Source organism: Carcharhinus amblyrhynchos, unplaced genomic scaffold, assembly GCF_965287045.1.
Source record: "Carcharhinus amblyrhynchos unplaced genomic scaffold, sCarAmb.v2.hapA scaffold_43, whole genome shotgun sequence".
Classification (NCBI taxonomy): Eukaryota; Metazoa; Chordata; class Chondrichthyes; order Carcharhiniformes; family Carcharhinidae; genus Carcharhinus; species Carcharhinus amblyrhynchos.
In genome coordinates, this window is record NW_027649784.1 from 2,733,883 (window position 1) to 2,853,683 (window position 119,801).

General features: G+C 50.1%; 1 protein-coding gene across 1 annotated transcript; it reads right to left on the reverse strand.

Annotated features, from left to right (window-relative positions):
• Positions 1-23,940: 23,940 nt before the first annotated feature.
• Positions 23,941-117,040, reverse strand: LOC145337119 (RNA-binding protein FXR1-like). Its single transcript, XM_080181885.1, has 17 exons — positions 116,876-117,040; positions 74,447-74,499; positions 63,232-63,325; positions 58,838-58,909; positions 56,758-56,906; positions 54,276-54,369; positions 51,339-51,455; positions 49,517-49,687; positions 48,897-48,975; positions 45,939-46,048; positions 44,431-44,517; positions 36,958-37,138; positions 33,492-33,707; positions 30,425-30,625; positions 28,183-28,281; positions 26,572-26,681; positions 23,941-25,209 (listed from the first exon to the last, which is right to left on the reverse strand). The coding sequence occupies exons 1-17, from the start codon at positions 116,924-116,926 to the stop codon at positions 25,039-25,041; spliced, it is 2,055 nt and encodes a 684-aa protein (XP_080038011.1). The 5' UTR covers positions 116,927-117,040; the 3' UTR covers positions 23,941-25,038.
• Positions 117,041-119,801: the final 2,761 nt, after the last annotated feature.

Consider the following 119,801-nt stretch of genomic DNA (forward strand, 5'->3'; position numbering starts at 1 on the left):
ACTCCATCCGTCCACACCTCCGTCCCTCCCTCCACACTCACTCCATAAATCCACACCTCCGTCCTCCCTCCATCTACACTCACTTCGTCCGTCCCACATCTCCCTTCCTCCACCTATATTCACTCCATCCGTCCACACCTCCCTCCCTCCATAAATCCACACCTCCCTCCCTCCCTCCACCTACACTCACTCTGTCCATCCACAGCTCCCTTCTTCCCTCCCTCCCTCCATTCCATCCAATGCACACCTCCTCCGTCCTGTATCTACACTCCCTCCCTCCCTCTGTTGGTGTACCCTCTCCCTCTCCTCACACCCTGTGTACCATCACCAGTCAGTGTGATCTGGGATTATTGGCAGTGATACGGTGACACTGTCGGGGTCTCCTTCATCCCCTCAGGCCCCCCTGCCTCCCCTTCCCCATTTGGCCAAGAGGAACCTTGAGGATTGGGAAATTTGGAGAGGACATTTACAATTCTTTGTGGGGAGAAGAGGGCAGTTACTCCCTCTCTGGGAGCTTGTCTGATAGAGGACATCAGTGTCACGGTTACTCATGTCGGCACGGAGACAGAGGGTTAGAGAGACCAGCAGTGTGCCCCAGGGATCAGTGCTGGGCCCACTGTTTATTTGTCATTTATACTCACGATTTGGATGAGACTATAGGGAGCATGGTTAGTAAGTTTGCAGATGACACTAAGACTGGTGGCAGAGCGGACAGTGGTATTTCCAATAGCAGTGGATCTTGATCAACTGGACCAGTGGGCTGACGAATGGCAGATGGAGTTTAATTTAGATAAATGCAAGGTGATGCATCTTGGCAGATTGAACCAGGGCAGGACTTACTCAGTTAATGGTAGGGCATTGGGCAGAGTTACAGAACAAAGAGATCTAGGGGTACTTGTTCATAGCTCCTTGAAAGTGGAGTCACAGGTGGACAGAGTGGTGAAGAAGGCATTCGGCATGCTTGGTTTCATCGGTCAGAACATTGAGTACAGGAGTTGGGACGTCTTGTTGAAGTTGTACAAGACATTGGTAAGGCCCACACTTGGAATACTGTGTACAGTTCTGGTCAGCCTATTATAGAAAGGATATTATTAAACTAGAAAGAGTGCAGAGAAGATTTACTAGGATGCTACCGGGACTTGATGGATTGAGTTATAAGGAGAGGCTGGATAGACTGGGACTTTTTCTCTGGAGTGTAGGAGGCTGAGGGGTGATCTTATAGAGGTCTATAAAATAATGAGGGGCACAGATCAGCGAGATAGTCAATATCTTTTCCCAAAGGTAGGGGAGTCTAAAACTGGAGGGCACAGGTTTAAGGTGACAGGGGAGAGATATAGAAGTGTCCAGAGGGACAATTTTTTCACAGAGGGTGCTGAGTGTCTGGAACGAGCTGCCAGAGGTAGTAGTAGAGGCAGGTACAATTTTGTCTTTTAAAAAGCGTTCAGACAGTTACACGGGTACGATGGGTACAGAGGGATATAGGCCAAATGCGGGCAGTTGGGGCTAGCTTTGGGGAGGAAAAGGGTTGGCATGGACAGGTTGGGCCAAAGGGCCTGTTTCCCTGCTGTAAACCTCTATGACACTATCACTTACTGGTGGTGATAATCTCTCGGACTGGCCAGAACTTGGCAGCGGGTGGTACTGCAAGAGGAAGAGAGTGTGAAAGCACGTGAGCGAAACAACTCTACTCCGTTCTACAGGCGTGGAGGGTGTACTGGAAACATGGTCAGAAATCCGGACTAATACCCGGATACACCGGCTCAGACCCCAGTTCAGCAGGCTTCAGGGAATTTCAATCAAATTAGCCTCAGTAACGGACACCACGCTACGTATAACCGGGGAGGCCATATCACTAGACTATTAATCTAGACAGTCTGGGGGACCCCGGGTTCGAATCCCGCCACAGCAGACGGTGCAATCTGAATTCAGTAAAAAAAATCCGGGATTAAGAATCTACTTGTCGGAAAAACCCATCTGGTTCCCTTTAGGGAAGGAAATCTGCCGTCCTTACCCCGGTCTGGCCTACACGTGACTCCAGACACACAGCCAAATGGGGGTGACTCTCACCTGCCCCTCTGAGATGGTGGAGGGTGACACGGAGTTGAGGGAGAGTTAGGGGTGGGCAGGACCCCCAGCCTTGCTGCTGGCACCCACATCTCCCCACCACCCCACCACCAACCACCCCCCCCCACCCCCCCCCGCCAATTTAAACACATCCCCCTCTTCCCCGAGCACTGGGAGGCAGCGTGCACCTTATTGCAGCCTCACAGACAGTGGGTGGCACGCACCCCGGCGCGCCGGCAAACCACGCACAGCAAGATCCCAGCACAGCGAATGGCCAGTCGGCAGAGGACTGGTGTGGCCCCCACAGACAAAAGGACGACGAGAACGTCTCCAGCTCAAGCTCAAGCGGTGACTGGGTGGGGGGGTAGATCTTTAATGGTCGCCTGTACGGACTGAAGGAATCTCCGTTCAAATTCTCCTCGATGCCACGCTCTGCAAGGTAACTGAACACGGCGCCCAGACAACAGGCGGCGCCCCCGCGGCACCCAGACAACAGGCGGCGCCCAGACAACAGGCAGCGCCCCCGCGGCGCCCAGACAACAGGCGGCGCCCCGACAACAGGCGGCACCCCGACAACAGGCCCCCCCCCCCCGCCCCCCCCCCCCCCCCCTCCACGGCGCCCAGACAACAGGCGGCGCCCAGCCAACAGGCGGTGCCCCCGCGGCACCCAGACAACAGGCGGCACCCAGACAACAGGTGGTGCCCCCGCGGCACCCAGACAACAGGCGGCGCCCAGACAACAGGCGGTGCCCCCGCGGCACCCAGACAACAGGCGGGCCCCCCCCCCCCCCCCCGCCACCCAGACAACAGGTGGCGCCCCGACAACAGGCGGTGCCCAGACAACAGGCGGCGCTGCAGTAATTCACTTGTAAACCTTGCCTGTTATACAGTAATATTTCCCCAGCTGCTTAATAAGAATAGAACAAAGAACAGAATAGCACAGGAACAGGCCCTTCAGTCCTCCAAACCTGTGCCAATCCTGATAACCCAAACTAAAGATAAACTTTCTACCCCTTACTCTGCCTGTCCTACTCCTGTAACCTGTCCAGGTGCCTCTTAAATGTTGCTAACGTACCTGCTTCCACCACCTCCTCCGGCAGCACCTTCCAGGCACCCACAACTCTCTGCGTGAAAACCTCCCCCCTGCACAATCTCCCTTAAACTACCCCCCCCACACCCCACCCCCGACTCTCACCTTGGATCCGTGCCCTCCCTTGTAACTGACACCTTGGGAAAATCTCAAAGTTCTTAGGGAATGTCTTGGTGGAGGGAGATTGCGGAGAGGTTTTAGAGAGGGAATTCCATACCAATGGCGGGGGCGATGGAAATCGGTGGGGGGGGGGGGGGGGGGGGGGGCGGTGGGGGTGGGTGGGGAGGAATGCATCAGGAAGAGTGAGGCTGCAAAGGGTTTAGGATATCAGGTTGCTTAGTGCTGTGTGACGGGCGGGGCAGGAGGGGGGAAACAAGGTGAGCCAGTGATCATGAGGCTGAGTGTAAGCTATTGGTCAAGTCAGCAGCCCCCCCCCGCCTATCCTTCGATCCCTTTGCTCCCAACACGACATCTAACTCTGTCTCCAAACCGTGAAAGTTTCTTTTCCGGTAGTAACGGATTCCACAGGACGAGCGCTCTCTGGGTCGGAGCCAGTGGGAGAAACTCCGGGTCCAGCCAGCCAAACACTGGGAGGGAGGGAGGGAGTGGGGGTGGTCGGGAGAAGACCCTTGCAGAGGGAGTGGGACCAAGGGACCAAGACCAGGGCCAGTGGTGACCCAAGCAGCGGGCAGTTTTATTCACCTGCTTTCCGCTTGTTTGGAATGACCTGAAAAGGTATCTGCACTCCCCAACAGCCGATTGCAGCGACAAAGTGAAAGTGACAGAGCAATAATGGAAATTTAAACGCAGAAAGAACACCAACCCCCTGTCCCCCAGCTCTCAGTCCGCTTAGAGGAGGCCAGAACATATAGGGCAGGATTAGGCCGCTCGGCCCATCGAGTCTGCCCCGCCATTCAATCATGGCTGATATTTTTCCCACCCCCATTCTCCTGCCTTTTCCCTATGACCCTGATCCCCTTATTAATCAAGAACCGATCTATCCACGTCTTAAAGACACTCAATGACCCAGCCTGCTCTGTGGTAAAGAGTCCACAGACTTACAGACCACTCCCCTCCCTCCCAATGTTTGGCTGGGCTGGACCTGCGCTGGATGAGTTTCTCCCACTGGCTCCGACCCAGAGAGCGCTCGTCCTGTGGAATCTGCGACAGCCGGAAGCAATCTCTGGCTGAAGACATTCCTCCTCGTCTCTGTTTTAAAGGACCATCCCTTCACTCTGAGGCTGTGCCCTCAGATCCCAGACTCTCCAACTAATGGAAACATCCCCTCCACGTCCGCGCTATCCAGGGCCTCTCAGTATTCTGTAAGTTTCAATAAGATCCCCCCTCTCATCCTTCTAAGCTCCAATGAATACAGAGCCAGAGTCCTCAACCATTCCTCATACGACAGCTCTTCATTTCAGGGATCATTCTTGTGAACCTCCTCTGGACCCTTTCCAAGGCCAGCACATCCTTCCTTAGATACGGGACCCAAAACTGTTCACCATACTCCAAATGGGGTCTGACCAGAGCCTTCGAATACTCATCAGTATAACACGGCTATTATAGTCCAATCTTCTCCATTTGTCTTCCTAACACCCAAATCAAATTGGGTGAATACTGTGGAGACTGTCAGATCTGTGTCAAAATGCAAACAACTGACCAATCTCAACCCAACCCCAATATCAACCCAAACACCCAATCTCAACCCAAACCAGAACCCCAATCTCAACCAAACCAGAACCCCAACATCAACTCAAACCCCAATCTCAACCCAAACCAGAACCCCAACATCAACTCAAACCCCAATCTCAACCCAAACCAGAACCCCAATATCAACTCAAACCCCAATCTCAACCCAAACCAGAACCCCAACATCAACTCAAACCCCAATCTCAACCCAAACCAGAACCCCAACATCAACTCAAACCCCAATCTCAACCCAAACCAGAACCCCAATATCAACTCAAACCCCAATCTCAACCCAAACCAGAACCCAACATCAACTCAAACCCCAATCTCAACCCAAACCAGAACCCCAATCTCAACCCAAACCAGAACCCCAACATCAACTCAAACCCCAATCTCAACCCAAACCAGAACCCCAATATCAACTCAAACCAGAACCCCAACATCAACTCAAACCCCAATCTCAACCCACAACCAGAACCCCAACATCAACTCAAACCCCAACCTCAACCCAAACCAGAACCCCAACATCAACTCAAACCCCAATCTCAACCCAAACCCCAATATCAACTCAAACCAGAACCCCAACATCAACTCAAACCCCAATCTCAACCAAACCAGAACCCCAACATCAACTCAAACCCCAATCTCAACCCAAACCCCAATATCAACTCAAACCCCAATCTCAAACCAAACCAGAACCCCAACATCAACTCAAACCCCAATCTCAACCCAAACCCAATATCAACTCAAAACCCCAACCTCAACCCAAACCAGAACTCCAACATCAACTCAAACCCCAATCTCAACCCAAACCAGAACCCCAACATCAACTCAAACCAGAACCCCAATATCAACTCAAACCCCAATCTCAACCCAAACCCCAATATCAACTCAAACCCCAATCTCAACCCAAACCAGAACCCCAACATCAACTCAAACCCCAATTTCAACCCAAACCAGAACCCCAACATCAACTCAAACCCCAATCTCAACCCAAACCAGAACCCCAATATCAACTCAAACCCCAATCTCAACCCAAACCCCAATCTCAAACCAAACCCGAACCCCAACATCAACTCAAACCCCAATCTCAACCCCAAACCAGAACCCCAACATCAACTCAAACCCCAATCTCAACCCAAACCCCAATATCAACCTCAAACCAGAACCCCAACATCAACTCAAACCCCAATCTCAACCCAAACCAGAACCCCAAACATCAACTCAAACCCCAATCTCAACCCAAACCCCAATATCAACTCAAACCCCAATCTCAAACCAAACCAGAACCCCAACATCAACTCAAACCCCAATCTCAACCCAAACCCCAATATCAACTCAAAACCCCAACCTCAACCCAAACCAGAACTCCAACATCAACTCAAACCCCAATCTCAACCCAAACCAGAACCCCAATATCAACTCAAACCAGAACCCCAATATCAACTCAAACCCCAATCTCAACCCAAACCCCAATATCAACTCAAACCCCAATCTCAACCCAAACCAGAACCCCAACATCAACTCAAACCCCAATTTCAACCCAAACCAGAACCCCAACATCAACTCAAACCCCAATCTCAACCCAAACCAGAACCCCAATATCAACTCAAACCCCAATCTCAACCCAAACCCCAATCTCAAACCAAACCCGAACCCCAACATCAACTCAAACCCCAATCTCAACCCAAACCCCAACCCCAACATCAACTCAAACCCCAATCTCAACCCAAACCCCAATCTCAACCCAAACCCCCAATCTCAACCCAAACCAGAACCCCAATATCAACTCAAACCCCAACCAACCTAACCCTAAACCCCAACCTTACGCCAAATCAGAACCCATACCAATCTAACCCTAAACACCAACCTTAAACCAAACCAGAGCCCAACACCAACCTAACTCTAACCCCCGACATTAACCCAAACCAGAATCCTTACAAACTCTAACCCTACCTGTGACAAAAAAATCTGAATTTGATTCAGCCACAGACACAAAACCTCTCCAGGGAGGAAACCACCACCACCCCCCCCAAAACATTCTCCAACACATACACACTACCAAGACATGCCCCCCAACCTAACAGCCCCCTCCCCCTAACACACACACACACACACACACACACACACACACACACACACACACACACACACACACACACACACACACACACACACACACACACACACACACACACACACTCAACAATCTGCTCTCCCAACCCCACCTAAGATACAGCCAGACCATCACCCCCCATTTTCCTCTTTGCCCTCCACCCCTCGCCTCTTTTCCTGCTCCACACGAGGACAATCCACCCCCCCCCCCAACACAAAAAATAACAGTAGTCATATATTAATGAAAAGGAGAAGAAGGCACAGGGTGAGGGTGAGACATCACAACTGGAAAGAACTGTGACACAGCAGGAAGGAAAGCGGACAAGTCCTCTCTGTCCGACCCCCAACCCCAACTCAATCACAATCCCCCCATTCAACTCAACCCACCCCACCCCACCCCACCCCCCCCCGCCCTACCCGACATGCTCCCACCCACGCCCCTGAACCTATCCGACTGCGCCCCCCCCACAACGGCAGTCCCGACTCTGCCTACCCTCCTGTCTGAACGCTAATCCGAGGGACCCCTTCTCAGGCGCTGCTCCCAGCTTAGAGCGCTGGCTAGCTATTTGGATGGAGGGTGCGTCACACTGAGCGAGAGATGAAGAGAGAAGCAGTCTACAAAAGCTGGGATATGTGGGCTGGGGGTGGAGGGTGGGGTGGGGGGTGGGTGGCGGGGTTCATTGTAACCAGCTGCTTTGTTAATCCCTACCCACCAACACCCCCCTCCCCTCCCGCTCTCCCACTGCGGTAAACGCCCACCACCCTCCCCTTGCTCTTATTTCTGTTTTAACTCTTTACTGGCTCCAATGCAATACGTACTGGTAGTGATATATTCTTTAACTGGTCGGAACATCACAGCACGCTCTGTACAAACAGGGATAACAGGATTAAAAAGGACATTAACAAACAACTGGACTTCAACAGCAACACGGCAAATTTTACCCGCTTTTTACCTTGGCCAACTCCCCCTGCAAATGGGAATGGAAACCAGACCTGATGTCCCCGTATCCCACTCAGTAAGTGTCCACCACCACACGGGGCTCTCCAGCTTACTTACCGGCGCGTCTCTTGTCTCTGATAATCTCAATAATCCCATTTTCATCCAGGATCGGGTAAGGAGCTGGAATTACAAAACGACAAGGTCAGAATAACAATGGTCCAAACCAGGAGGAGATTCTCTCAGGGTTCGCCGTCAGGTAGAGATCTCCAACTGGGGGAAACCAGCCCTGAGCCCGGCACTGAGGGGCAGAGAGACTCTCTCAGGGTTCGCCGTCAGGTAGAGATCTCCAACTGGGGGGAAACCAGCCCCAAGACTGGCACTGAGGGGCAGAGAGACTCTCTCAGGGTTCACCGTCAGATAGAGATCTCCAACTGGGGGAAACCAGCCCCAAGCCCGGCACTGAGAGGCAGAGAGACTCTCTCAGGGTTCACCGTCAGATAGAGATCTCCAACTGGGGGAAACCAGCCCCGAGCCCGGCACTGAGGGGCAGAGAGACTCTCTCAGGGTTCGCCGTCAGGTAGAGGTCTCCAACTGGGGGGAAACCAGCCCTGAGCCCGGCACTGAGGGGCAGAGAGACTCTCTCAGGGTTCGCCGTCAGGTAGAGATCTCCAACTGGGGGGAAACCAGCCCCAAGCCCGGCACTGAGGGGCAGAGAGACTCTCTCAGGGTTCGCCGTCAGGTAGAGATCTCCAACTGGGGGAAACCAGCCCCAAGCCCGGCACTGAGGGGCAGAGAGACTCTCTCAGGGTTCGCCGTCAGGTAGAGATCTCCAACTGGGGGGATCCAGCCCCAAGCCCGGCACTGAGGGGCAGAGAGACTCTCTCAGGGTTCACCGTCAGGTAGAGATCTCCAACTGGGGGGAAACCAGCCCCGAGCCCGGCACTGAGAGGCAGAGAGACTCTCTCAGGGTTCACCGTCAGATAGAGATCTCCAACTGGGGGAAACCAGCCCCGAGCCCGGCACTGAGGGGCAGAGAGACTCTCTCAGGGTTCGCCGTCAGGTAGAGGTCTCCAACTGGGGGGAAACCAGCCCTGAGCCCGGCACTGAGGGGCAGAGAGACTCTCTCAGGGTTCGCCGTCAGGTAGAGATCTCCAACTGGGGGGAAACCAGCCCCAAGCCCGGCACTGAGGGGCAGAGAGACTCTCTCAGGGTTCGCCGTCAGGTAGAGATCTCCAACTGGGGGGATCCAGCCCCAAGCCCGGCACTGAGGGGCAGAGAGACTCTCTCAGGGTTCGCCGTCAGATAGAGATCTCCAACTGGGGGGAGAACCAGCCCCAAGACTGGCACTGAGAGGCAGAGAGACTCTCTCAGGGTTCACCGTCAGGTAGAGATCTCCAACTGGGGGGAAACCAGCCCCGAGCCCGGCACTGAGGGGCAGAGAGACTCTCTCAGGGTTCACCGTCAGGTAGAGATCTCCAACTGGGGGGAAACCAGCCCCGAGCCCGGCACTGAGGGGCAGAGAGACTCTCTCAGGGTTCACCGTCAGGTAGAGATCTCCAACTGGGGGGAACCAGCCCCGAGCCCGGCACTGAGAGGCCAAACTCAACAGTGCCAAGACGACCCAATGGGTCAACTCATCAAAACATCAACCCAATTTAACCCCAACCCAGCCCAAACACCCCCAACCCAAAACCCCACCTAACCAAAACCCCCTAAACACCCCAAATACCCCCCAAACCCCCCAACACAAACAGCCCAGCCCCCAAACACCCCCAACCCCACCCAACCCAAACCCCCCAAACGCCATCCAACACAAACCCCCAAACCCCCCAACACAAACAACCCAACCCCCAAACACCCCCAACCCAAACCCCACAACACAAACACCCCCAACCCAAACCCCCCCAAACACCGACCAATTCATCCCAAACTCAACCAAACACTGCCCAATCCTATCCCAACACTGACAGTCAAATCAAATTTACCTTAAAACAAAAACCCTTCATCCCAAACAAAACCTGACTAATTCCCTACACTGTCCTCCACTGTACTCCCAGGACAGGTACAGCACGGGGTTAGATACAGAGTAAAGCTCCCTCTACACCGTCCCCCATCAAACACTCCCAGGACAGGTACAGCACGGGGTTAGATACAGAGTAAAGCTCCCTCTACACCGTCCCCCATCAAACACTCCCAGGACAGGTACAGCATGGGGTTAGATACAGAGTAAAGCTCCATCTACACTGTCCCCCATCAAACACTCCCAGGACAGGTACAGCACGATGTTAGATACAGAGTAAAGCTCCCTCTACACTGTCCCCCATCAAACACTCCCAGGACAGGTACAGCACGGGGTTAGATACAGAGTAAAGCTCCCTCTACACTGTCCCCCATCAAACACTCCCAGGACAGGTGCAGCACGGGGTTAGATACAGAGTAAAGCTCCCTCTACACTGTCCCCCATCAAACACTCCCAGGACAGGTACAGCACGGGGTTAGATACAGAATAAAGCTCCCTCTACACTGTCCCCATCAAACACTCCCAGGACAGGTACAGCACGGGGTTAGATACAGAGTAAAGCTCCCTCTACACTGTCCCCCATCAAACACTCCCAGGACAGGTACAGCACGGGGTTAGATACAGAATAAAGCTCCCTCTACACTGTCCCCATCAAACACTCCCAGGACAGGTACAGCACAGGGTTAGATACAGAGTAAAGCTCCCTCTACACTGTCCCCATCAAACACTCCCAGGACAGGTACAGCACGGGGTTAGATACAGAGTAAAGCTCCCTCTACACTGTCCCCATCAAACACTCCCAGGACAGGTACAGCACGGGGTTAGATACAGAGTAAAGTTCCCTCTACACTGTCCCCCATCAAACACTCCCAGAACAGGTACAGCACGGGGTTAGATACAGAGTAAAGCTCCCTCTACACTGTCCCCCATCAAACACTCCCAGGACAGGTACAGCACGGGGTTAGATACAGAGTAAAGCTCCCTCTACACTGTCCCCCCATCAAACACTCCCAGGACAGGTACAGCACGGGGTTAGATACAGAGTAAAGCTCCCTCTACACTGTCCCCATCAAACACTCCCAGGACAGGTACAGCACGGGGTTAGATACAGAGTAAAGCTCCCTCTACACTGTCCCCCCATCAAACACTCCCAGGACAGGTACAGCACGGGGTTAGATACAGAGTAAAGCTCCCTCTACACTGTCCCCATCAAACCCTGCCCGTATCCTGGTCTAATTCTCCAGGGAAATGTGCATTCAGGATCAGCCACATTCCCCGCAAGTTTTCCCTCCGATTTTGCCCCAACTTACAGGTTGTGATGATTTCCTCGACTGGCCAGAATGTGGGAGAAGGTGAGGCTTCTGAGGAAGAAACAGATAAAAGAATTTCAAGCTAAGCACAGGACACAGCCTGGATTCATTAACACTGCAATGCAGGAGGCCATTCAGCCCATTGAGTCTGCACCGACCACAATCCCACCCCACGCACTATTCCCAGAACACCAGGTATTTTCCCCACTAATCCCACTGACACTAAGGCGCAATTTAGCATGGCCAATCCACCTAACCTGCACATCTTTGGGCACTAAGGGGCAATTTAGCATGGCCAATCCACCTAACCTACACATCTTTGGACACTAAGGGGCAATTTAGCATGGAGAGAGTCGAGGGGTCGGGGGGGAAGGGAGGAGATTCGGGTGGAGGGGGTGATGGAGATGGAGAGAGAGCGGGGAGCAGAGATGGAGAGGTGAGGGATGGGGGTGAGGAGGGGAGGGGCGGAGGGAGAGGCGAGGAGGGGAGGGACGGAGGGAGGGGTGAGGAGGGGAGGGACGGAGGGAGGGGAGGGAGGTTTGAGGAGGGGAGGGACGGAGGAGCACAGATGGCGTACCTGCGCGTTTCTCTCGAATATATTCCACCATGCCGCCATCAGTGTAGGCCTCGATCCTCTCCTCTGGGTAGTCAATGGCTGCAACTGGAACAGCGAGAAATTATCAACAGCACTGACCCTCTGACAGTGCGGCACTCCCTCAGCACTGACCCTTCCAAAACTAAGGGGCAATTTAGCATGGCCAATCCACCTAACCTGCACACCTTTGGACACTAAGGGACAATTTAGCATGGCCAATCCCCCCTAACCTACACATCTTTGCAATGTGGGAGGAAACCGGATCACCCGGAGGAAACTCACGCAGACACGGGGAGAATGTGCAACCTCCACAGACAGTGACCCGAGCTGGGATTGAACCCGGGTCCCTGGCGCTATGAGGTAGCAATGCTAACCCACTATGCCACCCATCGGTCTGGGGGTAATGATACACAATGCAGGACATACAATGGGTCAAATTCCACCCCTAGGGAAGCAATAAATAATCAGAAGGGCAATATAAAAGGCTTTTAATTCTCATCAGGATTCAGGAACGGAGAGGAGGATGTATCATTGATGGTGGCATGTTGTACAAAGTTTTGGTTACAGCTCCTGGATGTTGTCTGGGCTGGGGAGTTTTCATTACAAAGCAGGATTGGATAGACTGCGGTTGTTTTCCTTGGAGGAGGTGGCAGGGGGTGGGATTGAGATGTATAAAATTAGGAGGAGCTTAGATAGACAGAAAGAAACTTTTCCCCTTGGTTGGAGGGACCAATGAAATGGGCACAGATTAAAGGTCGGGCGTGAGACGTTGAGAGGGGACAGGAGGAAAATCTTTCTCACCCCGAGGCACTGGGAATCTAGAACTCGCTGCCCGGAAGGGTGGCAGAGGCAGGAACACTCAACATTTAAGCAGCGTTTGACCAGAAGCTGAACTGGACCCAGCCATATAAACACAGAGGCTCCCAGAGCAGGTCAGAGGCTGGGAATCCTGCAGTGAGTAACTCACCTCCTGTCTCCCCCCCAAAGCCTGTCCACCATCTACAAGGACACAAGTCAGGAGTGTGATGGAATCCTCTCCACTTGCCTGGATGGGGGCAGCTCCAACAACACTCGAGAAGCTCGACACCAAAGATGTGCGGGTTAGGTTGATTGGCCATGCTAAAATTGCCCCTTAGAGACGCGGAGGTTAGAAGGACTAGCAGGTAAAATATGGGGGGATACGCGGGTCAGGCCTGAGTGGGATTGTGGTTGGTGCAGACTCGATGGGCCGAATGGCCTCTTTCTGCGCTGTATGATTCTATTCTACCATCCAGGACAAAGCATCCCCAGCCCCCCATCCACAAACACTCACTCCCCCCTCCCTCAGTGACAGCCGTGTGTACCATCTACAACATGCACTGCAGCGACTCACCAAGGCTCCTTAGACAGCACCTTCCAAACCCACTTCCATCCAGAAGGACACGGGGCAGCAGATACCTGGGAACACCCCCACCTACAAGTTCCCCTCCGAGCCTCTCACCATTCTGACTGGGAAATATATCGGCCGTTCCTTCACCGTCACTGGGTCAAAATCCTGGAGCTCCCTCCCTAACAGCATTGTCAACCCCCAGCACGTGGACTGCAGCGATTCAAGGAGGCAGCTCAACTCCACCTTCTCAAGGGGCAACTAGGGATGGGTAATAAATGCAGCTCAACCCCACCTTCTCAAGGGGCAACTAGGGATGGGTAATAAATGCAGCTCAACCCCACCTTCTCAAGGGGCAACTAGGGATGGGTAATAAATGCAGCTCAACCCCACCTTCTCAAGGGGCAACTAGGGAAGGGTAATAAATACAGCTCACCCCCACCTTCTCAAGGGGCAACTAGGGATGGGTAATAAATGCAGCTCAACCCCACCTTCTCAAGGGGCAACTAGAGATGGGTAATAAATACAGCTCACTCCCACCTTCTCAAGGGGTAACTAGGGATGGGTAATAAATGCAGCTCACCCCCCACCTTCTCAAGGGGCAACTAGGGATGGGTAATAAATGCTGGCCCAGCCGGCGAGGCCCAGGTCCCACCAATGAATAAAAAAAGGATGCAAACTTGCAATGCAGAGACAGATATGGCTCTGGGCCAAGTGATGGAGTAGGGGATTGGAACAGTTGGGTGGTTTGTCTTCGACCAGTGCAGATGCGATGGGCTGAAGGGCCTTCTTCTGTCCTGTAGACCTCAACGAGAGTACTGTGCACAGTTCTGACAGCCACAAAAGTGGGCTGCTAGTCTGGAGTGAAGCACTCCGATCGGGAGGAATGGGGGAGGAGACACTAACAGCCCTGGAGACTCCTGTCCCAAGGCCCAATAATCATACGTAAATGACACTGAGATTCTAATTTAAATGATGCTCCAGACCGATTCCTGGCGCTGGGAGAGGCGCTTGGGACCGGAAGCCTAGCCTGGATCGTGCTAATCCAGTCGCCACAGTATCCGATTATGGATAACAAGGGGTTTAAGAGCCGTGGGGTTAGGCTGCAACTATACCGGACCTTGGTGAGAGCACATTTGGAATATAGCGTTCGGTTCCGGTTGCCACACTACCAGATGGACGTGGAGGCTTTGGAGAGGGGACAGGAAAGATTTACCAGGATGTTGCCTGGTATGGAGGACATTAGCTGTGAGGAGAGGTTGGAGAAACTTGGTTTGTTCCCACTGGAGGTTGAAGGGAGACCTGATAGAAGTCTACAAGATTATGGAGGGACAGAGTGGATAGTCAGAAGCTTTTTCCCAGGGTGGAAGAGTCAATTACTTGGGGACATTGATTTAGGATGCATGGGGAATAGTTTAGAGATGTACAAGGCAAGTTCTTTTTTAACAGAGGGTGGAACGCGCTGCCTGGAGAGATGGTGAGAGCAGGTACGATAGCAGCATTTAGGGGGCATCGAGACGAATGCATGAATAGGATGGGAATGGAAGGATAAGCACTCCCTAAGTGCGTACAGTTTTAGTTTAGGCAGGCATCATGTCCGGTACAGGCTTGATGGGCCGAGGGGCCTGTCCCTGTGCTGTGCCTTTAATCTGTGTACTTACTCTCAGTAATGTACTCATCCTCGAAGGGCATTGGTTTCACCACAGGGGCAGCCACTGTCAGAGCAGAGAGGAGAGAATTAGAAGGGTGACCCAGCTCCATCACCCAATCACCACATACACAGGACTGAGATCCCCCCGGGGAGCTGGGTTCAAATCCCACCACAGCGACTGGTAGAGACCCCATTAATAATCAGGAACTATACATCAGTCTTGGAGACAGTGACCACGGAACCATTGTCGGAAAAACCCCTCTGGTTCCCTTTAGGGAAGGAAATCTGCCATCATTACCCCGGTCTGGCCTACATGTGACTCTCAACTGCCCCTCCCAAACGGGCTGAGTGAGACCTGCAGTTCCAGGGGCAATTAGGTCTGGGAGTAAATGCCAAGGGACGGCCACAGCCCACGGAGAAATATTTTGGAAAGACGGTGGGGCTGGATCTGGACAGACCCGGGCTAAAAGGACTGGACCCAGAACGCTGGCCAGGTCTCGGGGCGCGGGACGGGGAGAGGGACAGCTCGGTACAGAGATAGAGTGCAGGACAGAGAGAGAGAGAGAGAGAGAGAGCACGTGGGACGGAGAGAGAGAGAGAGGGAGAGCAAGCACGTGGGATGGAGGGGGAGAGAGAGAGAGAGAGAGAGCGCACGTGGGACGGAGAGAGAGAGAGAGGGAGAGAGCACGTGGGACGGAGAGAGAGAGAGAGGGAGAGAGCACGTGGGACGGAAAGAGAGAGAGAGAGAGAGCGCACGTGGGACGGAGAGAGAGAGAGAGGGAGAGCAAGCACGTGGGATGGAGGGGGAGAGAGAGAGAGTACGTGGGACAGAGAGGGAGAGAGAGAAGAGATGGAATGGAGAGAGGGCAGAAAGGAGAGAGAGAGGGTGGGACAGAGAGAGAGGGAGAGTGGGACAGAGAGAGAGAGAGAGGGAGAAAGTGGGGGCAGGACTGAGGGAGCGCGAGCGAGAGAGCTGGAAGGAGAGAGAGAGAGAGAGAGAGAGAGAGAGACAGCAGGACGGAAAGACTGAGGGTGCAACAGAGAAAGACAGGGAGGGGTGGAGAGAGAGAGAAAGGGTGGCATAGAGAGAGGGCAGCACAGAGAGAGAATCAGTGCAGGGCAGAGAGTGAGTGCAGAAGAAAGAGGACGGGATGGAGAGACGGCAGTATGAGATGAGGAGGTGGGACAGAGAGGGGTGGGATGGAGAGAGGGCAGAAAGGAGAGAGGGGCGCAGCATAGAGAGAGGGCAGCACAGAAAGAGAGAATCAGTGCAGGATGAAGAGAGAGAGAGCGGGATGGAGAGGGGGCAGGACGGAGAGAGGGCAGTGTGAGATGAGGAGGTGCGGGAGTGGGTAGAGTGCAAGATGGACAGAGTTTTAAAGTTTATTTATCAGCGTCACAAGTCGGCTTACATTAACACTGTAATGAAGTTACTATGGAAATCCCCTAGTCCCCACACTCCGGCGCCTGTTCAGGTCACACTGAGGGAGAATTTAGCACGGCCAATGCACCCTAACCAGCACGTCTTTCAGACTGTGGGAGGAAACCGGAGCACCCGGAGGAAACCCACACAGACACGGGGAGAATGTGCAGTCTCCACACAGACAGTAATCTAAGCCGGGAGTCGAACCCGGGTCCCTGGCGCTGTGAGGCAGCAGTGCTAACCCACTGTGTCACCGTGCCACTGGGATTGAACCTGGGTCCCTGGCGCTGTGAGGCAGCAGTGCTAACCCACTGTGTCACCGTGCCGCTGGGATTGAACCCGGGTCCCTGGCGCTGTGAGGCAGCAGTGCTAACCCACTGTGTCACTGTGCCGCTGGGATTGAACCCGGGTCCCTGGCACTGTGAGGCAGCAGCGCTAACCCACTGTGTCACCGTGCCGCTGGGATTGAACCCGGGTCCCTGGCGCTGTGAGGCAGCAGCGCTAACCCACTGTGTCACCGTGCCGCTGGGATTGAACCCGGGTCCCTGGCGCAGTGAGGCAGCAGCGCTAACCCACTGTGTCACCGTGCTGCTGGGATTGAACCCGGGTCCCTGTGAGGCAGCAGCGCTAACCCACTGTGTCACCGTGCTGCTGGGATTGAACCCGGGTCCCTGGCGCTGTGAGGCAGCAGCGCTAACCCACTGTGTCACCGTGCCGCTGGGATTGAACCCGGGTCCCTGGCGCAGTGAGGCAGCAGCGCTAACCCACTGTGTCACCGTGCTGCTGGGATTGAACCCGGGTCCCTGTGAGGCAGCAGCGCTAACCCACTGTGTCACCGTGCTGCTGGGATTGAACCCGGGTCCCTGGGGCTGTGAGGCAGCAGCGCTAACCCACTGTGTCACCGTGCCGCTGGGATTGAACCCGGGTCCCTGTGAGGCAGCAGCGCTAACCCACTGTGTCACCGTGCCGCTGGGATTGAACCCGGGTCCCTGGCGCTGTGAGGCAGCAGCGCTAACCCACTGTGTCACCGTGCCATTTTAAGCAAAATAACTTGTACCTCAAACTATTTATTGAAAAGGTCAATTGTCTAAAATCATTGCAAACAAAACTTGCAACTTCCTGGCTCGGGTTACTGTCTGTATGGAGACTGCACATTCTCCCTGTGTCTGTGTGGGTTTCCTCTGGGTGCTCCGGTTTCCTCCCGCAGTCTGAAAGACGTGCTGGTTAGGGTGCATTGGCCATGCTAAATTCTCCCTCAGTGTGACCTGAACAGGCACCGGAGTGTGGGGATTTCACAGTAACTTCATTGCAGTGTTAATGTAAGCCGACTTGTGATAAACACTGACACTGACTTCTCTGTCACCCCTTTTCCTTCTTCACAACACACATTCCCCACCCTCACCCAAACCCCATTGGGTGGTTCTATCCACAAGACATGGGTGTGGCTTGAGGAGGGGGCAGGGGGAAGGAGGGGGGAGCAATGGATGAGCTGAACTGGCAGGGAGTGAGGGGGGGGGTGGAGGGAGGGAGTGGGGGGGTGGAGGGAGGGGGATGGAGAGAGGGCAGGACAGAGAGAGGGCAGTATGAGGTGTGGGAGTGGATAGAGTGCAAGATGGACAGAGTATTTATCAGTGTCACAAGTCAGCTTACATTAACACTGCAATGAAGTTACTGTGAAAATCCCCTAGTCCCCACACTCCAGCGCCTGTTCGGGTTACAACGAGGGAGAATTTAGCACGGCCAATGCACTCTAACCAGCACGTCTTTCAGACTGTGAGGGATGGAGGGAGAGTGGGAGGGAGGGAGAGTGGGAGGGAGGGAGGGAGAGATTGGAGGGAGTGTGAGATGGAGGGAGTGATTGGGGGAGTGAGGGATGGAGGGAGGGATTGGAGGGAGTGAGGGATTGGGGGGAGTGTGAGATGGAGGGAGGGATTGGAGAGAGTGTGAGATGGAGGAAGGGATTGGAGGGAGTGAGGGATTGGAGGGAGTGAGGGATTGGAGGGAGTGAGGGATTGCACTCAGTACCCCGGGGTTGGTGAACCAGCCGCGGGTATTTTTTGGGGGGGGGGGGTGGGGTGGTGTTACAGAGAGCCGGGACGGTGCTGCCTCTGAGAGAGGAACAGCTCAGAGTCCTGGGGGACTGGAGATGAGAAAGCAGCCAAATCCCTGGGGAACCGGGAAGGGAAGAAGGTGGTCCCGGCTGGGAATCCCAGAGAGGGGCCTGAAACTGATCACAGATCAGCGGGGGAAACACCACCACCCCCCGCCCCCCCACCCTGTTTATTTTGGGGGGGCGGGTCGGATGAACCTCAGATCCTTACCTTGTGAAGGGATGAAAATGCAGATGGACAGGACCAGGCTGGAGTACAGGACAGTGGTGAGTGTGGCGCAGTGAGTCATTGCCTTCCTGGCCACACACCACACTCAAAACTTCACACTCAAAAACACAAGAGAATAGCTTCAAGGAGCACCGCTGAGCCACTTCCCTCCCACAGTCTGTGTGTGTCTCTCTGCCTTCAGCTGGCCACTTTGTACCTCACAATGGAACAGGGGGCGTCACAACAGCCGTCTCCAAGGAGAGCCTCATAAACAACGGGACCCCCACCCTTTTCAAATACAAACTCTTCCTTCCCTCCCCCCACCCCCCCCCCCCCTGGCCAGCACAGGACAGCATCACCCCCCCCCCCCCCACCCCCACCACCCAAGATCCACAAGCGAACCACCCTCTCCAACCACACCCGTGTGGAAACAAAATAAAGTTCATTTATTTCTTAGTTGTCACAACTGAGAGCTTACCTTGCAAGGAAGTTACTGTGAAATTTTGGATAAAGGCAAATTACTCACCATAGGGATCCTGCAGTGCAGAAAGAGGCCCTTCAGCCCATCGAGTCTGCACCCAACACCATCCCACCCAGGCCCTACCCCCCCTCCCTCCCATATCCCCTACATATGATACCCACTAATCCCTCTAACCTACATATGCCGAGACACTAAGGGGCAATTTCTTAGCATGGCCAATCTACCTAACCCTACCCCCATATCCCTCCATATTATACCCACTAATCCCTCTAACCTACGCAACCCTGGACACTAAGGGGCAATTTCTTAGCACGGCCAATCCACCTAACCCGCCCATCTTTGGACTGTGGGAGGAAACCAGAGCATACGGAGGAAACCCACGCAGACATGAGGAGAATGTGCAAACTCCACACAGACAGTGACCCGAGGCCAGGAATCGAACCCAGGTCCCTGGAGCTGTGAAGCAGCAGTGCTAACCCCTGTGCTACTGCGGAGGCTGGAAGATCTCAGCGGGTCTGGCTGATGTTTGGAGTCCAGATAACCCTTTGTCAGCTGGGCTCGAAAGGTCAGCTCCTTTCTCTCCTCACGGATGCTGCCAGACCTGCTGAGGTTTTTCCAGCGATTTCTCTCTTGGTTGCTGTGAAATTCCACTTTTCGGTGCCCCTGTCCGGGTCAATGCACCTTAAACCAGCATGGTCTTTCAGACAGTGGGAGGAAACCCATGCAGACACGGGGAGAACGTGCAGACTCCACACAGGCAGTGACCCCGAGCCGGGAATCGAACCCAGGTCCTCGGCGCTGTGAGGCAGCGGTGCTAACCCACTGTGCCACATCGCTCACCATTCACCCGACTCCTCAAACATCTCTGGGGGAATCTAACCACCTCATGGGGTTTGTGCCTTATTAAGATTTTAAAAAATGGGTGACGGAAGCCACAGTGTTGGGGTGGGGAGGGGGTTTGGTGTATGTACATTCTACATTTTTTTTAAACTTTATTTTATTAGTGTCTCAGACATTAATGCTGCAATGAAGTTATTGTGAAAATCCCTAGTTGCCACACTTTGGCACCTGTTCAAAGTTTATTTAGTAGAGGGCATAGGTTTAAGTTGGGGGGGGGGGGGGGGGGGGAGTTGGGGAGTTACAAAGGAATCCAGAGGAGCAATTATTTCGGACAGAGGGTGCTGAGTGTCTGGAACAAGCTGCCAGAGGTAGTAAGTGTAGAGGTGGGTACAATTTTGTCTTTTAAAAGCATTTACATGGGTACGATGGGATATGGGCCAAATGCGGGCAACTGGGAAGAGCTTAGTGGTTTGAAGAAAAGGGGTGGCATGGACAAGTTGGGCCGCAGGGCCGGGTTCTGTGCTGTCAACCTCTGACTCAAATCGGCTTACATTAGCCCTGCAATGAAATTACTGTGAAAATAGACTAGTCGCCACACTCCCGGCGCTTTTCGGGGTACACTAAGGAGAATTTAGCACCAATTTATCACATCTTTTGGACTGTGGGAGTGCCTGGAGGAAACCCACGCAGGCACAGGGAGAACGTGCAAACTCTACACAGACTCAAGCCGGGAATTGAACCCAGGTCTCTGGCACTGTGAGGCAGTGCTGCTGACCCACTGTCTCATCCCTCCAATCCAAGATTAGACCTCCTTTGCCCTCTCTCTCTGAAAGAGTTCTACCTAACCTCCACCAGTGCCAATGACCCCATTCCTTTAAGACATTTGAAGATTTCTATTCTGCCCATTGAGTCAGCTCCTCCATTCAATTTCATTGTGACTGATCTGACATGATAAATCTTCAACAAAATTGCTGGAAAATCCCAGAGGGTCTGACAGCATCTGTGGGGAGAGAATCGAATCGAGACTGGATGATGCTTTGTCAGAGCTCTGTAGATGACAAAAGGGTCACACAGACTCAAAACATTGACTTGATTCTCTCTCCACAGATGCTGTCAGACCTGCTGAGATTTTCCAGCATTTTCTGTTTCAGATTCCAATATTTTGCCTTTACCCTCTACTTTCCCACCTTAGCCGCACCCACCCTGCCGATCTTACTGGTTTAAAAATCTGCCTCATTCAGCCTCGGACATTGTTCCCTCTGCTATCCAGGGAGAGATCTCAGTTTGCCTCAAGGATTGATATGAGAAAGACTGTTAGCACTGCTACCTCACAGCGCCAGGGATCCAGATTTGATTCCCAGCCACAGGTCACCATCATAAAATCACAGAACGCTACAGTGCAAAAAAAGGCCATTTGGCCCATTCAGTCTGCACCAACCACAATCCCACCCAGGCCCTACCCCCATATCCCTTCATATTTTACCCGCTAATCCCCTAACCTACACATCTCAGACACTAAGGGGCAATTTTAGCACGGCCAATCAACCCAACCCGCACGTCTTTCGGACTGAGGGGGGAAACCGGGGTACCCGGAGGAACCCACACAGACATGGGGAGAACATGCAGACTCCACACAGTGACCCGAGCCGGTTTCGAACCTGGATCCCTGGAGCTGTGAAGCAGCAGTGCTAACCCACTGTGTCAGTGCTGCACTGTTTGTGCGGAATCTGCACGTTCTCCCTGTATCTGCGTGAGTTTCTGCCCAAAGATGCACTGGTTAGGGCACATTTGGTCATGCCAAATTCTCCCCCAGTGTTACCCTGGTAGCCAGAGTGTGGTGACTAGGGGATTTTCACAGTAACTTTACACTGTCAATGTAAGCCTACTTGTAACATTAATAACTTTAAATGCCTTGTTACTAGGTAAAGAGGCTCCAGATCAATGATCTACTTGAACAATGGACCAGACTTGAGGGGCTGAATGGCCTCCTCCTGTTTGACCCATTTAAACTGGGAAGGGTTCCCAAAACAATTCAATTTCTCACAATGCTTCACTGCGAGTTCCTTGTGCATGATTAACTCACCTCTTCTCCATCAAGTTCAGCTGAGTAATCCTGCAGTCACTCCCTTGGCTTGGCGAACATTTGGCAGATGTTCCAAGGCAGGCTGCTGGGCTGAAGGTGCACGTGGAGATAGGGGAAAGAACTTAGACAAGAGGAGAATCTTAAATAGGAGGCACTGGAGGACCAGGAGCTGATAGGTTAACCTATGGCTTTTTGTAGATCTCCAGTACACCACTGGGATCAGGATTATTAGTCCAGTGACAATACCATTGCCTCCCGTCAGTGACTGACTTTGTTCATGACCATTTGTACTGGGGACCTTGCGACACAACTTTTGTACTCCAATCTCCTTGTTTCTCTAGTCTCCCTGCTTACCTTCAGAGTTACGTGACTTCCCTGTTCTTCCTGCTCAGATGTATTCCCTCGCGCTTATCGCGTTGAACTCCACTGACACTGATCTGCCTTCTCAGCACTCAGGATCCTACCATGCAGAAGGAGAGGGCCATTTGGCCCATTGAGTTTGCACCAATCACAATCCCACCCAGACCCTATCCCCCTAACCCATGCATTTACTCTGGTTAGCCCCCCCTGACACTACGGGGCAATTTAGCATGGCCAATCCACCTAACCTGCACATCTTTGGACACTAAGGGGCAATTTAGCATGGCCAATCCACCTAACCTCACATAGCTTTGGAGTGTGGGGGGGAAAATTGGAGCACCTGGAGGAAACCCACACAGACAGGGGGAGAACATGCAAACTCCACACAGCCTCCTGCAGCCAGAATCAAACCCGGTGAGGCAGCAGCGCTAACCACTGCGTCACCATGCATTTTGCTCGACGATACTTGTGTGAGGCGCCCTGGGAGACGTCTTGCCGTGTTAAAAACCACCATCTTTGTGCGAGTCAGCCGAGAGGGGTGGGAGTGGAGGCTTTGCCCAGGGACCTGTAACACCCGTTGCCAGGAGGCCAGTGAAGATTGAAACAGGAATGAAAGAAACAGCTCAGCCATTTAGAAGATGGAAGATCGAACTTTATTTTGGAACTACTTGCATACAAAGAAAACATATTGCACATCAACCAAAAAGAAACAAATCTTAAAATAAAAAAAGGAAAAACAGAAACTAAAAAAAAAAGGGACAGAAACATTTGTAGTCTGGGATCTCGTACACAAGACAGAATGGAGACAGGGAAGCAACCCCTTCAGATTGCCGGGTTCGGCCCAGGTTTCCCTGTTCAGAGTGTAAGAAACAGATTCAAATTTACACCGTAAAACAGCCTCAAATTATCCTTTCAACTGCTGAAGATGCAACGGTGGGTCAAAAGAAGAAAAATCATTGTAAAAATCTCAATACCGAAAGAAAACGACTTCGTCCTTGGTACCCAACTAGCAACTGAGACACACAACACATCCCCGCAGGGTCACACAACCGTAGCTCTGCTGAGTAGCCATTCCCTTTCCCTGCTCTGGCTGTATCTAGGGAGAGGCAGCTGCTGCGTTCCGCCCGGTGCCTGGAGTGGCTGCCGTTCGCAAAAGGGGGGGGGGGGGGAGACGTTTAATCCGTTAAGTGGGGGGGGGGGCCTCTCCCTTCCTCTCTCCCACCCACTCACTCCCTGGGCACAAGGCTGCCCTCACACCATCCCCCCCAGTCGCACCAGCACACATCCTGCTAATAAGCAAACTCCTCCACCCACCTGCCTGACTGCCACCACCACCCCCCCCCCGCACCAAAAACCAAACTGGTACTCTGCTGACAACACTGAGTTACCACCTCACCCAGAGCTCCAAGACCAGCTGCGGATCCTAGTTACTGGCGGCTGGCTCCCTGTGGTAGCTGCTGTCACAAATATGAAGGGTGTGGGTGGGTGTGTGTGTGTGTGTGTGTGTGTTCGTATGCGTGTCTGCGTGCGTGTGGGTGCAGGTGCGTGCGTCTGGACAAAGAGGGCTGCAAAAGGAGCTGATAGAAAAGTAGTAATTAATGTTAAGAGTTTATTTTATGAAGTCTCATGATAGCACACGCATGGACCATCTCCCGCAGCAAGTATCAAAAACACAAGTTGCCGCATGGGCTCAGGTGTCTCTCTCACACACACACACACACACACGCACAAACGCACTGAGGAAACGTGGGCTTTTTAGGTTAGTGTGATGCAAGGCTCGAAAGAGAGAGAGAGAGAGAGAGAGATCGGTTTTTAAATACTGTACAATGAAAATAAATAAACCTTTTAAATGAAGCTGCTTTTGCCCAACTCTCACGACAATCTTCGTATCCTCCGCTAACTCTCGGAGCTGCCTCTTCTCCGTCCATCCCCTTCCCGCTCCTCCCTCTCCAGCGCTCCTTCTCTTCCAGTGTTTTTCTAGCCAGCAATGACGGAAAATCATCCTGCTTTTAATTTTCTTCCCCTCCCCCAGTTATATTAGTTGTTCCTTTTTGTTTCGATCAGTGCAAGTAATACAGACTGCTTTGTTTTTGCACAGCGTCTCCTTACCAAGTGGTTGCATACTCAAGTTTCCTCTTTTTTATTTCTGCAGAATTTTTATGTTTTGCTTGTAAAACGGACAGCATTAAGTAACCGACACCTTGACTTTGCGCTCTCTTTGTTCGAGTATCTCTAACCAAACCTCTCTTTTTAATACATATATATGTGTATAATATATATATATTTATATATCTCAGTCACAGACCTCCGCAATCTAAATGCCGGAAAACAAAATCTCAGTTTTCTCTTACACTGTTGGAAGGCACAAAATCTTTATTTTAAATGTGGTTTTTTTTTTGTGGCTTTTTTTTTGCGTTTTTCTTTTAAATGTGTATTTTTTTTTAAATTTCTTCGAACTTTTTAATTAAATCTCAAAAAACAGATACACAGATATATGTTTGAACACCTCCGCTTAAACCTCTGCACGGTGCTGAGGCCAGGGGGAGGGCAAGTGCTGTGTCGAGTCGGGTAGTAGTAAGTAGTAGTAGTTACGTAGTATTCAGGTTCCTATCTTTGGCAAGCTTTGACAAGCACTAGTGAATAAACATGATGCAAGCAGGACTGAGATTTCAGGGGAGGCAGGCCGCGGCATCTTAGGAAACACCGTTCACCGCCGCCTGCTGCTCGATGCTGGGGCTGGCTTGCTCACAGCTCTGCCCGCGCTCCTGGGAGACGTCTGCTGTCTTGGTGGTGCTGCTGCCATTCGGATTACTGGTGGGGCCATTGGGAACAGCGCTGGCCTCGTCGCTGGGTTCTGCCCGCTCCTGAGGGATGGCCAAGCACAAACACTGTGACTCCATCTTTTACTACAACACCGGCAGGAGGGAGGGATGACTCTTCCAGAGAGCTAGTACGGGTATGATGGGTAGAATCACCCCCCCTCCCTGCTATTTATTTTTCACCCCCACTGTACCACAGGTGGCACGGTGACACAGTGGGTTAGCGCTGCTGCCTCACAGCACCAGGGACCCGGGTTCAATCCCAGCGGCACGGTGACACAGTGGGTTAGCGCTGCTGCCTCACAGCGCCAGGGACCCGGGTTCAATCCCAGCGGCACGGTGACACAGTGGGTTAGCGCTGCTGCCTCACAGCACCAGGGACCCGGGTTCAATCCCAGCGGCACAGTGACACAGTGGGTTAGCGCTGCTGCCTCACAGTGCCAGGGACCCGGGTTCAATCCCAGCGGCACGGTGACACAGTGGGTTAGCGCTGCTGCCTCACAGCACTAGGGACCTGGGTTCAGTCCCAGTGGCACGGTGACACAGTGGGTTGGCGCTGTTGTCTCACAGGGACCCGGGTTCAATCCCAGCGGCACGGTGACACAGTGGGTTAGTGCTGCTGCCTCACAGCGCCAGGGACCCGGGTTCAATCCCAGCGGCACGGTGACACAGTGGGTTAGCGCTGCTGCCTCACAGCGCCAGGGACCCGGGTTCAATCCCAGCGGCACGGTGACACAGTGGGTTAGCGCTGCTGCCTCTCAACACCAGGGACCCGGGTTCAATCCCAGTGGCACGGTGACACAGTGGGTTAGCGCTGCTGCCTCACAGCGCCAGGGACCCGGGTTCAATCCCAGCGGCACGGTGACACAGTGGGTTGGCGCTGCTGTCTCACAGCGTCAGGGACCCGGGTTCAATCCCAGCGGCATGGTGACACAGTGGGTTAGCACTGCTGCCTCACAGCGCTAGGGACCCAGGTTCGATTCCCGGCTTGGGTCACTGTCTGTGTGGAGTCTGCACGGGTTTCCACTGGGTGCTCCAGTTTCCTCCCACAGTCCAAAGATGTGCAGTTTAGGGGGCTTGGCCGTGCTACATTGCCCCTTAGTGTCAGGGGAACTAGCTTGGGTAAATGAATGGGGTAATATGGATAGGACCTGGGTAGGACTGTGGTTGGTGCAGTTTCAATGGGCCGAATGGTCTCCTTCTGCACCGTCTGGACTCTATGACTCTTCCAGAGACCCAGCACGGGTATGATGGGCAGAATCACCACCATCCTAAAATTTATTTTTCACTCCCACCGTTCCGATAGTGTGTGGGGGCATTGCAGTGACAGCTATCTCTCGCAACTACACCAGCCCCCAGTGTAGGGGCAGAAAGGGTTATGAGGGGCATTGAACAAGATAGGCTTACTTGTTGTTTTGCCTCTGGTTCCATCACGGGAGCCCGCTCCAACTGCTCCTTCTGCGTGACGCGCTGGCGGCTCTGCGAGTCAGCACGGGAAATGTAATCGGCCACCGTAACTGCAGGAAGAAACATCTTAGAAATTACACTGGCTGATATTTGTCACAGCGACGCGAGGATTCTGCTCCTTGGAGCAGCAGTGGTCAAGGGCATAGAGTCAGTGGTTTACATAAGAACACGGAGCAGGAGTAGGCCATCTGGCCCCTCGAGCCTGCCCCGCCATTCAATAAGATCATGGCTGATCTGAAGTGGATCAGTTCCACTTTCCCGCCTGCTCCCCATAACCCTTATTGATCAGAAATCGATCTGTGACTTAAACACATTTAGCGAGGTAGCCTCCACTGCTTCAATGGGCAGAGAATTCCAAAGATTCACTACCCTCTGGGAGAAGAAGTTCCTCCTCAACTCTGTTCTGAACTGTGCACCCCACCACCGCCCCCCGCTTCTTTTGAGGCTGTGCCCTCCAGTTCTGGTTTCCTTTCTAAGCGGGAAGAATCTCTCTCCCCCTACCCTATCTAGCCCCCTCATTATCTTATACGTCTCTGTAAGATCCCCCCTCATCCTTCTAAACTCCGAGTACAGGCCCAGTCTACTCAATCTCTCCTCATGGGCTAACCCCCCTCATCTCTGGAATCAAGCATGGAAACATGCTTGGAACAGCATTGGTTTACAGCATGGAAACAGGCCCTTCAGCCTAACTTGTCCACGCCGCCCTTTTTTTTTAAAAGCCCCGAAGCTAGTCCCAATTGCCCACATTTGGCCCATATCCCTCTATACCCATCGTACCTATGTAACCGTCTAATGCTTTTTAAAAGACAAAATTGTACCTGCCTCTACTACTACCTCTGGCAGTTCGTTCCATACACTCCCCACCCTCTGAAAAAATTGCCCCTCTGGACACTTTTGTATCTCTCCCCTCTCACCTTAAACCTGTGCCCTCTAGTTTTAGACTCCCCTACCTTTGGGAAAAGATATTGACTATCGAGCTGATTTGTGCCCCTCATTATTTTATAGACCTCTATAAGATCACCCCTCAGTCTCCTACACTCCAGAGAAAAAAGTCCCAGTCTATCCAGCCTCTCCTTATAACTCAATCCATCAAGTCCCGGTAGCATCCTAGTAAATCTTTTCTGCTCTCTTTCTAGTTTAATAATATCCTTTCTATAATAGGGTGACCAGAAAGTGTGGCCTTACCAATGTCTTGTACAACTTCAACAAGACGTCCCAACTCCTGTATTCAATGTTCTGACCGATGAAACCAAGCATGCCGAATGTCTTCTTCACCACTCTGTCCACCTGTAACTCCACTTTCAAGGAGCTATGAACCTGTACCCCTAGATCTCTTTGATCTGTAACTCTCCCCAACGCCCTACCATTAACTGAATAAGTCCTGCCCTGGTTCAATCTCAATTTGGTTCAACCAAAATTTAACCAAGCTCTTCAATGCTGGAAGGAATTTTGGGGAGAAAGTATTTCCCCGTAGTCGGATAGGGGCTCCCCTCCCCCCCCCCCTACACCCCCACGTCGAGCCGACGTGAATGGAGATTTAGCTAAACTCACCTGGCTGCCTGTCTCTGCTCAGGGAAGTGTCTAGCCTGTTCCCCCGGTTCCGACGCCTGCGACTCCGGTTCCTCCGTGGGGGTCTCCCCTCACTCTCGTCTGGGGGAAGGCGGGGGGGGGGGGGGGGGGGAGGCAGGGGGCAGAAGAGGGAAACAAGCAATGACTCAATTCTGCCGGATCAACAAAGCCCATCATTTCATCGCACAGACCAGGAACAAGACTCAACACTTCCGCTTTCCCATTTCCCACTCACTAACTTTAGAAGCTCTCTCGAGTATTCCGGGGCTTATACCACAGATATATCCACGTTTAACCTGAACCGGTGTCTTGGCTAACAGATGAATCAGTGGTTGATGTTCACATTTGACTTTTCCCGTGAGCTAAAAACAACTAAAATCTCCGAATGAATAAAAATTACAGCTGTGCTGTCTCCAGCTAAGGGGAAGATGGTTTCATCTTTAGCTTAAACCACAGCAAGGAACCCATGGAAACAGCAAGGTGGTTAGCGCTGCTGCCTCACAGCGCCAGGGACCCAGGTTCAATCCCAGCGGCACAGTGACACAGTGGGTTAGCGCTGCTGCCTCACAGCAGCAGGGACCCGGGTTCAATCCCAGCGGCACGGTGACACAGTGGGTTAGCGCTGCTGCCTCACAGGGACCCGGGTTCAATCCCAGCGGCACGGTGACACAGTGGGTTAGCGCTGCTGCCTCACAGCACCAGGGACCTGGGTTCAATCCCAGCGGCACAGTGACACAGTGGGTTAGCGCTGCTGCCTCACAGCGCCAGGGACCCGGGTTCAATTCCAGCCTCAGGTGACTGTGTGAAGCTTACATGTTCTCCCCGTGTCTGCATGGGTTTTGCCCCACAGTCCGAAAGACATGGTGGTTAGGGTGGATTGGCCATGCTAAATTCTCCCTCAGTGTAACCCGAACAGGCGCTGGAGTGTGGCGACTCGGGGATTTTCACAGGAACTTCATTGCAGTGTTAATGTAAGCCTACTTGTGACACTAATAAGTAAGTGGTACAGTGGGTTAGTGCTGCTGCCTCTCAGCGCCAGGGACCTGGGTTTGATTCCCGGCTTGGGTCGCTGTCTGTGTGTAGTCTGCACATTCTCCCCATGTCTGCGTGGGTTTCCTCCAGGTGCTCCAATTTTCCCCCACAGTCTGAAAGACGTGCAGGTTAGGGTGCATTGGCCGTGCTAAATTCTCCCTCAGTGTGACCTGAACAGGCACCAGAGCATGACAACTGGGGAAGTTTTCACAGGAACTTCATTGCGGTGTTAATGGAAGCCGATTTGTGACACTAATAAATAAACTTTAAAAACTAAAGCAGAAAGGACCTTTGCTTTACGAGCAAAGAGAGAGAATACAAAAAACAAGGAAGTTAATGTTAAACCAGTGGAAATGACTGGTTCAGACCCAGCTGGGGAAGTGGCTCCAGTTCTGGACACTGCCCTTTAAGGGGGATGTTAGGCCTTGAAGAGGGTGTGGAGGACACTGACTACAACGATAGCAGGGGCGAGGGGCTTCAGTTGATGTGGAGTGACTGGAGAAGCAGCGATCGTTCTCCCGAGAGCCAGGAAGGGGAAATGTAAATCGAGGTGGTAAGTGAGGAGAGTGTGGCAGGAGGGTGGGTAACCAGAGGGGGGCACAGATTGAGGAGAATCGGGAAAAGAACCTGAGGGAGGGATGAGGAGAATTTTATTTGTAAACACAGTGAGTTGTGGTCTGGAAGGTGCTGCCTGAGAGGGTGGCAGAAGCAGATTCAACAGGAACTTTCCAAAGGGAAATTTTTGAATGGAGGAATCTTGCTGGGTCCTCAGGATACAGCAGAAGGAAGTGGGATTAACTTGATAGCCATTTCCAAGTAGAATTTAATTCCCCAATTCCCAACCATGAAGAAGCCCTGTACCCTATCCCCACCTCCCAGGCCATCACTCCGGGAGACAGGGAAACACTCTCACATTCCCACACCGTTCCTATCGCCCTCTCCCAGGCCGTCACTCCGGGAGACAGGGAAACACTCTCACATTCCCACACCGTTCCTATCGCCCTCTCCCAGGCCGTCACTCCAGGAGACAGTAAACAGGGAAGCACTCTCATTCCCAGACTGTTCCTATCTCCCTCTCCCAGGCTGTCACTCTGGGAGACGGTAAACAGGGAAACACCTCACATTCCCACACCGTTCCGATCCCCCTCTCCCAGGCCGTCACTCCGGTACACACGGAAGCACTCTCACGTACCCACACCGTTCTCATTGATGGACGCGCTGTCGGACTCTACAATCCCATCCATCATGGTGGCATCATCATCGGTGCGCCGTCTGCGTGACCTGCGCCGCCGGTTGGTGTTGGCGTGCGACTCGCTGGTGTCCGTGTCGCCGGCCTGCTCAGTTTCCGCATTCTCCAGCAGACTGTAAGGGTTGCTGTCGGGGTCCTTCAGCACTGGAACAGGGGAGAGGGACACACACGTTACCAAACACCGCGTGGCAGGGTGGAACAGATAGAACAAGACTCGGATATTGAGTAGAATCTCATTAAGAACGTCTGCTGTTGAGAGTTTGCCCGTGTGAGGCTCATCTGACCATCACTCAGCCCTGAGAAAGCTGCTCTCACTTCCCTTATACAGCTATTCAAATGTATAAACCCCCACCCTCATCTCTCTCACTGGTTTCTGTCTGCACTCTCACAACACCAGGGTCAAGTCCAACAGGTCTATTTGTTAGCACGAGCTTTCGGAGTGCTGCTCCAAGGAGACGGAGAGGCTTTCCAAGGAGCGGCGTTCCGAAAGCTCGGGCTGCCAAATAAACCTGTTGGACTTTAACACTGGTGTTGTGAGACTTCTTATTGTGCCCATCCCAGTCCAACACCAGCATCTCCACATCATGGTTTCTGTCTGGTCCACACCCACTTTCTCTGCACCTTGTTGCTCTTCTGCTTTGGACCTTCTCAGCAACTTGGTCTCCTGACTTTTAGCTGCCCGGGCTCTGCTCTCCAACTCCCTCTATCCCTCTCCCACCTCACAACATCCTCCTTTAAAAACACCCCAAAACTAAATCACACGACAGATGGACAGAATCCAGCTGCTGCTTTTCTTGAAGTGGCATCAATGAAGACTAAGGAAATTTGGCATGTCCGTTACGACTCTCACCACCTATTCCAGTTGTACCATAGAAAGCATCCTTTCTGGTTGTATCACAGCTTGGTCTGGGCTCCTACTCTGCCCAAGACTGCAAGGAACTACAAAAGGGTCGTGAATGTAGCCCAATCCATCACACAAACCAGCCTCCCATCCATTGACTCTGTCTACACTTCCCGCTGCCTCGGGGAAAAGCAGCCGGCATAATCAAGAACCCCACACACCCCAGACATTCTCTCTTCCACCTTCTTCTGTCGGGAAAAAGATACAAAAGTCTGGGGTCACGTACCAACCGACTCAAGAACAGCTTCTTCCCTGCTGCTGTCAGACTTTTAAATGGACCTACCTCGCATTAAGTTGATCTTTCTCTACACCCTAGCTGTGACTGTAACACTAAATTCTGCACCCTCTCCTTTCCTTCTCTATGAACGGGATGCTTTGTCTGTATAGCGCTCAAGAAACAATACTTTTCACTCCCCTACTAATACAGGGGAGGGGAGGCAATGGCCAGTGATATTATTGCTAGACTATTAATCCAGAAACTCAGCTAATGTTCTGGGGGACCCAGGCTCGAATCCCGCCACGGCAAAATGGTGGAATTTGAATTCAATTGAAAAATGTCTGGAATTAAGAATTTACTGATGACATAAGAACTCAGTGCAGGAGTAGGCCATCTAGCCCCTCGAGCCTGCTCCACCATTCAATAAGATCAGGGCTGATCTGATAGTGGGTTCAATTCCACTTCCCCGCCTGCTCCCCATAACCCTTAATTCCCTTATTGATCAGAAATCTGTGATTTAAACACATTTAACGAGGTAGCCTCCACCGCTTCAATGGGCAGAGAATTCCAAAGATTCACTACCCTCTGGGAGATGAAGTTCCTCCTCAACTCTGTTCTAAATTGACTCCCCCTTATTTTGAGGCTGTGTCCTCTAGTTCTTGTTTCCATTCTAAGTGGAAAGAATCTCTCTCCCTCTACCCTATCTAGCCCCTTCATTATCTTGTAAGTCTCTATAAGATCCCCCCTCAGCCTTCGAGACTCCAACAAGTACAGACCCAATCTACTCAATGACCCATTGCTGGAAAAGCCCATCTGGTTCCCTTTAGGGAAGGAAATCTGCCGTCCTTACCCCGGTCTGGCCTACATGTGACTCCAGAGCCACAGCAATGTGGGTGACTCTCAACTGCTCTCCAAGGGCAACTAGGGATGGGGCAACAAATGCTGGCCAAGCCAGTGACGCCCGTGTCCCAGGACTGAATAAAAAGTACATGTGATGATAAATCTTTTTGAAATAATGGCAGAGGATTGTCTCCGGGGAGCGAGAGTGATTTCAGCCACTATCCCTCCACCAACATCACTGAGGACAGGTTACCTGGGTCATTAACACAGACTGTTTGTGGGGTTGCGGAACACTCAGCCTCATTTTCTACATTACAGGAGCTACAATTCCAAAGGCAATAGTACTTTGGCACATCCGAGATGGAGAAAGGTGCTACAGAAATGCAAGTCTCTCTTCCTCAAAGTCCAATTTTTCTCCAAGCTAAATATCACTGCCTCTGATACTCAATCTGTCCAAAAGTTCAGCACTCCCTTGCACCTGGGCAACAGCGGCTTTGGATATTAAAACACACTAAATAATCCAAGCTCTTCCTGACAATGGGGCTGTAATTCAGACAGGATGTTTTAATGTTTATTTACTTGCGTCACAAGTAGGCTTACGTTAACGCTGCAATGAAGTTACTGTGAAAAATCCCTCTAGTCGTCACACTCCGGGACCTGTTTGTGGAAAACTGAGGGAGAATTTAGCACCCTAACCAGCACCTCTTTATGTGGGACTGTGGGAGGAAACCAGAGGAAACCCACGCAGACACAGGGAGAACGTGCAGACTCCGCACAGACAGTGACCCGAGCCAGGTCCCTAGCGCTGAGAGACAGCAGTGCTAATCACCCCAGGGCTGGGGAGTAAATGCTGGCCTAGGCAGTGATACTCAAATCCACTTAACGAACGAAAGGATTTCACTCTGCCCCCCCTCACCAGTTTTAGTTTGAACCAGGACTTGACAACAACCGAACCAGCTTTCCAACCCATTGCTTCAACTGTTCCAGCTCACTTTAATTCAGTGTTCAATAACAGAAAACGCTACTTGAAGTTCGGGAGCCGTTCGATGTACCTGCACTGATTGACGAAGATGCTCCTCGGCCTCCACCACGACCCCTGCCAGAGGGAGGGCCCCCTCGGCCACGGCCCCCAGTTGGCCTCCTGCGGTTAGTGTCGGGACCTTGCCTGCGATCCCTCTCCTCGTCGGCCTGACCCGCCGACCAGTCGCTCAGCTCATCCCGGCGTTCCGATTCCGTCTCGGAAACATTGGAGAAGTCGGAGTTGTTGTCTGCAGGGAATAAGGTTCGGGGGGGGAGTTAAAGGAGAGTTCGGCAAGACACGCCTGAGTGTCAATAGTATTGTATAAATCTCTGCTGATTCTCTTTACTCTGAAGCAAGGTCACCCAGACTCAAAATGCCGGCTCTCTTCTCTCTCCACGGACACTGACAGACCTGAGACTTTTCCAGCATTTTCTATTTTTTTGTTTCAGATTCCTGCATCTGCAGTTATTTCCTTCTTTTTAAAGTATTGGATCAAGGCCTGATGCCAATAGTGTTGGAGTACAATATGGAAAAGTGAGAGGTTATGCACTTTGGAAGGAGGAATGGAGACACTGACTAAATGGGGTTTAGGAAATCAGAAACTCAAAGGGATTTGGGAGTCCTTGTTCAGGATTCTCTTAAGGCTAACAGTGCAGGTTCAGTCGGCAGTTAGGAAGGCAAATGCAAGGTTAGTATTCATGTTGAGAGGGATAGAATACAAGAGCAGGGATGCACTTCTGAGGCTGTATAAGGCTCTGGTCAAACCCCATTTGAAGTATTGTGAGCAGTTTTGGGCCGTGTGTCTAAGGAAGGATGTGCAAACCTTGGAAAGGGTCCAGAGGAGGTTCACAAGAATGATCCCTGGAATGAAGAGCTTGTCTTATGAGGAACGGGTTGAGGACTCTGGGTCTGTACTCGATGGAGTTTAGAAGGACGGGGGGGGATCTTATTGAAACTTATAAGATACTGAGAGGCCCTGGATAGAGTGGACGTGGAGAGGATGCTTCCACTCGTAGGAAAAACTGGAACCAGAGAGGGCACAACCTCAGGATAAAGGGATGATCCTTTAAAACAGAGGAGAGGAAGAATTTCTTCAGCCAGAGAGTGGGGAATGTGTGGAACTCTTTGCTGCAGAGGAGGCTGTGGAGACCAGGTCATTGAGTGTCCTTAAGACAGAGGTTGATAGGTTCTTGATTAATAAGGGGATCGGGGGTTACGTCAGAAAGGCAGGAGAATGGGGATGAGAAAAATACCAGCCATGATTGGATGGTGGAGCAGACTCGATGGGCTGAATGGCCTCATTCTGCTCCTATACCTTGTGGTCTTATCTGCCTCTGTCACCCCTGTATCCAGTTATGCAGGTGCGGAACTAAAACGGAGAGAGATTTCAGTACACGAGCCATCCAAACGAGGGAGAGACTGCATAGATTACCTGATGCAAAGGCACACTCCTTACTTTAAAGGATTAAGTGCAATGCCTAACCCCATTTTTTCTCTCAATTTCTTCCCACACATCAACAACAGGTAGTAAAAAGGGCAAATGGGATGTTGGCATTTATCACAAAGGGACTGGAGTATAAAGATAGAGAAGTGCTGTTACGATTGTGTAGGGTGTTGGTGAGACCACATCTGGAGTTGTGTGTCCAGTTTTGGCCCCCTTATTGGAGGGAGGATTTGGTGACATTGGCAGGAGTTCAGAGGAGGTTCACCACATTGATCCCGGGGATGAAAGGGTTGACATATGAGGAGATTAAACAGTTTGGCCTTGTACTCGCTGGAGTTTAGAAGGATGGAGGGGAGATCTGATCGAGGTGTATACAATACTGAAAGGGATTGAAGGAGCAAATGTCAACCAAATCTTTCCTCTTATGGGGAAATCTGGAACAAGAGATCACAGGTATAGGTTGTGAGGTTTAAAACTGAGATGAGGAGGAACTACTTCCCACAGAGGGGGGTGAATTTGTGAAACTCACTGCCCCAGAGCGCGGTGGAGTCTGAATCACTGAATTGGGTCAAGGAGGAAATAGATATATTTCTGATTTTAAAAAAAATTACAGCACAGGAACAGGGCCTTCAGCCCCTCCAAGCCCGACTGAACTCAAATCCCCTACCCTTCCGGGGACCGTATCCCTCTATTCCCATCCTGTTCATGGATTTGTCCAGACACCCCTTAAAACTCACTACCGTATCCGCTTCCACTCCCTCCCCCTGGCAGCGAGTTCCAGGCACCCACCACCCTTTGTGTAAAAAATCTGCCTTGTACATCTCCTTTAAACCTTGCCCCTCCTTGACTTTTCCGCCCTGGGTAAAAGTTTCTGATAAGGGATATGGGGAACAGGTGGCGAGGTGGATTTGAGACCTGACTGAATGGTGTAGCAGGCTCCAAGGGTTAAGTGGCCTCCTCCTGCTCCAAATTCCGACATTCCTACGTTCCAGTGTGGCACTCACACTTTGGCTGAGTGAGTGAGTGAAAGTCCTGCCCAGTGAGTCTAGGGGCGATGCCCTGAGTGCAGCGCCCAGGGGACGCTGCTGCCCTCCTGAGGTTCACTGGGCTCGAGAAAGTGCGCAGAAAGATTTACTAGGATGCTACCGGGACTTGATGGATTGAGTTATAAGGAGAGGCTGGATAGACTGGAACTTTTTTCCCTGGAGCGTAGGAGGCTGAGGGGCGAACTTGTAGAGATCTATAAGATAATGAGGGGCACAGATCAGCTAGATAGTCAATACCTTTTCCCAAAGGTAGGGGAGTCTAAAACTAGAGGGCATAGGTTTAAGGTGAGAGGGGAGAATAGAAAAGTGTTCAGAGGGGCAATTTTTTTCACACAGAGGGTGGTGAGTGTCTGGAACAAGCTGCCAGAGGCAGTAGTAGAGGCAGGTACAATTTTCACTCTTAAAAAGCATTTAGACAGTTCCATGGGTAAGATGGGTTTAGAGGGATATGGGGCAAATGCGGGCAATTGGGATTAGCTTAGTGGTTTAAAAAAGAAAAAGAGCAGCACGGACAAACTGGGCTGAAGGGCCTGTTTCCATGCAGTAAACCGCTATGACTCAGGGTTTCGGATGAAGGCTCAGCGAGTCACTGAGGCAGCAGAGGGCAGGACAGAGAAGCCTCGGTGCGGGGAGGAGACGGGGAAACGAAACAAGACGCAATAAGAATCGCAATGGACTCAGTGACAGCATTTGTGTGGCGCCTGGGGCATGGTAAAACACCGCGTTCTGTAGGAGGGGGAGATGGAAATTTGAGAGTCTCAGAAGGGGACCAAAAAGCCAAGTGTAAAGGAGGGGAAGGTAGAAAGGTTCAGGGAGAGAATTCCAGAGCTTACTGTCTGGGCAGCCGGAGACACGGTCACTAGCACCGGGCAGGGGGCAGTGAAATCCCGTTCTGGTGATCGGGGAGGGGGTTTTGGTACAATCAGGGGATAATAACTTGGTGTTTTTATTCTGGAAAAGCAGGACGATAGAGATTTCACGGCCGTGTAAAGTGAAAAGGCAGGTACCTCGCCTCCCTCGTCCTCGCCCGCTGTAGGATCGTGAGCTGTGCATGGAGGAGGCTGTGCTGTCGTCGGTCATGTAGCCACGCTCCTTGTCTGCGCGGGTGGACAGCGGCCGATACCCCATGCCAATCTGGCGGAGCTGTTCATCGATCTGCAGCCTCTCCATTCGCAGCTGCTCCACCTCCTGCAGGGACGGACAGAGAGAGAGATAGTCAGTCCACAACAGGCCCCCGGGTCAGAGAATAAACACGGAGAAATTAAAAGGGCCAACGGGGATGTTTAGCATTCTCACCCCACACTTTGTGCCCTCTGAAGGACAGGCTCGCTCGCGAGAATACATCACCACGCTTTTCAGTACTGTGACCAATGAGGGCAAGCACTGTGGCACAGTGGTTAGCACTGCTGCCTCTCAGAGCCAGGGACTCAGGTTCAATTCCCAGTTTGGGTCACTGTGTGGAGTTTGCATGTTCTCCCAGTGTCTGCATGGGTTTCCTCCCACACTCCAAAGACATGCTGGTTAGGGTGTATTGGCTGTGCTAAATTCTCCCTCAGAACAGGCGCCGGAGTGTGGCGACAAGGGGATTTTCACAGTAACTTCATTGCAGTGTTAATGTAAAAGCCTACTTGTGACACCAATAACTAAAAACTATTATTAATTACTACTACTGCTTTGTGAGGAAGCGTAGGCAGAATACAGCCTCAAATTCACCAAGGCTCCTTAGACAGCACCTTCCAAACCCACGACCGCTTCCATCCAGAAGGACACGGGGCAGCAGATAGCTGGGGAACACCCCCACCTACAAGTTCCCCTCCGAGTCTCTCACCATCCTGACTGGGAAATATATCAGCCGTTCCTTCACCGTCACTGGGTCAAAATCCTGGAATTCCCTCCCTAACGGCATTGTCAACCCACAGCACGTGAACTGCAGCGATTCAAGGCGGCAGCTCAACCCCACCTTCTCAAGGGGCAACTAGAGATGGGTAATAAATACAGCTCACCCCCACCTTCTCAAGGGGTAACTAGGGATGGGTAATAAATACAGCTCACCCCCCACCTTCTCAAGGGGCAACTAGGGATGGGTAATAAATACAGCTCACCCCCACCTTCTCAAGGGGCAACTAGGGATGGGTAATAAATACAGCTCACCCCCACCTTCTCAAGGGGCAACTCGGGATGGGTAATAAATACAGCTCACCCCCACCTTCTCAACAGGCAACTAGGGATGGGTAATAAATGCTGGCCCAGCCAGCAAGGGCCATGAGTGAATTTTAAAAAAAATTCCACTCTGATTCTGCCCCAGACAATCAGCGGCATCAACATTAAATTGCGTTTTGATAATTATCTTTCACAACTTCAGGACAGCCTGAAGTATTTCACAGTGAGGGAGTCCGTCTGGAGTGGTTTCAGAACACACGCCAGCAAGCTCCCAGACACACAAACGCAATAAACAACCAGATAATCCTTTTAAATAAAGTGATGCTGGCCGAGAGATAAATCTCCATCCCGGACATTTGGCAGGGTGCCCCTGCCTCTCCTACCAGATAAAGGCTCAAACGGGAACTCGGTTTAATACCTCATCTGAGTGATGGCACCTCGCAAACACCCTCGGGGAATGCTGGCCTGGATTAACGGTTCCTCGACTGACTCAGAGCAGAGAGACTGTCTCAATACAGTCCACGCTCAGCAATCGGAGACAAGGATTCTGGTTACTCCAGCGACTGGGGAGGGTGAGGAACACTCTGGTTACCCCAGCGATTGAGGAGGGTGGGGGTTGGAGCCAGAGAGGGAGAGAGAGACACAGTCTGGTTACCATCCTCCATGCTCAGCCTCCCCTCCACACTGCATTCAGTCCAATGTTACCCATTCCCCCTCTCCTACCTCCAGCCCTCACACATCTCCGAGCGATCTGGGGTAAAGCGCGGCCAGGATTTCACACCGTTGGATTGGCAGTGTCAGAGTAACTCAGTGCAGGAGTGCCCAGGGCTGATAGCTCCAAAATCGCTTTGCCCAGAGGCAAAACAGCAGACAGGCGCACACTTTCTCAAAGCCATTCAACAGGTCTGGTCTCAGAGGAATGGTAGAGCAGCAGAAAAACCCAGGGCAAAGATGCTCACCACTAAGTTTAAAGTTTATTTACTGTCACAAGTAGACTTGCATTAACACTGCAATGAAGTTACTGCGAAAATACCTAGTTGCCACACTCAGGGGCCTGTTCGGGTACACTAAGGGAGAACTTAGCACGGCCAATGCTCCTAACTAACATGTCTTTTGGACTGTGGGAGGAAACCAGACCACCTGGAGGAAACCCACACAGACACGGGGAGAACGTGCACACTCCACACAGACAGTGACCCCAGCCGGGAATCGAACCAGGGTCCCTGTAAGGCAGCAGTGCTGCCCCACTCCACAAAGTCATCGTGACTGAATAACAGCTATTCAGTGACCTCACGATGCCTCAGGACATCCTGCGATTTGACCAATTATCCTTTGACGTTCGTTGGTGTATATAAAGCTATAAAATTTCACAGTGCAGTGACCGTTGCTACTTTAAAACACACTTGGGCATGCTTTAGACTAGCTGGGAAAACAAACTGCGATAAGGCTGACAGGAGGCTGCTGTTACATGGTACTGTCAGCTGGGGGCACAATTGCTGCTTCAGTAACGGCTCAGAGCACTGTCTAAAAGGAGGGCACTTCCAGAATTCACATTGATATTAAACTAGCAGTCAGATAGCTGCTGGAGCATTAAAAAAACTGCCCGTTAAAGAATACACAGTTAGATAGTTAATCCCCACCTGCCCTTTAAAACTAGAGGGCACAGGTTTACGGTGAGAGGGGAGAGATACAAAAGGGTCCAGAGGGTGGTGAGTGTCTGGAATGAGCTGTCAGAGGTAGTAGTAGAGACAGGTACAATTTTTAAAAAGCGTTTAGACAGTTACATGGGTAAGACTGACTACAGAATCACAGTATCTGACCGTGCAGGAGGCCATTCAGCCCATCGAGTCTGCACCAACCACAAACCCACCCATCCTATTCTCCCAAAACCCCATGCATTTACCCCAGCTAGCCCCCTGACACTGAAGGGCAATTTTACCACGGCCAACTCACCTAACCCGCACATCTTTTGACTGTGGGAAGAAACCGGAGCACCCGGAGGAAACCCACGCATACACGGGGAGAACGTGCAGACTCCACACAGACAGTGACCCAAGCCGGGAATCAAACCCGGGTCTCTGGAGCTGTGAGGCAGCAGTGCTAACCCAGTGTACTGCTCTAAAGAGGGATATTTGGGCAGCTGGGACTAGCTTAGTGGTTTAAAAAAAAGGGGTAGCGTGGATAAGTTGGGCCGAAGGGCCTGTACACACCAGTGCGAGTTTACACACGGGGTGCGTGTGTAACACTATAGAGGGGCAGCCCAGAACTATTGCGAGGTTACAACGGCCTGGGGGGGGGGGGGGGGGGGGCACTCACTTTACTGAAGGATTTAGTGTTCAGGATTATTTAACAGCACACCGTTGGTATCATCCTCTTCCTCTGATTGTTGGGGAGGGGGCGGTGTGGTTTCGAGAAATAAGATTTATTCGGAAACAGCAATCACAACAAATCCATTGCAATTCTGAGGGGTGGGGCGTGAATCAGAAATGGAGGAAGTTCTCAACTTCTGACTGAGGTTCCTTTCACAACACGGCTTTTATTCATTCCTGGGACACAGGCGTCACTGGCTGGGTCCAGCATTTATTGCCCATCTCTTGTTGCCCTTGGAGGGCAGTTGAGAGTCACCCACATTGGCTGTGGCTCTGGAGTCACATGTAGGCCAGACTGGGGTAAGGACGGCAGATTTCCTTCCCTAAAGGGAACCGGATGGGTTTTTCTGACAATGGGTCATCAGGAGATTCTTAATTCCGGATATTTTTTATTGCATTCAAATTCCACCATCTGCCGTGGTGGGATTCGAACCCGGGTCCCCCAGAACATTAGCTGAGTTTCTGGTTTAATAGTCCAATGATAATACAACTGGGCCACCACCTTTCTATTCTCACTGTGAATGGCTTGCAGCAAGTGAGTATTTCTCCCCGACACGTCCCCTGGGCACAGGGACAAGTGACTGTGGCGCTCACAGTCCAATCTGGTCACGATCGAGAATCCACAAAGCTACGTTCCCCCAGCGGGGAAGGGTCATCGACTAACAGCAACAGGAATTGTGTCAGATTCCTCTCTCAACCCATCTCTTTCAGATCACTGACTGACCTGTGCATGCACTTATTAGCATCACAAGCAGGTTTGCATTAACACTGCAACGAAGTTACTGCGAAAATCCCCTAGTCGCCACACTCTGGCAGCTGTTTGGGTAACACTGAGGGAAAATTTGTCTTTTGGAAACTGGAGAACCTGGAGGAAACCCACGCAGACACAGGGAGAATGTGTAAACTCCACACAGACAGACAGATACCCAAGTCGGGAACTGAACCCAGGTCCCTGGCGCTGTGAGGCGGCAGTGCTAACCCACTGTGCCACCCCATGACAGATCCTAACGAATCCAGATTCACTGCGCCAGATTTAAATATTCGCAAGTCGTGCAGACAAAACACAATTTCTGGACGTCACCCGTGCAAGAATCTCACTCAAAAAGCAGCCCATGGGAGGCAGGAAGAGGGTAAAAAAAATCATTGGCTGGCTCTGACCTACAAGTAAAAAGTCTGACAACACCAGGTTTTAGTCCAACCTATTTATTTGATAATAATCTCTGACCTACAAGAGCAGCTGAACATGAACAAGGAATAAATCCTCCAGCATTCCAGGCAGCAACAGGAGGTGAGATCAGTGTCGCCGAGCCCGGAGGCCAGGAATCCCAACAAAGCAGGCTGAATGCCTTGCCTCCGCCTCAGGAACTAACACTTCACCCAACCCCACCCCCACTCCCCTGGGAGCACTGCCAGGGGTCACGGCATCCCAGCTGTATTGAGAGGCACAAGTGACGAATAAGGAAGAATCCATCCCTTTGGGGGGGGGGGGGGGGGGGGAGAGAGAGAGAGAGGAGGGAGAGAGAGAGAGAGAGAGAGAAGAGTAAGGAAATACCAGCAATTTACTGAATAAATGTTCAAACAGACCTCACACACCGAGGGTGGGAGGACCCAGGTTTTTAAATGTGTTCACTCTGGCCTCTCCACCGACACGCTCCCAGCTTCCAGTGCGCAGACTTGCACACAATGTGTTGTGAGTACAGACTGCTGACTCGCTGTGTGGCCCCAGTCACAGGCTGTGTGTGTGGCTCACTGCCCGAGTCCCTTTTTAAAAAATTTATTGTCACATCTATTAGCACACAGTGAAAAGGATTGTTTCTTGCACGCTATACAGACAAAGCACACCGTTCATAGAAAAGGAATGGGAATGCTGAGTGTAGTGTTACAGTCACAGCTAGGGTGTAGAGAAAGATCAACTTAATGTGAGGTAGGTCCATTCAAAAGTCTGACAGCAGCAGGGAAGAAGCTGTTCTTGAGTCGGTCGGTACGTGACCTCAGACTTTTACACCTCTTTCCCAAAGGAAAAGGTGGAAGAGAGAATGTCCGGGGTGCGTGGGGTCCTTAATTATACCGGCTGCTTTTCAGAAGTGTAGACAGAGTCAATGGATGGGAGGCTGGTTTGTGTGCTGGATTGGGCTACATTTACGACCCTTTTGTAGTTCCTTGCGATCTTGGGCAGAGCAGGAGCCCAGACTAAGCTGTGATACAATCAGAAAGAATGCTTTCCATGGTATCGGTAAAAGTTGGTGAGAGTCGTAGCTGACATGCCAAATTTCCTCAATCTTGTGAGAAAGTAGAGGCGTTGGGTGGGGCTTTCTTAACTACAGAGCCGGCATTGGGGGGGGGGGGGGGGGGGGAGGAGGAGGAGGAGGAGGAGGAGGAGGAGGAGGAGGAGGAGGAGGAGAGAGAAGGAGAGAGAGAGAGAGAGGGAGAGAGAGAGAGAGAGGGAGAGAGAGAGAGGAGAGAAGAGGACCAGGACTGGTTGTTGGTGATCTGGACACCTACAAACTTGAAGCTTTTGCTCCTTTCTACAATGTTCCCATTGATGTCGACAGGGGCATGTTCTCCTTTTCACTTCCTGAAGTCCACTGTACATTAACCTCCAGTATGGAGAGATGCACAATTAGAAGCCTACAACACAGGTGGCCATTCAGCCCATCTTGGCCATGCCAGTTCTTTCAAAGGGCTATCAAACAGTTCCACTCCGTCCACTCTTTCTGCTGCAAAACCTTCCCCCCTTCCAGTATTTGAAAGTTCCTGTTGAATCCACTTAAAGGGCAGTGCATTCCAGATCACAACGGCTCGCTGTGGGAAACAAGTTCTTATCCAAATGTGCTCCTGAGCTTACTATAAATCAGTGTCCCTCGGTAGTTATCCAACCACCCCTGACAAAAACAGCTTCTCCTCACTTACTCCATCAATTTTAAACGTTTCTCCTGAAGCTCATTGCAGCTTCTTAGAGCTGGACGATTCTTTCTTCTATAAAGGAACACGCATGTGATAGAACAATTGTACAAAAGAAACGCAAAACATACTCACTCCTTTAGTCGTAGACTGATACAGCGTGGAAACAGGCCCTTCGGCCCACCGCTCCATCCTGACCACAGTGTCCTCCCAGCTAGTCCCACAATTCCCCGTGTTTGGCCCATATCTCTCTAATCCTTTCCTCTTCACGTACTGATCTAAATGCTTTCTAAATATTGTTGTTAAACCCGCCTCGACCACTTTCTCCGACAGCTCATTCCAAACACGCACCACCCTCTGCGTGAAGCTGCCCCTCACGTCCCTTTTAAATCTTTCCCCTCTCACCTTTAACCTATGCCCTCTAACTTTCAGCCCCCCCTTACCTGGGGTAAAAGACTACGTGTGCTCATCCCGTCCATGAACCCTCCTGATTTTATTCACCTGAATAAGTTGACCCCCTCACTCTCCTACGCCAGCCTGGCCAAACCGCTCCCTGTAACTCGGGCCTCACTCGTCCTGGCCACATCCTCGCAAATCTCGTTTGCACTCTTCCCGGTTCATCAATGCCTTTTCTGTAACAGGGTGGCCAAAAACTGTACGCAATACAAGTGTGGCCTCACCAACATAATGTCCCAACTCCTGTACTGAATGATGTGGAGATGCCGGCGTTGGACGGGAGTGGGCAGAGTCAGAAGTCTTGCTACGCCAGGTTTATTTGGAATCGAGGGCTTTTACAGTGCCACTCCTCCACTCACCCAATGAAGGAGCAGTGCTCTGAAAAGCTCCTGATCCCAAATAAATCTGTTGGGACTTGAGCCTGCTGTTGTGAGACTTCTGACTGTGCTCACACGAGTATAAAAGAGGTAATAGATATTTTACACAGAGAAAATGCACAGTACACTGTCAGGTGCCGCCACCACCACCCTCATTTCCAAACCGTGCCTCCACAGTCACGAGCAGTAACAATTTCTCAAGGTGCTTAACACTCACTGTCAGGTAGGAGAGGTGATATTCCAGCAGCACTTGGGCATTGACGAGATTCTCCTTGGTGCCAACGAACGTGAAGGGGACCATGCCCTGTGGGACAGAAGGGGACAAAGAAATAGGTTGAGTCGATACCACTCTCCCCTCCTCCAAATTAGAGTCAACGGGTACTTGCAATTCAATGAAAATTTGCAGTGACTTCAACAACAAAGTAAAAAAACCCATAACTGTCTTATAGGATAGTCCCCTTTGTGGTCAATACACAGACTAGCCAGGGCTGTACCACTTCCTATCATAAAATAACCTGCCATCTTCTAATCCGGCACTGTGAAGCTGTTTTTACTACCATGGTGGGTGCCTCTGCCTTTACTCTATGTGGTCCAAGGGTAGCCATCGCTTTTCTAATTATTGTCTAGTCTCAAAAGTATATCAAGGTCTTGTAAACGACATAAGGGCCAGAGACAACTTTCTGGCTGGGCTAAAACAGATCTTTTCTCTGATTTGTTTCTGGACTGTAGGGCGATACTGTGTAGCTCTGATGTGATGAAATGCTTCACTGCCTTGAGACGTCTATCCGACTGTCAGGAAACCTTTGAAGCGTGCCAGGGCAAGGGCCTCGGCTGGCCAAGAATAAATAAAACAGCAGGGACCACCTTCCAGCAGCATCCGTCACCTTTGCTGCCAGCTCAGTGGAATGCAGCTTGGAGGGCCCACATCAGGAATACTGGGTACTCGCGGGAGGTGGCGGCTACAAAGTGTCGGGCTGGGCCCAGGGAAGGGCCCCAGACCTCCAGCTGCCCAGGCCCAGAGGGAGTGCCCCAGCCCTCTGGTGGCCTGGGCCCTTGGGGAAGGGGTGGCGGGGGAGGGGTGGACCTCCAGCTGCCCAGGCCCAGAGGGAGGGCCCCAGCCCTCTGGTGCCTGGGCCCTTGGGGGTGATGGGGGCAGAGTCCTCTGGCGGTGCAGGCCCCGGATCTCCGGCGAGCTGGGTTTTTTGTTTTTATTCATTCCTGGGGCACAGGCGTCGCTGGCTGGGTCAATATTTATTGCCCATCCCTGGTTGCCTTTGGAGGGCAGTTGAGAGTCAACCACATTGCTGTGGCTGTGGGAGTTGCATTTGGCCAGACTGGGGTAAGGACGGTAGATTCCCTTCCCTAAAGGAACATCAGTGAACCCAGATGGGTTTTTCCAACAATGGTATCATACTGTCAGCAGATTCCTCTGTCCAGGTTCTTTGAGGTGGGGTGGGGCGGGGGGGGGAAGGACGGACGGACACCGGGGAGTGCGAACTCTCTCATTCCCCACGATCAAATCACAGCAGCTTTGTTAACCCCGGGTTACTCTGCCTCCGATTCTGCTTCCCCCTCACTCTGCACCCTCAATAACTCCAAGGGCCAGCATCACTGAGGGGGGAGGGACAAGCCACTGGCTGGGAACTGGACTCTTGACAAAAAGGTTTACTTGGAGAGGGGAGAAATATTTCAATACAGTAACATCACTCGAAGCAGAACACTCACCTCCTCCCTGGGCAACCTCTTATCATTGTCACCTTCAATCCGGACCCTCACCACACCTGACTTGTCCACAATCTCTTGAATTACTTTCCCGTTCTTGCCAATCACTTTGCCTGCATTTTATACAGAATGGTGTCAGCTAGCAACCATTAACTCTTTAGGGAAAACCACAAGCATTTACACAGTTTAAAATATCTACATATATATCAGAATCCCTGAGGGCTGTGCCCAGGTTGACTCAGTAAAAGTAGAAGAGAGTGAGAGGGGATCTCATAGAAACTTCTCAAATTCTAACAGGTTTAGATTCAGAAAGAATGTTGCTGATGGTGGGGGGAGTCCAGAACTAGGGGGTCAGTGTTTGAGGATAAAGGGGGTAAAACCTTTTAGGACTGAGGCGAGGAGAAATTTCTTCACCCAGAGGGTGGTGAATGTGTGGAATTCATTCTCACAGAAAGTAACTGAGGCCAAAATATTGTGTGGTTTCAAGAAGGAATGAGGTATTGCTCTTGGGGCTAAAGGGATATGGGGTTGGGGAAATACAAATTAGGATACTGAATTTGATGATCAGCCATGATCATAATGAATGGTGGAGCAGGCAGGAAGGGCTAAATGGCCTCCTCCTGCTTCTAGTTTCTATGACTACAGATAACCTGACTGTAGTCAAATCCCCAGCCGTCCTATGTAGCCTGCCTGGGATAAGCAATTTACCGTGATTAAAGGAAATTCGGCATATCGAGTTCAACTCTCACCAACTTTTACAGATGCACCATAGAAAGCATTCTTTCTGGTTGTATCACAGCTTGGTATGGGCTCCTGCTCTGCCCAAGACCGCAAGGAACTACAAAAGGGTTGTGAATGTAGCCCAATCCCGTCACGCAAACCGTTGGGAAAAAGTTCCAAAAGTCTGAGGTCACGTACCAACCGACTCGAGAACAGCTTCTTCCCTGCTGCTGTCAGACTTTTAAATGAACCTGCCTCGCACTGAGCTGATCTTTCTCTACACCCTAGCTGTAACACTACATTCTGCACTCTCTCCTTTCCTTCTCCCCTGTGCACTCTATGAACGGTATGCTTTGTGAGTATAGTGCACAAGAAACAACGCTTTCCACTAATATGATTTTGATTTGATCTATTGTCACATGTATTAGTATACACTGAAAATTATTTCTTGCACACTACTCAAAGCATACCATTCATAGAGAAGGAAAGGAGAGGGTGCAGAAAGTAGTGTTACAGTCATAGCTAGGGTGTAGGGAAAGATCAACTTAAATGCAAGGTAGGTCCATTCAAAAGTCTGACAGCAGCAGGGAAGAAGCTGTTCTTGAGTCAGTCGGTACGTGACCTCAGACTTTTGTATCTTTTTCCTGACGGAAGAAGGTGGAAGAGAGAATGTCCGGGGTGTGTGTGTGTTTGTGTGTGTGTGTGTGTGTGTGTGTGTGTGGGGGCGGGAGAAGGGGGGTCCTTAATTATGCTGGCTGCTTTTCCCCGCGGCAGCGGGAAGTATCTCCTAGTATATGTGCCAATAATGATTCAATTGAATCACTACAGACACTAATCAAGTGGAGAAAACTTGTAGATGGAGTCAGTTCAATACAGAATCCTTACAGTGCAGGTGGTGGCCATTCAGCCCATCAAGTCTGCACCAACCACAATTCCAGCCAGACCCTATTCCCACAACCCCCTGCCAATCCCCGACACTAAGGGACAATTTAGCATGGCCAATCAGCCTAACCCCATACATCTTTCGGTCTGTGGAAGGAAACCAGAGCACCTGGAGGAAACCCAGGCAGACACGGGGAGAATGTGCAGACTCTGCACAGTGACTCAAGGTTGGGAATTGAACCAAGGTCCCTGGCACTGTGAGGCTGCAGTGCTAACTGCTGTGTCACCATGCCACCTGTGAAGATGATGTATGAGGCCACTTTGGAGTGAAGAATGAACAGCATATTCCCTAGTATGGGAAGCTAGGACTAGTTGGGGCGAAAACAGAGATTTTGGGGTCCTCTAAGTGCCCAAACCCACAAAGCTAGCGAACAGACAGCACATAAATATCTACTACGGTTTGTAGAATCAGTTCCCTGAGGCTGGGTATCAATTCGAAGTGTCAAGACGGAGACTGATACAATTTTTGATGGCAAGGCGAAGGGGATTGAGGATTATGGAAGTGAGGAGAATAGACAGAGCTGAGATTAAATCGAATAGCAACAGGCTGTATTGCTTCTCCCCATTTCTACCTTGCAGTGAGGCACTCTACCCATAGGGAGTAACATCGGGAAAATGAGTATCCTGAGTTTGTGTAGCAGGGAGAACAGAAGCAGAGCAAAGTGGCAGATACAACTCCGGCCCTTCCTGCAATATGCCGAAATGATTATTAGAGAGTTATAAAATTCTAACAGGACTGACAGGGTAGATGCAGAGAGGATGTTCCTGATGGTGGGAGGAGTCCAGAACCAGGGGGTCACAGTCTGAGGATTGGGGGTAGGCCACTTAGGACGGAGGTGAGGAGACTTTTCTTCACCCGGTGAGTCTGTGGAATTCATTCTCACAGGAAGTAGTTGATGCCAAAACATTGAATGGATTCAAGAGGCGGCTGGATAGAGCACGTGGGGGTGAATGGGATCAAAGGTTATGGGGAGAAAGCAGGATGAGGCTATTGAGTTGGATCATCAGCCATGATGGTGATGGATGGTGGAGCAGGATCGAAGGGCTGAATGGCCTCCTCCTGCTCCTATCTTCTGTTACTATATCGGTGCAACTCTTCAATTACTATACAACCTTTCAACGGCCATGTGTAACAATGCTTTGAATTACAACTAGGTGTTTTATTCTTATCAGTTTGCTGCCGTGATGATCCCTCTCTGAACCGGTTATCTCTGTGTATGCACAGCTCAATGGTAAAAGACAAGAGACGCACGGTAGCTGTGTCAGGGTACAGCGACCAAGGAGCAGGGCAACACTCACCAACCAGGCTGCGTGGCACTTGGACTGAGTTCTCGGAGAATTCCAGGTACCCTCGCGCCTGTTTGACTGCTTCCGGTGTCTGTGGGGGACAGAGAGAGAGAGAGGGAATTCTGTTATTAAATTAATTAACCCCACTGCAACACTCGAAGCTGAACTGCTCCCAGCTATCTTGACCAGACCCTCCCGTCAATTTGCTAAAGGAGAGTTGGGTGTTTGGGGCGGGTAACTCCCCAGTCTGGATTTATCCTGTTTATTGTGGACAGGATGTAACATGGCAACCGCGGCGGGGTGGACACCAGTGCTGTAGCTGAACTGGGACAACTGGGCTAGTTCTGGAGCACAAGTCCTGAAGCACTGCGGCCGGGATGGGGTTGGGGAGGGTGGATGTATCGGTCAGCTTTATCAAAGGGCTGGCATGGGCAAGGTAGGCCGAGAAGCCTCCTTCTGTGCCGTTATTACTGAATGATTCTATAACACAAATTGTACTTCTAATCTCCTGTGAATCTCTGCTAACATTTCATCTTGAACAATGCAAGACTAGTCGTGAACTGTGGCTAACTTTCCTCCAATTAACCACGAGACAGTGAATGAACACAGCCCTTCCTGTCTCTCTCTCTCACCTCTCCGTATATCCGGAATGTACAGGTGACCTCGTCCAGTTCGATTGCCGTCACTCCGGGAACCTTCCTGGCCTGTTGAATATTGGCACCGTGCGTCCCGATCGCCAGACCCATCAAATCCTCTCGGACACTGAACTCCTCCTGGAAGGCAGCTGCCAGCTGCTTGGTGGTCTGGAGGTGGGAGGGGTGTTCGGAGAGGGAGGAGAGAAGAGGCAGAGAGAAAAACTTTCAGAGAAAATCCACAATTTTCATTGCTCTGCCTTCTTCCACTGGTCCCTCTGCCCAGGAGTGGCACCCCACGTCCAAATTACATTCCAGAACCTTACAAACAGCCTCAAATCCTGGCAAACAGGAGCCCAGGCAACTCAAGGCCTGTCCACATAGAATCCTACAGTGCAGGAGGCCATTCAGCCCATTGAGTCTGCACTGACCACAGTCCCACCCAGGCTCTATCCCCGTAATCCCACGTTTACCATGGCTAGTCCCCCTGACCATCAGGGGCAATTTCGCACTAACATCTTGGAGTGTGCCACTGTGTCACCCTACCTTGGGTGGCACAGTGGGTTAGTACTGCCACCACACAGCGCCAGGGGCCTGGGTTCAATTCCAGCCATGGGTCACCGTCTGTGCGGAGTTTGCATGTTCTCCCCATGTTTGCGTGGGTTTCCTCCCACGTGATGTCCAAAGATGTGCGGGTTAGGTGGATTGGCTGTGCTAAATTGCCCCTTAGTGTCAGAGGAACTAACTGAGGTAAATGCATGGGATTATGGGGATAGGACCTGGGTGGGATTGCAGTTGGTGCAGGCTGGATGGGCTGAATGGCCTCCTCCTGCACAGTCGGATTGTGTGAATCTACGAAACCCGCACTCCTCCAATTCTGTCCCTTTTCTGACGGCCATCTGATCAGCCAGCTCCTCAGCTCTGGAATTCCCTCCTAAACCCCTCAAATTTCTTTCTAAGACCTCCCGCACTGAACACATCTCTGATCACGTATCCCAATCCCTCCGGATACAATCTTTGATAGGAACTGTGACATGTTGAGGATATTTCACCGTGAGGGGACACCAGGTAAATGCAATGTGTACTTTCCCCACAGCTGCAGATTTCTGCATGAGTACAAGTTTGATTTCAGTCGGAAACGCTGTGTGGGTGAAGCTAACATCCAACTCACCAGTCGAGTGCCAGACCACATTGGCTATAGGAAGGTGCAGTAAGAACATAAGAAGTAGGAGCAGGAGTAGGCCATCTAGCCCTTCGAGCCTGCCCCACCATTCAATAAGATCATGGCTGATCTGAAGTGGATCAGTTCCACATTCCTGCTCTCTCCACATAACCCTTAATTCCCTTGTCTGTCAAAAACCTATCTACCTGTGACTTAAATATATTTAGCGAGGTAGCCTCCACCACTTCAACGGGCAGAAAATTCCAGAGATTCGCCACCCTTTGAGTGAAGAAGTTCCTCCTCAACTCTGATCTAAACTGCACCCCCCCACTTATCTGGAGGCTGTGCCCTCTAGTCCTGCTGTCCTTTCTGAGCGGGAAGAATCTCTCTACCTCAACCCCATCCATCCCTTTCATTATCTTGTCTCTATAAGGTCCCCCCTCATCCTTCTAAACTCCGAGTACAGACCCAGTCCATTTAGTCTCTCTTCATGGTCCAACCCCCTCATCTCCGGTATCAGCCTAGTGAACCTCCTCTGCACTCCCTCTAAGGCCAAAATATCCTTGTGCAAGTGAGGCGACCAAAACTGCACACAGTACTCCAGTACAAATTGGGAACCTGGGAGCCCATGTCCCTGGCCCTCCAGCCAGCCTCACTCACCTCGAGATGTTTGGTGGCTTCCTCATTTCGGGACATCAGCATCAGTTTGGTGCGAATACTGCGGAAGTGCATGTCACTCAGCAAGCCCGCTCGTTTCACCGTCGATTCATTAATGGACTGTAACAGAAAGCAGGGTGTTTATCACTCTCAAATCCTCCGCAACTTATTTTAAAATCTTTCTGTACATTGCACAAAGTTTCTCTCCATTTTACAAAATAAAAAGATACAAAAGTCACGTACCGAACAACTGAAGAACAGCTTCTTCCCTGCTGCTGTCAGACTTTTGAATGGACCTACCTCGCTTTAAGTTGATGTTTCTCTACACTCTAGCTATGACTGTAACACTACATTATGCACTCTCTCCTTTCCCTCTCCCTTATGGTATGCTTTGTCTGTATAATACACAAGAAACCAACAACCTCTCCTGATCCCCCTCCATGCTGACACTATAGTTAACAAAGCCCCACCAATGCCTCTATTTTCTCAGAAGACGAAGGAAATTTGGCATGTCCACTACGACTCTCACCAACTTTTACAGATGCTCCATAGAAAGCATTCTTTCTGGTTCTATCACAGCTTGTTATGGGGTCCTGCTCTGCTCAGTAAGGCAAGGAACTACAAAAGGTTGTGAATGTAGCCCAATCCATCACACAAATCAGCCTCCCATCCATTGGCTCTGTCTACACTTCCCGCTGCCTCGGGGAAAAGCAGCCAATATAATCAAGGACCCCACACACCCGGATGTTCTCTCTTCCAACTTCTTCTGTCGGGAAAAAGATACAAAAATCTGAGGTCACGTACCAACCGACTCAAGAACGGCTTCTTACCTGCTGCCATCAGACTTCTGAATGGACCTACCTCGCATTAAGTTGATCTTTCTCTACACCCTAGCTATGACTGTAACACTACATTCTGCACTCTCTCCTTTCCTTCTCTAGGAACAGAAAGCTTTGTCTGTATAGTGCGCAAGAAACAATACTTTTCACTGTATATTAACACGTGACAATAATAAAGCAAATATTTCTGGGGAGAGTGCTTGTTTGAAGCAAAGAACCTCAGAGTGGCCCAAAGCTCTGCTCCCATCACAATGCACCACCACCCCCAATTATCAAATCTCTCCCACCCTTTACCCAACACATACCTTTCCCCTTTGCTCTCAGTTCCACTAGCTCCTTTCGATACCCGCTCTTGTTTCAAACCTGTTAAATCCCATTGACCCGAAACGTTAATCATCTCTCTACCTCTCAACAGATCCACAGCGTACTCATTGGGCTTTTAGTTCAGGTCTTTGGCAAGTGGAGCATTTTGTACAGGCTCCTCTGGTTACGAGTGGCAGGAAATCTATCGTGGGGACACTCGGACAGTCCATTTAGTATCTGGATCAGATAGATTTAGTCACTGTTTTAAGTTGCCTCGGTCAGCATTGTTCTGCTTTAACAGTGCAGGTACCAGGCCGGTTAATGTACTGATCACCGGGATCTCCACTTTAGGGTTGCTTCACACCGGGGCAATGCAGCAATGTGTTATTTGTAGCAGCAGTCTCGCTGATTTCTCTCATTCTCCCCATCACTCTCCCTCTCTCCGGCAAGCAACAGAGAGGCAGGTAGAAAGAGCTCGCACGTTTTATTTTACATGGAAGGCTATTTTGTTTACGACTATAAGAACGTGCGCAATATTTTGCCCTCGTACAGAACCTACCACCGGCTTGTACACACGCTTGCATGTGTAGACGCACACGTATGCGCGCACACACACACACGCAGTCCACGCTACGTTATCTCCGACTATATAAAAGAAACACTGGCCAAATCCCAACCTGGCAGCTGGGGAACTTAAAATTAATAACTACATCTGAGTTAGCCTCAGTAACAGCAACCAAACAACTGGTACATAAGAACTTGGAGCAGGAGTAGGCCATCTAGCCCCTCGAGCCTACTCCGCCATTCAATAAGATCAGGGCTGATCTGATAGTGGGTTCAGTTCCACTTCCCCGCCTGCTCCCCATAACCCTTAATTCCCTTATTGGTCAGAAATCTGTGATTTAAATACATTTAACGAGGTAGCCTCCACCGCTTCAATGGGCAGAGAATTCCAGAGATTCACTACCCTCTGGGAGATGAAGTTCCTCCTCAACTCTGTACTAAACTGAACCCCCCCCACCCCCCCCCCCCCGCTTATTTTGAGGCTGTGCCTCTAGTTCTTGTTTCCATTCTAAGTGGAAATAACCTCGCTGCTTCTACCCTATCTAGCCCCTTCATTATCTTATATGTCTCTCTAAGATCTCCCCTCAGCCTCCTAAACTCCAACGAGTATAGGCCCAGTCTACTCAATTCTCCTCGTAAGCTAACCCCCTCATCTCCGGTATCAACCAGGTAAACCTTCTCTGCAGTCCCTCGAAAGCTAATATATCCTTTCTCAAATAAGAGGGCCAAAATTGTACACAGTACTCTAGATGCAGCCTCACCAGTACCCTGTACAATTGCAGCAAGACCTCCCTGCTTTTACACGCCATCCCCCTCACGGTAAGGCCAATGTTCCATACCAACATTCCCAGCCTCTAAATGGAATTTTAGGTCGTCAGAAAAACCCATCTGGCTCATTAACCTCCCTTCAGGGAAGGAAATCTGCCATCCTTACCTGGTCTGGCCTACATGTGAGCCACAACTACTCTTAAATGCCCCTCCGAAAGGGATCAGCAAGTAGCTCTACTGGAAGGAGTTAGGGCTGGGTAACAAGCATTGGTCTTACCGGCAACACCCATACACTGTGAATGAACACAAGCAGCACAACAAATCGCAATGTTAGGCCAGCCAAAACCCTACAGCTCTCGGCGAATGGGAAAGCTCCCACAAATAAAAGGAGAAAGCTTCCAGGCTAGTCACTGAATGGATGAGATGAAAGAGCTGGCCAGGCAGAGGTGATTAACCTTACACTTACCAGGAGGACTAGCTCGCCGGTGTTGTGGTTATATACGATGGAGTGTGCACCAACAGCTTTTTTGAAATCCTTGTGAGCCTTCTCGTTTGCACAGCTGCAGAAAGAACCCACATTTATTTTGGGGTAATGGTGGGGGGGGGCAGAGGGAGGAAAGGAGAGAGAGAAGGAAGAGTAAATGCATAACAAAAAACTCAATAAGACGCAAGAGCAGAATTAGGCCATTCGGCCCATTAAATCTGCTCCGTCATTCAGTGAGATCCATGACTGATCTGACATTCCACAACTCCACTTTCCCGTCTTATCCCCATAACCCTTGATTCCCTTAAAAAATCTGTGTCTCAGACATACTGAATGAGCCGGCCTCTACAGCAGGAAAGAATTCCACAGATTCATTCCCCTCAGAGGAGAAATTCCTGCTTATCTCTGTCTTAACTGTGATGTGGAGATGCCAGCATTCCATGGGGGTAATCACAGTAAGAAGTCTCGCAACACCAGGTTAAATCCAGCAGGTTTGTTTGGAGGCACGAACTTTCGGAGCGATGCCCCTTCATCAGGTGAGTGGAACATTGTCCCCAGTGTCTCCGCTTACCTGATGAAGGGGTAACGCTCCTAAAGCTCGTGTTACCCAAGAAGCCTTTAACCTGGTGTTGAGACTTCTTACTGGGTTTTAATTGTATGACGCCCTGATTCTGAGATTGTGCCCTCTGGTTCTAGACTCTCCCACAATGGGAAACAATCTCAATCCTAAATCATTCCCAATTCGACAGCCTCTTTCACAACTGCATGGGCGGCACGGTAGCACAGTGGGTTAGCACTGCTGCTTCACAGCTCCAGGGACCTGGGTTTGATTCCCGGTTTGGGTCACCGTCTGTGTGGAGTTTGCACATTCTCCTCGTGTCTGCGTGGGTTTCCTCCAGGTGCTCCGATTTCCTCCCACAGTCCAAAGATGGGCAGGTTAGGTTAATTGGCCATGTTAAATTGCCCCTTAGTGTCCCAGGGTGCATTGGTTAGAGGGATTAGTGGGGAAATATGTGGGGATATGGGGGTGGAGCCTGGGTGGGATTGTGGTCGGTGCAGACTTGACGGGCCGAATGGCCTCTTTCTGCACTGTAGAGTTTCTGCGATTTCATAGAATTGTAAAAACCCTACAGTACAGAGGTCAGCCCATTGAGCCTGCAATCCCACCCAGGCTTAATCCCCGTAACCTCACATATTTACCCTACTAATTACATTCCTCTAATCTACGCATCCCAGGACACGAAGGGGCAATTTAAAACAGCCAGTGCACCCAACACGCACATCTTTGAACTGTGGGAGGAAAGCAGAGCACCCGGAGGAAAACCGCACAAATACAGGCGAGAACGTGCAAACTCAGCACAGATAATCCAGGAATCGAATCCGAATCCCAATCCCTGGAGCGGTGAGGCAGCAGCGTGAACCACTGCAGCACCGACCACAATTCCACACAGGCCCTACCCAGTAACCCCTCCTTTATCCTGCTAATTCCCCCCTCCAACACTAGAGTGAATTTAGCATGGCCAATCAACCTAACCCACAGGTGTTTGGGCCGGAATCGGAAATGCCGAACAGATTCTTGTTGGGCTGGGAGATTAAAACTGATGGAACCAAGCTAGATAGATGGAGATAAGATACAGATCAGCCACAAGCTAACTCAACCCAATAATTTTTGCATCTCAACTCCCTTGAGATAAAGGCCAGTAATCCAGTAGCTTTCTGGATTACATCTGGACCCTTGCGTTAGCTTTTGTTAACGTGTCTACCTCAGAGAAACAGCCATGTGCTCGAGGGATCAAATGAATAGTTCCTATATTTCAAAATAATTTATCAGCAGACAACTCATCTGTTTGGCTCTCAAGTGCACTATACCGCTTACCCAGTCCACAGGCAAACACCACCACAGGTCCCCAAACCCAATACACTCTGCTGACTTGAAGGGTGGCACAGTGGGTTAACACTGCAGCCTCACAGCGCCAGGGAGCCGGGTTCGATTCCCAGCTTGGGTCACTGTCTGTGTGGAGTCTGCACGTTCTCCCCCCGTGTCTACGTGGGTCTCCTCCAGATGCTCCAGTTTCCTCCCACAATCCACAGATGTGCGGGCTGGATTGGCCATGCTAAATTGCCCTGTGTCAGGGTGACGAGCTTGGGTAAATGCATGGGGTTATGGAGATAGGACATAGGTTGGGTTTGTGGTTGGTGCAGACTTGATGGGCTGAATGGTCTCCTGCACTGTAGAATTCTATAGTACATCCGTAAAAAGGATAACATTTCTGCTCCCCATCTCACCACCATTAGGCAACGATTTGGGACAGATTAAATTACAGAAAGCAATCTACAGACCCATGTTTCGCACAGTCAGACCGTACTCACTTTGGCACCTGGCCAATAGTGTTGGAGACTGACGGATATTTCAAAAAGGGGCAGGTGGTTAGGATTGGGAGCAAGAGCTTCAAACAGGACTCACGCTTCTTTAAGGTCTTCTGGTACTGGGATGGTGTATTTGTGGAACATGGTCTTGGTGGCAGTCTTGTTGGGATTGACAGGACGAAGTCTCTCCATTGTGACAATCTCATTATACGTAGCGTCGCAGGCAGCGTACTCGATCACGTAGAACTGAAACGATAAGAACAGCAATCCTTACTCACACTTTACAACCCAGGATGCAAGCTCACCCTCACATCGCCCCCTACCAACTGTGAACGCCCATGCTAAAAGCAATCCTCCAAACTGCCTATTCCAGGCAAGCTCACCCTCACATCACCCTCTACCAACTGTGAACGCCCAGTGCTAAAAGCAATCCTCCAAACTGCCTATTCCAGGCAAGCTCACCCTCACATCGCCCCCTACCAACTGTGAACGCCCATGCTAAAAGCAATCCTCCAAACTGCCTATTCCAGGCAAGCTCACCCTCACATCACCCTCTACCAACTGTGAACGCCCAGTGCTAAAAGCAATCCTCCAAACTGCTTGTTCCAGGTGGTGAAGGTTATAAGGCAGTCTGGAGAGAGTGGCCTCTTTACGTTAAAGGCCAAGTGAACAAACTCAAAGTCTTGTTGTTGGCGTACGCACAACTCTTTTCTGCCCATTTCATCGATATGATGCACCATGATCATGTTAATTACGCGGTGACAATAATCTCTCAATGTCAACAAAACAAAGGAGATTGTCATCGACTTCAGGAAGCATAACGGAGAACATGCCCCTGTCTACATCAATGGGGATAAAGTAGAAAGGGTCGAGAGCTTCAAATTTTTAGGTACCCAGATCACCAACAACCTGTCCTGGTCCACCCCATCCTGACACTATAGTTAAGAAAACCCCACCAACACCTCTACTTTCTCAGAAGACGAAGGAAATTTGGCATGTCAGCTACGACTCTCACCAACTTTTACAGATGCACCATAGAAAGCATTCTTTCTGGTTGTATCACAGCTTGGTATGGGCTCCTGCTCTGCCCAAGACTGCAAGGAACTACAAAAGGTTGTGAATGTAGCCCAAGCCATCACGCAAACCAGCCTCCCATCCATTGACTCTGTCTACACTTCCCACTGCCTTGGGAAAAGCAGCCAGCATAATCGAGGACTCGACACACCCCAGACATTCTCTCTTCCACCTTCTTCCGTTGGGGAAAAAGATACAAAAGTCTGAGGTCACGTACCAACCAACTCAAGAACAGCTTCTTCCCTGCTGCCGTCAGACTTTTGAATGGACCTACCTCGCACTAAGCTGATCTTTCTCTACACTCTGACTATGACTCCAACACTAGATTCTGCACCCTCTCCTTTCCTTCTCGATGAAAGGTATGCTTTGTCTGTACAGTGTGCAAGAAACAGTACTTTTCACTGTACATTAATGCATTTGACAATAATAAATCAAATCAACACAACTGATATACAAGTGGAGGGCATCGACTGAAGAGAATGTAACTGACACTGTGGCCAGGTTTGGAGTATGCGCCTGTAATGTTTGACTTTAAGAAAATGGAAGACTGAATAAAGGCTGGAAGAATCCATCCTTCATTAACTGGCTTCCCGGAATAGAACGTACCAAACCAAGTGTTTTGGAAACACTTTGTGAGACAGCAGCGCTAACCCACTGCGTCACTGTGCCGCTGGGATTGAACCCGGGTCCCTGTGAGGCAGCAGCGCTAACCCACTGTGTCACTGTGCCGCTGGGATTGAACCTGGGTCCCTGTAAGACAGCAGCGCTAACCCACTGTGTCACCGTGCCGCTGGGATTGAACCTGGGTCCCTGGCGCTGTGAGACAGCAGCGCTAACCCACTGTGTCACCGTGCCGCTGGGATTGAACCTGGGTCCCTGGCGCTGTGAGACAGCAGCGCTAACCCACTGTGTCACCAGGCCGCTGCATAGGGTTAAAAACTGGCTGGCATGGACAAGTCCGGCTGAAGAGCCTGTTTCTCTGCCGTAAATCTCAAATGATTGTAACTTCTGGGAAAAATAAAGCCATGCCAGTAACTATCTGTTTGAAAAGCTGCTTTATTTGTACCCTATAATCTGGAACTAAAACAATCACAGATACTTACATCTCCCTTCATCATCCGGACTCTTGCCATCCACCACCCACACGGTTCATGTTCATTTGCTCTGGAGTACACCTGGAACAGGAGAGCGATGGCAGACTGAGATTGTGTACAGGTTTGCTTCACTTAGCCCAGTCCAATGACTTTAAAATGGAACACCACCCCCCAACCCCACACAAACAATTAAAATCTTGAGGATAATGCAGGAGGCCATTTGGCCCATCAGGGCAGCACAAGCTCGCTGAATAACAGTCTTCGAGTTTAGTTATCGCCAGTAAATTCACATCAGAATCTTTTAGTTTGAGATGGAAGAAGTTGCTGTGTGCAAGTAACACGCATGTGGGATGAAGGCACGGATGGTAGCATCACACACGTGTATCAACACCAGAGAATTGAAGGAAGGACAGCCGGTGTTACAGTGCTGTAGTACACAACAACAGCTGAAACGGGGGTAGACCACATGGCCAGTCAATGACTGTTCACTGTTCAATACCTCACATTTCCCCCCAATTCCCTGAGACACCAAAAATCTGTCTACCCCCACAGCCTCAAATATATTCAACAATGAAACATCCAGATCCCTCTGGGGGAGAGAATTCCAAAGATTCACAACCCTCGAGATACTTCTCGTCTAGTCCTGAACGATCAGCCCCTTATCCTGAGACTGTTTTAGGTTCCCCAGTCAGCTGGGACAATCCCTGTGTCACCCCGAGATTGCTTCTCAGTCTTTGAGACATCACAGAACCCACCCCCCAAAACAGTGCAGGAGGAGGCTATTCAGCCCGTCAGGTACAGGAGCAGCCGCCCACCTGATACTGTGCTGCCCACTTCATAAGGTCACAAGATACAGGAGCAGAATGAGGCCACTCAGCCCACTGAGCCTGCCCCGCCATTCAATCATGGCAGGTGTGATTCTCTTCCCCATTCTCCTGCCTTCTCCCCGTAACCCTCGATCCCCTTACTGATCTAGGAACTCTGTCTTAAATACAGTCAATGACCTGGCCTCCTCTGCGGCAAAGAGTTCCACAGATCCATCACACTCTGGGCTGAAGAAATTCCTCCTCATCGCCGTTCGAAAGGAGCGTCCCTTCACTCAGAGGCTGTGCCCCTTGAGTTCGAGTCTCTCCCACTGGCGGAAACACCGTCTCCATGTCCATTCTATCCAGGCCTTGCAGTATTTTGCAAGTTTCAATTAGATCCCCCTTCATCCTTCTAAACTCCATTGAGTACAGACCCAGAATCCTCAACTGCTCCTCATACAACAAGCCCTTCATTCCTACATAGAACAGTACAGCACAGTACAGGCCCTTTGGCCCTCAATGTTGTGCCAAGGTTTGTCCAAACCTAAGATCAAGCTATCCCACTCCCTATCATTTTGGAGTGCTCCATGTGCCTATCCAATAACCGCTAGAAAGTTCCTAAAGTGTCCGACTCCACTATCACAGCAGGCAGTGTATTCCACACCCCAACCATTCTCTGAGTGAAGAACCCACCTCGGACATCCCTCCTATATCTCCCACCATGAGCCTTATAGTTATGCCCCCTAGTAACAACTACATCCGCCTGAGAAAATAGTCTCTGCGCATCCACTCTATCAATCCCCCTCATCAACTTATAAACTTCTATTAAGTCACCTCTCATCCTCCTCCACTCTAAAGAGAAAAGCTCCACCTTCTTCAATCTTTCCTCATAACACCTACCCTAGAAACCAGGCAGCATCCTGGTAAATCTCCTCTGCACACTGGGATCATTCTTGTGAATCTTCCCTGGACCCAGAATCTGCACTGGCCACAATCCCACCCAGGCCCTATCCCGTAACCCTGTGTATTTATCCTACTACCACCTGACACTCGAGGGGCAATTTAGCACGGCCAATCCAACTAACCTGCACATCATGGGAGGTACAGTGACAAAATGGTGGCTCAGTGGTTAGCGCTGCTGCCTAATGCTTCCATTTGGCTCTTCAACAGAACTGGGGAGGGATAGAAATGTGAGGAATGGCAGGACTGGTGTATGAGGAGAGATTGACTTGGTTAGGATTGTTTTCGCTGGAGTTCAGATAAATGAGGCGGGGAGGGGTGGAAATCTTAGAGAGACTTATGAAATTCTAACAGGACTGGACAGGGTAGATACAGGGAGGATGTTCCTGATGGTGGGAGGAATCCAGAACCAGGGATCACAGTCTGAGGATTCAGGGTGGACCATTTAGGACAGAGGTGAGGAGACTTTTCTTCACCCGGTGAGCCTGTGGAATTCATTCCCACAGGAAATAGTTGATGCCAAAACATTGAATGTATTCAAGAGGCGGCTGGATAGAGCACTTGGGGGTGAATGGGGTCAAAGGATATGAGGAGAAAGCAGGATGAGGCTATTGAGTTGGATCATCAGCCATGATGGTGATGGATAGTGGAGCAGGCTCAAAGGGCCGAATGGCCTCCTTCCTACTCCTATCCTCTATGTTTCTATGATAAATTCTATACTTGAAGAACGGAAAGTCAGTGATAGGTCAGAGTTATGACGGGACTGGCAAAGATGTCATGGCTGTTAATGGTGCCAATAGGGACTGAAGGCTTAACGTTGGCAAAGATAGGATAGCAGAACATGGAAAAGGTCAGTGGGAGCAGAATTCTGCAGATGCTGGAATCTGAAACATCACCAGGAAATGCTGGAAAATCTCAGCGGGTTGGACAGCAACAGTGGGGAGAGAAAAGAGTCAACACTGAGTCTGGGTGATCCTTTTCAGAGCTTTGTAGATGACAAAGGGTCACCCAGACTCGAAACACTGGCTCTATCCTCTCTCCACAGATACCATCAGAAGATTTCCCATCATTGTGTGTTTTGTCTGCGTTGGGACAAGCAAGGGGAACGGGATAACAGAAAAAAGACAAGGGTATCCCTTCTTAAAAAGGTGGAGACCAAAACTGTGCACGGTACTCCACACATGGTCTGTACAAAACCCCAGACAATTGTAACAAGACTTCTTAATTCATGTACTACTAGTCGTCCTCGCATGTTCCAGTCAGGACAATGCCTGTGTTTATAACTCTGTCACTAACAAGAACACCACCAGCAAAGCAGAGATTCCAGCATCCTTCCTACAGAAAATTACAAAGCTAATGAACAGGTACAAAGCCTAATTATAGCAGCTAATGGAATATTGGCCTTTTCTCCAGAGGACTGGATTATCTAGGGACGGAAATTACACTGCACAGCTGTGAGCGTGCCCAGGTCAGACTGCACCTGGGGTAACCGTGTTCACTTCAGAGTGTTCAGGAAGGAGATACTGGCCTTGGAATGAGTGTAGCGTGGACCTACCAGAATGATACCAGGGCTGAAAGAGGTTAAATGAGGACAAGACTGGGAGTGTGGGGTGGGGAATCCAACTCGCCCCTCTGGTCTTGTGTGCATGTGCATAGGCGGCACAGTGGGTTAGCACTGCTGCCTTATCGTGCCAGCGACTCGGTTCGATTCCTGACTTGGGTGACTGTCTATGCGGAGTCTATACATTCTCCGTGTCTGCCTGGGTTTCCTACCACACTCCAAAGATGTGTAGGTTAGGTGGATTGGCCATGCTAAATTGCCCCTTAGTGTCAGGGGGTTTAGGAGGGTGTATATACATGGGGTTATGGGGATAGGGCTTGGGTGGGATTGCGGTGCAGGCTCGATGGGCTGAATGGTCATCTCTGCACTGTGGGGGGGTGGTTCTATGAATCCAGAACAAGCGGCCGTTCATTTCCGGACGAAAACCCTCACATAGAGGGGGAATGGGAATCAGGAAAACTCTCCTCGTTAGATGTTGGGTGTTAACTGACAAAGTCAAACAGAATATATTCAACAGAATAAATATTGATTGAATGTGTTCATTCAATAAATATTATTATTAATTATTATAGTGTCACAAGCAGGCTTACATTAACACTGCAATGAAATTACTGTGAAAACCCCCTAGTCGCCACACTCTAGCACCTGTTCGGGTCACACTGAGGGAGACTTTAGCATCTAACCAGCATGTCTTTCAGAGTGTGGGAGGAAACCGGAGCACCCGGAGGAAACCCACGCAGACACAGGGAGAATGTGTAGACTCCACACAGACAGTCTGGGTCCCTTGCGCTGTGAGGCAGCAGTGCTAACCACTTGTTGGCTAAGAGAGTATCAAGGTGTACAAACTCAACGTGGGTGTCTAGATACAGATGAAGATCAGTGATGATCGAACAGAACAGAACCTCAATTATTGCAGAGAATCAGAGTCCCACGTTGAGTAAAACTATTGCAGGCATCACAAACAAGCTGTGGGGTTTTGGGTGGTGATTGGGGTATGCATGCGTCAGGGAGATCTTTCCCAATGTCAGTATAACTGATGTAGGTTAGCGATGAAGAAACAACTACACATTGCTTACCTCAACTTCATCGCCCTCGCTGATCTCTTTGTTGAAGTCTGCAGGAGGTGGCAAGCGCACGTCGCTGAAGGGAAGCTGTCTCTCAGGTTGCCAGCTGCAGAGAGAAAGTCATGGTGAATGCAGCGCACGACTTAGCAACATGGCTGGCACTAAAACACCTCTTCCCGTTCCTTCCAGGATACGGAGAAAGCAGCATTGTCTGTCACCGACTGTCCCCACCCCACTGATTTAGCTAGTTCATCATAGAATCCCTGCAGGGCAGGAGGAGGCCATTCAGCCCATTGAGTCTGCACCAACCACAATCCCACCCTGGCCCTATCCCCGTCACCCCATGCGTTTACCCTGCTAGTCCCCTGATACTGAGGGACAATTTAGCATGGCTAATCAACCTAACCTGCACATCTCTGGAGTGTGGGAGGAAACCAGAGCACCTGGAGGAAACTTGCAGGGGAGAACATGCAGATTCTGCAGAGAGTGACCCGAAGCTGGAATCGAACCCAGGTCCTTGGCGCTGTGAGGCAGCAGTGCTAACTACTGTGCCACGCAAGCATTTGGGCCTTTACAACAGGTCTCCAATATCAAAATTGAAGAGATTGCAGCATTTACATTCTAGTATCTCCATCCCAGATAGAAGCAACTCTCAGATATTCTGCAAATCGACATTAACCGCATGAGGACAGCTTGTGGCGCTATTCGCTGGGAAAAGATCTGCCCTGCATCTAATCGAGTCCCACCTCTACATAATGACCAAGTCCTCCTTCGCTATATCAAACCACCCACATCTACACTTACATCCAACCCAGGAGAAAAACAAAATTACTACGGAAAAGGGAATCTAAAACAGAGAGAAAATGCTGGAAAATCTCAGCGGGTCTGGCAGCCTCTAAGGAGAGAAAAGAGCTGACGATTCAAGTCCAGATGAAGCTTTGTCAAAGGATTAACTGGACTCGAAACGTCAGTTCTTTTCTCTCCTTACAGACCCACAGATTTTCCAGCATTTTCTCCCTCGGTTAGATCTAACCCAGTCCTGCCTCCATGTAACAATGATCAAGTCTTCCACTGCAAAATAAACCTCAAACAAATCATCCACATCTACATTTCCCTGCAGTATACAGACAATATTCGATTCCATACGGGTATCTTATTGTGTTTTAGACCGAAAATTAATCTAGTGAATTTTTAAATTCATTCCTGGGACACAGGTATTGCTGGCTGGGCCAGCATTTATTGCCCATCCCTAGTTGCCCTCGGAGGGCAGTTGAGAGTCACCCACATTGCTGTGGCTCTGGAGTCACATGTAGGCCAGACCGGGGTAAGGACGGCAGATTTCCTTCCCTAAAGGAACCAGATGGGATTTTCCGACAATGGGTCATCAGCAGATTCTTAATTCCAGATTTTTTTTTATTGAATTTAAATTCCACCATCTGCCGTGGTGGGATTCGAACCTGGGTCCCCCCAGAACATTAGCTGAGTTTCTGGATTAATAGTCTAGTGATAATCCCACAGGGCCATCACCTCCTCATGCAACCCTGCAACCTTTCAAAATCTCCAACATCCCACACCACTCGACTGACAAAACCGAACTCTAACAGGGAGGTTCCACATTCGTCCAACCATAGAACACTACAGCACAAACAGGCCCTTCGGCCCACAAGTTGTGCCGATCATATCCCTACCTACTAGGCCTATCTATAACTCCCAATCCCATTAAAACCCATGTACTAATCCAGAAGTCTCTTAAAAGACCTCAACGAGTTTGTCTCTACCACCACCGACGGCAGCCGATTCCACTCAGTCACCACCCTCTGAGTGAAAAACTTACTCCTAACATCTCCTCTGTACTTGCTTCCCAGCACCTTAAACCTGTGTCCCCTCGTAGCAACCATTTCAGCCCTGGGAAATAGCCTCCGAGAATCCACCCTATCTATACCTCTCAACATTTTATAAACCTCTATTACGTCGCCTGTCAACCTTCGTCTCTCCAGGGAGAAGAGACCTAGCTCCCTCAACCTATCCTCTGAAGGCATGCCTCCCAATCCAGGCAACATCCTTGTAAATCTCCTCTGCACCCTCAATAGCTTCCACATCCTACTTGGAGCGAGGGGACCAGAACTGCGCACAGTTCAAAGACATCTTGACGTTCTCCCTGGAGTTTAACATTAATTTATGCCCACATATAAAGCAATACACTTTTTAAAATTAAACATCATTTGGCAAACACGACAAAGTTTGCCTTCAGTGATCGGGCCCTCTCTACAGATCCGGCACTCGCACACTATTCGAGATTGTTCACCGCCGTGTCGATCATTCTCACTCTAACCTTTAATGAAAAGGGTACATACCAACATCTTAATCCTGCTTGAGGTTACACCACTGCCAGCCAGTCTCAGATTCTGAGCCACTGACTTATCACTCTGTCTCCCAGTCCACTGCAGAAGATTACCACCTATTCCACAAGATTCAATCTGGTCGATAATCCTCCTGAGATATCTGAATAACAGCTTTCTGAAAATCCAGGCAGACGTTAGCCAGCAGGGCACTGCCATCCACAATTAATAAAAGGTTTCTCTCCTTGGGAATTCCCTGATCTTGCGGAACAGGGTTTTTTGAGCAAAACAACTCTTGCCTGTAGAAATGACCTTCTGAATATTGCAGGGTAGAATCAGAATCCCTTCAGTGCAGAAGGAGGCCAATCGGCCCATCGAGTCTGCATCGATCACAATCCCACCCAGGCCCTATCCCCATAACTCCATATATTTACCCTGCTAATCCCCCTGACACTAGGGAGCAATTTAGCATGGCCAATCCACCTAACCTGCACATCTTTGGACACTAAGGCAATTTAGCACAGCCAATCCACCTAACCCACACATCTTTGGACACTAAGGGGCAATTTAGTATGGCCAATCCACCTAACCCACACATCTTTCGGACTGTGGGCGAAAACCAGAGCACGCGTGGGAAATCCATGCAGACACAGGGAGACTCCACGCAGACAGGGAATCAAACCTGGGTCCCTGGTGCTGTGAGGCAGCAGTGGTAACCCACTGTGCCACCGTGCCGCCCAGGGTGTTGAATGGTCATTTGAACGTCACTGGATTCTGTCCTTGGGGCAATGCCAACTCGAGGCAAAATACCACAAGAACAAGTGGGAGCAGAAACAGGGAAGTAAATACTTTACAAACCTTTTAAAACAATAAAGGTCAGGCAGGCTGTCCGATCAGTTAGCAATCATCTGTCAAGATTCTTATTCCAGTTCCTACAGCCATGCAACCTTGACACTGTTCATGTTAGCAAGGAGTGTGTGTGTGTGTGTGTCATAGAATCCCTACCACACAGTGAGGCCATTCAGCCCATCAAGTCTGCACTGATTACAATCCCATCCAGTGCCAAAACCCCACACATTTACTCTGCTAATCCCCCTCGCATTAGGGTCAATTTAGCATGGCCAACCTAAACGCACAATTTTTGGACTGTGGGAGGAAACTGGAGCACCTGGAGGAAACCCACGCAGACACGTGGAGAATGTGCAGACACACACACTGACCCAAGCCAGGAATCGGACCTGGGTCCCTGGCACTGTGAGGCAATAGTGCTGACCACTGTGGTCAGGAAGGCTTGAAACCCTGTGGCCTGTCTGTTGGAACTGGCACCAAGTGCACAGTCCAGGGTGGTAAATAATCACATTTCAGAGTGAGTGTCTGTGTACACTGTCTTAACCTGACAGCAAATCCGTGGCACTGCAATGGTACCTATTCCAACATCAGGCAGCAGCAGAATAACAAACTAGGCGGCCATTTGGCCCATCCCAGCTGTGCACGAGCTCTTCCTACTCGCCCTGTTCTTCCCTTGTAACTCTGCAATGTCCCCCCCAGTACTCTCATTCAGGGCTTTGACCACCTTTCAATGACCTCAGAGGAAGTTGAGGAGGAACTTCTTCACTCAAAGGGTGGTGAATGTCTGGAATTCTCTGTCCGTTGAAGTGGTGGAGGCTACCTCGCTAAATACATTTAAGACGCGGGTAGATAGGTTTTTGGTAGGCAAGGGAATTAAGGGTTATGGGGAGAAAGCGGGAAAGTGGAACTGAGCCACTTCAGATCAGCCATGATCTTACTGAATGGCAGGGCAGGCTCGAAGGGCTAGATGGCCTACTCCTCCTCCTATTTCTTATGTTCTTACCTCACCCAATATCTCCCCCTTTGATTTGGCTCTTCCCAAAATTCAAAGTATTTCTCTCATTCTCCCTGTTGAAAGCTCCTGTTGACTGTGCTTCCGCCACCTTTTCAAGCTGCGCCTTCCAGATCACAACAACTCAGTCAAAGTGGTTTACAGCATGGAAACAGGCCCTTCAGCCCAACTTGTCCATGCCACCCTTTTTTTAAAATCTAAGCTAATCCCAATTGCTCATATCCCTCTATACCCATCTTACCCATGTAACTGTCCAAATGCTTTTTAAAAGACAAAATTGTACCCGCCTCCACTCCGACCTCTGGCAGCTTGTTCCAGACTCTCAGACACTGTGCAAAATAATTGTCTCTCTGGACCCTTTTGTACCTCTCCCCTCTCACCTCTAGTTTTAGACTCCCCTACCATTGGGAAAAGATGTTGACTATCTAGCTGATCTGTGCCCCACATTATGTTACAGACCTCAGGGCTTTTAAAAACAAGACCCCTTTGGTTCCTTTTGCTGATTCTCTACAATCCGCGTCCCTCGAATTACTGGCACCCCCTGCTACAGCAGACAGTGTCTCCTTGCAGGTGACAGGGGGGTCTTAAAGATCCACAAAGCAAATTCTCGCTGTTAAACTAACAAGAGATTGTTGCAGTTTGACCACAGCTGTCGTAGCCCAGGCAGCTAATAAAAACCCTCGTGACCCCAGAACAAAAGGCAGCAAAGCATGTTCAAAATGAGAGAGCACTTCAAAAGGAATATTTCGCTCACCCCCAACCCTCCCCTTACCATCAAGGATTTGCACTAGTGGGTTAATTAAAGAGAACATACTACGTGCAGTTGGTTAACAGAAGTGGATTGTGTAAGGAAAAGAGAAAGATATCAGTCCCCCGTTCAGTAAAAGGGAGAGGTGCATTCCAGGGAACCGCCTTTTAAACCTGAAATAGTTAAAGCAGTGTGTGTAAAAGTGCCTGACAACCCCCAGACCAGCAGTAATCCTTGTGTGTGTACCTATCTCCAACTCCAAGGACAGAGTGAATTAAAGCTTTGATTTCAACCTACATACAACCCCTCCCTGCTGTGCTATCTCAGTCGGAGAGCACATCAGTAGCAGGACGGCGAGGCAATCTCACCTTTTGGCCAACAACACCGGACAGTATGGAGTTGGGAAGTCCAATCCCAGCATCTGGCAAACGTTATCTCATGCTCACGAAGAGAGAGAGAGAGAGAGAGAACCGACCTGATTGAGGCATTCAAGATTATTCAGGGCATGGACAGAGTGGATAGGGAGCAGCTGCTCCCTTTAGTTGGAGGGTCAGTTACAAGAGAACACAAGTTAAAGAAAGTCAAGTTTATTTATTGTCACAATTACATTAACGCTGCAATGAAGTTACTGTGGAATTCCCCTAGTCGCCACAATCTGGCACCTGCTTGGGTCAATGCACCCTAACCAGCACGTCTTTCAGACTGTGGGAGGGCACCGCAGACACAAGGCCGGGGGGCGGGTGCAAACTCCTCACAGACAGTGACCCGAGCTGGGAACTGAACCTGGGTCCCTGGCGGTGTGAGGCAGCAGTGCTAACCACTGTGGCACCGTGCTGCCCCAAAGTGAGGGGAGGTTTGGGGGGGCGGTTTTTTTTTTAACCCAGAGGGTGGTGAGGGTCTGGAATGCGCTGCCTGGGAGGGTGGTGGAGGCGAGATGACTCACATCCTTTAAAAAGTACCTGGATGAGCACTTGGCATGCCATAACATTCAGGGCTATGGGCCACGTGCTGGCAAGTGGGGTTAGATGGGAGGGTCAGGGCTTTTCATGCATCGGTGCAGAGCCTGAAGGGCCTCTTGTACACTGGAGGATTCTGTGACATTCAAGATCGAAGCACTGTGACCCAGTGAATGCCAGACAGGCCAGCCACTTATCCACTTGTTATTAGTACTCAAGTCTGTCCCCACAAGGGACCTGGAGACATGACGGGTCAGAGAAGGTTCGAGGTCTCTGGCCTGTCAAACACTACAAAGGAATTTCAATAACAACAGGGACAGTTGCACCAACAGACTGTCTCCAAGAGTGGCTGACATCTACTACCATTCAAACGTAGAGAAATCCTCAAATCACACCCCCAAAAACCAGTTTGTGAGCGATACTCAAAATAAACAAACACAACGAACCCAGCAACAGGATCCGAACTGAACAGGGAAGGAGATTACCCACCAGACACGCCAACTTCAATACAGAGCCACCAGTCTCAAATTGCCAGAGAGAGAAAGGCGGCAGGGTAACTATCTCCATCAAAGCAAAGGCCCAACCTTTCCTCACTACACTGACCAGCCACGAGCTGCAGCTGGATCTCACAGACACACACGCATCAGGACCACTGCTTTTACTGGCTGACAAACACCACCAAAGCTTCAGAAGGCAATTGTGATCACATTTAGGAGGGATCGGAGGGGCAAAGGAACTAATTACGGCCAGGACTGAGGGCCATCAGAGAATTGTAATGGCTCATTCCCCCCAGGATCTATGGAGAGAGAGGGGTGCACCTGTTGGGATGGGGGGAGGGAGGAAGAAAGAGACGTGTGTGTGTTTGTGGGGGAGGCGGAGGCGGAGGTGGAATAAGAGAGACTGTGCCCATTCTTTGGGGGAAGGGGGAAAGAGAGAAGAGAGAAACGTGTATATGGTTTGGGAAGGGGTGCATTTTTTCTGGAAGTTGGGGGTGGGAGAAAAAGTGTGCTAAACTCAGGTCACAAAAACAATCCATAATTATCCAGGGAACAGGAGGAGACCAGCTTCCCCCCAACATACGTACTGCCCCAACCCTTGGCAGGACAGTGGAAGGCTTTAAATCATTCCCAGCTCTCTCGCAGCCTCAAAAAAAATTAATTCCTTCACATTGTGAGCAGCGTTTCCTTCTGCGTAGTTATTACTGTGTCTGTGTCTCACAGGCAAATCAGCGCAGGAAAATCAGTGCAGAGTCAGGCCAAGCAGATCAAATCTAGCTTATCAAGGAGCAGCGCACAGAGAAAGATCTATCTTTCCCATCCTCTTAGTCACAGACTGAAGAGCTCTGCCCTGCCAGTAACCTTCACTCAATTTAAAACCCATAACACTCGATAATAACCGTGTTGATATCTGGAATGTCCCAGTGGGTTCAATCAGATCTAATGTACAGCTTCACTTCAACACTCAGGGTGACACAGAACATACAGTGTCGAACAGACCATCAGTTCAACTAAGCCACGTAGATCTCACACCCACCCCAATCAGCAGATCCTTCTATTCCTTTCCCCCTCATGTTTATCCAGCTTCCTCCCTTCAAAGTCTTGATACTATTTGCCCTGCTCCCCCCGCCCGCAGGAGCGAGCCCCACATCCTCGCCTGCTTCCCCCCCACCGCGGGACATTCTCCCCCACTCCTCCTGCGGGAGAGTCCCACATTTCCCCCTCTCCCTGGATAGAGAGGTTTCCCCTGAATTTCTGATTGGGTTTATTAGTGTCTATCTTATATTCAGCCCCAAGTTTTAGCCTCACCTATGCATAGAAACATCTTCTGTACATCAACTCCAAAAAAAAACTCCTTCATAATCTTTAAGGTCACACCCCTCAGCACTCTCCATTCAACAAAAAAGACAAAAACATTAAAGCTTGCACCTCATGCTGTACAGGGCTTCCCCCACGTCAAAGTTCTGCCTCTTAGACAAGTGTTGTTACTGCCACACATCCAGAGGGGCTGGTACATGTCTCAGCCCCAAACCATAACTGATATTTTCCATAAATATTTGGTTTGAATCATAAAATCCCTAAAGTGAAGAAGGGTGTAATTTGGCCCATACCCCACATATTTACCCTGCCAATCCCCCTGACACTTGGGTCAATTTAGCATTGCCAGTGCACCTAATCTGCACATCTTTGGAGTGTGGGATGAAACCCAGGAGAATCCATGCAGACATGAGGAGCATGTGCAGACTCCGCACAGATGGACAGTGACCCTAGAGGCAGGAATTGAACCCGGGTCTCTGGCACTGTGAAGCAGCAGTGCTGACCCACTGTGCCACTGGGATTTAACCTGGGTCCCTGGCGCTGTGAGGCAGCAGTGCTAACCCTCTGTGTCCAACACCCACCGGCTCCTCAGACCCTCAATGGGACCTCAAAGGCTGGGGTGGGGTGTGGTTTTGATGTGCAGACACCTCGTGCACAGGAGTCTGTCAGTCTATGCCCTGCCCACACCATGCCCGCTGTACACACTGGTCAAGCCAGCTGTGGGTGAAACGTACATCCAGCCAGACAATTCTAAACGGATAACGGCAGAGGCCAGTGAAGCTCGGCAGTAGAAACTGGGAATGCCAGAAATTCTTTCATGAGAGAACAACTTTGAAAGCAGGACCTGACCATCTTTGCCTCAATCTGATTTAAAGGCAACTCGGGTCAATAAACCACACACACCATTACCAACAAAATGCCTCAAATTATATCAGAAATAGCACTGCGCAAAGAAAGTAGTGAATAGTGCACAACAATCTCTCTTACAATGTCAACAAAACGAAAGAGATCGCCATTGACTTCAGGAAGTGTAGTGGAGAACATCCCTGTCTACGTCAACAGGGACAGAGTAGAAAGGGTCGACAGCTTCAAGTTTTTAGGTGTCCAGATCATCAACAATCTGTCCTGGTCCCCTCCATGCCGACACTATAGTCAAGAAAGCCCCACCAACTACTCTACTTTCTCAGAAGATTAAGGAAATTTGGCACGTCAGCTACGACTCTCACCAACTTTTACAGATGCACCAGAGAAAGCATTCTTTCTGGTTGTATCACAGCCTGGTATGGGCTCCTGCTCTGCCCAAGACCACAAGGAACTACAAAGGGTCGTGAACATAGCCCAATCCATCACACAAACCAGCCTCCCATCCATTGACTCTTTCTACACTTCCCGCTGCCTTGGGAAAAGCAGCCAACATAAATCAAGAACCCCATGCACTCCGGACATTCTCTCTGCCACTTTCTTCCATCAGGTAAAAGATACAAAAGCCTGAGGTTACGTACCAAGCGATTCAAGAACAGCTTCTTCCCTGCTGCTTTTGAATGAACCTACCTTATATGAAGTTGATCTTTCTCTATACCCTAGCTATGACTGTAACACTATTTTCTGTGCTCTCTCCTTTTCCTCTCCCCTATGTAATCTATGAACAATATGCTTTGTGTAGCCCAAGAGATACTTTTCACTGTATCCCAATGTGACAATAATAAATCAAATCTATGTACTCTACGGACGGTGTGCTTTGTCTGTATAGCACAAGAAACAATACTTTTCACTGCATACTAATACATGTGACAATAATCCAATCAAAATCCACCACCACAAACATTCATTCTGTCCACCACTGACGTTCAGTAGCAGCTGTGTACACCATCTACAAGATGCACTGCAGCGACTGACCAAGGCTCCTTTGGCTGCACCTTCCAAACCTGTGACACCTCCCACCTAGAAGGATAAGGGCAGCAGCTGAACATCATCCTGGAAATATAATCGGCCGCTCTTTCACTGTCGTTCGGTCAAAATCCTGGAACTCCCTCCCTAACAGCGCTGTGGCCATACCTGCACTACATGGGGACTGCATCGGTGAAGATGGCAGCTCACTACTGACTTCTCAAGGGGCAACTAGGGATGGGCAATAAACGCTGGCCTCAATATCCCTTGAAGCAAATGCCTCCAGATCTCCAACAACATCCCTATTTAAACTAGCAATGCAACACAGTAAGAAGTCTCACAACACCAGGTTAAATTCCAACAGGTTTATTTGGTATCACGAGCTTTCGGAGCACTGCTCCTTCATCAGATGAGTGGAGACACTGGGGGCAATATTCCACTCACCTGATGAAGGAGCGGCGCTCCAAAAACTTATGATTCCAAATAAACCTGTCGGACCGTTCCTGTTGGAGGCTTCTTACTGTGTTCACCCCAGTCCAACCCCGACATCTCCACATCAATGCAACACAAATCAGTGACTGATTAACCATTGGGAATGCCAGTTTCACACAGTGTACATACATTCCAACCACAATTCTGCCAACACAAAGACCCCAGCAACATAATTACCAGAGTTCTGAAATTTGATAACTCGGAGGGAAACAGCTGCCAAATATTTTTGCACTGTATTAAAACCAGTTTGACAGTGACACCTTTTATCCTTTACGTTCTACGGAAAACAAGGGACAATTGGACCATGCTTAATATCCCAACTTGTGTTACCACCAACCTTTGAGCAATCACTCTCCCCCCACCACCAAAAACCACCTTCCCACCCCACCTACCTCAAACCACCCTACAAACTGCAAAGGGGTGTGAACGTAGCCCAGTCCATCACGCAATCCAGGCTCCCACCCATTGACTCTGTCTACACTTCCTGCTGCCTCAGCAAAGCGGCCAGCATAATCAAGGACCCTATACCCCATGCACCCCGGACATTCTCAAAGAACAAAGAGCAACACAGCACGGGAAACAGGCCCTTTGGCCCAACAAGCCCTCTCTTCCACCCTTGGGGAAAAAGATACAAAAGTCTGAGGTCACGTACCAACTGAGAACAGCTTCTTCCCTGCTGCTGTCAGACTTTCGAATGGACCTACCTCGCATTAAGTTGATCTTTCGCTACACCCTAGCTATGACTATAACACTACATTCTGCACCCTCTCCTTCTCTATGTACGGTATGCTTTGTCTGTATAGCACGCAAGAAACAATACTTTTCACTGTATCCCAACATATGTGACAATAATAAATTAAAACCGAAATGTTAACTCAAGTAGAGACATCAGTTAACCCTTTATTCACCCTAAAAGCAGCATCCCTGCCAAAATGTCCACCCAAGAAGGATAAAATACCTCAATGAAGGTTAAAATTGGCAACCCGGTGAAACCCAGGTACACCACTGGTACAACTGCAAGGAGTCAGCGTTTCTGATGGCAGAATGGGACTCATCTCGAACAGTCTGGAGTTTGGTGATGGCTACTGGCAGCCCTGTGAATTGAGGAGCAAAAAAGCAATGGCACTTACTTGTTCTCAAAGGCAATAGTGATGGAGTCTTCATGAACATCTTTCACAAACCCCTAAGAGAGACAGAGCAAAACAAAATTAAATAAAATACCTTCTGAATGAATCAAGAGTGACAATTGGAGCAACCTCCATTTACAATCAGAGAGCTCATATCTTCACTGTCCCTTCACCAATGCTGACACTATAGTTAAGAAAGCCCACCAACGCCTCCACTTTCTCAGAAGACTGAGGAAATTTGGCAGGTCCATGACAGCTCTCACCAACTTTTACAGATGCACCGTAGAAAGCATTCTTTCTGGGTGTATCACAGCTTGGTATGGGCTCCTGCTCTGCCCAAGATCACAAGAAACTACAAATGGTCATGAACATGGCCCAATCCATCACTCAAACCAACCTCCCATCCACTGACTCCGGCTGCACTTCCCGCTGCCTCAGGAAAAGCAGCCAGCGTAGTCAAGGACCCCACACACGACGGACATTCTCTCTTCCACCTTCTTCCATCGGGAAAAAGATAACAAAAGTCTGAGGTCACGTAACAACCGACTCAAGACCAGCTTTTTCCCTGCCATGTATTAAGCTGATGTTCCTCTGGACCCTAGCTAGGGTTGTAACACTACATTCTGCACGCTCTCCTTTCTTTCTCTATGAACGGTATGCTTTGTCTGTACAGCATGCAAAAAACAATACTTTTCACTGTGAACTAATACATGTGACAATAATATGTCAAATCAGTAGGATAAGCAGAGAATCACATTACCAGGGATTAAATTTCAGAAACAATTACTTTCTGGCAAAAAAAATTCTACTGGCCTCAAAACCATTCCAATTCCATCCCCAGCAACTGCTAAATATGATTTAATAATTCGTAAAGTCCCTCTCCACTACATTTTGCTATCACCTCTCCCTAAAATATTCCTAATTTTATGATTCTAAACTACCATAAGGTTTTGCTATCCCTTTGTGTCTTACAACTCCCCACCATCCGACACACTTCACTCTGAATTCCTTTAAAAAGAACATGGATCAAGTTGTAGTTGGAAGCTTAATAACTCAAACTTCTGTTTGGGTTCTACTAAAGGTTTCATTGGTCAGAACATTGAATACAGGAGTTGGGACGTCTTGTTGAAGTTGTACAAGACACCGGTAAGGCCACACATGGAATATTGTGTATAATTCCGGTCACCCTATTATAGAAAGGATATTATTAAACTAGAAAGACTGCAGAAAAGATTTACTGGGATGCTATGGGGACTTGATGGATTGAGTTATAAGGAGAGGCTGAATAGACTGGGACTTTTTCCTCTGGAGCGTAGGAGGTTGAGGAGTGATCTTATAAAGGTCTATAAAATAATGAGGGGCACAGATCAGCGAGATAGTCAATATCTTTTCCCAAAGGTAGGAGAGTCTAAAACTAGAGGGCAGAGGTTTAAGGTGAGAGGGAAGATACCAAAGGATCCAGAAGGGCAATTTTTTTTCACACAGAGGGTGGTGAGTGTCTGGAATGAGCTGCCAGAGGTAGTAGTAGAGGCAGGTACAATTTTGTCTTTTAAAAAACATTTAGACAGTTACATGGGTAAGATGAGTATAGAGGGATATGGGCCAAACATGGGCAATTGGGACTAGCTTCGGGTGTGTGGGCGTGGGTCATGGATAAGTTGGGCTGAAAGGCCTGTTTCCATATTGTAAACTTCTGACTTTGTTGGGCTGGGGGGGGTTTTAAATATTTTGTGGATAGGGTGCCAATCAAGCAGATTGAAGGGCAACCTGATAGAAGTCTACAAGATTGTGTGGCCTCTTTTAAGGCATGGACAGAGTGGATAGTCAGAAGCTTTTCACCAGGGTGGGAGAGTCAATTACCAGAGGGGACATAGGTTTAAGGTATGAAATGTACGAGGCAAGTTTTGTAGCCAGAGGGTGCTGGGTGCCTGGAATTCACTGTCAGGGGAGGTAGTGGAAGCAGATATGATTGTGAGTTTTAAGGGCATCAGGACTAATACATGAATAGATTGGAAATAGAGGGATATGGTCGCTGGAAGGGTAGGGGGACTTTTTAAAAATCCTTTCATGTGATGTGGGCATGGCTGGCTAGCCCAGCATCTCTAGCTGCCCTTGAGAAGGTGGAGGTGAGTTGCCTTCTTAAGCCGCTGCAGTCTCCGAGGCATAGGTACACCCACAGTGCTGTGAGAGCGTGTTCAAGGATTTTGACCGAGCGACAGTGAAGGAACGGCTGATACTTTCCCAAGTCAGGATGGTGGGTGACTTGGAGAGAAACCTCCAGGTGGTGATGTTTCCAGGTACCTGCTGCTGTGGGTGTGGAAGGTGCTGCCTTTAGTGAGGTTTCAGTAATGGTGATGCCATTGAATGTTAAGGGATGATGGATCCCCTCTCGGTGGTTATGGGCATTGCCTGGCACTTGTGTGGTGTGAATGTTACTGCCGCTTGTCAGCCCTGGATATTGTCCAGGTCTTGCTGCATTTAGACATGGACTACTTCAGTATCTGAAGGTGACGAATGATAGAGTGGAGAGCTTTCCTCCTGATTCCCATTGACTCCAGTTTTGCTAGGGCTCTTTGATGCCACACTTGGTGTAATGCTGCCTTGATGTCACTCTAACCTCACCTCCATACAATCATACAGTCCCTACAGCGCAGAAGGAGGCCATTCAGCCCACTGAGTCTGTACTGACCACAATCCCACCCAAGCCCTGTTTCTATCACCCCATACATTTAACCTAATCTCCGACGCTAATGGGCAATTTAGCACGGCCAATCAGCCTAACCTGCACATCTTTGGACTGTGGGAGGAAACCGGAGCGCCATGAGGAAACCCACGCAGACATGGGGAGAACATGCAGCCTCTGGACAGTGACCCAAGCCGGGAATCGAAATCCGGGTCCTTGCAAGGCAGCAGTGTTAACCCACTCTATCACCGCATTGCCCTCCATCTCTTGTGGAGGAATGGTTCAAGACAACAGTTCACAGGTTAGGTGGATTGGCCATGCTAAATTGCCCCTTAATGTCAGGAGAGGGTAAATGCTTGGGGTTATGGGGATAGGATCTGGGTGGGATTGTGATTGGTGCAGATTTGATGGGCTGAATGATCTCCTCCTGCACTGTAGGATTCTACAAACTTCTCAAGAGCAATAAATGCTGGACTAGACAGCCAAGCCCATTCCTTAAAAAGAAACAAAACAAAAACTGCCCTCTTGTTTCTGGGGTAAATCCTGGCATGGCAGCAGAGGTGTTTGGGGACAGGGGTACATGAGGTGCGTTGAGATGTACAAGATGATGAAAGGAATGGATAGGGTAGAGGTGGAGAGGTTCTTCCCGCTCAGAAAGGACAGCAGGACTAGAGGGCACACACTTCACTCAAAGGGTGGTGAATCTCTGGAATTCTCTACCCGTTGAAGTGGTTGAGGCTTCCTCACTAAATATATTTAAGACACGGGTAGATAGGTTTTTGGTAGGCAAGGGGATTAAGGGTTATGAGGAGAAGGCGGGAAAGTGGAACTGAGCCACTTCAGATCAGCCATGATCTTATTGAATGGCGGGGCAGACTCGAAGGGCTAGATGGCCAACTCCTGCTCCTATTTCTTAGGTTCTACGTTCTTATGTTCTACCACAAGTATATCAGTATACTGTTGCTTTAAACCCAGATTATTCCTCTAAACTGGAATCAGGGAGTTCTCAGAATCAGGAGGATTGAAAAGGTCCCGTTACTGTCACATGGTGACACTGGGGAATTTGCATCTCCCCAAGCTTTCTCCTGCCTCCTCCTCAGCCACTTGCACCGTGCACCACACCCCCCCCCCAACACACACACACACACACACACACACAAAGGTAAAAAACAGGCACCACAGCAAACAACAGCGCAGTGAGGTATCAAATAGCAGAAGTTTGAGCCGAAGGAATGTTTCTATATCGAGCAGTTGATGAGTGCCCAGTTCCAAGTGACCAGAGGCAGCCCTCCACGCACCCCCCAAGCTGACAGCTCGAGCAGGTGCAGGGGGCCTTCTTCGCACACTTGTCCTTGAGGGGTCAGCTGTCCGTGGCTCTGCTCCAAACCCAAGGTGTCAAACCCAATGGGGACGGGATTAGGGACAGTCACGGGTAGGATCAGGGAGAGATGAAAATTCATCTTACAAATAAAACACAAAATAATGCCCTTTACATCACAATAGTCTGTGAAGGACTACTGTAGAAAGATTACCAAATAGAATTTATAGACCACTCGGCCCATCAGCTCTGTGTCAGCGTTTCTGTTCCACATGAGCCCTCACCCCCCCCATCCCCTCTCAGCACATCCTTCTATTCCCTTCTCCCACGTGTGTTTAACCAGCTTCACCCCTTAAGTTATGCGATACCATTCAACTCGACTATGCCCCCGCGGGACCGAGCCCCACATTCCTCCTCCGCCCCCGCGGGACCGAGCCCCACATTCCTCCTCCGCCCCCGCGGGACCGAGCCCCACATTCCTCCTCCGCCCCCGCGGGACCGAGCCCCACATTCTGCCCCCGCGGGACCGAGCCCCACATTCTGCCCCCGCGGGACCGAGCCCCACATTCCTCCTCCGCCCGCGCGGGACCGAGCCCCACATTCCTCCTCCGCCCCCGCGGGACCGAGCCCCACATTCCTCCTCCGCCCCCGCGGGACCGAGCCCCACATTCTGCCCCCGCGGGACCGAGCCCCACATTCCTCCTCCGCCCCCGCGGGACCGAGCCCCACATTCCTCCTCCGCCCCCGCGGGACCGAGCCCCACATTCCTCCTCCGCCCCCGCGGGACCGAGCCCCACATTCCTCCTCCGCCCCCGCGGGACCGAGCCCCACATTCCTCCTCCGCCCCCGCGGGACCGAGCCCCACATTCCTCCTCCGCCCCCGCGGGACCGAGCCCCACATTCCTCCTCCGCCCCCGCGGGACCGAGCCCCACATTCCTCCTCCGCCCCCGCGGGACCGAGCCCCACATTCCTCCTCCGCCCCCGCGGGACCGAGCCCCACATTCCTCCTCCGCCCCCGCGGGACCGAGCCCCACATTCCTCCTCCGCCCCCGCGGGACCGAGCCCCACATTCCTCCTCCGCCCCCGCGGGACCGAGCCCCACATTCTGCCCCCGCGGGACCGAGCCCCACATTCTGCCCCCGCGGGACCGAGCCCCACATTCCTCCTCCGCCCGCGCGGGACCGAGCCCCACATTCCTCCTCCGCCCCCGCGGGACCGAGCCCCACATTCCTCCTCCGCCCCCGCGGGACCGAGCCCCACATTCTGCCCCCGCGGGACCGAGCCCCACATTCCTCCTCCGCCCCCACGGGACCGAGCCCCACATTCCTCCTCCGCCCCCGCGGGACCGAGCCCCACATTCCTCCTCCGCCCCCGCGGGACCGAGCCCCACATTCCTCCTCCGCCCCCGCGGGACCGAGCCCCACATTCCTCCTCCGCCCCCGCGGGACCGAGCCCCACATTCCTCCTCCGCCCCCGCGGGACCGAGCCCCACATTCCTCCTCCGCCCCCGCGGGACCGAGCCCCACATTCCTCCTCCGCCCCCGCGGGACCGAGCCCCACATTCCTCCTCCGCCCCCGCAGGACCGAGCCCCACATTCCTCCTCCGCCCCCGCGGGACCGAGCCCCACATTCCTCCTCCGCCCCCGCGGGACCGAGCCCCACATTCCTCCTCCGCCCCCGCGGGACCGAGCCCCACATTCCTCCTCCGCCCCCGCGGGACCGAGCCCCACATTCCTCCTCCGCCCCCGCGGGACCGAGCCCCACATTCCGCCCCCGCGGGACCGAGCCCCACATTCCTCCTCCGCCCCCGCGGGACCGAGCCCCACATTCCTCCTCCGCCCCCGCGGGACCAAGCCCCACATTCCTCCTCCGCCCCCGCGGGACCAAGCCCCACATTCCTCCTCCGCCCCCTGCGGGACCGAGCCCCACATTCCTCCTCCGCCCCCGCGGGACCGAGCCCCACATTCCTCCCCGCTCTCTGGGTAAAGAAATGTCTCCAGAGCTGGCAGAAAAATGGAACAGCACATTCAGAGAAGACACAGACTGTGACAAAACCCAGTCCGGGTTTGGGGGGAAAATCAGAGAATCCTAAATCACTGCCACCCCAAATCTAATCCAAGTTGAGAAATAATCGATGAAAGTGACAGTGATAATTTCACCCCTGGTTTATTTTTAAACCCAGGCTGACCATCTTGGTGTGGAAGGGAAAAGGGCAATGCTATAAAAAGTCAGCAGCTACTGGAGCACAGGAAATTAATACCAACCCTGGGTAGCACAACCAGAGACAGCTCAAGTGTGACCTCGTACGCTACGGCAATGGAACCACTTGCCACCCAGACCTTAAAGGAAAGCTTTGTATAAAGTGCAGCAAAGTACCGGGAAAGACAGACATACACCCTCCAACTTACACCCAACCCAGTCAGGCTTTTACAGGGCAGGGCATTGGCTAACCAGCAGATATTCCCCTCTGCAGATTGGGATTCACACCAGGTACCAGTGCGACACCACCCTCACGGTGGTAGTGATCACCACTGTGTGTTCAATCTCAAGAAACCCGGATCAGAAAGGGGGGGGCGGGGGAAAAGAGTTAGCTCCACAATTTGCGCTGTCCAATCTATAAAAATATAATTTTCTCGAGTTTAGCCGCATTGAAGAAAAGCCCATTCTCTACATGGGCATTTCAAATCTCAGCCAAACAACATTTAATCTGAATCACACCACAACACTACATCCCATGACTGAGACGGAGATGATGCCACAAAGACAATATTCACTGCAAAAGAACGCTTTTGGCTACACCGACCAGAAATACAGAATGGTGGGGCACTGACCTGCACCCAATAGCTGGCACAGAAGTTAAGAATTTAAACTTTCACATGAGAAATCCGGGACAACGTTTTTGATCGGAGAGAGTTTTCATTCACATTGGGGAATGGGGACATAACAGAATGGCACTAAGTGCTGGTTTTTCTCTGAAAAGCAAGGTGAAGCAGGTTGACAGCTCACTTGCAGGCTGTGACGAGGAATAGTATGATTCACAAGGAGTTGGTTTGCAGGTGCAGCAGGTCATTAAGGCAGCAAATGGGATTCTGTCCTTCGTTACGAGGGGGATAGAGTTTAAAAACAGCAAGGTTATAAGGTGCTGGTGAGGCCATACCTGGAGTACTGTGTACTGTTTTGGTCTCCTTACTTGAGAAAGGGTAGACTGGTACTGGAGGGGATGCAGAGGAGATTAACTAAGTTGATTCCAGAGTTGAGAGGGTTGGCTTATGAGGAGAGACTGAGTAGACTGGAGCTATACTCATTGGAATTTAGAAGAATGAGGAGAGATCTTATAGGAACATATAAGATTGTGAAGTGAATAGATAAGATAGAAGCAAGGAAGTTGTTTCCACTGGCAGGTGAAACTAGAACTAGGGGGCATAGCGTTAAAATAAGGGGGAGCAGATTTAGGACTGAGTTGAGGAGAAGCTTCTTCACCCAAAGGATTGTGAATCTGTGGAATTCCCAGCCCAGTGAAGTAGTTTCGGCTACCTCATTGAATGTTTTTAAGGCAAGGATAGATGGATTTTTGAACAGTAATGAAGATCAGCCATGATCTTACTGAACAGTGGAGCAGTCTCAAGGGGCCAGGAGGCCTACTCCTAGTTCTCATCCCCTGACTCAGTGACACAGGAATAGCCTGTGCTAATTAAAACTTTCATTTGGAAATTAAATTGGGAACACCACAAGCTTTTCCGCTACTCCTTCATTTTCCTGAGAATCTCAGATCGCAGGAGCAGGGATATGGGGATTCTACCCAAAGTACCAGTGTGACTCCCTAACCCATGCCCGCTCCCTCTTGATGCGTTTCAATACCAACAGTAAACTCTCCCCCTCGCTGAACACTGGTGATGCCAGCGAGGGCACAAGAGGGCAGAGTGAAAATCATAGCAGCTGGCACAGGACTCTTGTACCGAAATAGAAAATGCTGGAAAATCTCGGCCGGTCTGACAGCATCTGTGAAGAAAGAGAATAGAGCCAACCTTTCAAGTCAGGACGACTGCTCGAAATGCTGGCTCTATTCTCTCCCCACAGACACCGTCAGACTGGCTGCGACTTTCCAGCCTTTTGTGTTTTTCTTTCAGATTCCAGCATCCCCGCAGTATTTTCCTCCGATTACAGAACTGTTGCCGTTTTATCTAACACAGTGCTCAAGACATTGGCAAGTTAAATCAGGGTGTAAGCCAGCTAATGGTACTCTGCGTCAGTCTCTCACAGCTGAGTAAGAACAGTAAGAAGTCTCACAACACCAGGTTAAAGTCCAACAGGTTTATTTGGAATCACGAGCTTTCGGAGTGCTGCAGCGAGGTGTTGAGAGACTTCTTGCTGTGTCCACCCCAGCATCATGGCTGAATAAGAACGATACTGCAGTTTTCCAACCTATTATTCTCACTCAGGGGTACATCTGGGCGTGAAAGGGGAGTGGGGTTTAAACAAATCTTAGTCACCCCAACGGTACGCGAGAGGAATTGCATTTGGGATAGCGAGTTCACTGCCCCAGCGGTGTCCTAGCCAGCTCCATTCAGCACATGACAGATAAATGACTGCTCCAACAGGCCAACTGGCTTTCTGCGCACACTGCATTTCTTCCACCTCACTGAGTAACTTCCATCAGTAAATCTGCGACAAGCAAATACTTCTTTGGTCAGATCATGCATTAGCAGGGCTGAAGTTCCTCGTTTGGGTGAGAGTCCGGAATCATTTCCCCACAGTGGTGACACCAGCCATAGTTTCACATTGCCACAATTACAACGCAGGCCACGGACGCTCAGTGCCAGCCTGGTATCAGTGGCTGGCGCTCTCGCCCACCTCACTGGGTTCTGGGACCTTGGTGTACATACCAGTGACATCAGCACTATTACCCAGGCCCAGCAAGCCCCCAGGTTCAATCACAATCATACAGAGGCCCTTGTCCTCAATGCAGGAATTGGGCCACAAGGGAAATAAAAGGGGGCAGGAGTTTTGGCGGAGGCCATTTGATGATCTGCTGTGAGCTGAATAAATGATGGAGCAGGCTCAAATTCAACATCCTGAAAGATATGTCGGGGGGCAGGTGGTACTGAGGAAGCAGGAGGCTGCAAAAGGACTGGGACAGGTCAGGAAAGTGGGTAAAGAATTCATATTCATAGTATCCCTACACAGCAGGAGGCCATTTGGCCCATCGAGTCTGCGCCGACCACAATCTCACCCAGACCCGACTCACACGTTTCACCCGCTAATCCCTCTAACCTACACATTTCAGGACACCAAGGGGCAATTTTTAGCATGGCCAATCAACTTAACCGCACATCTTTGGACTGTGGGAGGAAACCGGAGCACACGGAGGAAACCCACACAGACATGGGGAGAACGTGCAAACAGTGACTTGAATTGAGCCCGGGTCCCTGGTGCTGTGAGACAGCAGTGCTAACCCACTGTGCCATCCTCTCTCCTCAATTTATAACCAGACAATAATCTACCTTCCTGTTTTTGCGAGCGGATTGGATAAGCTCACATTTATCCACATTACACTGCATCTGCCAACTCACTTGTCCAAATCATAGGGCAGCATCTCTGCATCCTCCTCACAGCTCACCCACCCACCAAGCTTTGTGTCATCTGCAAATATTACATTGAATTCCTTCATCTAAAATCATTAATATATATACTGTGAAGAGCTGGGGTCTCCACACCGATCCCTGTGGTACCACACTGTCACCACCTGGCATTCTGAAAAAGTTTCCTGTCCATTACATACACTGTTCCCCAACCCGATGAGCTTTAATTTAACACGCTAATCTAAGGGGGACTTTGTTGAAAGCCTTCTGAAAGCCCAAATAAACCACATCCACTGGTTCCCCCTCACTGACTCTACTAGTTACACCCTTGAAGAATTCCAGTAGATTTATCAAGCATGATTTCCCTTTCATAAATCCGTGCTGACATTCCAATTCTGTTTTCCCAAGCATTCTGCTATTAAATCTTTTGTAATGGACTCCAGAACTTTCCCCGTTACTGATGTCAGGCTGACTGGAGTATAATTCCCTGCTTTCTCTCGACCTCCCTTTTTAACATAGAACACAGAAACCTGACAAGTGCAGGAGGCGGCCATTCGGCCCATCGAGTCTATGGCAACAACAATCCCACCTAGGCCCTATCTCCCCCATAACCCCACATATTAATCCCTCTAACTTACACATCCTGGGAAACCAAGAGGCAATTTAGCACGGCCAATGCACCTAACCCGCACATCTTTGGGATGAAACCGGAGCACACGGAGGAAACCCACGCAGACATGGGCAGAACGTGCAGACTCCACACAGACAGTGACCCGAGCTGGGAATCGAACCCTGGTCTCTGGAGCTGTGAGACAGCAGTGCTAATCACTGTGCCGCCCATTTAAATGGTGGGGTTACATTAACTACCCTCCAATATGCAGCAACTGTTCCAGAATCTACACAACCTTGTAAGATAATCACTACAGCATCCACTATTTCTAGGGCCATTTCCTTAAGTACCCCCCGGGTGCAGATTATTGGGTCCCTGGGGATTTATCAGCCTTCCATCCCATCAATTTTGCCAGCACCATTTCCCAAACCATGCATCCTGCAGTAGCGTTTGAGCATTGAAGAATGCAAGTGTGTGCCTGCACTGAGCTCGTAATGAAGCGACAGACAGCAACTGCCCAGGCAAGAATAAAAGCTGTGTTTAAAACAAGCTGTAGAGGCAGGCAGTGAGTGACAAACCACAGGCTGAAATCTCCAGGGCCAAAGGTTCAGGTCCTCCTCCACCAATTATATTTCCCTAGGCTGTCGATCATGTCTCTCTTCCCCGCAGAAATCACACAGAAGCAAGGCTTCAAATACAGGATACACCAAAAGGGCCACTGAAAAGCACAGGCTTCTGTCTAAATCTTACATCACTGCTTGCGGGATGCTGACTGGCATTGTGCATCTCAAAGCCCAATACTGCTCACAAATTATCCCACCTTATGTTCATGGTAGCTGGCACCACTGCCTCACAGTGCCAGGGGCCTGGGTTCAATCCCAGCAGCACGATGACACAGTGGGTTAGCGCTGCTGCCTCACAGCACCAGGGACCCGGGTTCAATCCCAGCGGCACGGTGACACAGTGGGTTAGCGCTGCTGCCTCACAGCACCAGGGACCCGGCTTCAATCCCAGCGGCACAGTGGGTTAGCGCTGCTGTCTCACAGCGCCAGGGACCCAGGTTCAATCCCGGCGGCACGGTGACACAGTGGGTTAGCGCTGCTGCCTCACAGCGCCAGGGAACCAGGTTCAATCCCAGCGGCACGGTGACACAGTGGGTTAGCACTGCTGCCCCTCAGCACCAGGGACCCCGGTTCAATCCCAGCAGCACGGTGACACAGTGGGTTAGTGCTGCTTCCTCACGGCACCAGGGACCCGGGTTCGATTCCCCACTTGGGGTCACTGTCTGTGCGTAGAGTTTGCATGTTCTCCCTCCCCACGTCTGTGTGGGTTTCCTCCGGGTGCTCCAGTTTAGAATCATAGAACCCTAGTGTACAGAAAGAGGCCACTCGGCCCACCAAGTCTGCACCGACCACAATTCCACCCAAGCCCAATGCCGTTATCCCTACGTATTTTACCCACTAATCCCTCTACCCTACGCACCTCAGGACACTAAGGGGCAATTTTAGCATGGCCAGTCAACCTATTCTGCACATCTTTGGATTGTGGGAGGAAACCGGAGCACCCAGAGAAACCCACATAGATGCAGGGAGAACGTGCAGACTCCACACAGACAGTGACCCGAGCCAGGAATCGAACCCAGGACCCTGGAGCTGTGAAGCGACAGTGCTAACCACTGTGCTACCCACAGTTTCCTCCTGCAGTCTGAAAGACGTGCTGGTTAGGGTGCACTGGCCGTGCTAAATTCTCCCTCGGTGTAACCCAAATAGGCGCCGGAGTGTGGCGAACAGGGGATTTTCACAGTAACTTCATTATAGTGTTAATATAAATCTTATTTGTGACTAATAAATAAACCTTTAACCTTTTCAGGGCACGGGTAGGTCACAATATCACTGCATCTCGATAGTGTAAGAAAGGGAATGCAAAGAATAAACAATTGGGTCCCTCGGGCCTTAGCCAAGAGATCGTGGCTGAATGAGTGGGAAAGTTGATAGGATTGAAGGCTGATAAATCCCCTAGCCCAATAATCCATACCCCAGAGTACCTGAGGACGAGGCCCTAGAAACAGTGGATGATTTAGTGGTTCTCTTGGAGGCTCTGGAACAGTTCCTGTAGATCGGAGGGTAACTAATGTAACCCCAGCTTTTTAAAAAGGGAGGTCGAGAGAAAGCAGGGAATTATACTCCAGTCAGCCTGACATCAGTAGCAGGGAAAATTCTGGAGTCCATTACAAAAGATTTAATAGCAGAATGCTTGGGAAAGCAGAATCGGAATGTCAGCACAGATTTATGAAAGGGAAATTATGCTTGATAAATCTACTGGAATTCTTCCAGGGTGTAACTGGTACAGTCAGTGAGGGGGGGCCAGTGGATGTGGTTTATTTGGGCTTTCAGAAGGTCTCAACACCACTTTCCTGCCCTGCTTAAGTTTCCTTCACTGATCGAAAACCTGCCCCTGTACTGCTCCGGGCGGGGGGGTGGGGGAGAGAATTCTAGGGTAATGACCCTCAAAGAAGCTTCTTCTCATTGCCATCTTAAATGGGGGAGCCTGTACTCTGGGACTGCCACACCACCACCCCCCCCCCCCCCCCAACCCATTTAGATTTCATCTTCTCAGCATCTAGACTGGCAAGGTCTCTCAGAATCTCTCATGTTTCAATAAACTCCAATGAGTGCCAGCCTTATCTTTCCTCACAAGACAACCTCTTCATCCCAGGAATCAACCTAGTGAACCTTCTCTGAACTACCTCCAATGATGGGAAGCCCCAAGTAAGAGGGCCTAGTGGGTCCAGTCAATGTCTTCATGGAGGACACCACGCCCTACTCACTTCCACATCTCTTTCCTCAAACTCTCAAGGTGCACTTGAGCAAACACACAGAAAATCAGCTGCAGGCAACAATGACTTGTATTTCACATCGAGAAACATCCCAAGGTGCTCAACAGGACAGCAATCAGGACTAGCAACTGAATGCTTGGTCAAAGAGATATGTTACAAGAAGGGGGAGGGAGGGAGAGAGGGATCCCAGAATCACCACAGGATCCCTACAGTACAGAAGGAGGCCATTCAGCCCATCAAGTCTGCACCGACCACAATCCCAACCAGGCCCTATCCCCATCAACGCACATATTTACCCTGCTAATCCCTCAACACTAAGGGGGAATTTAGCATGGCCAATCTCCCTAACCTGCATAATCTTTGGACACCAAGGGGCAATTTAGCATGGCCAATCCACCTAACCTACACACCTTCTGACTGTTTACTTGATTTGACGTATTATTGTCACATGTATTAACACAGTGAAAAGTACAGTTTCTTGTGTGCTGTACCGACAAAGCATACTGTTCATAGAGAAGGAAAGGAGAGAATGCAGAATGTAGTGTTACAGTCATAGCTAGGGTGTCGAGAAAGATCAACTTAATGCAACGTAGGTCAATTCAAAAGTCTGACGGCAGCAGGGAAGAAGCTGTTCTCGAGTTGGTTGGTACATAACCTCAGATTTTTATATTTTTTTCCCCATGAAAGAAAGCGTAAGAGACAATGTCCAGGTTGTGTGGGGTCCTGAGGCAGCAGGAAGTGTAGACAGAGTCAATGGATGAGAGGAAACCAGAGCACCCAGAGAAAACCCACGCAGACACAGGGAGAATGTGCAGACTCTGCACAGACAGTGACCCGAGGCTGGAATTGAACCTGGGTCCCTGGCGCTATGAGGCAGCAGTGCTATCTGCTGTGCTACCCCAAGGAAGGGAGGGAGGGAGCTGAACACTGGGCTAGAAGTGGAAATATCTGGCAGGGGTGGTTATAGATATTGGGGTGGGCAAGATCACGAGGACATGCTGAGACTGGGGCTCAAAAGACCGAGAGTGTTTTCATGTCAGCTCTCTTCACTCCTACAGCACCCAGTAGGGTAACCAGTCAAACCTCTCTACATAGGACGAAATTAAACAAAAACACCTGTAAAAGAGGTCCAGGTTTCAGAGATTGATTAGCCCAGGAATCTCGCTTTACATTTTCACATGCAGTTGCTTGGCGAACTGCAGTGAATAGATCAGAAACAAAACCCCTTCTTCCAAAGCTAACCAACCACAATTAGTGAAGCTTTGCAATGAGCTTTTTCCGCTTTGTCCTGCTATTTCACTGAGCCCACAGGCTGCTGCTCCAGCAGTAAGGGGGGGGGGGAAATACACTTTCAACAGCTCCGGTCACCTGTGACTGTCACTGATTACTTATCACATGGCTGTGACACCGAGAGATAATCTTACCATCCAGGCTACGTGTGCCAGGATCTGTGACAAGTCCTAATTAGGGACTGCTCTCTGACACCACTCAACTTATGCCCTTTTGCAGACTTCACGATTTTAAATATGGACTTTTCTTTAAAGCTGAGAAAATACAAGGATCGACTTTCGGTGTTCTGCTAACCACAAGCATTCCAATAAAACAGGCAGCACTGACACCAGCATGGCTAACCCTCCAGTTCCCCCCCCCCACCTCAACACTCCTGCTATTGTCACTCACGTCCTATTTATTCACTTCAACACCATTATCCTGACAAAACTCATGTCTAAACTCCCCAACCTGCGGCTCTGCTCCTCCCTCTGTGACTGTGGGCGGCACAGTGGTTAGCATTGCTGCCTCAGTGCCAGGGACCTGGGTTCGATTCCTGGCTTAGGTCACCGTCTGCGTGGAACCTGCACGTTCTCCCCCACGTCTGAGTGGGTTTCCTCCCTCAGTCCAAAAGACGTGCTGGTTGGGATGCATTGGCCGTGCTAAATTCTCCCTCAGGTGTTACCCAAACAGGCGCCGGAGTGTGGCGACTAGGGGATTTTTACAGTAACTTCATTGCAGTGTTAATGCAAACCTACTTGTGACACGAGTACTCGAAACATAAACTGGAACCCAGACTTCCTAACCCACACACCGCAAGCAGTAAGGATAGGCAACAACACCACCTCCATAAGAACATAAGAACATAAGAAATAGGAGCAGGAGTAGGCCATCTGGCCCTTCGAGCCTGCCCCGCCATTCAATAAGATCATGGCTGATCTGTCGTGGCTCAGTTCCACTTTCCCACCCTCTCCCCATAACCCTTAATCCCCTCTCTTATCAAAAACCCATCAACCCGCTTCTTAAAAATATTTAGCGAGGCAGCCTCCACCACTTCAACGGGCAGAGAATTCCAGATATTCACCACCCTTCGAGTGAAGAAGTTCCTCCTCAACTCCGTTCTAAACCGCCCCCCCTTTATCTTGAGGCTGTGCCCCCTAGTCCTACTGTCTTTTTTGAGCGGGAAGAGTCTCTCCACCTCTATCCTATCCATCCCATTCATCATCTTATACGTCTCAATGAGATCTCCCCTCATTCTTCTAAACTCTAACGAGTACAAGCCTAGTTTATTCAGCCTCTCCTCATAGCTCAACCCCCTCAACTCCGGTATCAGCCTAGTAAACTCCATGATCATCCTCAACACTGGTGCCCCACAAGGCTGTGTTCTCAACCCCCTATAATACTCCTTATACACCTATAACCATGTGGCCAAATCCCCCAACAACTCGATTTTCAAGTTTGCTAATGACACCACCGTAACGAGTCAGATCTCAAATAATGATGAGACAGAGTACAGGAATGAGATAGAGAATCTGGTAGATAAAAGCAAGCTACTGTGGATACAGGAATCCAAAACCGAGACAGAAAATGCTGGAAAATCTCAGCAGGTCCGGCAGCATCTGTAAGGAGAGAAAAGAGCTGACGTTTCAAATCCAGATGAAGCTTTCTCGAAGGATTATCTGGACTCGAAACATCAGCTCTTTTCTCTCCTTACAGAGGCTGCCAGATCTGCTGAGATTTTCCAGCGTTTTCTCTCTTGGTTTCAGATTCCAGTATCCGCAGCAACTGGCCTTTATGAGACAGTCACTGAGTTCAGGAAGGGTAGTGGAGGACATGCACCTGTCTACATTAACAGGGACAAACTGGAAACGGTCGAGAGTTTCAAGTCTCTAGGTGTGTATTATCAACAACCTATCCTGGTCCCTCCACACAGACGATATAGTTAAGAAAGCCCACTAACACCTCTACCTTCTCAGTAGACAAAGGGAAGATGTACAGGTTAGGTGGATTAGCCATTCTAAATTGCCCCACCCCCCGAGCATCGGGGGACTGGCTGGGGTAAACATATGGGGTTGCAGGGGATAGGGCCTGGGTGGGATTGTGATTGGTGCAGACTCGATGGGCCAAATGGCCACCTTCTGCACTTAGGATTCTATGAAACTTGATACGTCTAATACAACTTTCACCACTTTTTACAGATGCACCGTGGAAAGCATCCTTTCTAGTTGCATCGTACCTTGGTGTGGGCTCGGGTTCTGACCGAGACCACAAGAAACTACAAAGGGTCGTGAACGTAGCCCAATCTATCACGCAAACGAGCCTCCCATCCACTGACTCTGTGTACACTTCCCGCTGCCTTGGAAAAGCAGCCAGCATAACTAAGGACCTCCACGCACCCCGGACATTCTCTCTTCCACCTTCTTCCATTGGGAAAAAAAATACAAAAGTCTGAGGTTACGTACCAACCGACTCAAGAACAGCTTCTTCCCTGCTGCTGTCAGACTTTTGAATGGACCTACCTCGCATTAAGCTGATCTTTCTCTACACCCTCGCTATGACTGTAACACTACATTCTACCCTCTCCTTTCCTTCTCTATGAACAGTATGCTTTGTCTGTATAGTGCGCAAGAAACAATACTTTTCACTGTATCCCAGTACATGTGACAATAATAAATCAAATGATGTTGACTCTGGGATGGTTGGAATGCAAACCACTCATCTCAGCTTAGTCAGATATACTTGGAGCAATGTTGCTCCAATTGCTCCATGAGAAATGTTTCTGACCAATAAGGGAATTAAGGGTTATGGGGAGAGAGCGGGAAAGTGGAACTGAACAACTATCAGATCAGCCATGATCTTATTGAATGGCGGGGCAGGCTCAAGGGGCTAGATGGCCTACTCCTGCTCCTATTTCTTACGTTCTGCGTTGTGTCAGAAAAGGTTCTGCCTCAGATTACTGAGACATACACGCAGAAATGTTCCCGCCAATTGTCCCAACGTCTGGATCACTTCCTGAGCACAACTGCAAACTGAATGTCAAATTTGTACTGCAACTCTGAGCAGAAGCGTGCTGTAAAAGTCACACTGTTTTGAGACTGATGGGATGGTGCAGAAGAGAACAATGGGAAAACAATATAATTGCCAAAAGGCCAAATACAAATCCTTGTTGGCAACGAAAGAGGCTTGTGCAGTTTGGCTCCGGCTTTGGGTGGGTGGTTGGGGGGGGTGGGGGGGGCAGCAGCACACACAGCTGGGCCTAAAGCATCTTGAACATGAGGTGGCTTCCAGACCAGCAATTATAGTCACAGTAAACCAGAACAAGAGCACACACATCAGACAATGCACCAACAGATGAGTTTTAGTCTGCTGGAAGGGCAGGACTAACCTCCCACCTCCAGAAAAATCCATCACGCTCCCCCCCCAACCCGTGAAGGACAAGGGCAGCAGATACATGGGAATACCACCACTTGCAAGTTTCCCTCCAAGCCTCTCGCCATCCTGGCTTGGAAATATATCGGCCATTCTTCCGCCGTCACTGGGTCAAAAATCCTGGAATTCCCTAACGGCATTGTGGGTCAACCCACAGCGCGTGGACTGCAGTGATTCAAGGAGGCAGCTCACCCCCACCTTCTCAAGGGGCAACTAGGGATGGGCAATAAATGCTGGCCCAGCCAGCGAGGCGCATGTCCCACCAACGAATAAAAAAAACCTCAATTTGAAGACCATCTTCCTTTTTATTAAATCTCTCTATGGTCTTTCCCCTTCCAAACTCTATCGCTCTTCCAGCCCCCTCTCTGCACTCTTGCCTTGTGCATCTGATTTTTATCCAAACAGGGTAGCTGGGTGTTTTGGAAACTCGCGAGGATAAGAAGCAGCAGGCTTTTCCCTCAGCTGGAACGAACATGCCTTCGGTTGCCTGGGTCCTGGGAGTCCCTTCCTTAAACATCTCCACCTCCCTCCCCTCCTCTGGGACTCTACATAGCCATCCCAATACATGGTTGAGTATGACATGTTGTTTGATAATCATTCCTGTGAAGCATTTTGTGTTAAGGAGCCATGCAAATGCAATCTGCAGTTGCCAAGGGAATTATTTGGGGGCGCACAGGCTGACAGACTCAGTCTCCAGCACAGCTAACCACCGTGCAATTTCTCCTTCTAGTTCAGCAAGTCTCTGGGTACAGATAAACTGCAGAGGCACAGGTTCATCAAGATTTACTTTTAAAGCCATGTTAAAGTTACTGAGTGGCATGATTTGATTTATTATTGTCACATGTATTAACAGGGAAAAGTATTGTTTCTTACACGCTATACAGACAAAACATACCGTTCATAGAGAAGGAAAGGAGAGAGTGCAGAATGTAGTGTTACAGTCATAGCGAGGGTGTAGAGAAAGATCAACTTAATGTGAGGTAGGTCCATTCAAAAGTCTGACAGCAGCAGGGAAGAAGCTATTCTCGAGTCAGTTGGTACGTGACCTCAGACTTTAGTATCTTTTTCCCGAAGGAGGAAGGTGGAAGAGAGAATGTCCAGACTGTGTGGGGTCCTTGATTACACTGGCTGCTTTTCCCGAGGCAGTGGGAAGTGTAGACAGAGTCAATGGATGGGGGGCTGGTTTGCGTGATGGATTGGGCTACATTCACAACCCTTTGTAGTTCCTTGTGGTCTTGGGCAGAGCAGGAGCCCATACTAAGCCGTGATACAACCAGAAAGGATGCTTTCTGTGGTGCGAGTAGGTGAGAGCCATGGTAGCGAGCACTGCTGTCTCACAGAGCCAGGGATTGGATTCAATTCCTGGCTTGGGTCACGGTCTGTGCAGAGTCTGCACACTCACCCCGTGCCTGCGTGGGTTTCCTTCCCCCAGTCCAAAAGACATGCTGGTTTGGTGTTGAATGTTCCCCTCAGCGTTACCCAAACAGGCGTCAGAATGTGGCAACCTGGGGATTTTCAGTCATTTCATTGCAGTGTTAATGCGAGCCTACTTAATAAAGAAACTAAAACAGGGTAGAGAGGTCTGCTTAAGGATCAAGCTTCCAAAACACTTCTATTCAGATGTCAACCATGCTCGATGCATGAAGATAGTGGAACCCTACCCTTGATCAAACTATTCAAATGATTCATTAAACTGATCAATTTTAACTTGGAGAGACGAAGCACTGAGCACATCAGGCTGATGTCAAGCAAAATCATTCAATGTTGCCAAGTCTTCCACACAATTAATTAAAAAGCACTGAAATGCAGCTTACAGGAAGAGCCTGGGGTATAAAGTGCAGCAGGGCCACAGTTTCCTCATCCGATCTTGGTTTTCCTGTAAAGATTTATCCACCAAACGAAGCATCCAGACAAAACTGGTCCAGGAATTCAGAACGGGACAAAGCAGCTTCATGTTTTATTTATTAGTGTCACATGGCAGCTTACATTAACACTGCAGTGAAGTTACTGTGAAAATTCCCTAGTCACCACACTCCGGCGCCTGTCCAGGTAGCACTGAGGGAGATTTTAGCACCCTAACCAAAAGACTTTTTCAGACCGTGGGAGGAAACTGGAGCACTCGGAGGAAACCCAAGCAGACATGGGGAGAATGTGCAGACTCTGCACAGACAGTGACCCAAGCCAGGAATTGAACCCAAATCCCTCACACTGTGAGGCAGCAGTGCTAACGCACTGTGCCACCAAACAAGGGACAGAGATGTCAGGGCCCTCTCAGTCAGAATGCCACCATCCCCACAATGTTTAGAATCCCTACAATGCAGGAGGAGGCCATTCAGCCTGGAGTCTACACCAACTACAATTCCACCCAGCCCTTCTCCCCCATAACCCCACCAATTTACCCTGCGGATCCCCGAAACGTGGGTCAATTTAGCACAGCCAACCAACATAACCCCCACATCTTTCGGACTGTGGGAGGAAACCAGAGCACCCAGAAGAAACCCATGCAGTCATGGGGAGAGCACGCAGACTCCGCACAGACAGTGACCTGGGAGCTGAACCCAGGTCCCTGGTGCTGTCAGGCAGCAGTGCTAACCCACCGTGCCACCCCAAAGGCTTGGCCAGCCTTTCTTTGGGTCGGTGGCTGCCTTTCTTTGTGTGTGTGTGTGTGTTGGGGGGGGGGGGGGGAGGTGGTGGTGGTGTTGGGGGGGGGGGGGTGCAAACAGATAACCACTGAAGGGTGAAATAGTTGCTCATCTCCACGGTGTGCACAAACATGTGCTCAGCTCCCAATTAGAATTCGAACTGGTGAGTACAGTCTGTCACACACTGAGCTATGCCACTGGAATGACAGATCAGTTGCAAGTTGACACCTTGGAGTAAACATAGCCATCGAAGAGAGGGGGTGGTGCATCTTCATCCTATCCGGCTGGACGACAATTCTGAAGCAGAGTGGGATGCCTGTCCTAAATTAGACAGCATTCCACACAAACAATTTCAGGAATGCAGTTCAGATCTTTCACCTTTTTATTTTCCTAAAAGAGCAACTTTGATTTGACACACTGCAGGCATCTTAAATGAGCAAATCAAGCACCAGGAGGAAACCCACACAGACACGGGGAGAACGTGCAGTCTCCGCACAGACAGCGAGCCAAGCCGGGAATCGAACCCAGGTCCCTGGCACTGTGAGGCAGCAGCGCTAACCCACTGTGCCACACTTTGATATGTCCTTCTGGTTTAGCAAATTTCTGGGTACAGATAAACTGCAAAGAGGCAGTGAGAACCTTCAGTGGGACCACAATAGCATATGGAGGTTTGGACTGAACCATGGGTTGAAATATTTACTTAGAGTTACAACTAAGGCTTACATTAACACTGCAATGAAGTTACTGTGAAAATCTCCTGGTCACCACACTCCAGCGCCTGTTGGGGTAACACTGAGGGAGAATTTAGCATGCACTGAACCGGCACGTTCTTTCGGATTGTGGGAGGAAATCAGATCACCCGTGGGAAATCAGAAACCCACGCAGACACGGGGAGAATGTGCAGACTCCACACAGACAGTGACCCCAACAGGGAATCGAACACAGGTCCCTGGCGCTGTGAGACAGCAGTGCTAACCACTGTGCCACCCGTAACTGTAGAGTTTAGCATGAAGACAAAGTGTGGGCTACAAGAGAAATATCAGAGATGTAACAGGTGTGTACCTGTTAACAACCTGCTGAGCAATAGCAGGATCGAGGCAACCCAATTAAACATGGAGGACACACTGAGATGAGGAGTGATCTGAGCCAAGCGACAGATCCCAAAAGTGAGGAGGCACCCACAGGTTTTCATTTCGCATATCAACATAAATATTAGAATCATAGAATCCCTACAGTGCAGAAGGAGGCCATTCTGCCCATCGAGTCTGCACCAACCACAGTCCCACCCAAGCTCTGTCTCCATAACCCCACATATTTACCCCGCCAATCGCTCTAATGTATGTATCCTGGGACACTAAGGAGCAATTTAGCACCTAACCCGCACAGTAATAAGTCTCACAACACCAGGTTAAAGTCCAATAAGTTTATTTGGAATCACGAGCTTTTGGAGTGCCGCTCCTTCATCAGACGAGTGGAGAAGGAACAGTGCTCCGAAAGCTCGTGATTCTAAATAAACTTGTTGGGCTTTAACCTGGTATTGTGCCCACCCCAGTCCAACGCCAGCTCTTGCCTAACCTGCATATCTTTGGACTGTGGGAGGAAACCCACAAAGGCACGGGGAGAACGTGCAGACGCCACACTGACAAGGACCCAAGCCGAGAATCGAATCCGGGCCCCTGAAGCTGTGACTCAGCACTGCTAACCCACTGTACTGCCCTTATAACACATATTTAAAGATCAGAACGCTAGCATTTAGTACAGCTCCCGTGAGAGAGAGAGAGAGAGCACTGAGTGATAAAGTAGATAAGGATGAAAAAAAGTACAAAGTGAGATCACACCCGTTCTGTGCCAACTTGGAATGATGATGAAAGCCCGGTTTTAAAAAAATCCAATTGAAGCTACCTTCCATCCCCCCACAGGACTTCAAAGAAGCTTCACAACTCTCTCAACATTCAATTAAAAAGATTAGTTCCCTATCCCTATCCTTTGCTAATGTGACCAACATTCTGCAAAACTTCCTAAAAACTCAAAGCAGCTTTTAAACCAGATGAGAGTTAGATATACTAAAATTCATTTCCTTTTACCGGGAATCAAACCAATCAATTTGGAACATAGTCTCAGGTCGAAAATACAAGGGTAAAACCATGCATCCCCAGATCTCGAGCAATACACGTGCATAGAGCCAGAGATACAATTTAATTGAGACAAGGAGAAAACTAACTTCTCACAATACTTAACAAAATGCATTCAGCACACGGTTTTTAAATCTCAACAAGCTCCTGAACAAGGCAGGAACAAATGCTCTGACTCCACACCAAATCAGATCAGGACAGCACAGTGATTAGCACTGCTGCCTCATAGCACCAGGGACCCGGGTTTGATTCCCGGCTTGGCTCACTGTCTGTGCAGAGTCTGCAGGTTCTCTGTGTCTGCATGGGTTTGTTCCCGTGCTCCAGTTTCCTCCCACGGTCCTAAGATATGTGGGTTAGGTTGATTGGCCATGCCAAATGGCCCCTTAGTGTCACGGGGATTAGCTCGGGTAAATACGTAGTATTGTGGGGATAGGGGCCTGGGTGGGGTTGTGGTCAGTGCAAGCTCGATGGGCCAAATGGCCTTCTGCACTGTTGGGATTCTATAATTCCAGGAGGTGGACATTCAGCCCTTTCAGTCTGCTCCACTATTCGAACCGTTGATGAGGGAAACCGGGGAACCCAGAGGAAACCCACGCAGGCACAGGGAGAACATGCAGACTTCACACAGTGGCCTGAGGCTGCGAATTGAATCCAGGTCCGTGGCGCTATGAGGCAGCAGCACTAACCCACTGTGTCACCATGCCACTGGGACTGAACCCGGGTCCCTGGTGTTGTGAGGCAGCAGTGCTAACCCACTGTCACCGTGCCACTGGGATTGAACCCGAGTCCCTGGCGTTGTGAGGCAGCAATGCAAACCACAGTGTCACCGTGCCACTGGGAATCAAACCCAGGTCCCTGGCGCTGTGAGGCAGCAGTGCTAACCCAGTGTGTTGGCAATACGCTCACAGTTTAACCTTGTCTGTCCCAGCAGTGAATAACAAAGCTGGGAGATTAAACAAAGGTGAGACTCATTGAGGCAGCCAGTCTGTACAGACAGCATGTGATCCCAGTTCCTATTACAGCTTGACTATTCCACAAGGTTTTTTACTGCAGAGGATAACTTTTGAAACAATGCAGTTTAAAGTTATCTCAGCCTGATTACAATACAATTCAGAGAATATCTGAACCATTCACATTTTCTCACTGTACATTTCTAGAGCGCACTCGCAACTGTGAAAGAATTAATAAAACGGGAGCAGCTGACAGAACAGGAATTGAAAGGGACAGGAACCATGCTACTCAAGTTAACATGTGAGCAGTGTGTTCAAAGCTCCCACGCATCCAAAAATCATCCAGGTTGTCAACTGAAATGGAGAGCGTTTAACTGGGCTAATGGCTGTTTCCTTCAGCCTTGTATCCTCTGCTTTCCAACAACACCCATTCATTCTGCTGCCCACAGCTATCAGCCAACTCTGGTGTCTCTCTCAAACACCAGTCTTCACCTGTGGGCTGGGACTGCAGCTGTCACCAAAATATTTGGAGATTGTCAACTTCAGGAATCAGAGAGAAGAACACACCCTGTCTACATCAACAGGCACAACGTTGAAATTGTTGAGAGCTTCAAGTTTTTAGATGCCCAGATCACCAATCTGTCCTGGTCCCACCCCGCCCCCCCCGCCCATTGCTGACACTACAGTTAAGAAAGCCCACTAACACCCCTACTTTCTCAGAAGGCTAAGGAAATTTGATGTCAGTTATAACTCTCACCAACTTTTACAGATACACCATAGAAAGCATTCTTTCTGGATATATCACAGCTTGGTATGGGCTCCTGCTCTGCCCAAGACCACAAAAAACTACAAAAGGTCGTGAATGTAGCCCAATCCATCACACAAACCAGCCTCCCATCCATTGACTCTGTCTACACTTCCCACTGCCTCAGCAAAGCAGCCAGCATAATTAAGGACCCCACACACCCCGGACATTCTCTCTTCCACCTTCTTCCGTCAAGAAAAAGATACAAAAGTCTGAGGACACGTACCAACCGACTCAAGAACTCTTCTCTGCTGCTGTCAGACTTTTGAATGGACCTACCTCACATTAAGTTGATCTTTCTCTACACCCTAGCTATGACTGTAACACTACATTCTGCACTCTCTCCTTTCCTTCTCTTTGATCAGTATGCTTCGTCTGTATAGCACGCAAGGAACAATACTTTTCACTGTATCCCAGTACCGGTGACAACAATAAATCAAGTGTTATTTGATGGCAGGGGGCTTCAGAATAAGGTTCAAACCATCTTCACCCAATACCCACATTTTCCCAGCAGAGGCACGTCCCAAGCTGGAACACCCGTATCCTAGAAAAATACTGAAATCCAGCCTGCTCCCCGCAGCACAGGTTCCTCAGGGACTGAGCTGCTCAACACACTGCCTTTGTAAACCTGTCCTACGCTTAGAGTGTTCAACACACTATCCCAGTAGAACTGGGATACAAACTATAGCAGAAACTCTGATTACAAAGGCCCACCCCACCCCAATAAACACCCAGCCCCCCTCTCCATTAGGGAGGCACAGGTAAAAGCCTTTAAGTCTGTTTGGATCTGGATCTTAACTGCAGATACTTGCTTTGATTCCATATAAAACTGTAGAATCTGTACAATGCAGACAGAGGCCATCCAGCCTATACTGACTCAAAAAAGCATCCCACCCAGGCCCACCTCTGCACCCTAACCCCACACATTTAGCATGGCTAATCCCCCAGCCTACATATCCTTAGACACTAAGGGGCAATTTAGCATGACCACTCTGCCTCACCTACACATCTTTGGACACTATGGGACAATTTAGGGGAATTTCAGAGTAACTTCATTCAGTGTTAATCTAAGCCTTGTGACTAATAAATAAACTTATTTATCTTTGGACACCAAGGGGCAATTTAGCATGGCCAATCCCCCTAACCTACACATCTTTGGACACTAAGGGGCAATTTAAGGGAATTTCAGACTAACTTCATTGCAATGTTAATATAAGCTTTGTGACTAATAAATAATAGTTTTAAATTTATCTTTGGATACTAAGGGACAATTTAGCATGGCCAATCCACCTAACCTGCACATCTTTGGATTCTGAGGGGCAATTTAGCATGGCCAATCCTCCTAACCATCTATGCCAAAAGCCTAAACACAACCAGACTACCAAAATGAGTGTCTGACATTTTCAACTGACACACCCCCCCCCCCACCCCCCACCTTCCCCTGCCTCAGTTTTTGTATGTGTTTTGGGGGTTGGGTGGGGAAAGCTCAGTTCTAAGTTTCCAATCCACTTTGTCCGAAGCGACTTGGCCCGTTAACAAGCTGATCTAATCTGAAGGTTTACTCAGAAATAATTCTGAATGAGCAACTTGGCATCGAGGGGAATAGACTAATTATCAATGCAGCCATAACCAGAACAGAGCAGGGTCTGCAGAACTTAGTCAGCCATTTCCAGGGTCCAAGAACCAAGTTTACATCCCAGCAGATTCTGCTGTTACTTGAGGGAGATAATCAAGTATTCAGACAGGCTCACAGCAGGCTAGACAGACTGCTTAGACAGTGGCAGGGCAATCAGATGGAGATGAAAATGATGAGTCACTCGAGGCTGGAGGTTGTTAATCATTGTATCACTGTCTCACCCCTCACGGTTCAGAGGTTACACACCCATTGTTTAGAAAACTGGCAGGGAAGTCAGTGTTATCAAGAACTATGTTTATGATACAATCATACATGCAGGAGGCTGCCATTCGGCCCACTGAGTCTGCACCAACCCACCCAGGCCCTATTCCCATAACACCATGCATTTACCCTAGCTCATTCCTCCCCCCAGACACCAAGAGGCAACTTAGCACAGACAATCTACCTGACCTGCATATCAAAGCGCAGCACCCAGAGGAAACCCACGCAGACACAGGGAGAATGTGCAGACTCCACACAGACAGTGACCCGAGGCTGGAATTGAACCCAGGTCCCTGGCGCTGTGAGGTAGCAGTGCTAACCCACTGTGCTGAGGACAGCACTATGCGTCACTCACGATCAATGTGGGTTGATCATTTATAGCTGGCATCGCCTGGTGCACAGAGTGATGTCTGAGCAACAGCTCCATTCTAGATCTCATAAAAGTGGGAAGCATTTCCAAAGCGGTCTGCAAGCTTCAAGTCAGATTGCTTCCCTGTTACAATGCTGAACCCAAACCAGCTTAAACTGATCATGAAACCAATTAGCCAACATTCCTGCATTTAAATTAATTTAAATGCAGTTCTTGTGCATCATCCATAGCACACAATGCTAATCCAAGTCAGGCTTCTCAAGTAAATCACAGAACCACCACAGTGCATTTCACACACACACCACATCTTCACTCACTGGGGTCTCCTCTTTTGGGAAGACATGTAGTGGAATTGGAGGCAGTCCAGAGGAGGTTCACTAGATTGGTTCCAGAAAGGTTTGTTGGAGTTCTCCTCTGAATGCTGTGGAGGCTGGGTCATTGAGTTTATTAAAGATTGAGATGGATAGATTCTTGATTAATAAAAGGATCGGGGATGAGAAAAATATCAGCTATGATTGAACGGTGGGGCAGACCCGATGGGCTGAGTGGCCTAATTCTGCTCCTATGTTTTATGATTGAACAGCTCAGGCCAATACTCTCTGGAATTGAGAAGAATGAAGGGAGATCAAATCGAGGTCTACGAGATGATAAAGGTCTGGATAAAGTAGAGGTGGAGCGGATTCTTCCTCTTGTGACATTCTAGGACAAGAGGTCACAGTCTGAGGATAAGGGGCAGCAAATTTAAAACAGAGTCGGAGGAGAAACAACTTCTCCCAAAGGGTTGTGGAATTCCCGGCCTGGTGGGAGCTGGGACAGTGAGTAAATTTAAGGAGGAGATAAACAGATTTTTAATTGGTAATGGGTTGAAGGGTTATGGGGAGAAAGCAGGAAAATGGGGATAGGAGGATGTCAGCCACAAGCGAATGACAGAGCAGACCCAATGGGCTGAATGGCCCAATCCTGCTCCTATATCTTATGAACAGTGCAGGAGGCCATTCAGCCCATCAAGACTACATTGACTCTTCAACAGAGTATCCCACCCAGGCCCTATCCCCATAACCCCACATACTTAGCCCGCTAATCCCTCTAACCTCTTGGGACACAAAGACTAAGTTAGCATGAGTAATCCCCCTTACCTACACATTTTTGGACACTAAGAGGAGCTTAGCAACGCCAATCCACCCATCCTCAACACCTTCGGAGTGTGGAAGGAAACCAGAGCACCCGGAGGAAACCCACACAGACACGAGGAGAATGTGCAAACTCCACCCAATGGGGCTGGAATTGAACCTGGGGACTTGGCACTGTGAGGCAGTAGTGCCAACCACCCTGATGTTCTGCTCAGTTTTTAATCCCTCAAGCAATTAACTCAACACTTTTAACATAAAATGCATCAGAAGCATCCCCATCAATACTTAACACCAATCCCCATCGAGGAGATATTTGAACAAAGGGTCATAAGCTTGGTGAAACAGGTAGGTTTTGAATTAAAGTTTATTTATTAGTGTCACAAGTCAGCTTACATTAACACTGCAATGAAGTTACTGTGAAAATCCCCTAGTTGCCACACTCCAGCACATGTTCAGGTACAAAAGGAAGAATTTAGTGCCCTAGCGAGCACATCTTTCGGACTGTGGGAGGAAACCAGAGCACCTGGAGGAAACCCATGCAGACACGGGGAGAATGTGCAAACTCCGCACAGGCAGTGACCCTAGTCGGGAATTGAACACAGGTCCCTGACAGAGGCAGCAACGCTAACCACTGTGCCACTCTGCTGCCCTTCTCATACACCAGACACCACCTTGAAAAGGAAGACAATGATGGAGAGGTTTAAGGAGGGAACTTTAGAGAGTTTTGGGCCCAGGTCAGGGAGGGTAGTATCGCTACTTCAGGGTCACAATTCCCAGGTTCATTCCCACTTCAGGACTTGATGGCTACGGAAGCAGCATGCATAACAAAGGTTGATAATCAGCCTGTAGATCCTTCCAATGATGGCAGATAGTAAACGCAAGAGAATTCCCTGATCAGCCAATATGGCAGAGGGCGATGGCAAACTACCGCGATGCTTTACCAGATAATATCGTGGCAAAGCACAAATATGTGGCAGCTCATGGTCTCCAGTGAATGGTACCCAAAACAGGAGGGTGGCAGTGGTGGAGGGCATCGCCACCAAGTAGTTAAACTTAGAGATGCACAGAAACCTCCAAGGGCTTGAGGAGATGACAGAGTAATGGAGGTGCGAGGCCAAGGAGCGGAAAATAAGGGCATTTTAAATGCCGGGCATTGCCAAGCAAGCAACTGAAGGAGGTCAGTGAACACTGGACTCATGGGTGACCTGAACATGGACAGCATGGTAGCACAGTGGTTAGCACTGCGGCCTCACAGCACCAGTGACCCGGGTTCAATTCCAGCCTCGAGCCTGCTTCGCCATTCAATAAGACCATGGCTGATCTTTTTGTGGACTCTGCTCCACCCACTCACCATAACCCTTAATTCAAAAATCTATCTATCCTTGCCTTAAAAACATTCAGTGAGGTAGCCTCAACTGCTTCACTGGGCAGGGAATTCCACAGATTCACAACCCTTTGTGTAAAGAAGTTCCTCCTCAACTCAGTCCTAAATCTGCTTCCCCGTATTTTGAGGCCATGCTTCTATAAGATCTCCCCTCATTCTTCTGAATTCCAATGAGTATAGCCCCAGCCTGCTCAGTCTCTCCTCATAAGCCAACCCTCTCAACTCCGGAATCTCCTCTGTACCCCCTCCAGTTCCAGTATATCCTTTCTCAACTGAGGAGACCAAAACTGTACACAGTACTCCAGGTGTGGCCTCACCAGCACCTTATACAGCAGCAACATAACCTCACTGTTTTTAAACTCCATCCCCCCGAACAACAAAGGACAAAATTCCATTTGCCGCCTTAATTACCTGCAAACCAACTCCTTGTGATTCCTACACAAGGACACCCAGATCCCTCTGCACCGCAGCATGCTGCAATTTTTTACCATTTAAATAATAGTCCAATACAGAAGGAAAGGAGAGGGTGCAGAATGTAGTGTTACAGTCATAGCTAGGGTGCAGAGAAAGATCAACTTAATGCGAGGTAAGTTCATTCAAAAGTCTTATGGCAGCAGGGATGAGTTCTTCAGTCAGCTGGTACGTGACCTCAGACTTTTGTATCTTTCTCCCAATGGAAGAAGGTGGAAGAGAGAATGTTCGGGGTGCGTGGGGTCCTTGATTATGCCGGCTGCTTTTCCCCCGAGGCAGCGGGAAGTGTAGACAGAGTCAATGGATAGGAGGCTGGTTTGTGTGATGGATTTGGAGACTTCAAACAATTTAAGAGGTTATTAAAATTAACCTGACTTGACATTAAAAAGGCAAAGGCACATTTTGGAGACAACATACCCCCATAGCGTTCTCAGCCATCTGCAAATACAGTTGAACCACAGTTCATTCAGTTAGGGTACTGCGCAAATAATTCCCTCTGTAACTCACCTAGTTGCATGGAATGTGTTACTTAAATCAGTGCTGGACCCATCCGTCAAAGCTTGGAGAGCAGACCACGAAGGAACAGCAGCGCTTGGCACTCGGAATCCTCCTTTAGTACGGCAGCCGGGCACAAGGCTGTGTCAGGTTGAGTGATCATTGTGCACGTTGCTTTGCAATGTCTGCAGAAGGCAGCCGAGCACCGCATTGCCATGGTTACAGACAGGACATTATGGCAGATGGAAAATAGGGGAAAAGGACTGAAACACTTTGGACGTGCCTTTATGTTCAAACGTGCGGAGATTTATAACTCACAGCTACACGAATCACAAAGGTTTTTGCGGTTATCTTGCTGACAGGTGGAAAGTCAATTTGTCTGGAAAGACAATGGCTTTTTACTGAGATTTTTTCCCCCCTTTTGTTACAAGCTGGTTTATTCTACGTTACACAGCAGCACATACACAACCACCTCCTAAAGCCACTACAACCCTGCTGCCCTGTCACCTCTCCCTCTGCCCGATCAACCAGCCCTCCAGCAGCTCAGGAACCTCGGCTACCTTACCAGAGCTTTGGCCTGGTCAGGAGCTGAGAACATCTATCTGACCTGGGACTACAGCACTGCTGAACTTCAGGTGATATCTTTTCCTTCCCTTCCCTCCAGAGTCACTGAACACCCAGGGAGCGAGGGAACTGGGAGACAACATAGCCATTTGCAATGCAGTTTAACCACAGGTGAAGCCCAGGCCAAACACTGCACCCTCCCCTTAAACCCCCAACAATTTTAACAAGTCAGTTACCACACTCTCTGTCCAGTTTTGTTAAGGTAGGGAATGCTGGACATCAAACAAGTCAGGTTGTCAAACGTGGTTGCAGCTAATGGGGCGGCACAGTAGTTAGCACTGCTGCCTCACAGCGCCAGGGACCCGGGTTCGATTCCCAGCTTGGGTCACTGTCTGTGCAGAGGTCTGCACATTTTCCCTGTGTCTGCATGGGTTTCCTCTGGTTTCATCACCCATTCTGCCAGATAGGTGCATTGAACAGGTGCCAGAGTGTGGCGACTAGGGGATTTTCACAGTAACTTCATTGCAGTGTTAATGTAAGCCTTACTTGTGACTAATAAATAAAACTGCCTATCTGCATGGGTTTCCTCGGACGCACCAGTTTTCTCCCACAGTTTAAAGACATACAGGTTAGATGGATGGTAAGAGTGTGGGGTTAAGGGGAGCGGGCAGGGGGGAGGACCTGGGTAAGACACACTGTCAGGGTGGACTCATTGGGCTGAACGGTCTATGATTTCACAGGGGTACCAACAGATAAGCTGAGAGCCAAGATACATGTAAGCGAACGCTGGTTCAAAGGTAGACATTACGCAGTATCTTTATAAAAAAAGGAGTACTCACATGTGCGAACGAGAGAGAGAAAAGGGATGGAGCTGTAAACTGTAGAATAGACGGGAGGCAGTAAATGGGATACACCGCTTCAGAGTCTGGGCAGTTCAACATAACTATAGTGCACACGCCCAGTTTGGAAGGTTTTAAAAATAAGGAGCAGACTTAAGAGGTTTATTCTAACCATCTGCATCCTGAAATTCACAGTTTCAGAGGATGCCAGGACTGCACAAAGATTCCCACTTACACAGGTAGCACAGTGGTTAGCACTGCTGCCTCACAGCAGCAGGGACCCGGTTTAATTCTGGCCTCTGACTGTGTGGACTCTGCGTGTTCTCCCCGTATCTGGGTGGGAAATGTATTGTTTCTTGCATGCTATATAGGGATAGCACACTGTTCATACAGAACATAAGGGAGAAGGAAAGGAGGGGGAGCATTGGGCGTTACATTCACAGCTAGGGTGTAGAGAAAGATCATCTTAATATCAGGGCAGGATGGTAGTTAGCACTACTGCCTCGCAGCACCAGGGACCCAGGTTCAATTCCCAGCTTGGGCCACTGTGTGTGGAGGCTGCATGTTCTCCCTGTATCTGCGTGGGTTTCCTCCGGGTGCTCCTGTTTCCTCCCACAGTCCAAAGGCGAGCAGGTTAGGTTGACTGGCCATGCAAAATTAGTGTTGGGGGGTGTGTGGCACAGTAAGAAAGAAAGAAACAGGAGCAGGAGTAGGCCATCTAGCCCCTCGAGCCTGCCCCGCCATTCAATAAGATCATGGCTGATCTGTAGTGGATCAGTTCCACTTTCCCGCTTTCTCCCCATAACCCTTAATTCCCTTATCTATCACACCCCCCAACATTAACTTAGCACAGCTAAACAACCTAACCCGTTCGCCTTTGGACTGTGGGAGGAAACCACAGCACCTGGAGGAAACCCACGCAGACACAGGGAGAACGTGCAGACTCCACACAGACAGTAACCCAAGCCGGGAATCGAACCTGAGTAAATGTGTGAGGTTACGGGGATAGGGTGGGATTGGTGTCGGTGCAGGCTCGATGGGCTGAATGGCCTCCTTCTGCACTGTATGGATTCTAAGAAATGTTATAATTGTACCTGCCTCTACCACCTCCTCTGGCAGCTCATTCTATACACGCGCCCACCCTCCATGTAAAAAAGTTGCCCCTCGGGTCCTTTCCCCCTCTCACCTTCAACCTACACCCTCTAGTTTTGGACTCTCCCCCTAGCCTGGGGAGAAGGCCGTGACTGATCTGTGCCTCTGATGATTTTATAAACCTCAATAATGAGGTGGGGGGGGGGGGGGGGGGAAATTAAACACACCCAGAGTTTATTGCTCAGGAAGGTTAAAGGTGAGCGAGTAAGGCAGGTAGTTGAGGTTAAGATGCAGATCAGACACAATCTGACCAACGGGCAGTAAAGCCTCGAAGGGCTGAATAACTTCCTTCTGCTCCAGTCAGGAGTGACCAAGGAGGGTTTCACTTGGGCGCCACAACTCACCGTGAGACTTTTTTGGACTGCAATTAAACACAAAAGAGCGAGACTGCCTCTGCGAACCACAGGGTAAATTATTTCACAAGGACACTGATGGCAACTTGCAATTGGGCAGGAACTGCTTAAGCAGAGAGTGAAGCTTCCAGAATTCCTGTCTACATCAATGGTGTTGAAGCAGAAATGGTCGAGAGACTCAAGTTTCCAGGTGTCCAGATCACCAACAATCTGTCCTGGTCCCTCCATGCTGACACTATAGTTAAGAAAGTCCACCAATGCCTCTACTCTCTAGAAGACTAAGGAAATTTGGCATGCCCGCTTTTTTTTAACAGCTCTCACCAATTTTTACAGATGCACCATGGAAAGCATTCTTTCTGGTTGTGTCACAGCTTGGTCTGGGCTCCTGCTCTGCTCAAGACAGCAAGAAACTACAAAAGGTCGTGAATGTAGCCCAATCCATCACGCAACCAGCCTCCACTTCCTACACTTCCCACTGCCACGGGAAAAGCAGCCAGCATAATTAAGGACTCCATGCATCTCAGACATTCTCTCTTCCACATTCTTCCATCAGGAAAAAAGATACAAAAGTCTGAAGTCATGTACCAACCAACTCAAGAACAGCTTTTTCCCTGCTACCATCAGATTTTTGAATGGACCTATCTTGCATTAAGTTGATCTTTCTCTATGCCCTAGCTATGACTGTAACACTACATTCTGCACTCTCTCATTTCTTTATCTATGTATGGTATGCTTTGTCTGTTTGGCGTGCAAGAAATAATATTTTTCATTGTATACTAATACGTAAGACCGTAAGACATAGGAGCAGAATTAGGCCACTCAGCCCATCGAGTCTGCCCCGCCATCCAATCATGGCTGATATTTTTCTCATCCCCCATTCTCCTGCCTTTTCCCCATAACCCCGATCCCCTTATTAATTAAAAACCTATCTATCTGTCTTAAAGACACTCAATGACCCGGCCTCCACAGCCTTCTGCAGCAAAGAGTTCCACAGATTTCCCCACTCTCTGGCTGAAGAAATTCCTCTCATCTCTGTTTTAAAGGATCGTCCCTTCAGCCTGAGGTTGTGCCCTCTGGTTCTAGTTTTTCCTGCTAGTGGAAACATCCTCTCCATGTCCACTCTATTCAGGCCTCGCAGCAGCCTTTTAAGTTTGACAACGTGACAATAATAAATCAAAATCCTTCTTTGGAAGCTTTAGTCGCTGGAAGAACAGGATAATGAATAGCTGGTGGATTCAGGACTGTCAGTCAATCAAGCAGGTCAGATAACATCATAGTTCAAACAGTTTAGTCCACATAGCCCCGAACAGCCCGTACCCACATTGGATTTCACTCCTCTGAGTATGTTTACAACTGTTTATTTAAATATAACCACCCCCCCACCCCCCGCAACACTGACTGGGAAGCGAGGCTGGCATCGCCCTGATGCAGGAAAACATGAAGCACATACTTTTCAGTCACAGCGAGCCAAAGGTAACTTTCTGAAAAACCAACTCTCCCACAATTCACCCACGTCCTTCACACTCAGAAACCAAGGTAAACACGCCATCTCCGGTCTGCCCCTGCGTGCTAGTTGCAGGGGCAATCTCTTTCTCGACCAGTCAAGGAAGAACGCAAAACAAAATGAAAAATAGCATGTGAACCTTCACTCAGGTGTACAGCGTCAAAGAATTGATCCTTCTGAGGGCTTGAAAAGCGTATCATTTCTCTTTCACACAGTGTCTTTACAAACTATGTCAATGCAGCACGCTATTAAGTTGGATTAGAGAAACGCAGAGCCACTAAACCCTTATCCCTTTCATCTGCCCAGCCTTAGTTACAGCTTCAAAGTGGACTGGAGATGCCACGAGGCTTCTCCAACGAGACTCGAGTACAATCGAAAGCGGGGGGGGGGGGTTTTGAAACTGTGTACACTGATCTCTGCCATGGTTCCTGTTGGCTAAATAACGCAGCGCCGTTTAGCACCAATTATCGTTGAGAAGTAGGCAGGGACGCATTGCTTCCACACGATATCAGCTATTAGCCAACAATGGTTTGTGAAAATAATGGAGCTGGAAGCTTCCTGTGTCCAACACAACGCTGGATTTTTTCAGATAACTCAACAAGTCCAAATCGAATCAGCCACACTTCTGCAGTGATAAAACCGATATTTCAGAAATCAGGTTATTCGGGACACCCCTGCCATGGTGTAAAACGCAAATTGGCTTCTGAAAACCTCCAGTGGGCCTCAAGCACAAATATACGGCAGAAGATTGAGAAAACATCACTCCATTCACTGGAGGTTTGGAAGTAATGTATGGGGTATGATTGAGGACTCTGGGTCTGTCCTTGTTGGAATTTAGAAGGACAAGGGGGATCTTATTGAAACTTACAGGATACTGAGAGGCCTGGATAGTGTGGCCGTGCAGAGGGTGTTTCCACTAGTAGGAGAAACTAGAACCAGAGGGCACAAGCTCAGGCTGAAGGGACGATCCTTTAAAACAGAGATGAGGAGGCATTTGTTCAGCCAGAGAGTGGGGAATCTGTGGAACTCTTTGCCACAGAAGGCTGTGGAGGCCGGGTCATTGAGTGTCTTTAAGACAGAGATAGATAGGTTCTTGATTAATAAGGGGATCGGGGTCATGGGGAAACGGCAGGAGAATGGGGCCGGGGGGGGGGGGGGAGCGGGAGGAGGGATGAGGAAAAATATCAGCCATGATTGGATGGTGGCGCAAACTCGATGGGCCGAGTGGCCTAATTCTGCTCCTATGGCTTATGGGTAAAATGTTACGATCGCCCGAAGACCTCCTTGGCCTGACTTCAAATCCGAACACATTTCAGCTAGTAAAGACATCCCCTTGCCCAGGAGTCAAAGGGGAGATGTTGAGGTGAGATATACTGCATTTCTGCACAGACAGTGGTTTATAACCGAACCCACACCAAGTCCCATTCACCCTCCACCCACCCTGCGCTCACTGGTTGATCGCTGGTCCAACAATGCCTCCATTTTCAAATTCTCATCCTTGCTTGCAATCCCTCCATGGCCTCACCCCCCCCTCCGACAAAAACAATCTCTGAAACCCAGAATAGCCCACAACCTTCCAAGATCTGTGCTCCTCCAATTCTAACACCTTGCACATTCCCGATTTCCATAGCTCCGTCATTGGCAGCTGCAAACCTCTTTCTCAGCCTCTCCCTTTCCCCCTCCTCTAAGACCATATTGTCGCTGTGAGCAGAGACTGGGTAAAGCTAAACCTGTATTCACTGGAGTTCAGAGGAATGAAGTGGGGAGCGGGGTCTTACTGAAACGTACAAAATTCTGACAGGGCTGGACAGACTGGATGCAGGAGTATCGTTTCCCCAGAACAAGGGGGTCAGAGTCACAGGGTACATAGGGAGGCCATTTAGGGCTGAGGTGAGGACGGTGGTGAACCTGTGGAATTCTCGATGACAGAAGCCTGTGTAGAGCAAGTCACTGAATATGTTTGAGGAGGAAACTGATTTTTAGACACTGAAGTCAAGCAGTGTGAGGGGAGCACAGTGCTGAGGAAATAAAGGATTAGCTATGATTATACTGAATGGCAGAGCAAGTTGGATGGGCCGAATAGCCTACCCTGCTGCTATTTGCTATGTTTCTCGGTCGCAAAACAGTCAGAGAACAATGGTCCTGGGGCAGGTTTCAGCTCACACCTAGTGGCTCCAGTTTTGAGCTGGGGGCAATCTGCTTGGTCAGCAGTGGCTAGCACTGCTGCCTCACAGCACCAACGACCCGGGTTCGATGCCCAGCTCTCATCACTCTCTGTGATGAGTCTGCACGTTCTCCCCATGTCTGCGTGGGTTTCCTCCCACAGTGCAAAGTTGTGCAGGTTATGAAGCTACGACGTGCCAGGCAGCAGAAACAGCAACCTAAACATACAGCCAAGAGATCCCACAATCAACAGGCCAGAACACAGTGAATGACAGTGGACAATTCAGCTCACTGGAAGAGGGCAGCACGGCGGCTAGCGATGCTGCCTTGCAGATCCAGGAACCCAGGTTCAATTCCAACCTACACCACACTTCTGCAGTGGTTCAAGGTGGCAACCCATCAGCACCTTCTCACGGCCTATTCGTGATGGGCAGTGAATGCCAACCTTGCCAGCAATCCCACCAGAACGGAAAACCTAGGCTGCACTTCCACCAGATCGGCCTAATTCTGCTCCGACATCTTATGGCCACTCGGCCCATCGAGTCTGCTCTGCCTTTCAATCATGGCTGATGTGATTCTCATCCCCTTCACCCCTGATCCCCTTATAGATCAAGAACTTATCTATCTCTGTCTCAAAGACACTCAATGATGCAGCCTCCTCTGAGTTGCACAGATTCACGACCCTCTGGGTGAAGAAATTCCTCCTCATCTCAGTTTAGAGTCTGCAGAAGGATCTAGATAGGCTGGGCGAATGGGCCAGGAAATGGCAAATGGAATTTAATGTTGGCAAGTGTGAGGTGGTCCACTTTGGTAGGAAGAATGGTAGGAAGGACTATTACTTACGTGGCGAAAAACTGCAGCAGGCGACGGTGCAGAGGGACCTCGGGGTCCTTGTGCATGAGTCGCAAAAACCCAGCTTGCAGGTGCAGCAGGTGGTCAGGAAGGCGAATGGGATGCTGGCCTTCATAGCGAGGGGGATTGAATATAAAAGTAGGGAGGTCTTGCTGCAGCTGTATAGGGCATTGGTGAGGCCGCAGCTGGAGTACTGTGTGCAGTTTTGGGCGCCGCACCTGCGCAAGGATATTTTGGCCCTGGAGGGAGTGCAGAGGAGGTTTACTAGGCTGATACCGGAGTTGAGGGGATTGAGCTATGAGGAGAGGCTGAATAAACTAGGCTTGTACTCGTTAGAGTTTAGAAGAATGAGGGGAGATCTCATTGAGACGTATAAGATGATGAATGGGATGGATAGGATAGAGGTGGAGAGACTCTTCCCGCTCAAAAAAGACAGTAGGACTAGGGGGCACAGCCTCAAGATAAAGGGGAGGCGGTTTAGAACGGAGTTGAGGAGGAACTTCTTCACTCAAAGGGTGGTGAATCTCTGGAATTCTCTGCCCGTTGAAGTGGTGGAGGCTGCCTCGCTAAATATTTTTAAGAAGCGGGTTGATGGGTTCTTGATAAGAGAGGGGATTAAGGGTTATGGGGAGAGGGCGGGAAAGTGGAACTGAGCCACAACAGATCAGCCATGATCTTATTGAATGGCGGGGCAGGCTCGAAGGGCTAGATGGCCTACTCCTGCTCCTATTTCTTATGTTCTTATGTCCCTTCACTCTGAGACCTTACAGCTGGTGCCCTGAAGTCACAGTGCCCCAGGATGAGGTCGAAGTGCGGCATTGCGCTGTTGCAGAATAACTTGTACCACCTTGTAATCTATTCCTCTATAGGATTCCAATAGCCCTTTGATCATATTCTGTCCTGGTTCATGCTATTTTAAATATCTACATACCCCTAAATCTCCTCACATCCCTGAGGTTCACAAGAATGATCCCAGCAATGAAGGTTTGTCACATGAGGAGCGGTTGAGGAGTCTGGGTCTATACTCGATGGAGTTTAGAAGGATGAGGGGGGGATCTAATTGAAACTCACAGCATACTGAGAGGCCTGGATAGAGAGTGGACGTGGAGAGGGTGTTTCCACTAGTGGGAGAGACTAGGATTCGAGGGCACAACCTCAGAGTGAAGGGACGATCCTTTAAAACACAGATTTCTTCAGCCAGAGGGTGGTGAATCTGTGCAATTCAATGCCACAGAGAAGGCTGGGTCATTAAGTGTCTTTAAGACATAGATAGATAGGTTCTTAATCAATAAGGGGTCAAGGGTTATGGGGGTGAGAATCACATGAGCCATGATTGAAGGTTGGAGCTGGTGCAATGGGCCGAATGGTTTAATTCTGCTCCTATAACTTATGGTCTATCACCTCGCTGTACACGTTCCCTCTTCAGGTCCAAATTAGCTGAGCTTATGTGTCTGCCCTTGCTGAAGTCCTTTCTGCCACAGTTAGTACTGCTGCCAATCTTTCCATCACTGGAACGGAGCTTGTTCTTAGACAGCACCTTTCATTATCTTGGAACATCCCATCAGCGCAGGAATATCAGGAAATGCAGCAAGCTCCCACATTGTGACAATGATCCAATCTCTCTGCAGTACTGGCTGAAGGAGGAGTAGTGACCAGAACAGCCTTCCAGACTGTGCCGTAGGATCCTTTCACACCCAGGGCGAGAGCAAACAGGGTCTCAGTTAATCTCAGCACCTCCCGCAAAGCGGGAATGGCCTTGGCTCCTGGTGTCACACCAGACTTGTAGACACACAAGGGGCACAAGAGGGTTTCCCACATCAACCTTCACAGCCGAGTCTGAGTTTATACCTCAGATCGTGATAGCTTTCTGTCCCCACAAACTTTGATTTATGAAGTGTCTTTTAACGTTATATAAAAATAAGCACTCAACCGGATGTGGCAATTATCTCCACTGCCAAATAAAGAAACCACTGAAACGCAACCAAAACGCAATGAAACAGAGACCTCAGGGCAGAGGGGGTAAACGGGAGGGATGGAGGGAGAGGTAGAGTGCACGGGGGCCCAGGAGCAAGATAGAGAAAGAATGGAAGTCAAGGGGGGAGACAGAGAGAGAGAGTGCACAGATTAAAGGGCAGGGGAGAGAGAGAGAGTGGGGGAGGGATAGAAAGAGAGAGAGTGGAGACCAAGACAGAGAAAGTGCAAGCCAAAGGGGTAGAGAGAAAGAGAGAGAGAGGGAGATTGTGTGTGGAGGGGGGGAGGATGGTGATGAGGGAGAGGAGGAAGCAGAGAGGGTTAAAAAAGGTGCCAGGGAGGTGGGGGCCTTTGGAACAAAGGCAGGTGGAAAGGGGGAATGCCGAACTATCAGGAACTCTAATTACAGCAGACAGACAGAGAGGGGGACAGGGGGTGGCAGGGGGATTACAATTACTGTGGAGGGTACACTTTTTTTTTAAAGAGGAGGAGGATGGGCATATTTTGGGGTGATGGGGATGGACATTCCCCAGTTGGAGCATGGGGGGGCGGGGGGAAGAGAGAGAGAGAGAGAGAGAGAATGGGAGAAATAGCCCAGGTGGGGCCAGGGATATCTCAGATCAGGGTGGTGTGGGGTCACGAATGTCCAGCAGGTGGGGATATATATATAATGTAGGTACATATATATAGGATGTAGTGAGTGTGTGTGTATTTTTTATATATATAAATATGTGTGCGTGTTTGAGTACATGTAGGGTGGGGTATATATACATACCTGTGTACATGTAGGGTGGGGTATATATATATATATATACCTGTGTACATGTAGGGTGGGGTGTGTATATATATGTATATATATATATATATATATATACACATACATATACACACACACACACCTGTGTACATGTAGGGTGGGGTATATATATATATATATACCTGTGTACATGTAGGGTGGGGTGTGTATATATATGTATATATATATATATATATATACACATACATATACACACACACACACCTGTGTACATGTAGGGTGGGGTATATATATATATAAATATACACCTGTGTACACGTAGGGTGGGGTTTTATATATATATATGCATACATGTAGGGTGTGGTATATATATCTGCGTACATGTAGGGTGTGGTATATATATCTGCGTACATGTAGGGTGTGATATATGTGTACACGTAGGGTGTGATATATGTGTACACGTAGGGTGTGATATATGTGTACACGTAGGGTGGGGTATATATATATGTGTACACGTAGGGTGGGGTGTATATATATATGTGTACACGTAGGGTGGGGTGTATATATATATATGTGTACACGTAGGGTGGGGTGTATATATATATATGTGTACACGTAGGGTGGGGTGTATATATATATATGTGTACACGTAGGGTGGGGTGTATATATATGTGTACACGTAGGGTGGGGTGTATATATATGTCTACACGTAGGGTGGGGTGTATATATATGTCTACACGTAGGGTGGGGTGTATATATATGTCTACACGTAGGGTGGGGTGTATATATATGTCTACACGTAGGGTGGGGTGTATATATATGTCTACACGTAGGGTGGGGTGTATATATATGTCTACACGTAGGGTGGGGTGTATATATATGTCTACACGTAGGGTGGGGTGTATATATATGTCTACACGTAGGGTGGGGTGTATATATATGTCTACACGTAGGGTGGGGTGTATATATATGTCTACACGTAGGGTGGGGTGTATATATATGTCTACACGTAGGGTGGGGTGTATATATATGTCTACACGTAGGGTGGGGTGTATATATATGTCTACACGTAGGGTGGGGTGTATATATATGTCTACACGTAGGGTGGGGTGTATATATATGTCTACACGTAGGGTGGGGTGTATATATATGTCTACACGTAGGGTGGGGTGTATATATATGTCTACACGTAGGGTGGGGTGTATATATATGTCTACACGTAGGGTGGGGTGTATATATATGTCTACACGTAGGGTGGGGTGTATATATATGTCTACACATAGGGTGGGGTGTATATATATATGTCTACACGTAGGGTGTATATATATATATGTCTACACGTAGGGTGGGGTGTATATATATGTCTACACGTAGGGTGGGGTATATATATGTCTACACGTAGGGTGGGGTATATATATGTCTACACGTAGGGTGGGGTATATATATGTGTACACGTAGGGTGGGGTATATATATATATCTGTGTACACGTAGGGTGGGGTATATATATATCTGTGTACACGTAGGGTGGGGTATATATATATCTGTGTACACGTAGGGTGGGGTATATATATATCTGTGTACACGTAGGGTGGGGTATATATATATCTGTGTACACGTAGGGTGGGGTATATATATATCTGTGTACACGTAGGGTGGGGTATATATATATCTGTGTACACGTAGGGTGGGGTATATATATATCTGTGTACACATAGGGTGGGGTATATATATATATCTGTGTACACGTAGGGTGGGGTATATATATATATCTGTGTACACATAGGGTGGGATATATATATATGTGTACATGTAGGGTGGGGTACACACATATCTGTGTACATGCAGGGTAGGGTATATATATCTGTGTACATGTAAAACAGGGCATATATGTGTGCACATGTAGGGTGGGGTATATATATATCTGTATACATGTAAGACAGGGCCTATATATGTGTACACGTAAGGTGGAGTAGATATAGGTGTATATCTTTATCTATATGGATGTGTGTACATATATGACCAGTATATGCATACAGGGTGGGGTATATGCATACAGGGTGGGGTATATGCATACAGGGTGGGGTATATGCATACAGGGTGATGATGTATACATTAATAAGGGGGTATATGTATAGTATGGGGTATATTATAGATACACACAGACAGAGAGGGTGTATATTGTGGAGGGGGGGGTGGGGACTAGGCCGCGGGCTGCCGCCGGCCTCAGGCGCTCCGCTCCCCCGGGGGCTGCGATGCTGTCGCCGGGTCTCCTCACCTTGTAAAAGGCGCCGTTCGAGCCGCGCACCTCCACCGCCATCCCGTCCATCGTCTCCCCCGCCGGCGCCGCTGCCGTGCAGCCGGCCGAATGGAGGTGGGGGAGAGAGAAAATCCGGAGACCCTTCAACCTTTCCCCCACCCCCCCTCGCCTCCCGCCCCGAGGGAACGGCCACCGAGAAGAAAAAGCCTCTCTCGCCCTCTCCGCTCCGGCTGTTAGGAGGTGGGCGGGAACAGGGCAGGTCCCGCCCACCGTCCCCCCGCTGATAGGCCGGCCTCGGCCAATCCCGAACGGCCGGCATCCTCCCGTCAGCCCGGTTGGTCAGACGTCCACGTCAATCAGCCGGATCGCCGCTCCTATTGAGATGCGAGGGTGTCCATCAGTCTGGCCGGCTGCCCGATTGGACGGCAAGTGCCGCCCATTGTCCCGCCCTCCGCCCCCTCCATTGGACAGGGCCTGCCGTCAATCAGTCAGACGGCCGCTCCTATTCGGTGACGGCGGCCGTCCGCCGTCCCGCCCACCACCAACCCGTTGGTGAGCCGAGGTGTCAATCACTCGGTAGGCGGAGCCCATTGGTTGAGACTCGCCGTCGATCATCCCAACAGACGCCTCCATTGGGCGGTGAGACCGCCAAAGGTCCCGCCCCACATCCGCCATTGGGTAGCCATTGCCGTCCATCAATCAGCCCCCTCTTCTATTGGATGACGGGAGTGTCAATCACCATGCCCGCAGCCTCCATTGGTTAGCAGACACATCACTCATCAGACCTCATTTTGCTATCTCTCCATTCATTGGTTGTCCACTGCCGTTAAATCCCGCCTCTCCTGTGCTGCTCGCTGATTGGACATCACCCGCCCTCCTCCCCCCTTCCCGAGCCAAGGACTGGAAAGTTCGTTGGGGCGGATGAGGCCGCGAGCGCTGTAAATCCCGCCCCTCCGGCACTCGCTGATTGGCCCGTTTCCGCAGGAAAGGGAGCGTTCCCATTGGTTGAGCTTGCTTTCACTCAAATTTAACGGTCGCTGCTGTTTGAAACCGGCTCGCGCGGGGCGGGTGATCACGGAGTGCCAGCCGATTGGCTGAAGGGCCCCGTCGATCAGACCTGGGCCCGTCCCCGCACTATCTCCCGCGCCCATTGGCCCATCGGCTGTCAATCACACCTGTCTGCCCGCCCCCTTCCGTCCCCATTGGACAGCGAATCGGGATCTCTACCAATTGAGGGTGGCCGTCGGTCGGGCCGCGTCTGATTGGAACTCAGCCAGGTAAACCGGGCTCCCCCGACAGTGCGGCGCTCCCTCAGCACCGACCCTCCGACAGGGCGGCGCTCCCTCGGCACCGACCCTCTGACAGTGCGGCGCTCCCTCAGCACCGACCCTCTGACAGTGCGGCGCTCTCTCAGCACCGACCCTCCGACAGGGCGGCGCTCCCTCGGCACCGACCCTCTGACAGTGCGGCGCTCCCTCAGCACCGACCCTCTGACAGTGCGGCGCTCCCTCAGCACCGACCCTCTGACAGTGCGGCGCTCCCTCAGCACCGACCCTCTGACAGTGCGGCGCTCCCTCGGCACTGACCCTCTGACAGTGCGGCGCTCCCTCAGCACCGACCCTCTGACAGTGCGGCGCTCCCTCGGCACTGACCCTCTGACAGGGCGCCGCTCCCTCGGCACTGACCCTCTGACAGTGCGGTGCCCCCTCAGCACTGACCCCCTGACAGTGCGGCGCTCCCTCAGCACTGACCCTCTGACAGTGCGGCGCTCCCTCGGCACTGACCCTCTTACAGTGCGGCACTCCCTCGGCACCGACCCTCTGACAGTGCGGCACTCCCTCGGCACTGACCCTCTTACAGTGCGGCACTCCCTCAGCACTGACCCTCTGACAGTGCGGCGCTCCCTCGGCACTGACCCCCTGACAGTGCGGCGCTCCCTCGGCACTGACCCCCTGACAGTGCGGCGCTCCCTCAGCACTGACCCTCTGACAGTGCGGCGCTCCCTCAGCATTGACCCTCTGACAGTGCGGCGCTCCCTCAGCACTGACCCTCTGACAGTGCGGCGCTCCCTCAGCACTGACCCTCTGACAGGGCGGCACTCCCTCGGCACTGTTTATAAATCCCCATTTACTGAAGAATGAGTTTAAAGTTTATTTATTAGTCACAAGTTGTAGGTAATTTATTAGTGTCACAAGTCGGCTTACATTAACACTGCAATGAAGTTACTCCGGTGCCTGTTCGGGTAACACTGAGGGAGAATTTAGCACCTAACCCGCACATCTTTGGTCTGTGGGAGGAAACCGGGGCACCCAGAGGAAACCCACGCAGACACGGGGAGAATGTGCAGTGACCCCCCAGTCGGGAATCGAACCTGGCTCCCTGGTGCTGTGAGGCAGCAGCGCTAACCCGCCGTGCAGCCAGGAAAGACCTGAAAAACAGTCAGGTGTTTTTCTGATGATGTTTTGTTCCACCCACATCAATAACTCTCAGAGCGCTCTGTAAATTTCAGTTTCATTTTCCAAGTGGCGTGTCTCGAAACTGAAAGTTTGGTTTCGTTGGCCGGGGAAACTGTGAATGCGTCACATTGGCAGTGGAAAACACCCAGTGGCTCGTGATAAGAAATTTTCAGTGAGTCCACAGGACACCACAAGGATTGACTGAGGGCAGCAGATAGCATTGAGTTTTCAAGCTTATTTATTAGTGGGCTGAGATTAGATGTCCAAAGATGTGCAGGTTAGGTGGTGGATTGGCTATGCTAAATTGACCCTAGTGTCTGGGCCATTGTCAGGGTAAATATGTGGGGTTATGGGAATCAGGCCCGGGTGGGATTGTGGTTGGTGCAGACCCGATGGGCTGAATGGATTAATGATAGCGTGAGGGGGGGGGGAAATTGGTGGGGGGGAAGACGAGTTCAGCTTCAATGTTGCAGCCATCTCGGGGGGGG

Coding starts and splice junctions, on each gene's coding strand:
- LOC145337119 (XM_080181885.1), bottom strand. CDS start 116,926: ATGGACGGGATGGCGGTGGAGGTGCGCGGCTCGAACGGCGCCTTTTAC. Junction 33,708..36,957: donor GCGAGGACGAGGGAGGCGAG/GTACCTGCCTTT, acceptor TATTCCCTGCAG/ACAACAACTCCGACTTCTCC. Junction 26,682..28,182: donor GAGCAGAGACAGGCAGCCAG/GTGAGTTTAGCT, acceptor TTCTTCCTGCAG/TTACGGTGGCCGATTACATT.